This window comes from Phalaenopsis equestris, unplaced genomic scaffold (assembly GCF_001263595.1).
Source record: "Phalaenopsis equestris unplaced genomic scaffold, ASM126359v1 Scaffold232767, whole genome shotgun sequence".
NCBI lineage: Eukaryota > Viridiplantae > Streptophyta > Magnoliopsida > Asparagales > Orchidaceae > Phalaenopsis > Phalaenopsis equestris.
In genome coordinates this window covers 170490-314668 of record NW_018250729.1, presented here as the reverse complement: position 1 = coordinate 314668, position 144179 = coordinate 170490, and the positions used below count along the sequence as shown (strand labels likewise).

General features: G+C 35.0%; 1 protein-coding gene across 4 annotated transcripts; it reads right to left on the bottom strand.

Annotated features, from left to right (window-relative positions):
- Window positions 1-26787: 26787 nt before the first annotated feature.
- Window positions 26788-119204, bottom strand: LOC110038406 (protein TPR2-like). Of its 4 annotated transcripts, none has more exons than XM_020743244.1 (26): window positions 119031-119204; window positions 118524-118669; window positions 118239-118418; window positions 118040-118153; window positions 117686-117844; window positions 86223-86400; window positions 86010-86142; window positions 85816-85925; window positions 85575-85686; window positions 85255-85364; window positions 85030-85099; window positions 84861-84934; window positions 84690-84785; window positions 84515-84610; window positions 84190-84317; window positions 83556-83790; window positions 83289-83453; window positions 61630-61689; window positions 61419-61562; window positions 40766-40876; window positions 40470-40649; window positions 40162-40290; window positions 33957-34058; window positions 33423-33605; window positions 33041-33213; window positions 26788-27334 (listed from the first exon to the last, which is right to left on the bottom strand). In XM_020743244.1, the coding sequence occupies exons 2-26, from the start codon at window positions 118601-118603 to the stop codon at window positions 27121-27123; spliced, it is 3336 nt and encodes a 1111-aa protein (XP_020598903.1). In that variant the 5' UTR covers window positions 118604-118669; window positions 119031-119204; the 3' UTR covers window positions 26788-27120. The 4 variants fall into 4 exon arrangements, with proteins under 4 accessions (XP_020598903.1, XP_020598905.1, XP_020598906.1 ...); XM_020743246.1 differs by having other exon boundaries at window positions 33957-34052; XM_020743247.1 differs by having other exon boundaries at window positions 61419-61573; window positions 61668-61689.
- Between the last annotated feature and the right edge of the window lie 24975 nt (window positions 119205-144179).

Below are 144179 nucleotides of genomic sequence, written 5' to 3'. Positions count from 1 at the left end.
TGGATTGGAGATTAAAGGAACATTTTGAACATACTGGGCCTATTAAAGATGGTTTGGTATGTACTTTCAAGAAACATTCTTGGATTGGAAATGATTCAACTAATGAGTTTTCATATCGACCCTTCTACAACTTGTATGTGCACTACCAATCGATAGGAGATATCCAAGAGGATAAGAGTGAAGAAGATGCTTGAACTTAATTTATGCATGGAACGTTTTATTTTAATACTGGTTGTTTCAGTTTGTTGAGTTAGATTGCATTTCCTTTTTATTATCGCACCATTTATGTTTATGCTTTGTATTTTTATGTTTAGATTTCAGTGTTAGGATGCTAGTTTGCTTTAGAACACTGAATTTGATGTTTGTTGGCTTGAAAACTATTAATTTGTATTAGCGCGGATTTTATATATAAATGTTAGTTTTGCATTTTTTGTGAAAGTTTTTTTTAGAGTGATGTTTAAATATGCTTAGAAATGTTCATTTGAGTTAATTAGAGGTTGACGTAAGATGGTACGGAGCAAAGTTCCACATAAACTGAAATTTGGTGAATTTATACTTTAGCGCATGATGCGCCAATTTACAGAGCGCTGGCACATGATGCACCAAAGACTCGAGCACACTAGATTGCCTAAAAAACTGTGAAATCACACTGACAAGCTCAATTTTCTCTTCTTGGGTCATCTCTTACCTCTAAACCATGACCCATGACTTCTTATTGAGGACGGTAGAGAAGATTGTGGAGGTAAAAAATCATAGATTTCATCTTCTCTTCGTAAGAGCTTCACTTTAACTTAGAATTTTTTTATTTTTACCATGAATTTTTCCTACATTATGGAAGATCCAAAATTTGGGTTTTCTGATGAAAAAACTTGAAGAAAACTCATGGTGAAAAGTTTATTACCAAATAATCTTACTTAAGGAGTTAGATTTTTGGTCTAGTAATTTGTTTGGAATTTATTTGGATTTTTCATAAAATTTCTAATGGCTCCCCGAGTTAAGAGAGGAAAGACATCTGAAGATTTTGATTCACAAGAATTCATCAACTTCAAGGCCCAACATAGTTACAATACTCAAATGGAGACCATAAGATTGATCCAAGAACGAACATTTGCTAATCCGAGTGGCAAGAACGAAAGATTAATCCTTGCCGAAAACTGGGAAAGATTCTACTACTTCACTGCAGTAGCAATTGTCCCCATGATTTGAGAGTTCTATGCTAACTTGAGGTTCACTGAGGGTGACCATATACTGGTTAGAGGTAAACAAGTTGAATTTACTGTTGATCGGATCAATACTTTCTATGGGCTGAGAAATGTATTTTTTGATGAGTACACTACATTTGTGATGATTGATTCATCAATGAATGAAGTGCTTGCCATTTTGACTGATGAAAGAGGAGAGTGGAAGATTAAGAATAACAAGATAGTTAACTTCCTTGCTTCCATGCTGACTAGTCAGTCAAAGGTATGGCATCACTTTATTTCTGCTAGATTATTTCCAACGAATCATCTTGTCGATGTTACAAAAGATAGAATTTTGTTGAACTATTGCATTCAGAACATGAAAGCAATAGATGTTGGTGCACTTATAGTTCATCATGCTTGAAGTATATGTGGTAGCTCTACAGCTAGTGGTTTGGGATACCCTGCTCTGATTTTCACTTTATGTGGGCAATCATAAGTAGAATCCCATATAAATGAAGAAAGATTACAACCACATAATTCTATTGGGAAGCATATGCTTCAGAGAATTGAATCATTTGTTGAATCTAGAGGGGGAAGAAGGGATAGACACTCTACATCAGCTTCAGGAGCATCTACTTCTCACCCTGCATCATTAGAAAATATTATGGAGCAACTCATGATTCTACAAATGGATATAATTAATATCCAGGGTTAGCTGGGAGACATTGGAGCAAGAAATGCTTATAATGATGAATAGCAGCAGAGGAGAGTTCAGCATGATATTGATTTTGAAAATGCTACAGCCCAATGTGGAATTTTCTCCTTGCCTCAGTTTCACTTCCTATGCTCATATTCGGGATGAATATGTGGAAGAAGAAGAAGATTATGATGATGATGAGGAAGAGGAAGGAGATGAAGACTGATTTTTTTATGAGTCTAGTGTAGTGATGATGATGAGGAAGAGGAAGGAGATGAAGACTGAATTTTTTATGAGTCTAGTGTAGTTTTTTTTTTGTGTTTGTTTGTTATTTGTGATTTAAATGTGTTGTATTTTCATTTGAAAACTGCTGTAGTAAAAACTTTCATGTTGTGTTGTGGACATAATTGTAATAGTAACTATAGATTTTTACTTTTTTCTACATTTTTTGTATTTTTAGTTTTTTCAATTTGTGTATTTCTATTCTTAGCAAGTTCTTTAGAATATATTATATTTTATTTAATGTTTTAAAGTCTGTATGTTTTTAAAGTTAGTACCTGCAGTATACCTGAGCCCAGTTTCATAATCAGAAATCCTCTACATTACAGTTTTTATTTTCATGCATTTACTGCATTCTTTCGCCTACTAAAATTTTTACAAAAACATTTTTAAAATTACTTAAACACTTAAGTTTGGGGGGAAGAAAAATTTCTTTTGAAAATAAATAAACTAAATTTTACTTGTCTTTAATTAACTATATTTCAACATTAATTTAACATGACCTGGGGATAGTAAGATTTAACTTTAAATGACTATACTTATGTGTATAAATATTGTGGTAAATTTAAGTAAAAAGTTTTTAATAATGAAGATCAATTCTGAAGTTAAAGATATTTGGTATAATAGAATAAGACTACACTTTTCTATTTAAAGTAAAGGATATTATAAAGGAAATTGTATTTTTGAAGTGTTAAGATTTTTAGAGTTTCATGTAAGAAGAAGGGAATTAGACTTTATGAAAAATCATAAACTAATATGAATTTATAAAGTGAAAAGAGGTATAGAGTTTAACTTTAAGAAGAAGATAGTGAAGTTCAAAATCATTAAAGGTTATCTAGATATTAAAATCCTTGAAAAAAAAAGAAAAAAATAAAAAAAAAAAAAAAAAAAAAAAAAGAAAGCATTGAAAAGATCCTAAAAGAAAAAAAACAAGAAGAGAAAGAAAAGAAAATAAAAATAAGTGAGGAGAAGCTTGAGGAGATGCTGAATCAAAAATTGACTTCACTTGAATTAACTTAAGGAAGGAGCTTTATTACATTTTCTAAATGTTTATTGGAATATTAGTAGCATTCCTAGTAAAGTCTTCATGAAGTCCTTTTTCATATTAATGTTCTAAATGTCCTTAATATGACAAACTGAAACTCTTCTTGAAAAGAATAGAGATTCAAAAAATCTTAAATTTGATTGTTAAGTATTCCTAGACTTAGAATTTGAATCTAAGTTATTAAAGGTTTTCTTAAATTTTGTTATTCTGATTATTAAACTAAAGTATAGAAGTTATAAGTAAATCTCTATCCTAAGTCATATGCTTTTATGTAGTAAAAATGTCACTTGAGGAAGAGTAACATTTAAGTTTGGGGGATTTTGATACACCAAAATAATATATTATTTTAAGTAATATTATTTTAAGTATAATATATTATTTTAAGTATATATTTTATGATTATTTTTGATGATATTGCACTTTAAAGAAGGGTATTTTCATGTTTTTGTTAGAGGTATATCATTTTTAGGCATTCGGAGCAAAAATAGGAAAAAGGACAAAATTTAGAGCCAAAACAACGAATTTTGGAATTCTGGCGCATGATGCGTCGTTTGACAGAGAGCTGGCACATCATGCGCCAGATTCGGTGCATGATGCGCCAGAGATGACTTTTTGCGGGTTAAGGTGGTTCAAGAAAATTTTGTGTGGATTTTCAATGGGACACTTGTTCAACACACCTCTTGGAGTGATTCAATGCATCTATACACTTTGGAAAGTTCTTTTATGAAGGAATATGTCTCTTAGATCAAATGACACATCTTTTGAATTCAAAAGAGTTGAATTTTGGGGGGAATTTTAGAAGGAATTTTGAATTCCTTTTGAAAGGAGGTAACCCTAATAAAAGAAGAAAACTTCAAAGAATTGAGAGAGAGTTGGAAGGGGAATGAAAAGGCAAGAAGACGGTGGTGTGAAAGAGAAGAAGAGGAGATTTTGTTCTAGGGTTGTAAGAGGAGAGGGAAAGTGAGAGATTTCTTCTTCATTACACTTCTAAGAGAGAATTGAGTGTGCTTGTAAAGAGAGAAAGACTTGAAGAGAACTTATAGGGATTTGTTTGGGAAGGATTGTGAGATAAGTTGTGTTTTTTATTTCTTTTGTTTTGTAAACTTATTTTTATATATGAAATCCATGTTTTGTTGTATCCTTCTCATGAATTCTTAGTAGTCTTCTTTATTCTTCTCCCTACTTTGGGATATGATTTTGTGAGGAATTAATTTTGTTTTCTATGGTTTTAAATGTTAATAATTTGTGATGACTTGAACTATGATCTTCATTTACATTTTGATCTGGCAAATTGAAATGTTAAAACATGTTGAGAAACATATGTTCTGAAAAGGGCTATGATTTCAACAATAGGGGGAGAGCCACTATAGGAGGAGAGCCACTTTTAATTTCATGGGAGAGTATGTCATCCATGAAATTGAGTGCAGCTAAATAGGGAAATATACTTTGTTGGATGCAGAATTGGTGATTTTAAGCTGAAAGATTAAAATCATTAAATTGGTTCAGCTAATTGGAAATTAATGCAAGATTGTTAGCGCTCACTAGAGGGAGTAGTGGGGGGGGGGGGTGGGGGGCTCGGGAATGGCAGCCGGTATCCTCCTAGCCTAACCACGGATTAAATATCAAACTCTGGATTATTCAATATTCTTTATAGCACTTGGAAGAGGGTAAAAAATAGTATTGCTCCGATGTGGCACCTTTATTCATAATCCATATACTCATTGTAAAGGGGAAGGATGTTTTATTAAATTTAAATCTTCCATGAATAAAAACTCTGTTTAGTTTTTGTAATTTTATTTTTGAAAGTTTAGTTTCTAGTTAGATAATTCTATCTTTCAACTGCATTTTATATAGCATTCACTTTAGTAGTTAATATTCAAACTTTGCAATTTGCTTTTATTTTTGTATTTTTATATTATAAAATAATTTTTAGAATTTACTTATAGGTTTTTGCAACTTCCCTGCGGGATCAATATTTAGGACTCCATTAGAGCCCTTTATTACTTGATATAGCGTTAATTTTAAAGGGGATTTGGCAGTTTAAAAAAGAGTTTTAAAAATAAACAATTTCCATGAAAGGTTATTTTGTTGGGATTATACTGTATATTTTTTGATATATCTGTCATGTGTATTTTGTAATATTGAAAAATATTTGCAAAATTTACACACTAAATCTACCCGCATCATTATACAACAAAAATAGACAAACAAATTTTAGAAAGAAATATAGAAGGCTTATGTATGGTAATTCTCATATGATAGGTCAAGACTATACGTCCAAACAAGATCATATCGAAATACCTCAAAAATGGTATCCATGAAGAGAATCCCTACATAAGCCACCCATAGCCAGAGAACTAAATTAAAGTTTTTTTTTTTAGGGTCATGAGAACTCTCAAAGGAATGTGTCCCTTTGGTTAATTAAATTTTGAGGGATACCAAAGAATACTCTTAATAAAGGGGACTCACTTATAGTATCATGATAACTGGTTAATAGGTCACCCAAAAAGAAGGTTATTCTAACTAGGAGGATCTCACCACCTTAGGAACATATACTGAGCCACATGGGAGAGGATGAATCCTTTATATCTTCAAATAGACGGTGGCATGTCGATGAGCAAGGCCTAGAAATAACTTGGTTGACTCGAGAGGAACATCTCTATGCTTTAAGACCTAACTGTGCCATAAGAGCAGACGGTGAATCACATTATCCCAAACAAGTAGGGGCCTATCAATAATAGGGATCGTCAAGATGACATCAATGAAGTCACAAAAGGATGAATGGGTCAAAGGATCTCAAATGAGAGGTAGAATCCCTATGCAGATAGAAGTAACTAGGTCAGAATACCACAAATCTGTCAACCAAAGCTACAGAGACTGTAGTTCTACCTGGTCATGAAGTTAGTTGACCCAACCCGAGTAGGGACCTCCTTATCAGCAATCCATGAATTGTGTCATCCAATAAAATCTCGGTAGCCCTAAGGTCAAAAGAAGGAAACACTAAGTAACTATCACAGAAGCCAAAGGAAAAGAGAAAAAAGTGAGGTCCAACTACAAAGCTGAAGAGCACTCCAACATGGAACTTACACCATGTCTAGGTCGGGGAAGCCTCTAACACCCTCAGTGTGCAAGACAACCACTTAAGCAAAAATCTATGATGAGCCAATCAAGTTGAAAAAGCATAGGGACTTATCCTCAGAACATTGAATATGAGGCATATATCTAAAATCCTAAGCATGGTTGCTCCATTAATATGACTTGGGTGATAGCCATGCATGCAATCCATTTTAAAAATAGACCAAAAGCCATGCAAAAAAGCTAAAGTACAGTTTTTAAATAGTTGGAATATTTTAAGCCTCAATTTCAAATAATATTAATCTTTTAATGTTAGAATTTTGAAAAAGATAACTTTAGGGTCCTTAAAAAGCCTAAATTATATCTCATAGGATTCTAAGAAAAACCACTCTCAAAGAAAGAGGAAATAAGTTGCACGCTATGCAAAGTAAATAAGCAAATTAAATATATAATATGAAGGGTGTCACTGGGTCGGCAACATATCCTATAAAACAAAAGATAGTCAAGATTAACCTATACATGCCTAGTCCTAAATTTTATACATCAATAGACAAAATATATGAAATTAAGGTACGAGACGTGAGCATCCAGTCCTACTCCCTATCATGTGGTTCCACGCCTCAAGCAACTAGAAACCCGTTCATGTATCTTATTTTCGCTACAAACTTTTTTTTATGATTCTAGAAAGTACATAATAAAGCCCAAAATAAAAGATTCGGCCAGCATGAAAATTAGGTATCATAAAGCTATCTACATGCAACGTAGTGAATTATGTCTGGGGGAAGAAGAAACACCTATAGAAAAGGCATTAGCATAAATCATTATAACTCCTCCCTGTTGGGGTGACATTTTAAATTAAAGGGATTAAAAATGGTCTTACTTATAAAATTTAAAAATAGGGCAGAAAATACTTATTTTTATACTATAAAATATAAGACCATTAAATATGAGTCTGTAACATGCAAGTGACATACTTTGGAGCCCTTGAAACCTTAACAAAGTAATACACATTTTGATTGTAATTGAAAATCTTGCATTGCTCACTGAGTTATCCTTGCGATCAATGCTTGTTTGAATATTACGACCAACAAACGGGTCACTCATCTCATAAATCAACTTATCATCTAATGGACTAAGTGATGCACATGCAAGATGTAAATATGAGATAACATGCCACGATTGCTCAAACCTCAACCAAAAGTGAGGTCAACAAACACACTAAGTGATTGAGCACAATATGAATGTTCCAACAAGTGTGAAAATTTACATTGAACTCTCAAATGTGGTTTAGCATGCAACAGTTGCTCAAGCAAACATATCCAACATACTAAACAATTGAGTACTATTTTTCACGATCAAGTCAAAAATAAATCAAATTTAATCTTTATAAGTTTTGTTTTGTGATTGATTGTTTCATAAATTAATTTTAATTTTGATTAATTATGAGACAAATAAAGGTGTGCATGATGTAAATTTTTATATTTATACATGTCGACTGTCCGAATCGTGATTTTCATGTACAAAAGTTGTAATGGTTTTCCTTAGGCTTTTAAACCCTATGTGAGCTCATCCTCGAATCCTCACAAGTTGGTCCTAACCTTCCAAGTGTTGGAGGTTTATGACCAGCCATGTAGGGTTTTGAAGAGCGCTAAGAAATGGATTGAATTTCTATGTAGATGGGTTTCATATCTAGTCTTCTAGGATAGTCAAGAAAAATTCCTATTGTATGATCCTAAGCACTAAGAGAAAAGAAATACCTCACCAAAAAATAGGTCAACAAAAAGACCACCAATAGGTGTGGTGTGCTAATTAAGCACACCGCGCGTATTGGCGTTGACCAAAGAGATTGACAAAACCAACACAGACGTTCTAAGTTAACATACTTAGAACAAAACAAAGGATGAAAGAAGGTTTTCGTTGGGGAATATCAGGTGAAACTTTGATCAAAACCAAAGATTCAAAATTCTCACCGGGGATTAGAAGGTGGATTTCAAATTATCAAATTTCAGGTGTAGATTTCATATTTGTGTAAGATTTTGATTTGTTTTTTTATTTAGTGCTGAGAAGAGACTAGGATGAAGTCCTATCCCGAATATTGAGTGCTTTGATTTCAATTTCAATTTTAATTTAAATTTTATGCTGATAAAGGGAGTAGGGCTGAGGCCTATCCCAAATGTTGAGTGTTGAGAAGGGATTAAGGTGGAAGCCTATCCGAATGTTGAGATCACTGAGAAGGGAGTAGTTTGGAGGCCTATCCCGAGTGTTGAGATTTCTGAGAAAGGACTAGGATTGTGCTTACTCTGAATACTGAAATTGCTGAGAAAGGAGTAGAGTCGAGGCCTATCCTGAATGTTGAGTGCTGAGAAGGAAGTAGGACTATGCCTTTCCCAAATGTTGAGATTGTTGAAAAAGAAGTAGGACTGTGTCTATCCTAAGTGCTGTGATTACTGAGAAAGGAGTAGGATTTTTCCTATCTCAATTGCAGATATTTGATGAGAAGGGAGTAGGAAAGGGAGTAGGACTGAAGCCTCTCAATTGCAGATATTTGATGAGAAGGGAGTAGGACTGAAGCTTATCCCGAGTGCTGAGATTTCTGACAAGGGAGTAGGGCGAAAGCCTGTCCCAAATGTTGAGATTGCTAAGAAGGGAGTACGGCGAAGGCTATCTCAAATGTTGAGATTACTGAGAAGGGAAGGGAATAGGGTGGATACTAATCTCGATTGCTGAGATTATTGAAAAAGGAGTTGGACCGAGGCTTATCCTCAATGCTGAGTGCTGAGAAGGGAGTAGGACTGTGCATATCCCAAATGTTGAGATTGCTGAGAAAGAAGTAGAATTGTGTCTATGCCAAATGATGAGATTGCTAAGAAAGGAGTAAGACTATGCCTATCTCAATTGTTGAGATTTGCTGAGAAGGGAGTAGGACTGAAGCCTATCCTGAATGCTGAGATTACTGAGGAAGTAGGGCGGAAGCATATCTCGAATGATGAGATTACTAAGAAGGGAGTAGGACTGAGGCCTATCCCAAATTTTGAAATTCTATGAAAACAGAGATTTGTTGAGATTTCATGAATGCATAGATTTTGCAATTTTGCTAAGATTCATAAGGAATTTTGCTGAGATCCACAAGGAATTTTGCTGAAATTTATTTTATGCAGAGATCATGAAAAGAATTTGAAGAATTTTGCTGAGATTTGTTTCTATAGAGATCATGAAAATTTTGCAGAATTCATGAGTGCAGAGATTTTGAAAAAAAAAATTGTTGAGATTCATGAGGAATTTTACTGAGATTCAGTTTATGCATAGATTATGAAAATTTTGCTAAGATTTTTTTGTGAAGATATCATGGAAATTTTTGTGAAGTGTTGAGAATATTTGTAGAAGTTCATGCAGTGCTGAATTTTATTGCTATGTCTATGCAGAGAATTGTAGAAATTTATGAGGTGTTGAGTTTTGTTTTAGCGTTGACTTGTATTTTGTTTGATGTTAAATTTTATTTTGTTGCATTTGTTTTAGGATTTAGACCCAGTTTTAGACAAGTGTGGCCTCTGAGCTTCTAAGGACGAGTCTTCGTCTCTAAAACATCAAGAGGCACAGTACTTCTTGAATTATCGTTCACTGACTAAGGCAAGTGTTTAGAGAATAACCCACTCTTTAAGGTGTTATCGGAATTATATTATTTCAATTACCTATAAAGATGTGTTATGTCCAAGGACACCAAAGTTGAAGAGGTCGCAACTTCATAGCTTTGTTTATAAAAGTTGTTGTTTGCTTTGACATTAATTCTGTAAAGTTGTTTCAAGTTGTCTTTGAGAAACCACTCTGACGTTCTTCAAATTTTCATCGGAGTTGTATTTGTTAGGCATTGAAGGATACAATTTTAGGGTTGAATTTTTATTAATTGCTAAAATCATCGTTTTTTCTTTAATTCTTTCTTCTTGTGCCTAAGCAAATTTCAAAATCTCTGCTCATGTGATTAAAATATTTTTAATTTTCTAAAGATATTTTTGAGCCAATTAAATAGCAGACTAAAAGACTTGAGATCATTTAAATTTTTCTTGAATATAATATCAGCAGAATTTTCTTAAGAGAACTCTTCAAGTTTTACTAATTAGGGGAGATTTCAGACACCAATTTTTTTTCCATACATCCACCTCAAGCAACTTCTCAGGGAGACTTCTTTTTTGTTTTGATTTTTAGGATCAAGCTTTTCACACAAACTTTTTTTTTATCTTTTCCCCATATTTTGCTGAGAATTACTATATCTGGTAGAGCATAATTTAAGGATTTTGAATATCTGAATTTGGACGCAAATTTTTTATTTTATGCTCACCTCAAGCTTCTTCTCAGAGGACTTTCAGATGTTTTTTTTTATTTCCTTTATTTTCTGAGAATTACTATATCTGGTAGGGTGTATTTCTTTTAACAATTTTGAATGTTCAAACTCCCATGACTAATAATCATCAAATATTTCTTAAGACAAATTATGAGATATTATAACACAATCAAAATTCAAGACCTAGTCACGTGACAGGAAATTAAAAGGCTTGTGATATCCCGAGTCAATTACTCGTATTTCAATCACACTATTTTATTTTGAAATCAACTTAGGACTCAGTCTGAATTCTTTAAAGTGGATGACCCAGTTATTATGGGACTAATTTCATTCTTTTCTAATGTCATAGTCTTATCAAAATATCAAAATTTTTTTCATTTGGGCCTATGAGTTTTCCAAATATTGAACAATTCTGAACAACAACAAACTCTTTCTTTTATTTCATTCATTGAGGTGGAAGGGATGGGATTGACTAACATTGATCCTGCTAAAGCCCACTGATTGTAGTAGTCAAAAGATAAACCCAACTATCTCCTGATAGGGGAAGGTCTTAAATTATACTTTCTAGCCTGTATGGAAATTGTTTGGATCTAGCTTGCTCCTTTCCTTTTCAGCCTTCAACTAAATTGTGTTCCATTTGACATTAGTTGCGTAGGAGTCAATTATGACAATAGGATTGACTGAAATCATATTGATGGAACTCTTTCAGGTTCTATCAAATATTCTTCTAGGATCATTATATTCCCATTCTTGAAGTTCTTCTCGAGCCACTCCTTGAAGCTTATACATCCCTCAATATTTTGCTGGAGCATTCTGTGATATGGGAAATAGTTAGGATGATTCTTCTTGTTAACTTCTGCTGGTTTTTTTGGCTCGGGCAATCTGAACTCGGGCTTTTTAATTAAATTCTGAAACACCTTTGCTACTGACTCCTCCTTGAAGGGATATACTTTGTTTAACAGTTCAGCCAAAGACCAACCCTGCCTTCCATCCATCTGGTGTGGCCTCTGCTAGGCTGGTTGTCGACTATGTTGCTAGTTGTATTGTTGTTGATGTTGGTAGATTTGTCGCGGTGGCTCAGTTTGGATCTGCATCAGCTACTTACCCATATCAACTGTTGTTACTGTCTCTGGTCTTCTTTCAGATGTCTCTGATGGCTTTGGCTCATTCGTCCTTTCCAAGAACTCAAGTTGTGGGGTCTCCTTTCGTAGGCTAGAGGCTTTGCTAAGTAGCTTCTCAAAAGTTTTGACTGTAAGTCCCTTTAGTAGGAAACCTACTGGACCGTGGATGTTTTGTAGCAGAATTTTGATTGTATGTTGCTCTTGAAGCTGTGGTTTGCACTTCATGCTGGTTTCTCCATTGCAGGATATAATCTACTATCGTTATAATCGTTTTATGTTGCTCAACCACGAGATCACCAACGGTTACATGGTACTGAGCTCCACAAATCTTCTGACGAAAAGTTTTTCCATTTCTACAAATGTCTTTACCAAGTCGTTGGGTAATATTGCATAATGAAAAGCGGTCCCTGAAAGACTACTCATGAATTGAAGGAATAGTAGCGCATCACTACCCCCTGCGTTACAGCTACTTGCTTGAAAGTGTGCAACGTGGTGTCGGGGGTTTCTAGTCCTGTCGAAAGTTTTGAACAGAGGTGATAGAAAACCCTTGGGGTATTGGATGACATCAAACTTTTTTGGGTAATACCAACCCTTTAGAATTGATGTCTCTTATGTTGATTTATGCAGGGTTTCTTTCACCTGTTGTTCAACCATATATTTCATGTCCTCTTCCAGTATGAAACCTTGAACTGAATCCTTCTTTGGTTGCTCATCGGAGGCAAACTCTTTTCTTTCATCTACAATATGAATGGTCTCTGGCTGGTTTGTTTCTGGAGGTACAATCTGCAGTGATTGTGGCTGTCTTTGCATTGCAGTCATGGCAGCCATCATTTTCTTCAATTTTCTTTTCAAAACGGCTGATATGTTAGTCCCTTTATTGGATGGTCCTTTGCCTTATCCATGGCGTTATCCTCACAAAAAGGTGTAGCATCGCGTGCAGACAAAGTGATATGGGTCTCAATGACATTGATTTCTGCAGAATCATCTTCCATGTAATCTGCTAGGTCGTAATATTCTTCTTCAATATTTTTTCTCTGATCTTTAGAAAGTTGAGCAATGTCGACTCAGAGCTTTTCCAAGGCACACTTAAATTTCTTTCCTTTGTTAACTTTAAGGTCAGTCGTAGGTTTTCAAGAAGCATTACTTATTTCCTCAAGCATCGGTGTCGTGGTGTCGAAGTTAACTGAATCAACGAAATCCACATTTATAGAACCTCTTTCAAATTCTTTTAAGTATTCCTTCGGGATCGCTATGTTTTATTTCCTGAGGTTGGCCTTGAGCCAATTCTTGAAAGTGAAGTAACTCTCTATTGTGTGCCCAAGCATAATGTGATAATGGCAGTACAACGGATCATCCTTCTCGCCGGCTTCCTCTGGTTTTTTTGGCTCTAGTAGTCTGAATTCTGGTCTCTTTAGCAAGTTGCGGAAGATCCTCGACACTGATTCTTCTTTGAACATGTATACCTTTTTTAATCATTGTGTCATTATTTTAGACAAGTTTCTATCTGTAAGATATGATCTTCGTTGAGCTGACTATTGATAAGACTACTGTGGATGCTGGCAAGGTTGTCATGACTGCATCAGTTGCACTAGCTTTAAATTGGACCCAATCTCGAATCCAAAAATTGGTGTGGTATAAGCATCAACTAACTCTTCCTCATGTAGAATCTCTTTTCCTTTAGTTTGTGGAGCAACCGCTACAGCGGTGGTGCATCCGACGGTAAGAGCAGAAACAGTCTCGGGAGCAATCCCAACATTCCTAGCAGCAAAGCCTGCATCAATAGAAGAGTTCTTTTCAAACGTCCTCTTCAGAGGGGAGAATTATATAATAGGCTTCAAATTGAACTCCGTAATAGGCTTAACGGACTCATTCATTTCAGACTTCAACACTACAATGGCCATATCCCCAAACTGGGCTCCAACATCATCGAACCCTTATATATTTTTAATGACTGCCAAGTCAGGTAGCTTGTTCCTATTGATAACAAGCTCTACTCCGGTGGCAAAAGAAAATATCAACTTTGGCAAAGATATTGTCCCCTTCATTTAAAAAATTTTTGAAAGTTAGTGACGTTCTGTGCCTTATAGTTTCAACGGAATTACTAAAGTTAACGCACTTTTTAAGTAAACTAGGCATTCTTTGAAATTTAATCATGTGAATTTTGTTTATTATTTCAAAATTTTGCATTTTTTTTTATTATTGGAATTTTTATTTTGATTTGAAATTTTCACAATATTTTGTTTTGTTTAAAGTTTATTAGAAGGTTGTTAAAGTGGAATTTCAGTTTGACCTTTTTGAAACAAGTGAAACCCAAAGAGGAAAGAAGTTTCAGACCCAATCTAAGATGTAGAGAAGGTTGATTTCACATCAAACTCACTTCAATATACCGCTCCTATTTTAACACACCTGTTGGGGGTCCACCCCATTTTTGAGAGGCGGAAGGATCTCAGAACCTCTCTGCTTAGGGATGTCTAAATAGTTGCTCCATAATCCAAGAGGAGTTGATTATACCCGTTCAAGGCAGAAATGAGCGAAGCATCCCAATGGAAGAATGGTAGTTTGCTCCACATGGGACATGGACTCACTATTGATTTATGAAAGGAAAACCATCTGATCAATGAAAGAGAGAGGAACTAGTCTCTAGCAGAGTCACTAAAAATTGTCGGTCACCAAACATGGGGTTGGTAGTTTTGAAAATAAAATTTAATTTAATATATATACATAATTTTGAAAAGTAGCATTTTAATTTAGAAAAAAAAAATATGGGATTGAACCAATCTCATATATTTAATAGTTTAAATAAACGAGCACAACACCACAAGTAATACATCTATTTCAAGGAATGGATATATTATTTGATTGTCAAACTCGATTAAATAAAATACAGAATCTATGACATTTGTTTTGATCTGCAAAACTGTTCATGTTGACTAACAAATTCTCTTATTTAATATAGAAGACTAAATAGGATTTATATTAAGCTGAGTTCTAAAGTTTCCTATAAAGGTAAGCCCCTATAGTTAATTACATCTTAAGTAACCGAAGTCTCTTAAGAATATTCTCAATTCAAATTAGTGGTTTTTCCTTCAAGAATTTTAAAGTTTAAGTTTTCAAGATTGGACATTGAAAATTCAAAAAAATAATCGATTTAGTGGGAACAGTTATTTTTCAGAAATCCAAATGAATGAAAGGTAGGAGATGTCATGGATTGGAGGGGAACGTCGATGACCTCTCAAACTATCTTATTGTTTAGCTTCAATTTTGAGAAAATGTTACTTCATTTTTCATCCTGCCAATTTTGTATACTTGGGGCATACACTTGCATGACACAGTCATACAAAAAACCTAAGTTTGAGTTAGGGCTTAAATTGCGCAATGTGATTGTGCAAAAGCCTAAAAGTTGAGTTGAGAATTTATGATGTACTTTGCGAACTACCTTAAAACTCTCTAGCTTGTATTTTAAGCTAAGGAATGTATATTGTTATAGATTCGATTGTTTTCTGACGTTGTTCTTCTAGTCATCTCCATCTTGCTGCCCACTGTATTAACTCTGAGCTCCTTGTTGAAGTGGCAGCTCTAAGGTCTAAGGTTCAAAAGGTTTTACAGTTTTCACGCCAAGTTTTGTTGTTCAAGTGTTATGGGGGGTTAAAGTTGATTAGAGTGACACCGGTTAGGATCCCACGATTTACTTGTTCTAGTACGACAATTTTCTTTTGAATTTACTTAGCCTAAATGAGTGTTTAAACTCATTTAAACTGAGGAGATCTCATTAGCAACCGTTGGTTACCTCATCCAAGGAACTCCCGTAAATTTAAGAAGACTTATTATGAAGTATTTGTTTTGTTGTTGTATTTTGAAAATGTTGTTTAATTTTGAAAATAGTTCTATAATTTTTAATTTTAAAAAGTTTTGCAAGTAAGGTAAATAAATGCATGTAAAAAAATATTTTAAAGTAAATAAATAAAATTATAGTGCATAAAATATAAATGTGTACCTGTCATCTTCTCACTACTCTGGTTGCATGGTTAGCATCATAAAGTAGAATATTTGTAAGAATTAAATAAATTACAGAGAAGTGAACGAAAGCATCCGGAGCAGAAAATTCGGAAACTGAGTCATGGAAAAACCCAAGTAAAAATAAAAATCGTATTCACATATGGAAGATCAAAACTAGGTGTAAGATATGGGTAAAGGTGGGGGCTAGGAGATGGACTATGTGCTTTCGGACCATAAGTAATAGTTACCAACCCAAATCATCTATGGAGGGCAGTCTTATCCTCGATTCAAGTGATTAACCATGGACCTTTACAAATTTTCATTTGAATTTAATTTTCATGCATACACATTTTATCATGCAAAAGAAACTTTTATTTAAAATACTTTGTAGAGATGTGTGGTCCACATGTTAATTAATTTAATCGAGTTAGGACTACAAACAACCTAAGAGTATCGAGAATAATCATTTTTGTCAAGATTCGTTGAATAGTATCATCAGTCGTTATAGTCTCCTTTTATTAAAGGTCATTGAGGTAAGAGATACTATTCTAAAATCCCACATAGTATCCCTCATTTTAGCACACACAAACATTATCGTCACTGCCCTAGCCACCTAAACCTCAAACTTACACAAGTCTGGTGATCCATATGCGGCAAAAACAAATAACCCCAATTGCTTACAAAAATTTAAATTCCTTAGAGAAAACTCAAATCTTTGAGAATTAGGTCATTAATATAGGATAAATAATTTGGGGTATTTTTATTGATTTATGAATTATCGGGTCCCGAATAATATCTTTGTGAGTCCTTAAGGAATTCATTTGTTAAGTTATGTTTGATTATTGTGTTGTGAGGACGAGTTCCTTTAACAAATCACGATGGGCTTGAATATCCTATAAAATGTCTAAAGTCTTATAAAGGAGTTTAGCAAACTCAATTTTGTATTTTCCTGATTTTTATTTTATTTATTATAATTATTGTAGTGAACAATTATAAATACATTAAAAAATAATTTTAAGTATTCAAAATACATTTTTGAGTCTTTAAAAATTCAGGGAAGCATTTTTAAGTTAATTTCCTTGATCAAGGAAAATTTGGTGATATTTTGAGATATTTGGTATTTTTGTGATTTTTTTATTATTTTAATTATTTTTAAATGCTCAAAAATAAACTTTTTATTTTAATTAAATTTCATTTTCTTAAGTGCTCGTGACCTCAGAGAACTCACTAGGCCAAATTTTATATTTTTCTCACCTATATTTTAATTATTATATTACTTTAAGCCAAAATTAGTGATATTATATGAAAATACACATAAGCATTTAAAACGCATTTTTTTACTTTGAAAATTTTATGACAGTGTTCTAATGTGATTTTCTTTAATCAAGACATTTTTTTTGATATTTTGAGATATATTTAGATTTTTGTATTTTTTTATTTTTTTTATTTTTGTATTATTTTTAATACAAAAAAATTCAATTTCTATTTTTTTTTATTTTGCTTTTTTCTAGGTTTGTCTCTGTTTTTTTAGTTTAGGAATGATATGTATTTTTATAGTTCACGTAGTTATTTAAATAAAAAATATCATATTGCTCTACTTATCCACGTGGCATCCACTTAAAACTTAAATTATCATATTTCACACACAACTCACAAAATTTAAATGGTGTGTAGGAATATCCAAAGTCTTGTACATGTTTGAACGACGTATAAAAAAATTGTTAAATTTTGAATATTAGACGTGTAAATCCATAAAAATTGTGTAGCATACATGTGAATGAAAGTTTCGATGGTGAATATGTAAGTCCATAAAAAAAAAGAGTAATGAGCGTTAGATATTCAAATTTGAATGCCGAGCATGTAAATACAAATGATTTGAGTGTCACACATGTAAATATCAAAGTTTCGGTATTATATATATAGACATATGTAAATATCAAAGTATTGGCATTAGATATGTAGATACACAAGATTTAGCTGGCACGCATGTAAATATCTAAGTTTCGGCATTAGATATGTAGATACACAAGATTTGGGTGGCACGCATGTAAATATGCAAGAACAATTAGGCATGCATGTAAATACATGGGATAGGGTGGTTGCATGAAAAATACATAAAAACAAACATAGCTTGCATGTAGATCTCCCCTTTTTTTGATATTAGATATGCAAATACAAAAGCATTTAGTGGTGTATAAATACATAAAATTTGGGTCGTTTGCATGTAAACACATAAGATTTTAGTGGTGTGCATGTAAACACACAAGATTTTTGTGTTGTGCATGCAAATAGATATAGAAAGAAAGTGACTTGCTGGTAAAATTAGAAAAAGAGAGAAGAGAGAGATCACCTTCAATGAGAGTGGGAGAGCTTTATTTAAGTGGAGGAGGAGTTGTATTTGCTTGTGGAGGAGTGAGGTAAAGTTTAGGTTGGGAGTTGTGGGGAGGAGGAGGGAGTTCGCGACAAGGTGGTGGCTTGGAAGAGTTGAGTGAGTTGAATGCTTTTGGATGAAAGGCTCCAAAATCGTGAGATGTGGAGAGAGGGAGTTGGGTTGTTATACAGGAGAAGGAAAGAGAGAGGGAGGCGTGGGAGAGACAGAAATAAGATTTTTTTAAAAAAAAATTATGCTGTCATGAGAGAGAGAGAGAGAGAGAGAGAGAGAGAGAGAGAGGGAGAGGCATGGCTGAGTGGTGGATATGATAGGATACTTTATTTATTTATTTATTTATTATTATTATTATTTTAAAGAGAGTGGGAGAGCTATCATGCGTGATAATATGATAGATTTTATATCTTTTTATTTATATATATTTTGAGAGACGCATGCGTAAAATAAGATAGTTTTATCTCTTTTATTTTTTTTTTACATATATATATATTAGGGCTGTCAAAAAAGCTCGTTGTTCGCGAACAGTTCGTGTTCGGTTCGTCAATGAGTTCGTGTTCGATTCGTTCGATAATTAAACGAGACAAACGCGAACAAATTTTTTTCGTTCGGTTAGTTAAACGAACCAAACACGAACAGTGATGCGTTCGTTCGTGTTCGAATCGTTATTGTTTGAAATATAAAATAATATAAAATAATTATATATAAAAAATTTATTATATTTTAAAACATTAAATTTTATGAATTATAATATATAATAAAATAATAATAATAATATATTAATATACTATAGTAGTAATATACTAATATAGATATTGAATATTTATATAATATAAGTTATATAATTAATATATAATATTATTTTTATATATTAATATTAGGGATGTCAAACTGGCTCGTCGTTCGCGAACAGCTCGTGTTCGGTTCGTGTTCGACTCGTTCGTCAAGAAACGAACACGAGCTTATTTCAAATAAACTAAATTTTAAACGAACCGAACACGAACACAAGCTTTGTTCGTTCGTGTTCGGTTCGTTTACACCCTACATGTGACAAAATAATTTGAAGAGAGAGGAGGCAAGCATTTAATAGAAAGGATGGCAAAATGCTTAAGTTATAATATGATATAGAATAATAGGTTTTTTTTAATATTAAATTATATAATATGAATAATATATAATAATAATAATAATAATAATAATAATAATAATAATAATAATAATTTATTATTATTATTATTATTCTCGCATGTTTCACTCATACACCCCTTCGTAGTGAAATGAACGTCTCTTCTAGGTAAAATCGACGTTTCGGATGTACTCACACAATTTGTTTCGTCATCCGGAGACATTCGGGCGACCTTCTGACGATCGGGTAAAAAATGCCTCAAATTTAATTTTTATAGAGTTTTGGTTCACAAACGATTGTTTTGGAAATTAATTTTAATTTCGATTAATTATGAAACAAATAAAGGTGTGGGTGATGTGAATTTTGATATTTATGTGCGTCAATTGTCCGAATCGTGATATTCGTGTACGAATGTACAAGAGTTATAATGGGTTTTCTTGAGGCTTTCAAACCCTATGAGAACTCTTCCTCGAATCCTCACAATTTGGTCCTAACCTTCCAAGTGCTAAAGGTTTATGACCAGTCACGTAGGGTTTCGAAGAGAGCTAAGAAACGGTTTGAATTTCAATGTAGGTGGGTTTTATCTCTAATCTTCTAGGATAGTCAGGGAAAAGTCCTATGGTTAGATCCTAAGCACTAAGAGAAAAGAAAGACCTAACCAAAAATGAGGTCAACAATATTTTTTATTTTGATTTGACATTTTTTTTCTTTTACTTTTACTACTTATCTCATACTTCTCCTACATAAATTTGCTTTTTTTTTTTTATTGCTTAGTACTAATTTTATTAAGTTTTTCTTCTTATTGCAGATGGCTTTTGTTGGTGGTGCAGATCGGCCACCTCACTGGCCTCACCAGATGGGCTCGATTACTTATAGAAGGACAAATAAATTAGTATCTTGCTCTACCTCACACAAAACCAGTGTTGTTTTGATCAGTAGCATCACCACCACTATAGTACCTCTCACACATATCACCATACTGATCAAGTTTGCTACTCCACTCAGACCACATAATCTTCTACTGCAGCCCCTTTCACACCACTCAACCACTGCCTCTCACTCAGTCACTGCTTCCCACTCAGTCACCACTGCCCTCCTCTGATAATCCGGGCCCCTCTACCCCAACCACTCTGAGATAGGACACCTTTAGACAGGCATACATTGAGCCGAACAAAGACTCCTAAGTTGGTTCTTACACTATAATAAGTTTAATGGTCTTTTAGATAATCTTTCTAACCAATATTTTTATTCCAGGTTTTATTCCTCCAAGTCGCCCGCAACACAAATCATAGAGATCATCAAAAGTAGTTATGATTCTTCATATCTCTCTTGAAAATATATTATGATCTCGACGAGAGACATGTTGTTTCGGGAGTCTGAGTAGTTCACTTTGTTTGTGTTAGAATTATAATTTCAAGTTATTTTGTTATACTAACAAATATTGTAAAATATTTAATTTACAGATGTTTTTTCATTAGTTGTCGGAGCATCATCAGCCGATTTGTTATATTTGATAGTTCAGGGCAGACATTGTTTGGGTGATATATTCAACATAGCTTTTATGAAGAGGGAGCAACCAATTTGGGTTGAGGAAAAGGTTTGGACTAAGTTGACCAAAGCTTTAGCATCTCCGGATTATTAGAGGAAAAGGGAAGCCAACCAACATAACAAGCAGATTGAGGGGGCCAGGGGAGCCACACTTCACATTGGAGGCTCGGTATCGCACTTGGAGTACTACTAGACAATGATATTATTCTCTAAATAAATAATAATTGTATAATGCAAATTTGTGGTACTTACTATTTTTCCATGTCCGCGGACTCAAGGACTTGGTTGGGTGCCCACCATTATAGAGTTCCATGTTCGAATACATCGGCGTTTGAGGACTTAACAGTGGTTTTCTAGTCTCTCTCGACATATTATTGTAAGTAAAAAAAGTGATTTTCTACATTTTTTATACACTATTAATGTAAGATGATGATTAATAATTGGATTTAATTATGAGTATGAGCACATCTGAGACACATGGAGACAAATAGAGAGCCAGATCTCTATAGCCACTAGCAACAATTGTAGCCAGTCTACCACTACATAGTCTGATTTTGATATTTTGAGGCACGTGATAAGGAAGAAAAAGGGGAGGGCGTATTGTGTGGGCATAAAATGAATAGTATTTGAGGCGGAGCACTCTCGTTCTCCCTTGGATGGTTTGAGGCCATTATTATCAAAGCATGAGGAACTTGTCAGATGTGTCATCCTCAGTTTTGCGAGAGCCACCAGAGAGTTGATGACACTTTAGCACGACTGATGTAGTATATTGTAGATTGTAATGGCAAGTGACTTTTAGGTTCCTTGGTTGAGGATGACGATAAGGAAGAGAAAGGGGAGGATGTTGATGAGCTTGATGATGATTCCTCATAGGATTTTACATAATTTTTTCATATTGTTTATGCCCATATAATATTATTTATATTTGAGTTCTATGTAAAGATGTGAATGTTTACATATTTAGCTTAATGTTTATTAAATTAGACTAATTTTCATTGTTGGTACTAGTTTGTTCGATAGATTGTGCTGCGCAAGCGGATAAGTAAATGTTTATAAAATTAGCATTCGTTATGTGCGGGTTGTAAAAAAAATTATTGTTCTTTCATATTTTTTAAAAAATTTGCTATAGGTTTGCCTTGGGTTTGTGTCTGACATTTCTTGTGTTAATACCTTTAATAATTTGCGACATGCTTCAATAAATTCTAATGCTAAATAATTTCTTCTGTTGATATAGTCAACACAAGACATGATGCAAAATTACATCTGCTAAATGTGGATGCAAATTTTATAGTTCACATTTGCATCGATGTGGAGCACATCAAAGCTGATTTACCATGTCTGATGCTAATGTCAACGTAAATATTTTACGTCGAACACTTTCGACACGAATTACATTTTCGACCTCCATTTTTGTGTAGACCATAGTTCCAACTCAAATCTGAAGTTAGAATTATTTTATGTTGGATTATCACCATACTAGGGTTGAACTTGGCAGATGTTAAAATGAAAAAACTTTGTAGTGAGAAAAGAAAAGCACTACTCAACACCAATATTCTCCTCCACCTCATGTTAAATGAAACCTTCTTTAACTCGCTCATGATATCATCATCGTCAGAATCTGAACGAGGGTCATATAAACCCTGGTTGGGGTGACCATTTTCATTGTTATTTCACCTCAACGTCAAGCATCTCGTCATGAGTCTCATGAACACGATTCCAAATAATGGTCTTGAACTCAATCAAGTTTTGGAGGCCCTCCATACCTCTCAGCTTAACTCCTGAAACACCAAATTTCTTCTTGGACCTCAGTTTATGGTCCTCCTCTATGGATAACCCATTCGACCATAGAGCCTTCACACCCGTGTTACTCAGGTTGAGGTTGCCTCGTGTCTCCACCAAGTCTTCCTAAGTGCTCTCTATATCCTAATGTTTCAATGAGAAGTGCTCATTGTGGAAAACTTTGTCCCGCGGTCTATCAGTTGAGATTCTAAGGTTATGACTTCCATGGCTCCAAAATCATATCGGTGCTTATACTCGCCCTAGCGAGTTCCACTTTCTCATAGAAAGGCTAAGCCCTATTTGACTTGCATCATTTTATCCATATAGAACGAAGAATTCAATGTCAAACAGATAAAAGAGTTATGTAATAATGAAATGTAAGACAAACTCACAAACACATTGTTCTCTATAGATATGGTGCACAAATGAGCTAATACTTTATGTTGGATGTGAATCTTAGAAGAACTAATCTTTGAAGAACTAGTTATAAACTTAGCTACCTCTTTGCTCCACTTGCACTTCTTTAGAGGAAGTATCTCGTAATCACTACAAGTTGGGAGATGCGTTGATGGTGTCAAAAGAGCCAGCTTGAGGTCCTCTTCTCAGATTTCTTTAACATCACTGTAGAAGATTGCCCAAGTTAGAAGGAGAGTCCAAAAATGAATAGAAATTCCTCGACAAAAAATTTGTAGACTTAGTCCACCTCAAGCTGCATCTCCTTCAAATCCCAAAATGCGAGCATTTCTGGCATTTCATCTTCGAAGATCTAGAGAGAAATAGGCAGCCACTATAATTTCCCTTGTTTCTAGTAAAATTTGTAATCATATTGCTATAAGAATAATATTGTAGACTAGTTTCTTACATGATGCCTTGTGTGGAAATCCAATATCTTGTCCCTGAAAGACACACAACTACAAATCCTCCCAACTATGTTAGAATCTATTAGCACCAATTTCAACCCATTTTTTATGAAAAAAAGTGATAAGCCCAATGAAGATTTTTGTTGTCCTACAAGAAAATGTGAGATACTAACTTCAAAAACTTTCGGAATATCAGTCAACTAAGTCATTGGTGGAAGTCGCAAGCTGGCCCACAAAGTTATCCCGTAAATAGCAATGTATCCACAAGGAGGGGAGCAGGCTCAATTGTTTGGAGCAAAAATCTTCACCACCATATCATTCGAGATGATAAAATTTCTTCGAAAATATTATAAAATTAGCCTCAGTTAGGGTCAAAATTGCCTCTTCGGGATTCTGAATTTTCTTTTGGTTTTTTTTTTGGGAGGGGGAGGGGTTTCCTAGACGTCAACATCTTGTAGTTCAGAAAATCTCATTTGAAAAGCAAAATAAAAGCGTAGAAAATCTTCTTTGAAAAGTCAACAACAACAAAAAAATTCACTCCAAAAAGTGAAACAGAAGCATAGAAAATCCCTCTTGAAAAATGCAATAGCAGTGTATAAAATTCCCTATAGAAATCGCAGTAGTAGCATAAGAAGTTCCTTCACGAATGCAAAAATTTCTCTCTTTCTTTTCACCTTTTTATAGACTAAAAAATGCCAAAAAATTGACTAAAAAGGCCAAAATATGGCTCGGCCTACTTCGTTCTTTGCGAGTTGTCCAATTTCGTGCGATCGAACGAACAAAACTTTTGATCAATGCGACCACGGAGTATCACACGTGTAATAGCTTGTCCGTACCACGGAACACAGGCACAATCCGCACTACAACGGTGCTTCACCGTTCAAATGGTGTAGGCAAAGACCCTCCCGTCGCCGTTCAATTTAGGTTACACGAATCGCTAGATTGACCAGACTTACATTTTGGACTTGCTTCACCACTCATGCAGCCAACCCACGCACCAGACCCATCCCATTAATTCATTTCAACCTGAATCGTGCTCCCATGTTCTTCCACAACAGCCCTAGTAACTTGTTTTCATCGACACCCCTCCACCATATGCCTCCGTTTTCTGTTGCCTCACCATTAAGAAAGTCAAAATTTTCTAATTTGTTTTCAAAAGTTCCACCATATTTTCATAACTAATAAATTTGAGATGAGCATACAAAATCACTCATAATTTCGTGTGCAACTGATACACCATTAACAAATTTATCATTTTGCGCAAATCTCGACCAATTAGCAAGAATCTCTAAGCATTTTTTTTACCATGAAATGCTCAAACTCCAATTCAAAATCATCCAGAACTCCAATTTCAACAAATTATAGTCAAACTATCTGACTTAATGAGACGAACACAGTTACATCGTAATTGATCTAATCCGAGTCAAATCACACCTAGATCAAGCCATTATACCACTTTTGAATGATTTGGTTGGTCAATTGAAGTCCTATGGATTCCAATTCTAACAAGCTTATAGTTAAATCAGTGTATTAATGAGACAAATCCATCGAGCACAAAATCACTCAATTATGAAAGCACTTAAATGTTCACAAAGCATATTCTCATCAGGAGAATCTCTTCAGATAGTCCAATTGAATGGTCAAATTCTTTCTATTTTGCAGAGAGGACACTCCCAAACTCTATAAATAGAGTCCTACCTCTTTCATTAAAGGAGACCTAGCCCTTAAACCGGAATAGGAGCTAGACCTAAAGTCAATTCACGAAAGAACTAAATTTCAGTGTTGTTCAACACCAAAGAACTCATGAATGCTTCATGCTCTTGCATCTACTGGCTACCGTCGACCGCCAACCAGTCATTACAACAAAACCCCTTACGAAATCATGGCATATGTTGCAGAATCCTAACGCACGTTCCAAATTAACGAAAACAGATGAAGTAACATATCATCCCGAACATTGCACAACAACACACCTAGAAGACAATGTACTAAAAGTCTTATAGCTGCTACCAAATGCAATCACGCCCAGTCATTGTGCAACGAAATTATATATTGAGGAACTATCTATTTATTCCTCTCATGTGGGACAAATACATACATTTATAATCACAAACTCATAATGAATCATTTCAACTGATTTGAACCATATGCTTTTTCTCTTTCTAATTTTTCATGTAAAAACTTTGAATATCCCAACCTCTTATATTATCTGACTGTATTCTAAACAATTTCGCAATGCCAAGACATTAACTAATCAATCTACCGTCATAAATCTTCCAACACAACCAATATTTTTTCGTACACAATTTTATAATTCTGCTAATAACTTTTTATCTGATATTAAGACTAAAATCATAAAAACAAATAAATTCCCCACCAAAGAAATCCTAAACCATTCTAAAACTAGAGATTAAACATAATAATAGATGAACATTATCAATCCAAACTTCATGCTACACAAGATCCACAAAGCAACAATGGCGAGATCGCCGCGTCCACAGGCAGAAAAATTATTCCATACGGACACCGATCTCCACCGTCCAACATAGCATTTTTTTTAAAAAACAAAATTCAAAATAAAGCCCATCATCATTCAACTTCGCTGTGATGAACGGTGGAGATCGGACTGTTTGCATTTTTACATATGATATCCGTATTGAATAAATTTTCCCAGAGGCAACAGGTTCTAAAAGTAATTATTATTATGAAAAAATAGGGTTATAAACACACACTCTCTCTCTCTCTCTCTAAATAACAATTTTTTTACAACTATAAGTACAAATTCTGATTTTAGAAAAAAATCTAGCACCACAATTTTCTAAGAAAGTAAAAATCATATGATAGCAAAATAAAAATATAACTGATTTAAAATTGTATTATCGAAACACTTTCTTCTCCGTAAAACAATTGAAATTATTAAAGTTGCAAGTAATCATAGAATTACTACCCCATGTACAAATAGAAAATCAGTTTTTTTTTTAAAAATTTTGCGTATATATGTATGTATGTATGTATATATGTATGTATATGTATGTATGTATGTATATATGTATGTATATATATGTATGTTTGTATATATATGTATGTATGTATATATATGTATGTATGTATATATATATATTGGATATCTTTCAAAATGATTGGAAAACAAAACAAAAAGAAATAGTGACGCTTTTATCATCAAAATTAATCTTCATCAAATGGCTGGAGATATCTCAAAGAGGAGAAAAACGATCAAAAGTGATCTTACGAGGATGGATTTACGAAGTCAAAATAGGCCAATCTCAGCCTCATTGCACATCCACAGCCTTTATACGCCTAAATAAGAAACAATAATCAGGAGAACTAAAAATAATGAAAGACAATATGGCTTGCACCACATAAGCACTCAAATTATCAATTGATGCCACAGGCGTTGTTCTTATTGCTAAATTTGGAATAAATGCTAGGAAAATACTGTTCAGCATACTTCATTTATACAAACTATAAGAAAATATCTATCATCTTCCTTCTCTAATCCTAACAGGAATGGAACGTAATCCGTAATTAGTGATAGAAAAGAAGCAAAAGTAACTTTATTGGGGATTAAGACGGGAAAAAAAAGAATAATTGTGATCCCTTGAGCTACTGTGCACCTGTTACATTAGTTCTACCGATGGAATATGTTCAACTAAAACTGGCATTGGTGTCACCTGGAGGGGGCATCAGATACTTGGTTGCTCAAAGAAGGGTTGGAAGACATGGCTGGAAGAGCACCGTTTTCCTGAGAGGTTGGCCCTCCCGACTTCGACTCCACGTCCGAAGGCTCCACCACATAGACCGTTCCATCACTCATGCCCAACGCCATCTGGTTTACTTCTAAGGGGTGAGCAGCGACTACGATAGGATAGACCAATCCAGCACTGCACACCCAGCAAACAGATGTGTCAGCATAATTTATAATGTTTGCAGCAATCATAGAAGATGATATTTGTCAATGTAATATTTGAAGAGAGGTTAAAACAGCAACTGAAAGGTTGTTTCTGTGGGGATGCAGGTCCTCTTCTTTTTTTCTTTTTTTTTTTTTTTTGGTTGTGGGCTGGCAAGCATTTTGGTGTAGATATCATATTTGAATTTTATTTTTTGTGGTGATGTAAGTCCGCGAGGGAATTCAAGTTGATAATCTCAAAGACAAAATTTGTCCACAAGTGCAGACAATCATTAAAGGCCGTGCAATTATCAAATCATTCCCTCAAAATTTGTCACTTTCAACACTAAATAGGTCTGAAAGTGTCACAAAGTAGCATGCAACGCTTATTCATGTTTATCTATGAATTATCAAATCATTCCCTCAAATCATATTTATCTATGTATAGCCCACCCCTTCAGTGCCTCTTGCAATAGTCGCAAAAAAGATTTTCAGTCAAAACATGGGCTTAAATGGTATTACAAACAACTTACAAATAAACCCCTAAACTTCTTCAATTTTCCCTTTCTACCAATAACACTAAAAAGGGTCCAATCCTCAACACCCCCTCAAGATGGGGAGAAGATATCCACTAAGACCATCTTGTCACATAACCTAGACAAATCTAAAGAACCAAGTCCTTTAGTGAGGTAGCCGGCCACTTGCTCTCCAGTGGCGTCATGATTTGGCTTCAGTAGCTCGTCATTCAACTTTTCCTGGATGAAGAATCTATCAATCTCCACATGTTTGATTCTATCACATTGTACCGAGTTGTTGGCAATGTTAATTGCTCATTTGTTGTCACACCACAAGTTCATTGGGTTCCTTGATCCAGCTTGAACTTGATCAATAAGGCTCTCTGCCACATCATCTCGACAACTCCTAAGGCCATGACCCTGTACTCTGCTTTTGTTGTTGACCTCGATACGATAGGTTGTTTATGCTCTTTCAAGAGACCAAGTTGCCTTTAACAAACATTCAATATCGTGAGGTGGATCTTTTGTCATCTGCACAGCTCACCCCATCAACGTCATAAAAACTCTCAATGTTTATATGTCGATCCTTCAAGAAGATCAAACCTTCCCTGGTGCACTCATCAGGTACCTCAAAATCTGTTACACTTCATTCATATGACACTTCTTTGGATCATGCATATAGCGGCTCAATACTCACTACAAAAGAGATATCGAGTCGAGTGTGACAAAGATAGAACAAACGTTCCGCCAATCTAATATCTCTTACGATCAATCAATTCTTTTGCCTCTGCACTTAGCTTGGTCTTCAGGCTAATTGAAGAGCTGCAAGCTTGCACCTCAGTATGCTTGTTTCCATGAGGAGATCTAGTATATAATTTCTCTAGGAGAAGACCATTCACTCTGGTTCACGAGCCACTTCAATCCCAAGAAAGTATCTGAACTATCCATGATCCTTCACCTCAAATTCATTGCCCTATCTTATTTTTAGATGATCAATCTTTGTTTCATCATCACCGATAACAATGATTTCATCAACAGATACAATGAGGACATTGGTGGGGCATTTATGTTGTAAAAAAAACATAGTGTGATCTGTATTGATCGGCTGATATACCATGTCCAACATAGCCTTTCTAAATCTGTCAAATCGAGCTTGATGAAACCACTTCAAGTCATACAATGACTTCTTAGCCTACAAACCTTACCCATTGTCTGGATTGCATTAAATTTTAGTGGTATCTCCATATATAACTCCTTCAGTAACTCACCATGAAGAAATGCATTCTTCACATCAAGTTGGTGTAACCTCCATCCACCACTCACTGCCAGAGATGCCAATGCCCTTACTATGCTAATCTTTGCTGCGGGTGCAAAGGTTTTGTCATAGTTAATGTCATATGTTTGATTATACCCTTTCGTCAATAGTCATGTTTTGTACCGCTCTACCTTTACTTCTGGAGTTTGTTTCACTGTGAAGATCCATTTGCACCCAACTGCCTTTTTTCCCCATTGGTATTAGCACTATCTCTCATGTTCATTTTTTATCGAGAGTCACAAGCTCTTCATGCAAAATTTCTTTCTACTTGGGATCCTCCTTAGCAACCCACCAACACTTGGGTATATAGACATTGTCCAACGAAACAATGAATTCTCCATGTACATGTGATATGTTAGAATATGAAATAAAATTAGCAATATCATGTTTCCACTTATAACGACAGGGAGGATTTCCCACATTTTTGTGAGAGGTCTACTTTAAAGTCATAGGGTTGGGAGAAGAGGGAGGAGAAATCATATTACCTGTGGATTCTCAGTCGGAGGTGGATGGTGTAGATGTTTCAAGAGTTGGGAAAGATCGGGCAAGGAACTTGCTGGCAAAAGTGGCACTACAGGCATTGTTCCTTCATTTTTCTTCCTTCTCTGTATATACACCCTTAGCTCATCTTTAGCCTGAATCTCACCACATCTGGGTTCACTCTCCTTATTTTTTGGTTCCCCAATTGATTCATCTCACATCACAGAACAAGGCATTGCTCTTATATGTGTTATTCTCTCACCAGTGCTAGTCATCCCGCTTGCCTTTTATCTACAGTATCTTGTGAGTTATTGAAAAGTGAGGTCATCTCTTGGGTGTAATGCGGTTCAAATTCTTCAAATGACACATCCATGCTCACAAACAGTCTCTTCTCCATTGGGCTTCAATAGACACAACCCTCTAGGTAGTGGAATAACTTATCAATACACATTTCTCAGATATGGGATCCAGTTTTCATATGGATGCCCTGTTATTTAAAAAAAAAAAAACATAGCCAAACACATTCAACGAAAGGATCCCGCTATTATCTCCATTCAACATCTGATAAAGGAGACTTCCAATTCAATACCTTTGAGAGCATCCTGTTGATCAATTAAGCATTTGTCAAAATAGTTTGCCCCATAAGTACTTTTGGACATTCTTTGTTATTTTCATGGTCCGAGCTACCTCTATAAGGTGTTTATTCTTCCTCTAAGCTACTTTATTTTGGGTCGGTGTGTATGGACATACGGTTTGATGCTGCATATTTTGGGCTAACAAGTATTCCCCAAATGCTTTATTGGTAAACTTTGTCTTGTTATCAGACCTCAATGTCTTCACTACTACACCAAGTTGAGCTTGGATTGCCTTGTGGAAGACTATAAAGCAAATAAACACATCACCATTATTTTTCATCAAATATAGGAAAGAAACACGAGAAAAGCAATTGATAAAGGTCACAAAATATCGATAATCATTCATAAAACTTATAGAGCAATGTGCCCAAACATCATAATGTATCAAAACAAAAACTAAATAACTTATATTTCCAAAATTGATATAAGAGTTCCTTGTAAGTTTGCCCAATTCACAAGCATCACAAACAAGTTTTTGTTTTTTTTAATCTTTTCATACAAAGAATGATACAAACGACTTAATAAACTAAAACAAGAGTGACATATGCGTCTGTAATGTAGCGGCAACACACTCTCAACATTTGTCTCAGATTCTCCTACTCCAACATTCTCTACCATGGATGTCAAAGTTGAGTCATCCCCTCTCAGTCCAAGTACTAGAGTTCACTATATTATATTTTAGTCCCAAGTGTCTGACACATTTATTTCTCTTGGAAGATCATCTTAGGACTATCAAATGAAACAACACATTTTAGTTGGAGAATAATAACACTAATGGATTAAAAATTCAATGAAAAAAAACATGCAACACATTGGAACAAGCCATATAATTGGTACCCCTCAGTGCACCCATACCAACTACAGACTGTGTTATACTATCAGCCGTCTGGATGCTCTCTAGGACTTAGTAGAGTATAGTAAGAAAATTCTCTAGTAGTAATGTTGCATATCGAGATACACCATAATCTAATATTCATTTTTAAGATCCTATGGTGAAAAATAGAGACAAGATCATGTGTATCACAAGTAACTTTATAGAGTGAGCATAAGTGACAATATTATCCCATGATGATGATTGATTGGAATCAACCTCAAGCACATCTCCTGTTGATTTCTTCTTCCTCTTCATTTCTAGACACTCGTGATCCTCATTGATAAAAAACTCACTTATCTCTCCCTCTTCCTCTGCTATAGCCCCCTTTTTCACCTTATGGAGCACCACGACCATAAGCACGGCCTCTACCGACATCCACCTATCTCTCTCACCATAGATGGCTTAGGACAGGTCTTGCTCAGATGATCAACTTCACCACAGTTTTAGCACTTGCGAGTTTCCCCCTGGACACCTATCATACATGAGCTCGAGGCAGTCATAACTGATCACACGCCACGAAGCCCATTCGGCTCAGAGTTTAGCTTCATGCGACTCTCCTCCCGTATCATCGCAGTAATGGCCTCATCTTGTGAAGGGCTAGTCGACTAAGCTAGAAAGACTAATCTTCTCTAATCAATTACAAGATTTAGATGGGCCAAAAACTACATAGTCATCATCTATGTGAAGATCTCCCCATTCTTGCACTTCGGATCGTCATAGCTCAATATCGGTGAGAAGTGATCAAGATCTGCCCACAAGCGCTCCAGTTCTATAGCATATTCCTAAATTAATCTATCACCTTGTATCATTGCTTCTATCTCGAGTTGAATCCAGAACACCCACCTATGAATCTCAGTCTCAACATAGGTTCTCTTCAGCTTTGCCCAGATATTCTTCGCCTTTCGAATGCCACCACTGAAGAGACAATAAATGGAACCATTGAGTTAAGAAGTCAGGTGCAAAGTAAGACATGTGTGCTGCTCCACTCATCCCTTTCAACACTGTCACCCTCTGGCTCAACCTTGATTCCCAGCATATATCCCTCTAGTCTCATCTTTACTAGAGCAGTCACAATCTAACGTTACCAACTCAAACACGCGGCCAGTCCATCAAGGAGGGAGATCTAACTTCACATGCATCTAGAATGTGTGTTGAGATGGTGGCTTCTATCAAGACGCTAGCTCTCTGTATGATGAGCCCGACCAAGTCCTTTAGAACTTCAGGATTTAGCTTTCCCAGAAACTCAAACACTTTACCTCCTGAACAATTTCCATCTTACATCCTCGAACATAAATCCAAGTTTAGATCACATGATTCAGTTTAGTAGGCCGTTACGCTCGAACTGTGGATGCAGCAATGTATTTCTGTGGATGGGCAAGGATGCAGCGGACCTAGGGTTTCTCTATTCGGTGGCGCTGTAGCTGGTCATCGTTCGAGGCTAGTTGGTTTTGCAGTCTGAAAATGGCGATCCTCTTTATCATTTTCCTATCGCGACCCAACCGTCGGGATTGCAGCATAGAGGGCCTACCGAAACTTGTCCCTTTCTCATCTTTCTACCACAAACCAAGTTGTCGGTACAGCAGTGCAAAAAAAGGCTCGCCTCTATTACTACAGGATAACAGCGCAAAAGGCCCACCTCCCGTCTATTTCTCGTATTACTGTCGAGACCCAACAGCCGGGTTTGGCTCTGATATGAAATAGAATGAATTGTTCAAAAACCTAATATGTTCATTCATAACATGGGCTTAAATAAGGTATTATAACGTTTTACAAATAAAATCCTAAACTTCTTCAACATTCTCTTTTTACAAATAGGACCCTAAATAAGGTTCATATCTCAACATACATGCAATTTACAACAGATAGAAAGCATGATAAATACCTTGCAATTGAAGAAGTGGCATATGAAGAAGGTGCTATCCGGCGATGGAGCCTAAGGCTAGCTGAATCAAAAACGCCGACTGCCCCGTCAAAGAATCCAGCATATATTGACAAACCATCACAAGAGTACACAGCACTAGAAATCGGTGCAGGGAGAGGGTCCCGAGGAGACCACTGCATCAGAGGAGTTAATGCTGAGTACAAAAGAAGGCAAGCGAGATTTCTTTAAATGTAGATCAAGTCACTGGATTGAGGCTAATTTTCAGAAAAATTATCACATACACTGTCTGAAAATGCAAGCATATTTTTAAGATTGTCTGAGCAATGAGAAAGAAAAATCAACTTGTAAAAGTAATAAAAGTAAGAGAGATCAAGAAACTAACAGATCGCAGGCACTCAAGCTGGCTGTCGTAGATGGAAAGTTGGGTTTCATGGACAACCAATAGATGTTGATCGTTATGGAACTGAACTCTGGTATCCCCCGCTAATGGACTTTCATGGCCAGCAGGTGTTTGAATGTATCTGGCTTTCTTCTTGTCCCATCCATCAATGCTCCACATGCATATCTGCCATATTTAGACCATCAACTGGAAGAAGTAAGAAGCATATTGAAATACGGAAACAGGCAATTTTCAATCGCCAAAAAATGTTAGGAGGAGACACTAGTTCAAAAATGGAAGATGATTCAAGAGGAATTCTTGCCATGACCAATCTATAAACAATGGTACGACAAATCTAAACCATTTAATCTAATAGTTTTATAGGATCAATACAATGAGATCTATCACGTCAAGATAACTGTTATTACAAATAGGATTTGAATTATCACCTCAGATTTATTTAAGATCAAGATTAAGTTTTAGACTCGTTTCAATATTTTTCTATTCCACCCCAAGCATCATTAATGTTTTGCACACCTGTGCATCTGCTGCTGAGGAGACAAGAGCATTTAGTGACTGTGAAAATGCAAGGCCGGTAATTTTCTTCTGGTGGCCTTGAAGCTTGATTTTAACCTGCATCTAAGCAGAGAAAATCATCTTAGTTGAGACAAATGATATATATATATATATATATAATTTCAACAAATTCATGTTCTACTTTTCAGCTCATGCAGATTATCAAATATTGCCTAATGTAGTTCTATAACGTATACACTTCTCCGTCATACTTTAACCTAGAAATTTCAAGATTCAGTATAATCCAAATAATCATTATAATAGTTAGTCTAATCCTAATGCGTATATGTTGAATTCCTGTAATATATTCCTACAGCATGTGATGTTGAGATTTGTATCCTTTTTTAGGATTCTAATTGTATATAGAGAATACAAAAGAAGTCTAGGGATTATTTGTAAAAAGCATGTAAGGTTCTATAAAAGTCCAACTCATAAATGAAGAAAACAAGATTTTTACCAAAACATTCATTTCTTCATGGTACCCTAACCTAGCTGCCGTCACTGCTCCTCGATCTCATGAGTTGGGATAAGTGATCTAGAGACCCGCGCGATGTATGAAAGAGGTATCGCAGTTGCCTTGTGTCGCCTTGCCTCGATCTCAAGCTAGTTGAGAAGAAAACAACGGGAATTTCTATCGTGGGCTAGCTGAGATGGCAATAGCGGGGTTGCGGCGTGAAAGGCAATGGCTGGATTGCAATGTGAAAGTCAACGGCGGGATTATGCAATGGGATCGTGAAGTATAGAGGCCCGAAACTTGCATTTTCCGACTCTTCCTTCCACTTCACCCTTGTGATATAGTCGCAAATGTAGCTAACAGGGAAGGAAACAATAGGATTGCAACGTACATAGACCCGAAACTCCCACTTTTTTCTCCTTCTTGCACTTAACAATCACGATACAATTGCAATTAGAGCTAACAAAGTTGGCCAACATACCAACCGGCGAGGCCACTATTCAGATAAAATCCACGTGTCATCTGTATGATTAAGTCTTGGATACTTGTGATCAAGGATGTCAATAGATGAAGATAGTGCTCGAGATAAGAGATTGGAACTTCTGGGGAAGATGGATCAGAAGTTTTAAAGGTCATGTTTTGGATCATATAGGGAGTTGATATCTCGATAAAAGCCACGACCTTGGCACGTGTTCCTAGACATGTGAAGTTAGATCTCCCTCCTATGGATCCTTAGCTCGATAAACCGACCACGTATCTAAGTTGGTCGCATCTGATTGAGGTTGCTTAAGTAGGGAAGAGGCTAGAGGGATACCTGACAGGAGTCGAGCCAAAGAGTGACAGTACTGAATAGGGATGATAGGAGAACCACACACTCCTTGATTTATATCTGGCTACTCAACTCAATGGCTTGATTGATTGTTGCCTCTTCTGTTAATGGTATTCAAAAGGTGAAAAACAGCTGAGCAAAGCTGAAGAGGACTTATGCTGGAGCTGAGAACCACATGAGAGTGTTCCAGATTCAGTGTGGCATAGAGGCAGTGATACGGGGTGATAAATCGATTTAAGAATACTCCATAGAGTTGAAGCGGTTGTGGCAAGATCCTGATCACTTCTCACCTATGATGAGCTATGGTAATCTAAGGTGCAAGGAGATCTTTGCACAACTGAAGACCATGCAGTTTCTGGCTCATCTAAACCCACTCTTTGATCAAAGGAGATATGTCCACCTAGCCCAGGCAACGATTCCTTCAATGAATGAGGCCATCACCATGATAATAAAAGAGAGCCGCTTCAGACTACACTTTGAGCTGAGTGGACTTTCAGATACACGATCAGTTTTGGCTGCCTTGAGCTCAGATATTACAGGTGCCCAAAGAAAGACCCGCAGGTGTTATAACCATGGTGAAGTGGGACACTTGGGAAAGGCTTGTCCAACGCCATCCAAGGAGAGAGGGACGGGGGACGTGAATAGGCTAGAGTCGTGGTCGTACTCGTGGGGACCAAAGAGGTAAAAGAGGGGGCTACTGGATAAATCTGATGGTAGCAGAGAAAAAGGGAAAGATCGGGATTGTCTTTACCAATGAGAATCATGAGTTATTAAAAATGTTGAAGAGGAAGCAGAAAGCAGCAGGTGATGTGACTGAGAATGCATCCATCTTATCGTCATCCAAGTGGAACACTGCTATTTATGCTCACTCAAAAAATGTACTTGTGATATATATGCTCTTGCCTCTATATTCACTACAAGATCACTAAAATAGATTGTAGATTCCGGTGCAACTCAACATGTGAGTGTCTCTAGTGAGATCTCTTCTTATACTCACCTAATTGTTCCAAAAAGTATTCAGACCGCTGTCGATACAACACAGCTTGTGATTGGTGTGATACAGTGAGGTGTACAAATTCCATAACTACTATGTTTTGTTTGCTCTTTCCTTTCCAATGAGCATTTTATCTATAAGTGTCATTATACTACAACTAAAATTTGTTACTTTATTTGATATTCCAAAGGAGATCTTTTACGAGAAGGGAACTGGTTGGAGACTTTGGATTGGCACGTGGCACAATGGACTCTAGTATTTGGATAGAGAAGAGATGGACTAAGCCTAGACATTCATGGTAGAAAGTTTTGGAGCATGAGAATCTAAGACAAATGTGGAGGATGTGTTGATGCTACATCACAGTCACATGTGACACTCTTTGTTTAGTCAAATGAGTCATTTATATCCATCATTGTATGTAAGGGAAAATAAAAGAAAACTTGTTTGTATATTTATGAGTTTAGTAAGCATATCAGGAGCTCTTGTGTTAGTTCTGGTAAAAGAATTGCTTGTGTTTTTTATTTGGTGCATTCAGATATATGAGGACCTTATTCAACAACTTCGATGAATGATTACAAATATTTTGTGACTTTCATTGAATATTTTTTCTCGTGTTACTTGATTATATCTGATAAAAAATTAAAGTAATGTGTTTGTCTGCTTTAAAGACTTTCAGAAAGCGATTCAGACCTAATACAGTGCAATAAGGAAGGTATTGAGGTTTGATAATGAGATAGAGTATACTAACAAGGCGTTTGGGAAATACATATCAATCCAAGGGATACAACATCAAACTACATGTTCATATACACCGGAACAAAATGAAGTGAAAAGAAGGAAGAATAAACACCTTCTAGAGGTAGCGCAAAGCATGATGGTCATGATGAATGTCCCAAAGCACTTGCAGGAGCAAGCGGTTTTAACAGCGGCTTAATTGATCAAATGACCTCAAGAGTGTTGGATTTGAAGTTTCCTTATCACATGTTGAGGGGAGATAATAGTAGAATCCTCACATTAAAAGTTTTTAACTGTGCATGTTTTGTGAAAGACAACAAATCATTGGTAGAGAAGCTAGATCCTAGAGCTATGAAGTATGCTTTCGTGGGTTATTCTGCTACCCAAAAAGGATATGTTTGTTGGTTTGATAGAGAAGGGACTATTTGTCAGCAAGTACACGTTCTTTAGAAAACTCGAACCGTACTACACCCTGGAGGTGACCTCACCCTTTGGTGACTCACCAAATACTAGAGGTATGAGAATTGAGGGGGAGAGTAGTGATGGTCGGAGATTGGTACATGTGGGAACGATGCTTTATCCCATTGTGTGGGAAGGATCAACTGAGGAAGAGCCGAAAAATGAGGAAAATGAGCCCAAATTTGGAGGGGATTAAAGCTCAAGGAGAGTTGAGAGTGAATATAAAGAGGCAGAAATATGGAACAATACCTGTCGTGTCCCTCGTGCCATCAAGTCCCTTATCTCGATCTATCCCAACTCTTGAGACACCTACACCATTCACTTCACAATCCGATTACTTAGGTGATCCTTCTCCTCCCACTCTTATGGCTTTAAGGATGACCTCTCTTCACAGTACAACTAAAACCAAGAGAGAAAGCGGTGCGCCGCAAGTCAAGATTGGTGGCGAAAGAGTGCAGTCAGACATATAGCATTAACTATGACGAGACCTTTCCACCGGTAGCAAGATGAGCACAGTGAGGACACTGGTTACTCTAACTGTAAATGATGGGTAGAGGTCACACACTAACTAGATGTGAATAATATTTTTCTTCATGGTGAGTTACAGGAGATGTATATGAAAATAACATTAGGATTCGGTACAGCTCAGGCAGTGGGCAAGGTGTGTAGGCTCAGAAACTCGCTTTATGGCTTGAAACAATCTCCTCAAGCCTAATTTGACAAGCTTTGAAATCTATGGTGGGCATGAAATATCAGCCGATCAATGCCGACCATACGGTCTTCTTTCGTAAAAATGGTGGTCACATCACCATGCTTGTTATTTATGTTGATGACATAATTATTATTAGTGATGATGAGACAGAGATTGCTTAACTAAATGTAAGATTGGGCAAAGAATTTGATGTGAAGGACCTTGGACAGCTCATATAATTGGGACTGAGATGGCCAGTAGACCAAATGGGATTGTTTTGTCCCATAAAAAGTATATACTAGATCTCCTCACAAAAATAAGCACGTTGGGATACAAGCCTGCACTCTCCAACTAATCAGAAGGCCAAGTTGAGTGTAGAGGCAGTAGAGCCAGTTAATTGTGAGAGATACCAAATATTGGTGAATCGTCTGATTTATGTGAGTCATGCGCATCCCAACATCTCATTTGCACTGAGCGTGATGAGCCACTATATTCATGATCCAAAAAAGAGTCATATGGACGCAGTATCAGGTTCTGAAGTAACTGAAGAGTAGTGGGCATGTAGGCATTGAGGGATTCCATGACTCTAACTGAACGAGTTGTGCTGATAACAAATGATCCACATCAGGATAGTGCATGTTCCTAGGGACAACAAGCTCTCTTGAAAGAACCAGAAAAAGTCGATAGTAACGAGGTCAACAACAAAGGCAGATTACAGGGTCATGACCTTAGGAGTTTTCGAGATGATGTGGTTGAGAGTCTTATTGTTAGAGCTCAAGGTGGTTATGGTGTGACAAAAAGTCAGCAATCAGTATTGCCAACAACCCGATGAAACACGATAAAACCAAACATGTAGAGATCAATGGGTTCTTCACCAAGGAAAAACTGAATAACGGACAACTGGAGCTGGGTCATGTGGCCCTTGGAGAGCAAGTGGCTGACTGCCTCACCAAAGGACAGCTCAAGCACCAAAGGACAGCTCATTAGATTTGTCTAGATTATGTGACAAGATGGGCTTAGTGGATATTTGTTGCCCATTTTGATGGGTGGTGTTAAGATTTGTATCTTTTTTTAGAGTTCAAATTGTAAATAGGAAATATAGAAGTCTAGGGGTTATTTATCACAGATTGTAAGGCTTTATAGAAGCCCAACTCATGAATGAAAGAAACAAGATTTTTACCAAAGCATTCATTTCTTCTAAATGTACAAATAAGCTTTGATGGGTCTTTCTCTGTCAGCTGTTTATAATGGCATATCCAAAGACATGCCAAAATGAATGTCATAAAAGTAAAGCTTATCAACATACACAACTTCCAGACATAACCGAGAAGAGTAAAATTCAACAAATCAATATTCAAATAAAAAAGATGATTTAGCAGCACATATTTCTTAAAAAAATTGGTTATCTTTCATACAGAAAATATAGAAATGAGAAATCCAAATATTTGATTGACATGAGCAATTTTATACAAGCAAAAATAGTGGCACACAACGTGCAGGAAATAAAATAAGTGTGTGAATGAACACGATAAGCATCTCTGTAATTTGTATTTGAATACAAGCAAAAATAGAGGCACACAACGTGCAGGAAATAAAATAAGTGTGTGAATGAACACGATAAGCATCTCTGTAATTTGTATTTGAATATGCACATGCAGCACCATCTATTTGCATGCCTACCCCCTAGTCAAACAACTAGAAAAAATATTGACTATGTAGTTTGTACCGGCAATCCTAGAATCGAAAATTCTTTTAAATGCTAGTAAAATTAACTACTTTAAGGATGCCTCTTGTCAGTAACAGTAACAAACAATGCCATACCTTTATAGCTATAGTGAAAAAAAAAGGAAGGAAAAGAAACTTTTACAATGCAAGCAAGCTGTTTTATACAAGTTGTAAAATGCAATTTAATTTCATAAGTGGATTCATATGTTACTTGAAAAATGAAAAAGGTAGAAAGTGGAGATCTTTCACAGGATTGTAATGCATACAGAAGATAATTACCTTATCTATCAAGACATTGTATATTTGAATTGAGGAATCCTCCATTCCTACTGCGATAATATTATTGTCTAGAGGATGGAATGCCAGAGAAGTTGCTGCAGGAGGTGGATCTGTGAATGTTGTGATAACCTGACAAGCTAATTAATTACTAACCTGTAAATAAAAGACAATTGGGGTTGGGGAAGTAAGATTTAGGGCAGGAGAGGGTCATGGGTATACAAGCAGAGCCACTCGAACAAATTTTACGAGTGCAATTGAAAATTAGAATAAAACAGGCAATAATCTGATTTGTGTCAAGTAAAAAATACCTTAAATGACTTTATGTTGAACAAGGTGACCTTTCCACCAGATGCTGACACAACATAAGAGTCATTTTTGGACAAAGCAAAGCATGCACTTGATTCTTCAGGATTGATGTCCTTTGTTTCATTTGTCATAGGTAATCCATTCGGTGGTTGCGACAACTGAGGCACCACAGATGCAGTCGACTAACAAAATAATGTAGTACAGAACAGTATTCCATGTTAAGGAGGCCATAAAGCTAATGAAACATCATAAGGGATTTGCAAATCATACAAAGCAGACACTAGTTTCAACTGCTAACCTCGCCAGATGGATTTTGTTCACCACATTGCCATTTCCACAGCTTATGGACTGCATTAGAGGCAAGAGCAAGTACATCCAATCCAGAATTAGTATATATGAGGCACAAAATCTGCAAATAAACAAAGCAGAAAAATCACTTCACTTGAAGAAATGAAAAAGGTTTAGCAAGAATCATAAGCAGGGAAATCATGACAATTTGAGTTTAATAAAACAAACATCAGATGAAAAATATCACTAAATCAATTCCCGTTAAAAAAAAATTTCAGGAAAAGCTGTTTGACATCGTCATAGTCCTCCTTCAGGGGTGGGGAGTGATAAATCTTATGTAAGGCATCAGTTACTAACCCAGAAAATTTCCCCAAGATTCGAAAGCAAATTAAATAAACCACACTTAATTGAAGAAAAAAGATAACCAAAATAATGGAATAGTACACAAAGATGAAAAAGAGGTTTTAGAGAGGGTAGCAAGATAATGATAATATTGAATTATTTTGTTATGGAAATAAACCATACAAGTGCTGTTAAATGCACAAAGAATTGAGCATATCAGCATCATGGTAATGCATAATTACAAGGAAAATCCCGAAGCAATTTCGGCTCTACCAAGACTATTCGTCGCCGCTGCCCAACGGAGCAAGTGATTTGTGCACTCACTTATAGAGCACCCTTTTAATAGATACTTTTTAATCCCCACAAATTAAGTTTAACTTCAACTTTATATCAATATTTTTATCTTTTTTCCACCCCAAGTTTAACCAAATGTAATTGCTGCAGTCATGGCAACCTCCGAACGGATTACTCATTGCAAATGAAACAAATGACAGTAATCCTGAAGAATCAATTGCATTCTTTGTTCTTTCCAAGAATGGCTCAGAACTTATGTCAGCATCAGGTAGAAAGTTATCCTTGTCACCATAATGTCATTTAAGGCATCTTCTATTTGATAAAAGAAAGACTTTTATTAGTTTTATTCTTATTTTCAATTGCAATCCTTGATATGTCGTTTTTATGCTTAATTTTCTTTATATCAATCACATATTTTTGAATGAAATTGTACTTTAAAGAAAGACTATTTTCATGTTTATCTTGCAAATATGACACTTGGAGCGGAATGGAGCTGAAACAGAGCGAAATAGAGGCAAATGGGAGCAAATGGGAGTGTTGCCAGAAGGTGGCTCCTAGGCGCCAATCTCCACCCAGAAAACAGAGAAGACGGCGCCTAGGCACCGCAGACAAGCACCTAGAAGCCAAAACTATCCAGGGGCGGTTTCTGCACGCCCCAAGGAGCTATTTGACGGATCCAAACATTTGGCATTTCTTAGTCCTAGAATTCTCCAGGAAGGCCGAGAGGTCGTAGAGAATAGAAAATGTGGATTTTTACCTTTTCTGGAGAAATTGGTGAGGGGATTTGAGACATATTTGTAAGGGATTATATTAGCATTGCATGGATCAACAAGATACTTTGTTGGAGAGATTTTCGGCATTTTTTAAGAGAGAAAAAGTTAAGTATTGTGTTTCTCATTATTTTGTACTTGTTGTAAACACTTATCCAGGAGATTTGCTTTGATTTAATAAAGTTTTATGTTCTGTGTGACGCTTGCTCTGTGAAATAGAATTCTTGTACTTTTCTTTTGCAATGAATTTGATGAATGGTTAGGATGTTAGGATGCATGTTATAATATGTTTTTCATACCATACTGATGGTTCTTATTTCATGCTTCATTTAATAATCAATCTAGCCAATTGGTATGTTAAATTTTACTATAAACTCATAAGTTTCAGGAGGGTTATGGCTTTAACAACTAGGAGAACCACATTAAACTTATGAGTGAAGGAAAAGTAGTTATAAGATTCAATGTAATGTTAGGGAGAATTCGTTGATGGTTGCAAATTGGTTTTTCTAGGGTGACAGGTTAGATTTCTAACCAAATTGATCTAGGGCTTCGTACCTTAAATCTAAGATTAAGCCAATTAGAGGGATATTAGGACGAGACTCTAGGGTGATAGGCTAGAAAATTCGTCGTGATAATCTAGTTACAATAAGGAATCGACCTTAGGTTAGTTGAGCTACATTATACACTCGGAAGATGGTAACTTAGATTTTTGCTCCTACTTTCGCTTACCACATTAGATTCTAAGCATCTCATTCATATATATTATCTAGATCACCACAATAAAAGGTTAGTTTTTACACCTCAAAATGCACCAGAATAATTTATATAATTAGGTTTAACTTTAGATTTAGGTTTGTATTTAGGAGTTATTATTAAAAAACACCATTTATCGACATTCCAAACTAAGACTTGATAATAATAGCTAGAACTTAGCCTAAGGGATTTATTGTCTCGCTTCTCTGTGGAATCGATAATTGAGACTTCATTAGAGTCTTATATTACTTGAACGATAGGTATACTTGCGAAGAACCCCTAGTGTGCAAACTATAAATCAAATTTTAAACTCTATAACATATCTATTTTGCACACTAGCCGCCTGAAGAAACTGGGTCAAGTTTTTGGTCAAGAAACAAAATAACTGTGTAACTGCGGATCAATTCAAGTTTTTGGTGTCATTGGCGAGGAAGCTACGGAAGAACTTTAGGAGAATTTTAGTTGAACCTGAAAGACTTGATTTAAAAATTGTAATGTTATTATCTAATGTGTTTATTTATTATTAGTACAGACCTTGAACTATACGACTCAGAACTAGAAAAAACATTTAGGAGGACTAGAAAACCCTAAGGAGAAAAGAAGTGAGCAAGTGAAATATGTATAATCATGGGATTCGTCGGGCTGAAAAACAAGTGCTTCGTGGGAGGCAACCCATAGATTATCTGCGTTAGTGTTATTGTGAGTTGTAATTGTTTGATGTGTGATGTGCTTGTTTTAGTGTGGATTGATCAATTTGATTGGTGTTGGTGAATGTTTGGAATGTTAGTGGATTGATTTGATCTTTGTGTGTCATGAGTGAGGTGATTCCTTAACTTCTCGTTATGACTAAACTTATATTTGTCTTCTGGTAGTAGTTGAATTAACGAATACATTATGACTCAATTTTAAACCAGACTTGAGGATTAACTGGAGACATGATGAGTTTGGACATATATTTGACCTTGTTTTCTTCAATATGATTCAATAAGCCAGTTGAATAACCTGAGGACGATCATACATTGCCCTTATAACTGTTAGAGGTGCAAACATAAAGGGATAAAATGATGCCTAAGGTTAGTGCTCGTGAACCAATACATCAGGGATAGTTATGTCCATGGAGTTGGACCCTAAAAAGCCACTTAAAAGTACCCAATTGACCAAGTGATTCCATTAGAATTGGAAATAAAGAAAGGTGTGATGAGATGGAGGAAGACATGATCTCACTTATGTATTGATGTTTGTGTATGTGTTACAATAGTATAGAGGACTTGAGGAACATTAAAATAATATTCCTATGTTGATACCTGTTGTGCTAGTCAGATTTTTCCTTAGTTTAATTTCATTGAACATATTTTAGTTTAGATTTATTTTCTGTTGCACATTATTCTATCCTGATGAATACTTGTAGATGTTTTTAATAGACATTTACGGTAGACAGAATTTCTGAGTTATTTTTCTTCCAGTTTATATTTTCTGTACTAAATATTATACATGTTAAAAATCAAATTTGGGGGGAAGAAAAATATTTTTAAAACTTAATTTTATTTGTCATCAGTAGCCTGTATTTAATTTGATATCACTTTTAAAATAGCTTGTGGTATGTGGTGTTATCTTTAATTTATTATAATTTTGATTTTAGAAATGTAGGAAAAAATTTAGTTGGGATCTTATGTGAAGAAAACTGTTCTAGGGCTAAGATATTTTGTAAAAAATATTAGGAAAATGATTTTGTTATTTATAGTAGAAAGGATTTGAATATTTGAAAAGCGAAGATTTATAAATTTACACTTTATGATATTGAATTTTTTTTTAAACTAATACTTACACTTTTAAAAAATGAGGGAAAGTTTCGAGTTTTTTGACTATAGAAAGAGGATAATGAAATTCAAAACTATTAAAGGTCTATCTAAACTATTAAAGGTCTATCTATAAGGTCTATCTATATATAGTAATCCTCACATGAAAATATAAAAGATTGAAAAAAGATCCTAAAAAATAAAAATAATAATAAAAAAATGAAAAATGAGAAAAAACTTGAGAAGAAGTCTAATAAAAAATTAGTTTCACTTGAATATTTTAAAAGAAAGACTTAAAAAAAATCATAAGCTTATTTTTTTGTTTTAAAAAAATATTAATCAAATTGGTATTTGATAGGGTACTTAAATTTTTTATTTTAATTTTCTAAGAGTCTTTAATTTTAAGAATTTCAATAACTTTTGAAGCAAAAAGAAAATCAGAATTCATAAGTTGAATATGAGATATTCTTATACCCTAGTCCTAGGTTGATTTGGTAGAATCTCTTCTAATTTGCACTATAACATTTTTGAGATAAAATTATTGGAAAATCTAATGTAACCCACTGCCTAAAATTAGCAAATTTAGTTTTTAAAGTTATAGTGTTACTTAAGAACAAGTAATGTTTAAGTTTGGAGGGTTTTGATATGTTTTTTATGTTTTATTTCCTTTATATTTATCACATATTTTTTAATGAAATTGTACTTTAAAGAATGATTAGTTCATGTTTATCTTGCAGGTATAACACTTGAAGCGTATTGAAGCTGAAACGGGGCAAAACAGAAGCAAAAGGAAGCAAATGAGGGTGTTATCAGCAAGGTGGCGCCTAAGCGCCACAGATTGAGGCGCCAGGCTCCGCCTAGAAAATAGAGAAGACGGCGTCTAGGCTCCGCAAACTAGCGCTTAGGCGCCCGAACTGTCTAGTGGTAGTTTTTGAACGCCACAATGAGTTATTTGATGTATCTAGACATTTGCAAAAACACATTTTGGCATTTCTAAGTCCTGAAATTCTCCAGGAAGACCGAGTCATAAAGGAGTAAAAAATGTATATTGAGAGATTGGTGAGGAAATTTTGAGAGATATCTGTAAGAGATTGTATTAGCATTGCATGGATCAACATGAGACTTTGTTGGAAGGATTTTTACCTTTTTTTCAGAGAAAAAATCTAAGAATTGTGTTAATCATTATCTTGTACTTGTTGTAAACACTTATTTAGTGGATTTGTTATGATTTAATGAAGTTTTTTTATTGTGCGTGACACTTGCTTTCTGAAGTAGAATTCTTGTACTTTTCTTTTCAATGAATTGCATGAATGTTTAAGATGTTATGATGCATGTTAAAATATGTTTTTTATATCATAGTGATGATTCTTACTTCATGTTTCATTACTAATCAATCTCGTCAATTGGCATGTTAAAATTTGTCATAAACCCATCAGTTCTGGGAGGTTTATGGCTTTAATAACTAGGAGGAACCACATTGAACTTATGGGTGAAGGAAAAGTAGTTCTAAAAATTCAATGCAATGTTAGCGAGATATTCGTTGATGGGTGCAAATTAGTGTTTCTAGGGTTATAAGCTAGATTCCTAACCAATTTGATCTACGGTTTCGTACTTCAAATCTAAGATTAAGCCAATTAAAGGGCTATTAGAATAAGGAGATTTTAGGGTGATAGGCTAAAAGTTTTACTGAGATAATTTAGTTATTTTAAGAATCGAGCCTAGGTTAATTGAGCTACGTTATTCACTCGGAAGAGGGTAACTTAGATTTTTTCACTGGCCACATTAGATTCTAAGCATCTCATTTCTATACATTATCAAGGTTATCACAAGAGAAAAGTAGTTTTTACACCTTAAAATTCACCAAATCAATTTATCTAGTTAGGTTTAACTTTAGATTTAGGTTTTTTATTTAGGAGTAGTTGTTAGAAACAACATTTATCGACATTCCAAACTAAGATCTAATAGTAGTAGACTAGAACTTAGCCTAAGGAATTTCTTACCTCGCTTTCCTATGGGATCAAATTATTAAAAGGCATGAGCGATTTAAATATCTTGGCTCTGTTGTTCAAAGTGATGGTGATAAAGAATGGGATGTTAATAGTAGAATTCAAGTTGGTTGGTTGAAGTGGAGGAATGTTTCGGGCCTTTTGTGTGATTAAAAAGTATCGCTTAGACTGAAAGGAAAATTTTATAAGACAGTGGTGAAATCTGCAATGTTCTATGGCGTTGAATGTTGGCCTTTAAAAGAGAAGCATAAAACTAAGTTAAGTGTTGCCGAGATGAGTAGGTGGATGAGTGGCTTTACCCTTAGAGACAAAATGCGAAATGAATATATTTGTGATAAGGTTGGTGTAGCTCCTGTGACTAACAAAATTAGAGAAAGTTGTCTTAGATGGTTTGGTTACAATAAGCGTCGACCATTTGATGATCTGATTTAGAGGGTAGATATTTTAGATACTTATGCTATGAAAGGTAGAGGTAGATCTAAGAAGACTTGGGATTATTGTATAAAAAATGATCTTCATTTATTAGAACTAAATGAAAATATGACACTAAACAGAAAAATATGAATATGACACTAAACAGAACGCAATGGAGAAAAAGGATTCATGTAGCCGACCCCACGTAGTGGGATTAAGGCTTTGTTGTGATTACTTCCTTGTGGGATCGATAATCAGGACTCTATTAGAGCCCTATATTACTTGAACGATACGTATAATTGCGTAAAACTTCTAGTGTGTAAACTATAAATCAAATTCTAAACTCTATAACATATCCATTTTACACACTAGCCGCCTAAAGAAATTGGGTCAAGTTTTTTGCCAGTAAATTAAATTTGGTCAACCCTACGCATTGGTTAGAAGCCCTGCTCTTGCATCTATGGCATCTCCTATTCAAAATCTCTTGCTCTCTATCTATCATCGATTTTCTTGTCACGACCCAGCCTGACAGCTTCGAATTAACCAAGTCAAAAATTACGATCATACATTATTAATATTCAAAAAATTATCCAGATATTTAAAAACTTTTAATAAATAAAAGAAACTAAAAAATCCAAAAAGTACATTACACAAAAAAAATTAAAATATCTAGAAACAATAATATAGTTTGTAAACAACTTCTCACACCAACACATAACAGTAAATCACTATTCTAAGAAAACAGTACAGAAAAACTACAATCACATCAAAAACTGAAATCTATGAGTTGTAGTCCTATAAATTTAGTCTCTCATACCAAACATATCAATCTACAGTTTTATTTTCATAAAAGAAATTATTAAATTCAACAGTAAGTTCATGACTTAGTGAGCAATTATAATCTTAATATGCATTAAATTTATTTGCAAATATTATGTACGAATGACCAAAATAAAAAATTGTTCATTATTTTATAAAATTGTAAATTTTCATTATAAATTTATCTCTTGCTGTTTCAATTTAAGTATTTTACCCTTTTTAACTTTTTTAAGAGTAATATCAAGATTACCGTCATATCCTAAGAATTCTCAAAATTGTACCTGTAAGTAAACAAAAAATTGTACCCACAAGTATCCTAAAAAAATTTACACCCGAAGGTACACATTTATCATTTTTTTATCATGCACAAGACATCACATTCCCTATCAATACCATCTGTGGGTAATGCAATATAAATTAAACTTTTACATTTCATTTCATTCAAATTACCTTCTTTTAAAGACATTGAACAATCATTTTGTCATTTTCCTCTTTTATTTCTAATAATTCTAACACTTACAACATACATAGAATTATAAAAATAATTACCTAAAGCATCAAAGAAATTCTTTACTTAATAAGCTATAATTTAATTAATATAAACATTTACTCAGTTGTTTGAAAAATCGTTGAAATACTTATTCATTCACTTCACTTCCTTGACCATCACCCATATCAGTTTAAGGTGCATGCAAGTATAAGGATCCTATCCTAAAATAAAGCCTTAAAAATATCTAATGACATATAATTAAAATGTTAGATATAATTAAGAATAAAATTCCTTATCTTACAATGTTTGATTTGGTTCCGTGCACGAGACTCTTCTGTGATTCAACCACTAATTTTCAGCCTTTTTAATATTTGATTAAGTTAAACTCGTTATTAGCACGTAGTAAGTAATATGATATCTTATTTCAAGTAATTAGCATTAAAAAAACCCTAAAAACTCATAAGATTAGGTTATTATCATTTGCTCACAAAGCTTAATTTTACGCACTAGCCGTCTCCCTTCTCCTTCGCACTAAAACCTTCCGCTTACAATATCTATTTCAAATTCATAAAAACTTATTTACTAATACTATAATATATTTAATATATTAAATTTTTCATGATTAAAACAAAAATAAAATCAAATAACTTACATTAAATGTTGAACTTGTTCAGTCTCCCCTTATCCAGCACAACGCAGGCTAAACTCCACAGGTAGGGCATGGGCTTTGGCCCCCCTTCTTTCTCTGCCTTCGGTCGCAACTCAACCTGACACTGCAAGAACTCGCTGCCACCGCCTCCTCCTTCCTCCTCTTCTTCAAGCGAGAAGAACACGACCTCATCCTTCTCGCACGGTAGCAATGCACAAAGCTTCCTTCCTTCCTTCACGCACGGTAGCAATGCATAAAGCCGCTTTCCCCTACAATCGTGTGGTCGGCTTCGTCACAAGTACCCACACAAAGCCGCTCAACTTAGTTTTTTTCCTCCTTGGCCGATCGGCTAAGGCTCGATGTCATCTCCTACGCACACAAGCAGTGACTTCCTTCATTCTCCTCTTATTCTCTTCCTTTTCTTTTTGTGGCTTGTCTCTCGTCTTTCGATTTTGTTGGAGCAAAATGACAATATGATCCTTAAATCGCAACTGACGAGTTGTGTATCTTTATTGCCTGTTTGATTTATTATTATTATCATTATTATTATTATTATTATTATTATTATTATTATTATTATTATTATTATTATTATTATTATTATTATTATTATTATTATTATCTATGCATTTAATTAAAATTTCAGTTATTACAATCTCCCCTCAAAAAACTTTTCGACCTCAAAATTTGAAAATAATCAATAAAACAAACATACCTCAAATTAAATAGTGTTTTTCATATAAAAAATTTTCATCCTTCCATAAAATCTTCAAAAATGGGATCTTTATCCAGATAGTCACCATTATTATTGTGGGTGATTTCCTCATATTACCTTCTTTCAAAATCAACCAGCCCCTGCTGAAATTAGAGGATTTTTCGTTACTCCTCTACGGTAAGTTCTTGAACACCTCGTGGGGAGTTTCTCCTAGGTGGCATAGTGAATTCCTCCTCACTTTAGGTTTCAGCTAGAACATGATTGTGGATCGAAGGTTGGTTGATGGTTTAGGTTTGGGTGATAGGTGTAGAGAGAGATTTTCGCTAGAGTTAGAAATGCTAGATTTTGAAGGTTTAGAGTTAGGGTTTGAAATTGAAATTAAGATTTGACTCTGATATCAAATGACACGATTCTAGAGTTCTTATAATATGCTTAAAGATTGGATTATATGGGAAGAAGTTGTGAAATCTCAATAGAAAGAGAATATACAAGGTTAGTGAAGTTTTGATGGGGATTAAAAAAAGCTTGACAGCTGTTCAGATTGAAAATAGCAGAGAGAACCACAAAAATGATAGTTCGATCGAGAAACAATTGCTAAGAGAGATCATTCAATTATACTTGAACAAGCTACAAACGCATCACTTGCAAAAGAAAAAAGATATAACACTCCTTAGAATAAAAAAATCAGAGAACACAACCTCTAAATGCATAAACACAAGCAAAAGTTTCAAAATAACATGTAAAAATCATATGTATAGTTTCTAAAGGAAAATTAACCCTAATACTCATTAAATATATTGAAAGATAGGATCCCACAAGTTAAGTCAATTCATGTGGGCAATATAGATGTTGGATCAAGACTCCAGGAGGGAGTTTTCCCACTTTAGTTTGAAACAATACAAGACTCCATCACAATCTATGATCCCACATTAGCGGAAATCGCAACATCGTAGAACCACTCCCCCGTCAATGGTTGTAAGAAAAACCACAAGTTATTTGAAAAGAAATTTGGGAGTGAACACAAATTTTTTATTCATCCACGAGTCCCTCACCGTACATGATAATTCCACCAACAATCTATCAAAATCAAATGTCCAGAGATCATAGATCTCATCATTAAGTTTTGAGGATGAGCTATGGAACCAAATATGAACAATAGGCTCCTTAAATAGTGCCGCCTCTACTAGTCTCACACTGTATCCCAAGTTACTAAGGCATCAAAAGATTCTATGTGCCATTCTGCTTCACTTGGTGGACACCTTCATCCAACTGCCATAGTCAACATTGCCACTAACACCATTCTTGCATTCACTTGTACAGCTTTCAAGGGACACTTTATGGGTAACTACAAGTGCTAATAAACCACAATGTCTATGAAATGCATCAAATGACATGGGAGTGTCACTTGAGATGAATCTAGCAGTTTGAAATGCATTAATGATTGGATATGTTAGTGTTGAACCCAGAAGCGTCCAAGAATCATGCATAAGTAATAGAGCACGAAAAATGAAGCAGAAGAGATGAACAGTGAAAAAATGAGCGTCCAAAGAAATTTTTCTCATAACAGGTTCCCTACTCATGGGAGGTACCCTGGATACATAATTACCCTTAAGCCCTTTTCCTATACATAGAAATCTAAAGGCACAAAGGTCATTTTCACAATACATGTAAATGATCTAGCGGTGGAATATTGATTGACAGCTACAATCTTCACTCATCGCTCTCATGCTTGTCGTTAAGCCCTGACAGGCTGAACCATGTGGAGGTAGTCCGTAAGTCTCTCAGTTGGATATATTTATAGCTACATATGAGGCCTCTGACTCGCCTGCCTCATTCGCTTGATGATTGATTGCTCTCCGCTTGACTCGTTCGGCAAATATCATTCGTTCCCATATCATATTTGTCAGCGAGCTAAACAAGCAAAAAATTAGACAAAACTCCCGAACATTCTTTCGTGTCTATCTCTCCCTAGAAAATAGGATTATTTTATTGGCTACTCTTTGAACAATTTGACCTAGGGAACCCACACCATTTGTTGCATGCTCATGTTCTGCCTTGAAGTCCTGCTGACATGAATTTGTCACACATATCTAGTTCCTCTACTTTATTTTTTTTTTGAAATCAACAACTGTGATAAAAACAAGAATGTTAAACATTGCATTAAATGCTACATTAATTCTTGAAATCATCATTTAATAATTAAGCTTCTTAGATATCTATGCATTGTCTGTCTATAAATAGGTCGCATCCTGCAGCTTTTGTGTTCTTATTTCTTCCCTGCTCAACGCTTTGGTCGGTCTTTGTAGAATGCATTCTGATGGCAAGTGGCAAGAAGAGCAATCCAAGTGAACCGTTGAATGATATTTTGGTAAACTTCGAGTCGGAGATTGAGAAAATTCGTCCTTCGAAAGTCCCCACTAAGAGTCGTCATCAGGAGGGTGGTTCAATTGGCAAGTGGGAAGACACCCTAAGGGAGGTGAACATGCTAAGAATAGAAGAGTGAAACAGTTAGCCTTCAAGAAGGGGTCATCACTGGAACGCGGAGGTGATGAAGGGAAAGATTCGTTCAATGATGATCCTTTGTCACGTCGAAAGCCCGACAAGGACTAGGTGGCCACCTCGACTAGGGCACCAGTAGATCTCAGCGGACGAGTGGAGAAAGATACCTGACAGACTCATGAAGGCACGCCACACAAAGATAAGTACTCGGTCGATCCCTCTCAGATTAGGGAGATGAGAGCAACGGGCGCACCACCCATGCCAGGTGAGAGTTTCTCATGCATGGTCTGCTCCGAGGTGTACTGCCCCCTTGGTAGGAGGAGTTTGACTATTAATTCGTCTTCTTAAATTGGCTATTTTTTTCCTTACCATGGCTTCTGTTTCCTTTTGTAGCGGATCCAATTCTTATTGCGACTCATCAGAGGTTGTCGAAGGTCGGTAGTCGACTATCCGAAAGGCAGCGGAGAACCCACCGACAGTCGTCGAAAGGGAGCCGACTCTCTGGAAGGCAGCGGAGAACTCACTGGCGGCCGTCAAAAGAGCGTCAATTGACTCTGGATTGTCGCATGGACGAAACGGCCGACTTCTTTGCCCACAAGGCTGAAGCTCCAAGGGCAATCGAGGCCCAACGAGAGGCCAATATACATGAATAGGAGGCGCAGTTGAATGCCATTTCTGAGAAGCTGTCGGTGGAGCTCCTTGACCTTAAGTTTGATGCGGCCGACCACCAGACTGAAATTGAGCTCCTCCAGATGGAGACTGTGCGTTTACGTATGGATCTAGCAAACGTGCGAGAGGCTTGCTCGTTTTCTATATTTCAGAGGTGGATAGTGTTGATAGGTTTAAATTAGAGTGTTGAGTTTTGTACAAACTGTTATTGAGGAGAGGATTAGTCAAGCTTCAGAAGGCCGATAAGACGGTTGTAAATTTCTTTTTATATGAATGAAAATAAGTTTTGTTTCTCGGATTGCATGTCTTTTGTTTGAGGGTACTTTAATAATTTTTCTCTCTTATTTTTATGATGTGAGGAGAGATTGGTGTTCCCGAGGTACAATTTGCGGCACTTCGGCTTCCTCCTGAACCCTATAATATGGTGGGAGTCCTTCCGCGAATTGACATTTTCCCATTTCTTTCTCTGATAGTTTCTTTTCTCTCGCCCTTCCCATCACCACAAGCCATTTATCATGGCTTCTAAGTACTTACCCCAAAATTTTAGGAAAGTGCGTGTGTGTGAGTGTTCGGTACAATCTTCGGATGAGGATTCGAGACTTCAGAGGCGATACTTTTGTGATGACAGTATAGTATTGGAGGTTCTGGACCTGAAAGACCAGGCAACCGATGATTATGAAGGGCGAGTTGTGTTGTATTGTGATCAGTTCATTCAGGGGCTTTATCTTCCTCTCTGCCGCGAGTTCTAGGCCACTTTTAAATCAATACTAGATGACTCGTTGTTCGTGAATAGCTCGTGTTCGGCTCGTTAAAAAGTTCGTTTCCGGCTCGTTCGCTGAGTAGACGAGCCGAACACAAACAAAGATTTGTTCGTTCGTGCTTGGCTCGTTTTGGCTTGAATATAGAGATTGATGAGTAGTATTTTTAAAAAATTAAATTGACTACAAGGCTATAAAGATTTATAATCTATTAAAATAATTAATTAAAAAATGAAATAAAAATTATTAAATTAGATTTAAATGATGTTTTAATATAAACAATAATTTTTAAATCTTATCATAACCCTTAACATCTTATGGCTACGTGATGAGGGTTTTCAAAATGACTTTTTTGTTCGTGAACAGCTCGTGTTCGGTTCGCTAAGCAAACAAGCCAAACACGAACACACTTTTTTGTATTTGCTAAGCTTGTATACACCCCTAATCATTACAGCGTTATTCCAGCCCTGCTCAAGGTGAACTGCATAGCGGCGTTGATGACGTACATCATTTACTATCGTAAAATGGAGATTCCTTGGTCGCAGGAGCTATTTCCTCACGTGTTTTTCTTCAGGATCAATCTGGATGATTATGCAAACTTTATCTTGAAAATAATGATTCGACTGATTGAACTGGAGAACAAGGTGAAAAACTGGAAACAAAACTATCTTCTAGCGTCAGCGAGGGATTGAGGGATTCTCACTCGACCGTCTGGGGAGCCCTACAAGCGACAAAAGATCTTTCCCCATATGCAAGGCTTGGTGTCGTCTGTTAAAGGGAAAAGGTTTTCCGTTGTTCAACACACCCGCGATGACATAGTTAACAAAGTTTTGAACCTCGATAAGTACAGACTAATGAATCGATAGTTGTCGGCCACCTCAGATGCCAAGGAGTCAAAGCGACATATTGATAAAGCAGCCAATGCTTTCATTAAGGAGCCAAGGATGAAGAAAGCACTGGGGTGAGAAGGCGCTCCCAAAGAAGACCCTAGTTTCGGACCTCCTTATTTCTACCTCCAAAACAAACGTCGTAATCCAACAAATTTCGACTAGTGAGCTAACTTTGAATGAGAAAAAGTCTTGCTTTCCGACAAGTGACGTTGTGGCAGTGATGTTGCAACTCCTTCCGTTCTACAGTTCAGTGCCTCGTCTAGCCTGAATGATGATTCGACTAGGCTGAAGAGGACCCCTGATCCGAAGCGTCAGGCTTCATTAGCCTCATTAAGAGGGAAAAAGCCAATCGATCCTAATTAGCCACGCCAGGGAAAAATTAGCCTCATTAAGAGGGAAAAAGCCAATCGATCCTCTCCTGCCCCACCAGGCTTTATTAGCCACGCCGAGAGGGAAAAAGCGAGTTGGTCATCTCCTAACCCTGCATCGAGAGAGGAGCAAGGTCCTACCCATAGTGCTCGTCGAGACGAAGCAGGCTTTGGGTCTGAGACCAATCCAAGGGCGGCGACGTCAATCCAAAGATCTGTCAAAAGCGGCAGTACTTCTTGCACCGAACTAGAAGATAGTTATCTGGTTTCCGAAGGAATTCGGCGAAAGAAAGGAAAGGAACACACAGATAGCAAGGGCTTGCCCTGTGCTTCCCTTCTCGGGGGTAGCGATGAGTGGATCCCAATGTAGGAGGAGAGGCCAAAAACTTTCATCTCGAGGGATTCCTGGTTTGCCCTCATTGACCTACAAAGAAATTGGTTCCATCGTGGCCCAAGGGTGGAGTCCCATGCCTCGGAGCTTGTGAACACCCTATGGTCCGAGAGTTTCAAGAATAAGTTGGACGGCCTTGGCCCCCTAGAGCCGTGTCGATTGGTTGACAGGTACCAGCTATTGGGTATGGCTTCGCCCCACTATCTATCCCAATTTGTAACTTGACACTGTGGCAGAAGTGGTGCGGGTGAGGAAGAAGGCGAAAGTTCTAAAGGGGTTCCTGACAAAGGCCTTACGGTGGGCGAACGATGTTGAGGCTCGCCTTGTAGAGGAGAATCTGGTGAGAGCCTTGTATTGGCTTTCAGTCATCCTGAAAAAAAACGACACCATATCAACAAAGGCGCCTCATCAGTCCCAGCTGAAGTGCATGCAAAAGAACGGATGAATCAGTTTAGGCTTGACTCAGAGTTAGCTACTGCCCAATTTGTTCGATTGTGAATGGTTGTTTGAAATACACTGACTTGAGAAAATTTGCCAAGTTATTGTCGGCCGCATCCCCCTCAAACCAAGAAGCCAGTCGGGAATCGAACAGATTCGGTCCAAGGAGGTGGTTCCTCGACTACTCATTCTTGAAATTTTGATGGCGAGAGGCTTCAGGCTTCTCTCTATCTTCTTTTCCCCCATTCTTTTTTGAAGTGTAAAAACTTGTAATGAAGATTAACACAACACTTGTAATGGTGACCAGCAGAAATGAATTTTTGCTTAATTTGCTTTCACATCTGTCTTAATTGTGACTTGCATCTTCCGCTGTCATTCGTTTTTCAATGGTGATGAACTTAATCATTTTTATTCCCTTAACTTTGATCGTTCATTAGGTGGAGACAAGTTTTAGGTTGCTCACACCGGAGAGGAGTTTTTAGGTTGCTCGTCCAGGAGGGAAATCTTTCAGTTGCTCCCCTGGAGGGCAGCTTTAGGTTGCTCACCGCGTAAGGGAGTTTTTAGATTGCTCACCTCAGAGGGGAGTTTTTTGGTTGCTCGCTCGGAGATGAGTCTTTAAGTTGCTCGTCTCGAAGAAGAGGCTTTAGGTTGCTTGCCTAGTAGGGAAGTTTTTAGGCTGCTCACCCAGGAGGGAGTCTTTTGGTTGCTCATCCCGGGGGAGAGTCCTTAGGTTGCTTGTCCTAGAGTGGAGTACATAATTTGCTCGCCCCCTTCGAGGAGTCTTTTGGTTGCTCGCCCGGGAGGGAAGCCTTTAGCTTGCTTGCCCAGAATGTGGGGGTTTTAGGTTGCTCACTTCGTGGCTTTAGGTTGCTCACCCTGAAGGGAAGGCCTTAGGTTGCTCGCACAGGAGGGGTCTTTAGGTTGCTTGCCACGGAGGGAAGCCCCTTGATTTCGAGTTATGAGTCACTCAAACCGAATTAGGGGATATGTGTGGTTTGCAGTATTAGAGTAGGTAAGTGTCAAGCATTGCTCTCTTTCCTATTATGTCAATTTGAATTCAATAAATGAAATGTCTGGTTTCAAGGGAAAAACTATTTCAGGTCGTCCCCACTCCAAGTCATGAGTATGTCGTCACCCATGTAGGTTTTGAGTCGATATGTTCCTAGGGAAACTCTTTTGGAAACGATGAACAGTCAGACCACATCTGGTCAATCTTGCCAATTGCTTGTCTCCAGCCTACTAGAGCGGCTTCTTTGAGGATGATGTCTCATGGTGCGAAGGAGTTCATTTTACTTGTTTATTAAAGTATAGAGCGGTTTGCTTTTTAACTTCCTCCTGGAGAACAACCAAACAGATACGAACTTCGGCCAGGTCGAGGCCTATCTGTATCCTTCGTCATTAGCCTATTGCCACTCCGCTAGCCATTCTTTTTAGAAGGCAGAGGCTAGGGTGGTTCTTTGGCTAAGGTGATTGTACTCAACTGGCATCGTTGCCTCCATGTCGTGGGATAACATAAAAGAAGTGTAACCTGTCGTTGTTGAGAGTGTCGTTTGGATGGCCCATCGTACCGACGACAACAGATTTTCCCATTTTTCCCTTCGCTTCTTCGACCTTTTTTCATAGAATATGCAGGATAACCTCGTTGGCTGCTTCGTCCTGACCATTGATGCGAGGATGATGTACAGATGCAAACTTTAGATTTATTCCTTAGCTCTCAAAAGCTTTAAACATCTCGATCAGCGAACTAGGTATCATTATTGGTTATGAGCCGTGTCAACAGATACGTTCAGTCTTGATATAATTTCGGACCACAATTGCATTGATTTGGGCTAGTGCCTTGACATCCGCCCATTTTGATAAGTAGTCAACAACGGCTAGAAGGAATTAATGTTGTCCTGTGGAGGATGAAAAAGGTCCGCGAATGTGTAGCCCCCAAATGGCGAAAGGCCAGGGACTTGTTATAGGTTGTAATCATCGAGCCAACCGATATTATATTGGGACGCATTTCTGACATTCTTCGCATCTCTGTGTATTCTTCAGTGTCTTTGAAAAGTGTAGGCCAGAAATAACATAGGCATTGTACTAGGTAGGACAATGTTCTTCCCGAGTGGCTCCCACATTCGCCCAAATGCACTTCACGAAGACTATCCTTGGCTTTAGTTTCTCCTAAGCACCTTAAGTATGGCAAGTTAGTGGATCTGCAGAAGAGCATCCCTTCCATCAGCAGATGTTGAGCTACCTTGATCTTGAAACGCTTTGGGTCAGTGACCCCATCTGTCAGTTCCTCAGTTTCAAGGTAACGGATCAGATTATCAATGGACACCTCCATCGCTTCAATTTCTGCAATTGTCGGTTGGACCAATCGTTGGGATGTTTCGCCTCTTAATCGGGGGCATATGAATAGGAGGTCGGCTACCAAGCTTTCTTCCGACCGACGATCTCAACTTCTATTTGAATGGTCGTACAATGGGATAAATATTCAATTGGTGGCATGAGACATCTAGAGAGACACCCCGCATTTCGGTGGCAGACCAGGCGAAGACGTCCTGATTCTCTTGGAGTATATGGACGATACGTTCCTATGACCTCCAGAATTGCTCCAGGTCCCCTTAAACAATAATGATCTCTCCATCTCCTAGGAACTTCACAGCTACATGATAAGTGGAGTTAGTCACCTGGAATTGTTCAGTAGCCGCTGACCAAAGATGACGTTATATGTGGGCGGAGAGTTAGCTGCTAGGAAATCTTCAGGCCTTGCGAATTGGCGATCTCTGTCTCCCCAAGTGACTGTTAGTGTGATCACTCAAAGGGCTTCCTTCCTCTCCCTTGGGAAACCGAAAAGAGGGTAGGAAGATGTTGCCATCTGTTGCGCCTCCGAGTTAAGCTTGTCGAATAAGGCATTGAACAGGATGTTCACATAACTTCCAAGGTCGATGAGTATTCTTCCCACTTGGTATTCGTTAATCAAATCCATAATGACAATTGCATCATTGTAAGGGTTATCTTTCCTCGATAAGTCTTCATCGGCGAACGTGATGGGTGGATGCGCGATCCTTCGCGGGGTGAGGCTGATGTCGCATAGTTCTCCCGACCGGACCCTTTTCAGGCTTGATCGTCGGGAGGACTCTTCGCCTCCTCCGAGTATCGTCAATATTATAACTGTGATCTGAATGGTGTTGGTTTGGACAGGCTCATCCTTCGCCCAGTCGGTTGGGGTCTTTCCTTGTCTGCGGGTGATCACTTTGGTAGCCACGAATTCATTCAGCTTCTCGGCCTTGATCAATTCCTCGACCAAGCTTTTGAGGTGTCTGTACTCTTCCGTGTGGTGGCGTGATCGTGGTCTCTGTGGAAAGCGCAGAATTTGTTCGGGTTTCAAGTCGAGCTTCCGACCCTCATTGGCTGAGGTTTCTTGATGTAAGCTTCATCATGGATGCTTCCACCAGTTCGACCATCAAAAATCTCAGGGGAGACATTTTGAATTGCTTCAGTTGAGTGGTTGGTCGCTCGTTGCGGAGGGTCGGCTATCGACCAAGGTATTGAGACCGCATGTCTCAACGATCGCTCTTCTGACTCCCTTTGTTGTCGTGGTACGGGTTACTTTCATAACGTAGGCGAGTAGTAGGACGGGGGTCGTCCTTCGATCTCCAAGCATTATTCGTCAATGCTCTCTTCTTCGATTGAGCATTAGCGATATCCTTTCCGGCCTCCTCTTGATCGTTAAAGACCAACTCCTCAGCGACAAATGATGATTTGCCATCTTTAATAGTTAGGCCATAGATTTTGGCTCGCATAGGCCCAGAGCATTTTTGAAATGCTCGCTCTTTACTCACTGTGTCATGGAGGTTTGCGCAATCATAGGTTTGAGATTTTGAATCTCCACCATTTCCCGTTGAAATCTATTAATGTACGAGCGAAGGATCTCTCCTTTCTGCTAGATCAGTATGAGAGCCCGAGACTTCTTCTGTGGCTTTTGTGCACACTGACAAAATGGGCTATGAATAGCCTTTCGACCTCGGAGGGAATGACTCCAGTTAGGTGAGGGTTGAATCGTCGAAGGGGTGACTCCCTCAATCTGGTGAGGAACAAGCAGCACTTGAAGGCATAGGTGATCTTCAATATGCCGACTGCCAACACGAATGCGGATACCTGGTCAACCGGTAAGTGAGGCCTTTATACGAATCGAGATTGGGGGCTTTTGAACTTCTCAGGGGGTTCAACCTCAAAAGTTTTTTTCTGGAGAAGGCGTTTTCAGCATGGCAAAGGGTTGTAGTTTGTATGGAGCGATGTTTCTCTGCCGGGATTGATCTGACACTATCCTTGTAATGGGGGTCATCACCCCTGTCTACTATTGGTTGAGACCTTCGAACATTGGGTGAAAACCCATCTCGCCTATCGTTGGTAGTTGGTCTTCCTCGGGGGTCGGGACCTTGGTGACTATATTCCTGTGGATTCTGATTTTGTGGGTTTTGGCCTCCACTAGCCAGAGCTTCTTGAAATGCACCCACCATCTGTTCTCTCAACTCTAGCATCAACTGCTCATCTCCAATACTTTTTGTAGTACAATCTCTTATACCATCCACATCTGCTTGGTTTCGTGGTCCTTGGGCAGCTACTTTGCCACTACGCTGTGCTCTTCTTCTTAGTGACATGATTTCATGCTCAACGCATCTTTTAGAGTGTTGAACCCAAAAGCGCCCAAGAATCATACCCAAGGAATAGAACATGAGAAATCAAGGAGAAGAGATAAACAGTGAAAAATTAAATATCTAGAGAGCTTTTTCTAATGAAAGGGTCCTCTATTTATAGGTATGGGACGTACTCTGGACACATAATTACCCTTAAGCCCTTTTCCAATACAAAGAATCTAAAGACACGAAGGTCATTTACACAATACATTAAAATGTACTAGCATGTAGATTATTAGTCGACAACTGCAATCTTCATTCGTTACTCTCATGCTTGTTCATTCGGCCTTGACAGGTTGAACCATGTGGAGGTAATGCAAAAGTCTCTCGATCAGACTTATTTATAACTACCTCTGAGGCCTCTGACTCGCCTGCCCCATTTGCTTAATGATTGACTGTCCTTCGCTTAACTCATTCGATGGATAACATTCGTTTGAGTATCATATTTGTCAGCGAGCTAACCAGGTGAATGACTAGGCAAAGCTCGGGGATGTTTTTCCTGCCTCCACGTCTATCTCTCCTTAGACAAATTAGATTGTTTCATTAACTGCTCTTTGAATATTTTGGCCGAGGAGGCTCACGCCATTTTTTGCGTGCTCATGTTCTGTCTTGGGATCCATACTGGCACAATCCTGTCACATAGTTAAGTCGTAATGTATTGAGTATGACAAGGTCACAAAGTATTTTGCAAGTCTCAACTGTTTGGAAGGGTGTTTTATTCTTAATAATTAAGTGTTGTGTGCAATATGAATAAAATTTAGGGATATGGATGTTACCAAACAATATAGTAATTAATTAATTCACCAGTAAATACTAAGTAGTTGTTATGTCTACATCATACTCATAAATAATATAAACAGTAAGCGAATTACTATAAAAGGTAATATTATTATTTTTATAGTTCAAAAGTCGAAGACCTTGTTTTTACTCTTTGCAGAATCTGGCAGGGTTATGGCTTTGAGATGAGCAGGATTGACTATTTCATCCAATTTCCAGCTTCTACTATTATCAGCATCTACAACCTTAGGCTTCACATCAGCTGTCCTTCCATCAGCGATAGACTGCATTTCTCCTATGATTTTATATATCGAGTAAGTTTTCCGAAAATAAAGTAGTGTAAAAATTTACCAGACTGCTCACGGAGATGGAAGTAAGACTTCTGTCACCTCGCTCAAGGGGAATTGGAGGCTGCAATGAGTGAAAAAAGGGAACTCATAACACGGTAAAATAGAAGCACGAAGAAGTTCCAGTCAATCAAGAAAATCTTCTATTTAAATGCATCCAAGGATATTTACATGGCTGTGGAATTTGTATTTAGATTACAAAAAAGGATCAGTCTTATGTATCAAAAAGAATGCTTACAGCATTCAAGTTTTCAAATATTTTTAATAAAAGACCTTCAAACTGAACCCGCTAGAGATAAACAAAAACTACATGTCACACTAATCAAGGTGACCAGCGCTACAACGCTGTTAAGAGCCAGAATTACCAAGAAATGCAAGGCCCTAGTATTTTAAATTTAGGCAATGATTTTCAGAACGAAATCCTGTAAGCAAAACAATAAGAAGATATTTTTCTTATAGTGTAACACATTAATATTTACAACATAATCAAAACAAAATTCAGCAGGTAAAAACATAAAAATAACAAGATGAATTTGGGGTGCAATGTAGAAGACTATATCGCCCTTATACCAACTATGTCGGGCCAAAGAATAATAAGCTTAGAGACAAAAAAATAATAATTAAAGTAGATTAATGGAAATTAGACTAAAATGGTATATAATAGATTATTACCACCATATGTAAATTTTTTGAGGAAAAAACTCTCCAATATTCTCATTAAGAAAGATTAATGGATTAAGATGTGCTGCAGGCTGAGTCAGATCAGCATTTTACCTCCATCGAAGATCCACCTATTGTTCACACGGAATTACCTCTGGCAGATGATTGGCAGGTTTACAAATCTAGGAAGAAGAAGAAAGGAATGTCAAATCTCAGTAACTCTTAGGATGATTGTATCATTGTTTCGAGCTGAAGCCCACATCTTAGTATGTTGTTGGACTCCCTCCCTAGATCTAAAGGAAGGGGAAACGGTATATCCACCGACTATACCCACCATGATTAGGAGTTGTTTCTTTTTGTTTTATTTTTGGGGAATACGTTTATAATCCCTGTAAGTGGGCTCTTTGTACCCACTCACAAAAGTCTTTGTATCCTATCTTTTTATCAAATATATATATATATATATATATATGGCCTCACATTCATATATACAAGATGTATCTATGATCATGAGGAGGTTTCATTGATAATAAAAAAGAGATTACAAGGATCTAATAAAAGGGAGACCCACATGGTCCCCATCCAAAAGAAAAGAAAGAAGAGTCAAAACTTGGCTAATTATGGTTTTTTCAGTATGTAACCCTACCTCTGGGTATATAAGTGTGCCTTGTATTAATGTTGACTGCCATGAGATTGATTTGTTTAATCCAGAGCAATAAATGCCAAGGGCTCTCCAACTGTTTGTTCAGGATATTCACCAAATTTGAGAGTCTGATTCAACATGTAGCTGTTTGCAATTATCTCTTATGCAAGGAGAAGGGCCCACAAAACTGCAATGGTTTGTGCCTCTAAAGCATCAATGGCTAGAGCTGGGAACTGAAAAAACAGTAAGCACCAGCAATGACTGTCACTGAATACACTCCTAATGCCTGCATCTGATTTCAGAAAGCTACCATCTTTATTCACCTTTATCCAGCCATAAAAAGGTCTCTACCAGTAAACTAGGGAAGCACTGAGACTCAATTTCTTGCCACATAGCTTGGGACAGATTGCAGGGAACTTTTTTAGTTTGGTGAGTTTGGTCAGGTGCAATAAACAGTTATTAAAAACAATTTTTGAATTCATAATTTTCCCTTCATATTTGTGTTGGTTCCTTGCCATCCATACAAACCAGGCCACAATACAGGGAATTGGGGATAGATTTACCTTCTGCCAGTCCTGCCAACTTTGATGGAAATGCTGCCAAGAGAGTTGCATTGCACTTATGTTGATATGGTTAATAATAATGTGCCAGACTTTCCGAACAAAAGTGCAGCTAAATAATAAGTGTAGTAGTTGTTCTTCCTCCTGTCTACACAGCACACAGCATAAAGGCCTCCTTAGTCCCTTGAGCTTTAGAATGTTATCCGTAGGTAGCATGTCTAAAAAAGACCTCCAAGAGAAAAAGGAAATGGAAGGTGACAGCTACATCCCCCAAATAAATTTAACCCACATAACTTTCTCACCTTGGACACATATAGTATAAATGTACGCACATAAGCTCAGAGAAAAAAATTTTTTATTTATAATCCTATCTTTTTTAGAGGTTTCAAAAGGGCTTTTCAACACCATACTTAGTTGAGAAGTGTCCAAAATGTTGTGCAGTGCCTGATAATTTCAGTTGTCATTTTCCCAGCAATCAACAACCTTAAGATGCAAGTTAGAAAGTGTTGGTTGAGACACTGCCAGCTTCCCCTCAAGGGTCCAGTTATCCAATCATGAGTTAATTTCTGTGTCCCCCATTTCCCAAATGAGCAAATCTTCATCCTTGGATTTAACTTCGAGCATATTTGACCATATTCTTGAATCACCTAGCTTTTTGAATATCAGAGGGGGATGTTGCTCCTTGCAATATTTCCCCCGCATAAATTTGGCCCAGAGGGATGTTTGAGATCTGAATTTAATCCATAGTTTGCAAAAGTTGATGTGTTTAAAATGGTGGAAGCTCTTAAACCCCAGCCCCCCAGCATGTAGAGGCTTGCACACCTTCTGCGAGCTAACCCAATTGACTTGCTTCCTTTGCCCAGACCATAGAAAGCTATTAAAACATCTTTCCATAAGTATATATATATATATATATATATATATAATATATATATATATCTTAGACTAACCCCATACAATTGGAGGGAAATTTAAGTCATTATAATAAAAATAAAATAAATAAGAAATAATTAAAGGAGAATAATTTCTCCCCACAAATGTAATAGGGACCCATGGTTAAACCGGATATGCATATCAACGCTCCTCCTCAAGCTGGGTTGTATGTGTTATACATCTCAAACTTCCTGTTGAGATCACGGAAGTCGTGTTGAGGAAAAGTCTTGGTAAGAATGCTAGCAATCTGATACTGAGTTGGGATATAACTTAGTTGAACAACCCCTCGATTGATTTTCTTAAAGATGAAGTGCATATCAATCTTTACATGTTTGTTTCGATCATGGTATACTGAATTCTTTGAAATACTGATAGTTGATTGACTATAACTGAGCATCTTAATAGTGTTTTGGTTCTCCATGTGAAGTTCCACCAATAGTTTCTTTAGCTGCATCATTGCAAAAATTCCTAAAGCCAGGGCACGATACTTTCTTGCTACCATAGCTTACTTTCTTACATCTTCAAGTAAGAAGGTTACCCCATACAAATGAACATTAACCCATGGTAGATCTTCTATCAATCAATTCTTCGTCCTAGCTAATATCAATGTAGATCTCAATATCATAGTTCCCGAGTCTTCCTAAAAAACACTTCACATCTTGAAGTCATCTTTAGGTACCTCAAGATTCAAAAGACTGCTTATAAATGATCTTCATTTGGATTGTTCATATCCATAGAAAAAATAATGTCAGGTCATATATGCTACAGATAAATAAGTTTCCTCACAAGTCTTTGATACCTCCATTTTTCAATTGAGGTGTTATCCTCTAGATTTAATGCTCGTTGACTGGGGTCCATAGGTTTATATGTTGGTTTGTAGCCCAACATTCTTGTCTCCTTTAATAATTCAAGGATATGTTTCCTCTAGGATATGACAAGTTCTTCTTTGGATTTAGCTACTTCCATTATTACGAAGTATCTTAAGGTTCTAAGATCTTGATCTTAAACTCTGAATTTATTGTTCCTTTGATTATTACAAGTACCCTTACATCATTGGCTATAAGAATAATATCATCTAAATATATAGTATGGATGACTATTATATCTTCTTGATTTGATTTCACAAATAAAGTGTGACTAACCTGACACTGATAGTGCTCATTGTCAAGAATAGTCTTAATGAACCTTTCGTGCTGTAGGAGATTGTTTTAACTTATACAATGATTTAGTTAGTTTGCACGCCAGCTAATTATTTGTGTTGTTATTTAATCCTGGAGGAGCCTCCATAAAAACTTCTTCCTCAAGATCCTCATTAAGAAATACATTTTTAGTGACTATATAATGTAACAATTAATCCTAGTTGACAGCTAATGATAGTAATATTGTTATTGTGTTGAGTTTCACCATCGGTGCAAAAGTCTCCTAGTAGTTGATCCCATAAGACTGAGTGAACCCTTTCATTATGTCTTTCCTTAAAACAGTTTTTTGCTCCCATTTGCTTTATATTTAATAGAGATATACCCAAATTCCCTTTATAGTTCGTTTCCTAGATGACAGAGTTGTTATAACCCATGTATCATTTTCTTTAAGGGTAAGAATCTCTTCTTTCAGTCTTTTACTAGCAAGAATCGATAAGGCCACTTGGATTGAATTTGGGATATGCACTTTATCCAAATTATAATCAAAAGATTTGCAAGAGGATGATAATTTATCATATGCCATAAATTCTTCTATCGGTTGTTTTATGCATGTATTCTTATGTTCCTTCTTCTTACTATTCATAATGTGTTGACCCAATCTTTGTGTGAATATATGGGATTTGGAATTTATTTCAGGTGGGAGTTGCGAGAGGATTTAGTGGGGTAGTAGGTTCATTTTCAAGTTGATTTTTAGTAGTGGGGATAAGAGTGGTTCATCAGAGATATAAGTAAGCTTGTGATTCATGAATGGTATCCCAAATATAATATTCTCTCCAACTCTACCCTTAAATGTTAGATTTGAGGTAATATGTTTGGTTTTCAAAGAAGGAAACAACCATGGAATTGTAAAATTTTTGTGTTTTAGGAGAAAGTAGCATTTCTACCTCCTTTAGCTTGAAGATTAGTCCACAAAGATGCATTAAATTAATCTACAAGTTTAGTTTGACTATGTGTTGATGTAGATGAAAAAAAGCAATGCAACCAAAAATTTTAAATGATAGATTAGAGATGAAAAATAAGTTTTTTGATAAATAAAAAAACCTATCAACCAAAAATTTTAAATGATAGATTAGAGATGAAAGATTGAAAATGTAAACAGAATTAAACGAGGGTGTTGAGAGATTTATTGAAGTTTAGCACTTCGATGAGTATTCTATTTATAAGATAAGTGTATGTCGGAATTATACCCTTTAGAAGTTTTTGGGCTTATTGTTAGTAAAAAGAATTGGTCAGGTCACTTCGAGGAGATGCATGCCTTTCTCTTAACAGATCAATTTGTTGGGGGTTTTTTGATAAATAAAAAAACCTATTGTGTCACACAAGAGGTTATATGAATAATATCATTTTTTGATAAATAAAAGTCTAGAGTGGAGTTGGTAGAAGTCTTTTGTATTATTAGTTTTGAGAATTTGAATTTTGTTTTGAAATTAGGTGAGAATTATTTTGTGAAATATTTCAAATATTCTGGCAATTTTAGATTTTTCCTTCGTGAAAAAGGTCTATGTGGTTCTGGTGTTGACATCAATGAAGTTAACAAACCACCTAGCCCAATTTATATTTTATATTTTTGAGAGCCCCTAAGTATCACCATGAACCATTGAGGAGTGCTTTTGTTTGTATTTCAGACTTGGGTACACTTATCAGATATTTTTAATAATTTGATAAGTTTCATATTGATGAAAACTAAGTTTTTTATTAATAAATAAAAGAGGATATAATTTTTCAATATAATAAAAATTAGGACGCCCAAGGGGAAAATATAACAACTCACATGAGAAATAGACTTCGATACAAGACTGGACTCAAAGGTTGTGACTGATGATGTCATGATTCGAGCGGATAGCTTAGAAATAACTAAATAAGGAACTCAGTCGAACAATATTAACATTTCTTTTACTTTCCATATTTTTTTCATAACTCTAATTTATAAAAAAATCACTAAGAAACTACAAAGTATGTTACATAGAAATCCATAACTCTAATTTATAAAAAAATCACTAAGAAACTTATTTTACTAATTATATAAAACCACCAAAAATAGCAATATAATTTGCAAACAACCTCTCATTCAACATACAGCAGTATCTCACTACCTAAAAGAAGAAAATACAAAAAAAAAAACTACAATCACATCACAACAAAACAATTACCACTTGCAGTCTCCCAAATCCCTCATATCATAGATATAAATCAACAACTTTTCTTGAAAGAAATAATTAAATTAAATAGTAAGTTTTACAACTAATTGAGCCATTATAATCTTTTTATGCATTAATTTATATGCAAATGCTATGCATTAAAGTTTCAAAGATATGCAATTTATGGGCAAAATCAAACTATAGCTTTCATTTTAAAATTTAACATTTCCTGTTTCAATTTAAGTATTTATCTTTTTTAACCTCTTTAAGAAGTTATATCATAAATATTGTCATACCCGAAGGCCCTCAAAATTGCACCCGTGGGTACCATAATAAATTTGCACCAAAGATACATTATTATTTATTTCCTTTTCCATGCAAGGTTATATCGCATCCTCTCTATTAGTAACATTTTGGATAATCTTAATTGACTTAAACTTTTACATTTTATTTCTTTTAATTACTTCCATTTAAGGCATTGAAATCGCTATTTTCTCTCTTTTTTTTATTTTTACTCCATTCATTTCGGAAATTTTTGAATTCAAAAAGTCCATCTATTTATAAAAGCAAATATGAAGCAATAATGCAGCACTTTATTTAATAAAACGTTAATTCAATACACACAAAAAAACAATTACCACTTTAACTTTTAAGTGACGTCTGTAAAGTTTATTCCACCACTTCATTATATCATCAATATTTTACAAATCCCCAAATGAATAGCTTTCTTCCACACTTTCTAAGTGAATAAAAATTAATAATATTAATTTAACTGATTATATCATTTATTCTAGTAACAATAATAACATTAAAAATCACCTTATCAGTTTCTTGGATCGATTCCCCTCCAAGCTTGAATTCCTATATCTCGAGCCCTGATTTAATCAACCATTTCATTAACATTAATTAAATACACACAATTAAAAATTCAACAAATTGCCTAATAATATCCTAACTCGCTCTTTGGCGGCATAATCAGAGCTCTGACTCTGCGTCTCACGAGCAAGTCACATCTTCTCTTTTTAAAGCACACGAGGCTCGGCTTCCCCTTCTCTTCCCTCAGTCTAGGCTCGACTCGACTCAGCACAGCACGCGCGCCTCCTTTTCTCCTCTACCTCTGCAAGAAAGGCTCAACTCCTACCTGCACGCATGAGCCTTTTCCTCTTCCTCTGCACACAGGCATGCAGAGTCTCTTCTCCTCTATTAGGGCTCGAGTTCTACTTCCCTTGCTCGCACTCAACGTTACCACCTCTTCCTTCACCTTCATTTAGGGCACGATGTTGCCTCCTCCTTCGGCTATGCAAGCTTCGAAGCGTCACACGCTTGAAATTGGTGAAGTTTCTTTATCTTCTTCTTCCTCCTACCTTCTTCCTTCTTCCTTCTTTCCCACACTCTCTCTCTCTCTCTCTCTCTCTCTCTCATCTGATCTTTTCAAAGAGTAAACACGCCCCTACTCAATTATTATTATTATTATTAGCATTTTTTTAATTATTTTTTTATTTTATTATTGAAATTTAAGTTATTACAATCTCCTCTAACAAAATTTTTACATTTGAAATTTGAAAATATTTAATACAAAAACAAACATACCTGAAATAAAAAACTACGGATACATGTCTCGCATATCAAAAACTTTCACCCAAGTAGCACATTTCTTCGATCCGTGCTTCCATAAAATCTTCACAAATGGAATCTCCCTAATATGAAACTTCCTAGCATCATATTCCAGAACCCTTTTAGGCCCGTCTATATAAGTCAAATCAAATTGTATATCAATTGAGTCTGATATCACCCTACTTGATTCATCTACAACATACTTTTTATTGTGAAGAAATATGAAAAACATTATGCACTCCTTACATATGAGCTGATAAAGTCAATCGGCAAGCCACATTTTCAATTCTCTCCACAATCTCATATGGGCCTACATATCTTGGACTCAATTTTCCTATCTTCCCAAAACATAGCATACCCTTCAATGGATTGAATTTGATAAAGATAAACTCTCCGACTTCAAACTCTACTCGTTTGTGTTTAGCATCATAATATTTCATGTGTCTATCATGCACTACCTTTAGTCTGTCTCTGATTCGTCTAATCTTTTCTGTAGTATCAACCAAATCAACTCTAATACTATTACTCACATATTTCAGCCCAACACAAAATTGTCTTGTACTTTCTTCTATATAAAGCTTCATATGGAGATAGTCAGATAACAATTATTGTAAGCAAATTCTACAAAGGTATATATGATTTCCATCCTCCACCAAAGAAAAAAAAAAAAAAAACATAACCTTAGCAGATCCTCCAAAGTATGAATAGACTTTTACGGCTGAACATATATCTGAAGATCAAAAGATGTACTAATAGTCAATCTAATGACCAAAGCTTTCTGAATTTTCTTCCACAACTTAGAAGTAAATCTGTTATCTCTGTTGAAGACAATAGACTTTAGTATTTAATGCAATCTCACAACTTAATCCACATATAACTTGGCTAATCTCTCAACTGAATCTATGTCTAATGGGCAAGTAATGAGCAAACTTTTTCAATCTGTTAACAATTAATGAAATAGCATCACGACTCTAACGTGACCAATTTAGTCTAATCACATAGTCCATAAAAATCTCATTTCCATTATGGAATTGATAAAGACTATAACTGACCTCTGGAAAGTTGACGTTCATCTTCACTAACTGACATGTAAGACACTTCGCCACAAAATTCTACCACCAGCCTTTTCAGTCATGTCCGCCAAAATAATTTCCTTGAGATCCTGGTACATTTTATTACTCCCTGAGTGAATAGTATATCAAGATAAATGTGCCTCCTCTAAAATTTCTCATTTTAGATTATCACCATTTGGAACGTAAACTGTCTTTATATTTCAATAAGTTAGGATAATCTTACACATACTTCTCCAAAATGTGTCTTAAGCTGCTCCAAGATTTTCTGAACATTGTTATCTCTACTTAATAAATTTTCGATTCTATCTTTCAAAGTAGACAACACAATCAACTGATTCAATTGAACAATATTATTATCACTATAATTAATTATAGGTAGCTTCAGCTTCTCTAAATCTTTAAATAATTCCTATTGTTGAGTTAATAAAGAGTTCAAATTACTTGAAACATTCCTACTCATCAGTCACCACATTTATCTTTCCCAAATGATATTGAATATTTAAATAATAATCTTTAATAAACTTGAACCATCTCCTCGGTCTCAGATTCAATTCTTTCTGAGTGAATATAAACTTTAAACTCGAACAACTGTAAATACCTCCCATCTGACACCATAAAGATAGTGCATCTCTGCATCTATATCTTAAGTGCAAACACAGCTGCCACAAGCTTCAAATCATGTGTGGGAAAATTCCTTTCATGATTATTCAATCTCCTTAAAGCATAGAGAATGACCATTCCATGTAGCATAAGTACACAACTCAAACCTTTAAAAAATGCATCACTGAAAATCTGAAACCCATTTGATTCATTAAGGATAGCAAACACTGCAACATACATTAAACAACAATCTGTCCAAACAAACGTCATTGCCTTTTGAGTTAATCTGGATAATGGCATAACAATTTGTGAAAACCCCTCTACAAATCTCCTATAAGAAATAACAAGACCCAGAAAAGTTTTGACTTCAGTAACAATAGTAGATCTTGAAAATTATGCAATCGCCTTGATTTTTTTATAATCCACAGAAATACCATCTCCACTGATTATATGCTCAAGAAAAGCCACACTTTTAAACCGAAATTCACGTTTAAAAAATTTAAAATATAGTGTATTCTCTTTCAAAACCTCCAAAATAACATGTAAAATTTTTATGGCTAGCTTCATCCTCGAATACACCAAGATATTATTTCTAAATACAATATCAAAAATATCCAAAAATTGCTTGAAGGACATGTTCATCATATTCATGAAAAATGCCAGAGCATTAGTCAGTCCCAATATCTAGTCTTGAAAGCCATCTTTGCTATATCTTATTCTTTAATCCTCAGATGGTGATAGTCTGACATTAGAACAATCTTTAGAAATATATAAGCCTCTTCCAATTGATCAAATAATTCATCAATCCTTGGCAGTGGATATCTATTTTTAATTGTGAGCTTATTCAACTCTCTGCAGTCAATGCACATTCAGAAGCTCCCATCCTTCAAGCATAATACTGGAGCCCTCTAAGGTGAGGTACTAAGTCTAAAAACCCCTTTTTAGCAAGTACTGCAATTGACTTTTCAACTCCTGCAACTCCTTAATAGTAATTCTGTAGGGTGTCTTTGATATAGGCTCAAAACCTGACACATTTCAACAATAAAATCTATATCTCGCACTTTTGATAATCCTAGTAAATAATTAAGAAAATTTTTTGGATATTCTCTGGCCACTGAAATATTACCCAAAAACATTACTTACTTAGAGATATATGTTATTTGAGCAAGAAAAACTTGATTTCCACGATTCAATAATTTGAAAGCATTGAAACATATTATTATCATGAATGTCAATCCTCTATCAGCACAAAATTTAACTTCTATCTCCCTAATTACATTTATTTTGATAGTATTTTTATTGCAATCAATTGAGATAATTTTTAGACAATCAATTCATGCCAAAAATTGCTTCAAACTACATGATGGGTAACACATTTGGTTATGCATCAAAATCCATTCCACCAATCATAAGCTTCACCTTGCATAATTGATAAACCTCCCTAAAAATACCATTTGACATTCTAACCAATAATATCATAGGCATTAAGGTATTATTCAATTGTTCCACATTAACCAATTCCTCGGTTATAAAGAAAGTGATGCTCCCGAATCAAACAACAACTTTATGGGACTACTATAAAGATATATGATAGTTATCCATTACATTGAACATTTATGGTTGACATATTAACATATTTAAGTTCTTACACTATGTTATGAATGACATGATATAAAATCTATTATAATTAAAGGTTCACTTGGTTAAAATTCTTAAATATAATAGATACTTGTGATAACTTCAAATTCCTTAACTTTATGCTGTGGAAGTGCATAAACCATAAGTTGTACATTTTATTTAGTCTGACCAGGACTTGGCACTGATCCTAAAGATTCAGCTGCCCTAAGCCTTTTAAAGCTCCTCCGATGTGGTGGAGTACTGGCACTAGAATCTGTTGGAGCCCTTTGTCCCAATCGAGGGCAAGGCAATTCCTTGCCAATGTCATAATTGGTTTTAGTAAAAACAAGTGTTGTATCCAGAAAGACATTCACCCAAGTGAGTCCTCCCACACTTTTTAAACTTCCTGCTTCAATCAAAGTAGTAACACTGGTGAATCTAACATTCTTAGCACCTGTATTTCCGGACTTGAAGGGCTATTTTCCATGAGAGCCCCGAGCAAATTGAATCCCTCTGAATTTCTCCTCTTGTGAAAGTTTCTCCTCTGATTAGCTTTTAAATCTAGCTCAATCTTTCTAGCTCTCTCCACCAAGACAAAATAATCATCTATCATAAGAGACATCAATGATTTTCTAATTATATCCTTCAGCCCAGATAAAAACTTATGACACTTTCCTCTGTATTTTGAATCAATTGGGGCACATATTTTGAAAGCATAATGAATTCAACTTCATACTGAAATACAGATCGATCATTGTGCACCAGTCTAATGAATTATTTTGTATTTATTTTCTAGCTGAAAGTGGTATAAAGTCGTCTCTAAAAGTGGTCAAAAATTCATCAAACTATCATGTGGTTGCTTCTACCCCAAAATTTTTCTGGCAACTAACCTCGCCACCATCTCTATGCTTCTCCCTCTAACGCAAAAGTGACCAGTATAACCCTCATCTCGAGAGGAGAAGACAACCTGTCTAAAATTTTTCAGTCTTAATAGCCTATTTTTAGCAACCTCCAGACTTACTCCTCCCAAAAAGAAAGGTGGCTTCATATCCTTAGATAGTTTCAAATACTTGTCCATCTGGCCTCACTGACAAGAACTAGCCTGAGTCTGAGAGTTCTTAATCATGAGTTACTGGAATCATCATCTCAACAAAATTAGCTCCTTACATAGTAATCTGTGGATGTGCATCAATTTGTACCACATCATTTATAATTACTTCCCCTTGATTTTTCATATTTCTGAAAGAATATAAGAAACATTATAATTAGACAGAATTAAAAACTTTATCAATATTATTTATGAGTTAATTTAATTAGCCTAATGGCTCTTTTTGATCATGTTCTCACCTAATCTCTCTGATACCACTTTTGTCACGACACAACCTGATAGCTTAGAATTAATAAGGCAAAAATTAAGGTCAAACATTTCATTACTTTTTACTGGTTCTCATAACTTCAAATTTATCAATGATTCTCAAAGAAATCCTAAAATACACTACATGGAAATAAAAACACCCTGAAATAACAACAAAATAGCAGATAATCTCTCATTCACTCATCATTGGGATAGCGCCCAAGTGGAGTTGCAAGCTATCAAACCTTTTCAAGGCGTGCAAGCCTCAGATGTTTGAATGCAATGATATAATCATTGAAGGTGAAATGTTAGCGTCATGCACTTTTTATGTTCCATCATGAAAGATGATGTTTGGCAACAATAACCACAAGTGACTTCAGAATTTGCTTTTCTTTTACACTTTAAGAATGTTTTATTTTTCCATATGTCATGACATTGTAATAGGGTCGCTCATTTTTGTGCTAAGCGTGCCCTTAATGGTTCTTTTCTTTTAATGCATATAGATGATGATATGGAACTCTCTACCATACTTGTAAAGGATAGGTCCATTTTTCTGTACATCATAGATGCATACTTACATAGTTTTGTACCTTTTCAATATTAATACAAAAGCATATTTCCCAGAAGAAAATTGTATAAAAAGAAAATTATAATCACATCACAACATAATATGACTATCAGTTGTAGTTTTCCTCCCGTATACTATCTCTCCTATGAGACATATCAATCTCCAATTTTTCATTAAAAAAACACTTAAATTTAACAATAAATTTGCACGACTTAGTGAGCAATTATATTCTTATTATGCATTAAATTTAAATGCAAATAATATGCATGAAAGTTTAAAGATATGCATCTTATGGGTAAAATCGAACTATAATCTTTAATTTTTAAATTTAACCCTTCCAATTTCAATTTAGTTATTTATCCTATTTAACTTATTTTAGAAGTCATATCATAATTATTGGCATACTCTATCCTCACCCTAAAAAATATGCACCCAAAGCTACACTTTTACCATTTTCATTTTCTTTTTTGCGCACGAGTACATCACATCCCTAGCCAGTACCACTTAGGGGTAATCTTAATTGACTTGAGTATTTACATTTAATTTTTTCTAATTACTTACATATAAATCAGTGCATTCGTTTGAGAAGAGAAGATTAATCATGGTGGGGCAGGTTTTCCTCTCCCCTTGTTTCTAGAGAGAGAGTCCAGCAACAAATTGTTATGTGAGCTTCCACCCAAAACTATCAGATTGTTATCCTGTAAATTCCTGTGTTCTAGAATCCATCTGCTCTTCTTCTTGGTTTTATAAACCTTCCATTCATCTTCTAATGTATGTCCCATCTGATCAATAAATTGATCATCAATGGAGAACTCGACCTGATGGGTATGTTGATCCATAAATTGCTGAGCAGTTTCAGTATGTTGTACATATTGATCTTGACACCCCTCCAGTACTTGAGTATCCTCTTCTTCTGCAAGAAGTAGTTTTGTATCTATTGGAATATCATCTACTACAACCAAATTATTGGTAGCAGTGATACCCATCGAAGGATCAAGGATCTCAGTAGGCCTGATTAGAGAAGGGTTCCCATCAGGTTCAATTGGGGCAGTAACAGTATCCTCCCTAGTTGCATCTTCCACCATAACAACAGTTGGAATAGATGGTTCTTGAGAAGTTTGGTTAGCTAAATCAGTGGCTAAATCAAGTTGAACTGAATGCTTAGGTCTCATATTGGGGTGGCGTATGAAACATTTGTTTAGTGTGTGCCCAAACATATTACAATGGTTGTAATAATATGGTCTTTGTTCCATGGCAATTCGTTGTCAATACCCATGATGTGCAGTTCCAAGCCAAATTTCTTCAACTTCATGTAAGGTAATATCTCTCTCCACAAGAATCCTGGCAACAGAAGGTCTTGTGAGATTGAAAGTAGGTATGCCTAATTTCATAGGTCTCCCAAGTGTAGCCCCAATAGAGTAAAGAACTTATGGTTGAAAAAATGCAGCTTAAGGTCGGGTAGCTTAAACCAACTTGGTACTATAGATGGTTCTTGGCTTGGATCAAAATCGGGAGACCACTTGAGCAACTTCATATAGTTTCCATCAATTGTGATGTATTTCATTGAGAAGATCTTGACATAGTCTTCTTCCTTTATCAATTGTATCATCACACGTCTCTCATCAGAGAAACCCACCTTCCATTGCTCCACTAGTTTGAGATCTGCAAAAGCTTTTCTAATAATCTCCATTTTGGGATGCCCAAGCTGAAATTTCCCAATGAGTGTTAATTTGCAATTTTTAGCCAGATTAGGTACTTCAAAATCTGAGAAAATGAGAGCTAGTTTTTCACCCCTCCTACTAGTCTTCTTAATAAACGAGCAGGCATCTGTCCCTTCAAAAGAATCATGACAAAACTGAGGAAACACTAAATGATCTGCAGACACCGCAAAATTCAAGCTCTTTCCAGCCACATCAACAAAGAAAGCCTTGCTAAGATACTCAGCCGAGGGAGGAGGGAAAGTAGCGGCCATAGAAGCAAAGAAAATGTAGAAAAGCGTGTGCAAAGGATAGAAGGATTTTGCGGGAGGAGGCATTGTTAAGCCGAGGTTTGACTCTAGGGCTTTCACCTAGTCGAAGGCGGTGATGTAGACGTCTTCGCGTAGATAGCAAGCGAGACGCTAGGGCTCGACGAGGCAACGGACAGCTGCTTCAGGTGCTACGCAGTCCCCCTCCTTCGATCACGACGAGGCGACGAACAGTTGCTTCGTTCTGGTTCTTGCGCTTAGATATCTAAGGCTTCCCGAAGCACCATGGAGTCACGACAAGAGAAAACCTTGTGAGGAACGAGGCCGAGGAATGAGACGTCATCGACTAGGCGAAAGTTTATATATATATATATACTCATATATATATATATATATATATACATATACATTCCTTCCAATTCCATCAACCTGGATATTCACTTGGCTATTTCAAAACTACCTCCCCGCTAAATCAGATCATTAAACACCTTCTAGAAATCCTAGAATAATGTGACTCACTCAAGGAAACAATCTTGTAAGAATATCACAATGGAAAAATAATTGAAAATTTTGATAGGAACAAAACTTTAATAAGTGAAAATAAAATTCTTTTAGCTCAAATTGACACGAGAAGTGTGGAGAAACATGTTTTGTCAAGACCCGGGGCATACTATGACTCTCACTACTTTTCTTGCTATCCCAATGTTGTCATGGGTGGATGTAAGCATGAATTTCCTAGCGGGACTTCCACATATTTAACAGAGTAAAAAATTTGCTATCATGATAGGGGTGCGCTTCTTTAAGATCATATATTTTATGCTCTACCATAAAATGATTGACACGTGACACATTGTAGAATTTCACTTGTAGGATATATTAAGTATTCATGTTGTGCCCAAGGAAATCACTTTAGATAGGTATGTGAAGTTTCTAAGCCATTTTTGGAGGACTTTATGGGTTAAAGCTGCATAATAAGCTTCTATTCATCTTAACAGCTCAATCTCATACTAATGGACAAATAATAATGATGTATTGATCTTCAAGTAACCGCTTTAAGCACTTCGTGGGCAAGACTATCAGATAGTGAGACCTATTTATGCCCAAATTGAGTTTATTTAGAACCATTCCACTAGTCAATCTATAAATCACAACAGTTTTGAGCAAATTTATAGGGTGAATCTTCCCAAACAATTGAAGTTGATCCCTATACTCCCTTCCATTTAGCTTAGTGTGGATGTAGAAGTCAGAGTGAAGGACATTAAGACTTTGCATGAACAGTTAAAAGGAGAAGTTGTCAAGCAAAATGCTAAATATCATATGCAAGCAACTAAGTCCAGGAGAGCTCAGAACTTACAGAAGGTGACTTGCTATGAATCAGATTAAATGAGAGATTTATCGTAGATTGTTTGTCAAAACCCGACCCTGGGCTTGGAATTAATCAAGGCGGTGGCAATTAATTTTTCATATTTATTTTCTATATCTAAATATTAACAATTGAAATAGCCGCTAATCAAAATAAATTAAAGCAATATAATTAAAATTACCCCATCACAAATTATCTGCGTCTTCCATAACCATTATCTCTTGTATTGCTCATTTTTTAATAAATTAATTACGTCTGAAAAGTTAGTTTAAAATAACTGTGGGCTAACCAAAGCCAATGAATACACACACTCCAGAACTAAAGTAATACATGGAAAAGGAAACGTGTACTCTAGTTAAGTTTTTAATAAATCAATATAAACATTTGATATTTCAAGAATAAGATGTTATTAAATAAATTTTACTATATCAATGGAATTTCTATACAATAGTATTCCACCCTTAATATCATAAAAGGGTAATTCCATCGTCACTCATGCAAATACAAGGAGTTAATATAGTGCCCATCACATTCAATTCAATAATATATATATACACACACACACAAAACTAACCAACGCATGATAGTAAGTAGCTATATATATAAAGCATTTATAACAATGTGACCAATAAAGAAAGAACATATCAATCAAAATAAAATTGGCACAAATATCGTCAATTGGTACTGCAAAATAGTTGAGAAAAAATAAAAATTACCATAAACTAAAAGAGCGAGTACTCACTTCAAAGTTGAATAATTTGTTATTTAATTTGTCTTGACATCTACTCTTCTAAAATTAGAAGCCTATAATAAACATGGTACTCATATAACTAAAATTTAATTTAATTATATTTTAATTAATTATTAATGGCATTACTTAAGTACTAATTTTCATGTTTTACTTTATGAAATTCTGAGTAAATTTATTTTGCTATTAAAATTCATTAATGAAGTTATAATATAAAATATAAACCCAAACTTTCCTTATCGAAGTTTGCTCAGATCAGTCTTTCTCCTCTAGCTCGCACACTTCACCTACTTTTATTCTCCTTTAACATGAAATTTTAACCCAAAGACATAGTTTAATAAAAATTTCTAAAACCTAATCCATGAAAAGAAAGGTTACTTCTACCTCTGCACGTGATTCCACCTCCTTCGCGCACGATAAAACTCCTGCACTCATGAGAGCTTCTTCCACTCGATCCCTTCTTCCACTCGGCGAGTGCACCGCTCCTCTTCCCCTTTTTTCTTCTTCGGTTCAATCATCAGGATAGAGTGTCACTACACGTGCAGGAACTCATGCACTCGCCTCCTCTACACGACAACAGCGTCGCCCTTGCCCACGTGAGAGCTCTTTGGTCTTCTCATTGTTTGGCCATGCAGTGCACTCGAGGTTAGTTACTTGTCTTTTGCCTAGCCACTCGATCCTCCTCTCTTTTGAATGGGCAAATCATCCTTAAGATGTAGAAATTGCCTTGTATTACTCATATGCATCGTTTTATAGAACATAAGTGACGTTTGAGTTTCCGACTATTCGATTCCTCTACCGCTCTTTGACTGCCCAACTCCTCGCTTCCTCTCCTCCACTTCGACTCTCTTAGTTATTTGAAATGAAGCGCCACATTATTGTGGAAAGAATAAGCCTAGAGCTAGCGAACCATTTAGAGTTATTGAGGGATCAACAATAATGCTTACAAGATTGATCTACCTAGTGATTATAACATTTCTATCATTTTCAATATTGTCGATTTGATTTCACACCCCTAAGGACTAGAAAGCTTTCAGTGATGAAGACAAAACCCCTCCCACACAGAAAATGGTGTGGTTGTACTCTTTCGCACCAGGACAACGCAAAAGCTAGGCTTTCTTCCCTGATCAAATAGAGGGAGCTTAGACTAGTCCCGATTCAAGATTTTACACCACTAGGGCTGTCAAAAAAGCTCGTTGTTCGCGAACGTTCGTCTTCGGTTCGCTAGGGAGTTCATGTTCGATTCGTTCGATAAGCAAACGAAAAGAACACGAACAATTTTTTTTGTTTGATTTGTTAAACGAACCATACACGAACAGTGATGCGTTCATTCATGTTCGAATCGTTATTATTCGAAATATAAAATACTTTAAAATAATTATATATATTGATATATATATATTTTTATGATATTTTAAAAATAATTATCAACTCTAAAAATTTATCATATTTTTAAAAATTAAATGCTATAAATTAAAATATATAATAAATTATTAATAATAATATAATAATATACTATATTAGGAAAATAGAAATTAGATATTTATATAATATAAGTTACATAATTAATATACTTTATTATATATACTATATATATAAAAACAAAAACAAAAAAACCCTAAGCCCCAACCCCGTGACCCCGTTTTCAGCTATTCGGAACTTCGGATAGGCCTCCCCCTTCCCCCTCTTGTGGTCGGCTCTCCTTCTCTCAAAATCGCGCCCGTCTTCGATAGTTCGGCCTCTCCTTCCCCTCTCGAAAGCCGGTCCGCTGTCCTTCACTCAAAATCGCGAAACCCTTTCTCTCATCAAGAGCTGCTCTCCTTCTTCTCTCAAAATCGCGAAACCCTTTCTCTCGTCGAGAGCTTATGGTTGGTTGTTTGTGTTCGTTATCAAAAATATGAGCCAAGTGGTAAAAAAAATAAAGTACATTTTATTTTCTTCTTTAGTCTTGAAGATTTTTACTAGTAGTTGCATCTCAGATTTTAGGCCCTATTTTTATTCTTGAAGATCTTTACTAGGAGCATTGTTTATTCATACACCTACCTCATAGTTGGTTGATGCACCCATAAATTGGCTCAGTGGAGTGTCGCTCATAAATCTATTTTTATTAGATGGTTTGTACAAGCTATTTATGTACATATATTTTAGTGTTTTTAGCTAGTATTAAGATAGTGATTCAATCTTTCATTATGCATGTGTGAACATTTTTATAAAGATTGTTTCATTTGCCCTAGTATATAATTTCTTTTTGGGAAATTTACATTCATGCCATAAAACTTTCCTGTACTTACATATCTTACACCTAAGCTTTCATATTCACACGTATAGCTGCTTATTTTATTTAATAAAATATGTATATTCATTTGATTACTTCTGTTCATATGTTTGGTAACCAAATGCATTAGATTTTAGGGGCATTTACATACAAACCACCTATGTATTACATATTTTAGTGGTTTTTGTAGCACTACCCAGCCTGTCACCTTTCCAATGCTGTGATAGAGGCATTTACGTATATAACACACAATTCCTATGTTCTTACATACATAACACCTAAAGCTTGATATTTTTATTTACAACACTTTTGGTGTCACAAATTCATGCATGAAAAAGGTGTATTTCACTTTCAAGAAGTAATAGTTTTATGCTTGATGTAATGTTAACGATATGGGTGGTATGCATATAAAAAGAAAGGTTAGGTTAGATATGTAAAAATATAAGAGTTATGTGGTATTTATGTAAATGCTCCCTAAAATTTTTGCAAATCTAAAATTTGATCCACAAAAGCCACCTCAGTTTGAACAATTCAAACAATTCGAATTGATTTCAAACAATTCGAACCATTTGAACGATTCGAATGACTCAAACGATTCGAACGATTCGAACGATTCGAACGACTCAAACGATTCAAAAGATTCGAACAATTCAAACGATTCGGACAATTCGAAGAATTTAAATTAATTTCGAACAAATCAAACCGAACACGAACAGTACCTTCACGAATAATTTCGAACAAGTCTATTTCAAACAGACTAAATTTAAAACAAACCGAACACGAACACGAGCATTGTACGTTCGTGTTTGGTTTGTTTAAACCCCTATACACCACTATGAGACCGACTAACCCTTAGAGCCCTTTATTTGCATAGTTGGGAATAATATTAGAACAATTCTGGATTTCTGCTCTTATGAGTTCTATAACCTCTTCTCTTTGAAGTAGTGTATTTGTTAACTGATCAAGAATAGGTGGAGAATCCCCCTAGGCACTTGTATCCCTCCATCCTTGCCACATTAAAAATTTGCAATTTGCATTAAATGTCAAAAATTTACAAAAGGTATGCATCTAAGCATTCCCATTGTGGTCTAAATCCTCACTAAATATGTAAAACAAAGTGAGACCACACTCTAAAAGTTTTCAAACAAGAGAGCAATTCAAAGTAAGTCTATCACAAAAATGGGCTACTTTATTATTGCTCCTCAAGTCCAAACTAAAAGACAACTATTTAAATTGAGATAAAAGGGCTAAGTCCGGTCCAAGGTTGGATTATTTTCTCCAACTACCTTACTTCAAACTCTGGTGGGCAGCAGTTATCATCCCCTTCGATGATGATACCTTTCAGTTCAAGGATGCTCCATTCTTGCCGCCGGAGACTCTTGCTATTGAAATGTAATTTTCACTTTTCAAGGAGAGCCTTGCTGTTTTTCCTCTAGGACAACAACCAGTAGCCAATTCTCCCTTCCAAATCCTTACTGATTCTCAGTTTATTTCTTCATGTTATTTTATAAACATCCAACCCTCGTATCGATGCTCATACACCATCTAGGAACCATTGATCAGTGTTACGAACATTCAAGTCTTTTCTTTGATGAACAGTTGGGTTCTATCCACCTTGAACTGCAATAGTGTTCTAATAGCATACTCTCTTTTGGCAAGTGTGCCTCTAGCAAAAGTGCCCCTGAGATTGGCACATGGGGCTATCTGCATGTCGCCGGATGCATATTGAAAAAGGAATCTATGGCTTTCATTAACTTCTTTTATAAAATGTTGGTCATGTATTATAATAAAAACCCAAATGAACCAAAATTTTATCGAATGCTAGATTATATCCATTAATCAAATCTCAACGTAAGAATAACCAAAAATTTAAAAACTGTGACAAACTTAGTATTGTTTGAAGTATTTACTTCATCAGGTAAAATGAAGAATTACTAGTTAGGTTAGTGGTTGAGAGGACAGAACCTAAGAAAGATGGCCATTTATCTAGTTACTTGATAGGTAAAGATTTAAATTTTGAAGTATTTGTTGACTGCAATTAATGATTAAATTGATTGAGATCAAAATATCCTTGGGATTTCTAAACATAGGAAAGTTCACATATGCTTTAGCCCAACCAGCTTCTGAACGAATCATTGATTTAGATGGGTAAGCAATATAGCAGATTTTTTGTGTCGGTAAGGCTAAATTCTCCTGAGCATCAGCAATTAGCTCTTCAACTACAACACATATGTTGCAGGTTGGCAATAATGATGCAATGTAGTATTTTTATGGCAGAGCCGAATAAAATCAGTACATAAAATAGAGAAGACAACTATGACTGCCCAAAGAATTAGCCAGCGATGCAATTACCTTTGTGCCAATCTGTTGAGAAGCAACTCGAGAACCTTCAAAAGCCCTTGTCTCCAGCATCCTAAGCAAATGTTGTCCATCAACGTTTGCTAGTATTTTTATCCCATTTTCAATTGTTACTGCCAGCAAAGAACCCTCCTTGTTGAATCTAAGCCGAGGACTTGCCTGCAATTACATATATAGAAAAAAGCCAATGTTTCTTGCCATGTGCTCCAAACGAAAGTTAAGTCACAAGGGGTTCAACGTTCAGAAAGTTAAGTTACTAACAAGTAATCCACCCTCAGCATCTGTGGTGGTTAGTATATTGGCTTTATCCATATCCCAGAACTTTATTGTATATTCAGCTCCAGCAGCTAAGAAGCGATTTCTGGTAGTGTCAAACTGAACTACACCAAGAGAGCGTTTCTTAAAGCCAGAGTAAGCCATTTTAATCGACCCTTCACTCTCATTCCACTCGACTAGATGAGATTCTCCAGCTATACTAGTTCCACATGAAAAGAGCCTACAAAAAGAGTTCTACAAACTATCAAGTAGCAGCACAAGTAGTGGTGGTGGTAATAATAATAATAATAATAATGATTGAACATGAAGGTTTTCGTGATGATGATGATTGGCAAAACCATATGGTGACAACAAAGTAGCCTAGCATTATAACACACGTGTAAACTAGGCGATGAGCACACACATTAATATTGATTCATGTAATGGCCGCGCTGAAGATGAAACAGTTACGAACATAAAAAGACATATGAGAGAATAGTATAAAAATGTTCAACTTCCTTAAAAGCAATAAGAAAAACAATTACATATATTTCAAAACGTTGCCTAATGTTAGTTTTTCGCTCCCTTCAAAATACCAATTCAACAAGCAAAGTAAATAGTAAAAACAAACAAGCTTCACCTTGATCCATCAGAACTATAAGCCATCGTAGTGCACCAGTTTCCAGGAGCAATATAATCAACTCTAGATCCCTTGCAATCATATAGCCAAGCTTTAATTTTCCCATCAATAGCCGTAGAGAATAAAAACTGCATTTCAGAGGCACAAAGTTAGATGCATTTAATGTTCTCAGACAAGATCATCACCTCAGGCCCTTCCCTTATAAAGTAAGTAGGAAGTGTATAAAATCATCAAAGCCTAAGAATAAAAAAAAAATTTTGGCCATTAAGCTAAGGAGATGGATCTTTAAGAAGGGAACGGTCACTATATTACGTTGGAAAAAAACCTGGATAGCTCCTTTCGAATGGGGGCAAACTGAATATACAGGAGCTCCATGCCCTTCAAGTACATATTGCCTCTGACCTGTCATTGCATCCCACACCTACAATTCACATAAAAGATTACTAATACCTCTCATTGCTATAAAAATCATTTGGAAAAAGGCAGCACTTGCAACATACCTTAATCATCCTGTCGTCACCGCATGTAACGATAGACAAACTCTTATTTGGGAGAGCAAATGAAATGTCATTTACGCCACCAACATGAGCATCAATCTATGGACAGAATTTTTTTTCCCAGTTAAATCAGTCATAGTGGCATAGATACCGAACCATATTCAAGAACATTACCTCCAAGTGATTCCTCAACTCTCCATTTGTGCTATAAGCATATGTCTGGACAACATGCTTTGAGAATGCAATACCTAAAAAAAAAATTAAATATAGAAGCTCATCCATTAGTAAGCCTAAAGTTTAGCAGCATAGAAAGTTTACTGTAGGACTGGACTCTGGACCATACCAATAATGGAACCATCTGGACTCCATAGACACCTATTTACAGAAATTGTAGCATCCTTCATCAGGGCTTCCTGGAAAAAGATTGAGTTTACAGTGGGAATGACATATGATTAAACCACAATTACTTTAAAGAACAGGGTGATAGAGGAAGATAAATACATATTAAATACATATTAAATACATAACCTGATTCAGCTTTGACACTACTAAATTTACAATATTTTACCTGAAAAGGCATGGAACAGGCTGAAACATCCCATAACTTGAAAGCCTTATGCGCAATTCTTTCCCGTGATCCAACTTCCCAAATAGATATTTCCCCGATATTTGTGCCAACTATAAATATTACCAAAATCAAAAAAATAAGACAAGGGAAAATCATTAAATATATGCCAAAAAAACCATTCATTTATGTGATGTCATATGGTAGTATCAACAGCAGCAGTGACAGATATAATCTGTACTGCAAATAAAAAAACATAAAAAGGAGCGGTAAATATCAGGCTTATACGAATGCTTTCAATGGAAGAATGTTGAAGGAGCTACCAAGAATAAAACTTTGATGCTGGGGATGAAAATCAAAGCTCATAACACTAGAACCTAGATTTAACGTCCGCACAACTGTCCTGGGAAGATTATCCAACAAGTGCATATTACCCTGATGAATAGCAACAGAGAATGACACCTAAATCAAATTCCGAAACTAACACGAGTCTAGATTAGAAAGCAACCATCTAAACAGCTATAAATGGTCAACAATCATAAGAAAAAGATTGTTATCCCATACTTCATCAGATTGCCCGCTACGAGCATTCTTTGACAAGTGCTCTGTATTAACAGTTTGATATTCCATGATTGTTGCACTTGAAGGAGCCCTCTGGTATTTAAGAGAAGCGGCTACAAGTAACATGACATGTGATTGTAAAAAACATTACAAAATGCTAAATTTATAATGATGCAAGCATTCAAATTTATGACAACCAGATCGCATGTTTGGAGGCCGCAAAAGACCAGGAGGTCCTTGAGCCACAGCAGCACGAGGCAATGTTTGATTAGCATTGGACATCCATCCAGCAATGGCACTTGCAGGGCGGGGGACTATAGGTCGAAATGGCTGCACATGGAGAAAGAGCATCAATATAACATCAATAAGAACGTATATGAGAAGATAAATCAATGATGTCATTCACTTACACTATGAGCTACTAACCGATGAAAAGGGCATGATTTCGATAGGGGCCCAACAAGGGGAACATTGATAGGAGGAACAGGCAGTGACACATTGGTAGGCGGACATGAGTGATCAGCTAAAATTGTCTTGATATCAGGGTTAGGGTGTGGATTCTTGCAATGCTGATGCTGCCAATTGAGACTAGAATGATAAATAAATTTAGATTCAACAAAAAAAAAATTGGATTAATGTTATTAGAAATGAAAACAAGCATAGATGCTGCACATATGAAAAAGCATCACAAAAATACAATAAATAATGGAGACAAGCCAAATACCAGGCCAAGTTGGCTGCACAACAATGGTGACAATTGATGAAAAAACCACAACCTAATCTAATATTCTGACGTCATTTTCAACAGCTGTTCCAGCCACCCAAATTTTGTGGCACACTTATCAGATTTGAAAATTCATTTCAGATATCAGCTTACACTTGGACATGTCTTTTACAATAAAGCATGACTGATAATAGAAACAAAATAAAAAAAATTCCTTGAGGACGTTAACTATTTTCCTCTCCAAATAATTAGACAAAGCTGATGCTGACGATAAAATGACACTTTTTAACCCTTTTTCCACTTACAGATTGCATTAACGCTCGGTAGAAATAAATGTGTGAAGTAGCCATATGCCAAAAAGAAAAACAAATTTGATGTGGCAGAAGTATGTAGTTGTCAATTGTTAGAATTTTACTGCAGCGGTGGGATTTTACAGCAATTGCCAAACATTAAGGTTACTACACAACTCCATATTCAAGGCAAAGTTTCATCAAGAAATGGTCTCTTTTGTTTTATTAGTGAATCTCTTGAACAACCAAAAGATATTCAAAAAACAATTTTACAAAAATTATATCGACCAACTCCATCTATAAATTTTGAAGCCAAGAAAAGCAATCATGTAATGAGAAATCTCCTTGAGCACGATTAGCAATCTTAAATTCTAATTGAAAACATCTAGCTGTACTATCTTAATTGTAAGCTTTTAGTAAATAGATTCATATATTTTTTCTTATTTTATATGGCATTGGATTGAAAACAATCACCTGATATAGGATCTTAAGATCGATGCTATAACTCTTGCATATTTATTTTGCAAATGAGCTAATTTTGATTGTTTGGAAAGAGCAAAATCACTCTCATCAATGTGCCCCCATATATTTTTCCCATAACAAATGATTGAAAGGTAGAGTAACTTTAACTTGTGAGTCATATGCCAATGACAATCCGAACAAGTTTGATAGAGTTTGAAAAACATAGGAGAATTCAGGGAAATATGCTAGCAAGCGTGCTTGACTTGGGTTTTGAGTTGAAGGACTGTTGACGTTGATTCATGAATGCAGTGTCCGGACTGCATTGAGAAAAGATCAAGATTATATCAAGGTGTTTGCCAAAGGTAGATTGTAAATCGAAGGCTTTGTGACTATGGATCCACATTGATCAAAATGAGGATACCCAAAGGGTTTTAGCAACACCGTGAGCAGACTTGGAGGTCATGAATGATGAAACTGAGTTCACACAAAAGTTTTACAGATTCTTGCAGGATCATCAAAAGCAGAATAAAGATTCCGTCACGACCTGACCTGATAGCTTGAAATTAACCAAATCAAGAATAGCGGTCCAACGGTATAAACGTTTAAAAAATTATCCATAAAATTATAGAATCTTCTAAAATATAAAAGAGCCACTAAGAATTCCAGAAGTCATCCAAATGCACTAGAAATAACTTACAATTAAAATCTCAATCCATGCAATAGTATATCATTATCCAAAGAAAAAATGCCAAAAGAAATTATAAACTCATCATAACATAATATCTATCCACGGCAGACTTCGTTCTGTAAATCAAGTCTCTCCTACCAAACATATCAAGCTTAGCTTTTCTTTTCCTAAAAGAAAACATTAATTGCAACATTAAGTTTGAGTTAGTGAGCAATTATAATATTTATATACATAAAATTATTATGTTAATGTTATGCATGAATGACCAAAGAAAATGCAGTTAATTTATTTATAAAATTTTAAACATTCATATTAAATTTATCACTTTATATTTCACTTTAAATATTTATCGCATTAATCTCTTTAAAAATCATAACAGGATTATCTTCATACCCGAAGTTATCCTAAAAAATGTACCCGAAAGCACCCTATAAGTTTATCCCATAGGTCCCCCAAAAATATACCAAAATATACCCACAAAATTGCACATGAAAGTATGTCTTTATCATTTACTTTAACGTACACGACTACATCGGATCTCTTACCAGTATCATCTGAGAGTAATCATTTATGACCTAAACTTTTACTTAACGTTTCATATAAATTAAAATCTTTTAAATATGTACTTTCATATGTTAAACATTTTCCTCCCATTTGTAATACTATTTCAAACTTCAAAATGACAGACATGAATAAAATATTTATTTTAAACCATTTAATAAAGCAATTATTTATTTAATTAAATATTAATTTTATGCACAAAAATAAATAATTACTCACATTTGCTTTCAAGAGACATTTGAAATATCTATCCTTCTCTTTGCTTCCTTAACTAAAACCTAAATCAATTAAATGTGCATATAATTATAAGGATATCATTCTAAAAGAAAGACTTGCATGTATCTAATGACATAATTACATTGGTACATATAAATCAATTAGCAATTCCTTATCTTAAAATTTGGCTTGTTTCCTTGTGTAAGCCTCCTATTTCTCCCCTCAATCTCAAAACTTATCTCCCTTGCCTCAAGCACTTTCTGATTTTAATTACATTTACTATTAACACTTAAGGAACAAACTTAAAAATTCATATACAATTCATCAATTAAATTAATATAACTCAAACTTACCTTATCAATAATTGTTCGACTCAATAGTCCTTCCCACACATTCTTCCATTAACAATGCGTACTTTAAATTCACAAACCATAAATGCTAATATTATAATCTATTTAAAAAATTAAATTTATAGATTTACAACTTAAACTAAATCGAATAACTAACTCACACACACACCACACAATATACACAAATTTATTTAGCGTAATTAAAATCTTAAGATTTACCTTTCAAACCTTTTGGTCATACCTTCAACCCAGCACCGCATGAGATCCTTTCCAAGGTCTTCTTCCTTTGGCCTCGAATTCAACTTCCTCGCACATAAGGTCCCTGGACCTTGACTCTTTTCCTCTCTTCTTCCCGCACGCAAGCGTCGCAAATCCCTTCACCTCCCTCATTTCATAAGCACGACTTGACAACCCTAATGCACGTAGAGCTCAATTCCGGGACTTTTTCCTCTACTTCCTTTAGTTGTGGTTCGATTCAAAGCAGTGCAAGCATCATTCTCTTCTTCTACTTCCTCTACACACTGAGTTCTGCCTTTGGTCGCGGCTTCATCTATACGAAAAGACGGCACCGCTTCTTCCCTTCTTCCTCCTCGTGAAGGCAACACATCTTCGGTTGTGGCTCAATCCAGGTAAGCCCTCAACGCCACCTCTTTCATCTCCTTTCTTCTCTTCCTTTGATCAGTTAGGGCATGCTAGTTTCTACTCTCACGATCTCTCTGTCTCTCACTGGCTCTTCTATTTCGAATGATAGAAAGTGCGAAAGATCGTATGTTATGATTCATGCGGAGATTGTGACTCCTTTAACCGAGGACACTCTTTTTATTTGTTTACTTATTGTTATTATTATTTTTATTATTATTTTTTTACTTAAAACTTAAAAGTTATAACAATTTCTTGTCCTTGTAAAAATTTCATCCTTGAAATTTGAAAAGAATTAAAATAAAAACAACATACCTCATACAAAATCTGTGGATATTTTTCATGAATATGAGAGACTCACTCTCAATTAGCATCCTTCTCAAATCTGTGCTTCCATAAAATCTTCATATAAGGGATCTTTCTGTTCTGCGGCTTCTTCACATCATAATCTAGAATCCTTTCAAACTCCACAATATAAGTCAAATTTGGTTAAATATTAATTGAGCTACTACCATACTACTAACTTCATCTGTAATATATTTTCTAAGTGAAGAAATATGAAGAATATTATGCACTCCATGCATATAAGATGGTAAAGCCAATCTTTAAGCCACATCTTCGAACCTCTCCACAATCTCATATGGATAGACATATTTAGGTCTCAATTTTTTTGTCTTCCCAAAACGTTAAACACCCTTCAAATGACTGATCTTAATAAAAACAATCTCTCCAACTTCAAACTTAACAAGTTTGAGTTTGGCATTGTAATGTTTCCTCAGTCTATCCTGCAGGATCTTCAATCTGCCTCTGATCATTCTAATTTTCTCAATAGCATCATAAACCAAATTAGTTCCAACAATCTTTTTTTCACTTGTTTCAGCCCAACATAGAGGTGTCATGTACTTCTTTGTATACAAGGCTTCATATGGAGTCATCTCGATGCTATCCTGGTAACTGTTATTGTAAGAAAACTCTAATAAAGGTATATGTGATTCCCAACTTCCACCAAAATCAATGACACATAGCATATACATGTGGTACTGATCCTGAAGAATCAACTACCCTCGATCTGTCAAAGCTCCTCTAAGGTGGTGCAACACTGCCCCTAGAATCTGCTAGATCCTCTGACCCAATCTGAGATAGTTTCTCACCATATGTCCCGACTGGTGGCACAAAAAAACAAGTATTTGATTCAAACAATCACTCTCTCTTGTGAGACCTTCCACACTCATCGTATTACTTTACTTCAAACTGAGTGTCGATGTTGTTAGATTTGATTTTCTAAGCACAAGTATTCATTGACTAGAAGGACAGTGTGCCCAAGAGCCATGAGAAAACCTGGATACCTCCAAATTTCTTCTTTTCTGAATGTCCCCTCCTCTAAGTAACTTCTTAATCAATCTCAATCCTCCTGGCTCTCTCCACCAACACAAAATAATCATCAATTCTACAAGGAATCAATGGCTGTCAAATCACATTTCTCAGCCCAAATAAAAAACAGGGGCACTTCAGCTATGTATTTGCATCATCTGAGGCACATAGTTTGAGAGCATAGTGAATTTTGCCCCGTGCTGCTTAATTGAGTGATCACCCTAAACCAATTGAATAAATTTGTCCTACATCTACCTCCAGGCAAACAATGACATGAACCAGTCTCTAAAGGTGTTCGCAAAATCATCCCATTAATCATATGGTTGGATTTACCCCAATATTTCTTCTATAACTGTCTTCGCCACCATCTCTCTGCTTCTTCTAATGCAAATGTAGCCAATATAACTATCCTCTCCAGAAGAAAAGACAATCCATCTAAGATCTTCTCCACTCTTAGCAGATATTTTTCAGCATCCATCCGACCTCCCCCCAGAAGAAAGAGGTGGTTTCACATCCTGACATAATTTTAAATATTTATCCATTTGACCACTTCCACTGAAACTGACCTGAGTGAGAATTCTTAATCAACTACATTATTGCAGTCATCATCTAAGTAAATGCATCTGTATTCACAGCAAGTTGTGGGGATGCACCAACTTCTACATTATCATCTCTAGCTTCCTCCCCTTCATTTTCTATATTTTTCAAATAATGTAAGAAAGGTGGAAATTAGACAAAATTTAACCCTTCATTAATATTACTATGAATTAATTTAATCATCCTAAAGGCTCTTTGAGAACATGATTCAACCGAATTTCGCTTTGATGCCACTTTTATCACGAACAGACTTAACAACATGAAATTAACTAAGTCAGGAACAACGGTCGAACGATATTAACAATAAACAACTATCCACAAAATTATAGAATCTTCTAAAATATAAAAGAACCACTAAGAATTTTATAATTTCATATAAAAAAAATTAAATCAACTAAACATAAAACAACAACAAAGCCTTAATCCCACTACGTGGGGTCGGCTAACCATAATAGAAATAATTTGCAATTAAAATTTCAAATCACGCAATAATATATCACTATCCAAAATCAGCAGTACAAAAAGAAGATACAAACTCATCAGAACATAATACATATCCACTGTTGACCTCCGTCTATAAACCACGTCTCTCCTACCAGACATACAACTTAATTTTTTTTCTTTTTCCTAAGAGAAAAAATTAATTGCAACAAGAAGTTGGACTTAGCGAACAATTATAATCTTTATATGAATTAAATTATTATATCAATACTATGCATGAATTATCAAAGAAAATGCTTTCATGTTAAATTTATCCCATCTTGTTTCACTTTAAGTATTTACCGTTTTAACCTCCTTAAAAGCCATAGTAGAATTACTTTCATACACAAATGTACCATCAAAAATTATACCCGAAATTACCCTAAAAAATATACCTGAAGATACCCTCAAAATTACACCTGAAGGTAGACATTTATCACTTCTTTTAACGTGCACGGGTACATCACATTCCTTATCAATAACATCTGAGAGTAATCTTGTATGACTTAAACTTTTAGTTAACATTTCGTATCCATTAAAATCTTTTAAAAATATACTTTTATATGATAGTTATTTTCCTCCCATTTGTGATGTAATTTTAAACTTTCAAAATATGAGATATGAATGAAATATTTGTTTTAAACCATTTAATAAGCACTTATTTATTTAATAAAATACTAAATTAATGCATAAAAAAAATTACTCACCTTTACTTTCAACAGACCAATGAAATATCTATCTCTTCACTTTGCTTCGTTAACTAACACCAAAATTAATTAAATGTGCATATAATTATAAGGATCTCATTCTAAAAGAATTACTTACATATTTCTAATGACATAATCAAATTGGCGCATATAAATCAGTTAGTGATTCCTTACCTTTAAATTTAGCTTGTTTCCTTTTGCATGTCTTCTCTTTTTTCCCTCAATCTCAAAACTAAATATCCCTTACCTCAAGTACTTCTTGATTTCAATTACATTTACTATTAACACTTCAGAAATAAACTTAAACATGCATATAGAATTCATTAATTAAATTAATATAATCCAAACTTACCTTGCCAATAATTGTTCGACTCAATAATCTTTCCTGCACAATCTTCCACTAACAATGTTAGCTTTAAATTCATAAGTCATAAAATGTTAATATTACAATATATTGAATCATAAGCCATAAAATGTTAATATTACAATATATTGAACTTATCAAATTTATATATTTACAACTTAAACTAAATTAAATAACTAACTCACGCACACACACTCACACATAATTTACAAAAGTTTATTTAACTTAATTAAAATCTTAAGATTTACCTTTTAAACCCTTTTGTCCCACCTTCAACCCAGAATTGCACGAGCTCCTTTTCGAGTTGTTCTTGCAGTCTTTTCGAGCTGTTCTTCCTCTAACTACAAGTTCAGCTCCCTCGCATGCAAGACGGTCCCTCTTTCCCTTTTCTTCCCACACGTGTGCACCGTAGATCATGTCACCTCCCTCTCCTACAAACAGCTTGACAACCCTAACGCGTGCAGAGCTTGTTTATGGAACTCTTCCTTTACTTCCACCCTTCGATGACAGTTCCACTCAAAACAGTTGCACACAACCTCTTCCTCTTCCTTTCCCTCTGCACACAGAGTTCTGCTTTTGATTGCGGCTTCCTCTGCATGAGAAGACAACACCACTTGTTCCCTTCTTCCTCTCGTGAAGGCGACACACCTTTGGTTGTGTCTCAAACCATGTAAGCCCTCGACGCAGCCTCTTCCCTCTCCTTCCTTCCTTTCCTTCAATTGATTAGAGTATGCTAGTTTCTCCACTCTCGATCTATCTTGCTATCTCTCGGTCGAAAAATTATTACGTTCGTGTTCGGAAGTCGAGCTGCGTCCGAGCGACGGACCTCCGCGAGCGTTATACCACGGCCGTCGCATGGACGCAGCTCGGCGTTCAGACGACGGACGTAATAATCTCTACTCTCGGTCTCTCTTCCTCTTCAAACGAGGGAAAGTGCGAAAGATCGTATGTTATGATTTCTATGAGGGGTTACGACTCATCTAACCATAAGCACTCTATTTATTTACTTATTATTATTATTTGTTTAGTTAAAACTTTAAGTTAATTAGAGATTCTCAAAGGTGTGATTCTTACAAATGACTCATGAGAACCTCTCAAAAAATTTATCAAGATATAAAATCTTCAAGATGGCACTAATACAATTACAAAAATAAATATGTATACAAATTGTTTGAATTTTATTCCAGTAATTGTGTCATATATACAACCTAAAAAATTTTTTTAATAAAAAAATACAACATTAATAACTAAAATTGAACTATACATTTAATTATAATAAAGTATTCCACAGGGATTGATGAGATAGCATCCATGAATGCATGGATTAATTAGGTGGCATGCAAGAAATGGATTTGTTCATAATACATGAATAAAAATTTATATGTTAACATTAATTCCATACATTTATAAGATTTAGTCAACAACCTTTTTCAATGTGGTAGGGAGACTCTTTCCATTCAAGTTATAAGTTTGTGAGAAAACCACATAATATATCAGTAAATGAGAGAGAGGAGAGAGAGAGAGAGAGAGAGAGAGATTGCAGAAAAAAGAACAAGTGATTTTTACTCTGATTTCACTTCATATGCAAGATGCTTGGTTGAGTCCAAAAGGTTGTTGGAATTTAGGATAAACAACAACAATAATAGCAAGCCTATATCTCACTAAGTGGGGTCGGTTACATGAATCTTTTTTCTCCATGGTGTCATATCGAGTGTTATATTTTCATTTATTTCTAATAAATTAAGATCATTTTTATACAATATGCTTAAGTCTTTCTAGGTATACCCCTATCTTTCTTAACAAAAGTCGAATCTAAAACATTTCTCGTAACTGTATCATTAGATGGTCGACGTTTAATGCGACCGAACCATCTAAGTCTTTCTAATCTTATCTGTCACTAGAGTTACAACTCTTTCACGAATACATTCATTTCACATTTTATCTCTTAGTGTCAAGCCACTCATCCACCTAAACATTCTCATCTCAGCAAAACTTAACTTAGTTTTATGCTTCTCTTTTAAAAACCAACATTCTACGCCATAAAACATTGCAGGTCTCATCACCATCTTATAAATTTTTCCTTTCAAGGCTAAGCGGAACTTTTCTATCACACAATAAGTTGGATGCATTCCTCCACTTCAACCAACCAACTTGAATTCTACTAATAACAACCTCTTCTATATCACCATCATTTTGAACGATATACCCGAGATCTCTAAAATGTTCGCATTTGTTAATGATTTGATCACCAATAGTTACAACTCTGTCACTAGTTCTACAACTACTAAAATTACATTGCACGTAGTCAGCTTTAGATCGACTCAAATGAAGGCCTTTAGACTCCCATGTAAACCTCCACAATTCTTGTTTTTCCTGAACTCTTTCTCGTCTTATTCACAAGAAGGATATCATCAACAAAAAGCATATACCGAGGTATATTCTCTTGTAAATATCCAGTAAGAGAATCCATAACTAAACCAAAATGATATTAGCTTAAAGCCAATCCCTGATGTAATCCAACTGAAATAGAAAAATTCTTGGTCAATGAGATGAGTCAATTTTACGTGAGTTTACATGTGTTTTTCTCGGCATTTTACAAATTATTTCCACTTATTTATCATAGATTTACACTTGAGCAAGGTTTTTTTGATGTTGTGCAAGTTACACGTGTTGAAAACAAGCAATTCAAAATGAGAAAAACCAGCAAAAAAGCATCCTAACACGACATGACCATGCCTGGAAGCAATATGACCACGCCAGACAATTGATAGCAGTGGCATGACCACACCAAAATCCCAGACTAACGTTGTGATCACGCCAAAGTCAGGCGTGATCACACCGCCCTATTCAAATCCAAGACATGACCATGCGAGTTTTAGCATTACCATGTCGGGTTTCATAGTGACCACGCCAACGGGGAGGAAATCATTTTTGAAAGAAAATTTGCTTGGTCAGTGGTTTTTACAATAAGAATGATTTTTGGGGCTTCTTAAGGGATCTTCTCGTCCATATGAGAGTTGGAGATGATTGGAGGCAGTGATTAGGGAGATTTTGGAGTGCTTCCCCTAAGTTTTTCTTCTTTTCTTAAGTTGAAACCCTTAAAGGTGAGTATTATTTTGGTCTTGAGAGTTTTATGAGAATTGTGTGAGATGAAGAGAGCTGCTGTTGTGGAGAAGACTATTATTTGTAAGTTTGACATGTCTTTGTTCCTTGTAATGAAATTCTACATAGTTTTCTTTGTTATAGTTTTCTCGACGATGGGTTGCTAAAATCTTCTACATGACTTTATGATGTAGGGGTGGTGGATTTAATCGTGGCTTTCTGAGATGCTTTTCCTATAACATTTTACATTTAAGAAAGGTTTTTCTCGATGTTGTGTGAGTTACAGATGTTGAATACGAGCAATTTGGAACGAGAAAAATCAATGAAAAAGCAACCTGAAGTGACGTGACCATGCCTGGAAGCGACATGACCACGCTAGAGGTTCGATAGCAGTGGCGTGACCATGCCAAAATCCCAGACTAGCAGCGCGACCATGCAGAAGTCGAGTGTGATCACGCCGCCCCATTCAAATGCCAAGTGTGACCAAGCCAGTTTTCTGTGTGATTATGCCAACAGGCGGAAAATCATTTTGGAAAGGAAATATGCTTGCAAAATCCTTGATTTTTCTAAAAGAATAATTTTTATAACTTCTTTAGGGATATTCTGGCCTAGAGAAGAGTTGGAGACTGCTGAAGAAAAAGACTAGGAAGAATTTGGAGTGCTTCCCTTAAGGTTTTCTTCCTTCCTTAGGTTGAAATTTTAAGGGTGAGTTTTACCTTGATCTTGAGAGTTGTAAGAGAGTTATGTGAGATGAAGAGAGTTATTGTTGTAGAGAAGACAAGATTATTTGAAAGTTTAACATGTATTTGTTTTTTGCAATGAAAATTCTGCCTATTTTTCTTTGTTACGGTTTTCTCAACGATGTGTGGCTAAAATTTTCTTCCTGTCTCTATGATGTGGGCATAGTGGATTTAATCGTGATTTTCTTAGATGCTATTCATGTAGCGTTTTCTTGTGTTTTCATGGCTTATGTTCTTGGTAACCTAAAAACATCATTTACTCCTACTCTGGCCAACTAGGATGTTAAAATATTTCGTGAAGCTACGATATCTAACCATTGTGTAGTGAAAACGAAGGGTTAATCACAAAATTCCAAGAGAATGGACATATTGAATTATGTAATATTTCCAATAGATCGGAACATTCAATGCCATGGGGATTGAGAGAGTTTGGTACTTCATGGATTCTATGTTTTTTTGACCTAGACATAGGCATAAAGAGTAATGTATCCCCAATTGATAATACTCGCATAGGAAAACATTTAGGAAAGCCACGATCACCACAATCCCTGAATCATAGAGGGATGAGCATAATCACTCTTGAAAAACTCTTTGAGATTTTTCACGTTTTTCTGTTTTTTGCTACGTGAGATCTAATCTGCTTTTATTAGAATTTTAGGACCTAGGACCTTTGCAATACTGTCAAGTTAGGCTCATCAGATTCGTAGACTAGAGATTTTTTTTGCAGGAATAACTCTTAAATATTTTAGTGGAATCGATATGTAGACTCTTACACCTCATACTAGTTGACACATGCAATGGTGTTGTACGACCAACTATTTCGCGATAAGTTTTTGTCGCGTTAGTCAATCCTTCTATTCGAGCAAAAGTAACAGCTCAAGAATATTCATCTTTAATGACTTGAATATAAATCATATCAACAATGTTTTTTAGAACCCTGCAGAGAGCTTCTCTTATCATAAGTTTTTTTTCTAAATCAATAAAAATCATATATACATTCTCCTTACTCTCTATATCTCTCCATCAAACCTCTCAAGAAATGTATAGTTTTCATAGTAGACTTGCCCAGCATAAATCCAAACTGATTATGAGAAATTTTTGTATCACGACTTTACCTATGTTCAATTACTCCCACAATTTTAATGTATGACACAATAACTTAATTCATTTATAATTTGCAACACTTCTTAGAGCAGAAAATTAGAGAATAAAATCTCCAAATACGCAAAACAAAAGCCAAAATCTCAAAATAACAAATACAACATATAAATACTCCTTAAAAAAACCTCAATTAGAAAAAAACAAACAGGAAATAAAGATCCACAGGACCTATGACATCAAGAAATTCCCTCTAAAGTTCTTACCAAAATGGGAATCCATCCGCTTCATCATCCCACGATCCTGCAAGTTGTACGAGGCTCCTCCCTTTGTCTTGTCCCAATAAACTGCATCTCAACTCACCGACTTCAGCTCACATGCACTACTCCTGACTATCAAACATTGTGGCCCCAATTGCAATCGACACAAATCCCTCCACTTGCATGGTCGTTCAAGCCTTATTCCTGGAACTCTCGTGGAGAATTGTCGATCACTGTTTTTGCATGGTCATGATGTTGATCAATCTGCCTCCGTTTTCTCTATGCTTTGTTTCTCAGAAAGCCAAAGTCATTCATCTTCAAAAAGGGTTCCATTTCTTCTTCCATAAGTTCGCCTCTTTATAACGACAAAATCTTGCACCATTGGTCTCCTGTTTCGTCTTCATCGCTTCGAGTTCTCACTTTGACTTTGCCCTTCGGCTCGCTAGTACAAATAACAAAGCATTGCCGCCAATGAATCTGAAGAAGCGATTATAGGTTTGCTTTTGATTTCTAATCAACTTAGTACAACTTTGTTTTATTGTGGTTCTACACATTCTTTTATTTTTTATGGCTTTTATGTCAGCTTATCAGTTAGTACTATATGTTTTACTCCTCTGTTAGTACTGTATGTTTTACTCTAATATTATATGATTGTATGTCCTCTGGAAATAATTTCTATACAAAAACAAAACATTTTATGTGCGTTAGTATATCTGATAAGAAATTACTAGCAAAGTCGATCATGATACCATTCCGAAATTTCGATGTAATATTGGGATGGATTTGTTGGTTAAGCATTTTACAATAATTGGATGATGGAAATGATGGAAATAATAGTAAAATTCCTTTTTTTTTTTTTGTGGTGATCAGCCATTTTGGTTCTCTTATGATAAGACTACAGTTTCTTCTCTGACCAGTGTAGTAAAATTGGAAAAGCGTAGTGGTGAGTCAATATTTTTGGCAAAACTTGAAATGTTGAATAAAAAATGTGTGGCAATTAAAGAATATTTCAATTATTGCTAAATTTTTGTGTTTCTTGATGAATTGTCAAGATTTCCACCAAAAAAAGAAATTTATCTTGAAATTGATGTGCCTCTATGGATATTTGAAATACACAAATTGCCTTACAGAATGACTCCTAAGGAATTACGGGAATTAAACTATCACTATAAGAATTAAAAGATAAGTGGTTTATTTGGCCAAGCAATTCACCATGGAGTGCATCAATACTATTTGTCAAGCAGAAAGATGGGTTCATAAGATTTTGTGTTGACTATAAAGACTTGAACAAGATAACTATTAAAAACGTATATCCATTGATGCTCTGTTCAATCAATTAGAGGATGCTACTATGTTCTCCAGGATTAATTTGAAGTCTAAATATCGTCAAGTTAAAATCAAAATGGTAGATATAACTAAGACAATTTTTGGGACAAATTACAAAAATTATTAATTTTGAGTAATATATTTTGGTCTAATGAATACTTCTATAATTTTTATGGATTTGATGAATCAGATATTTATGCCTTAAGTGAACCATTTATTATCATATTTATTGATGAGATTTTGATATATTCAAAAACTAGTAATAATCATGTCGAACACTTGATAGTCTTTGAGTTGCTAAAAAAAACTAGTTATTTGCAAAGTTGTCAAAATATGAATTATGGTTGTGCAGCATTGCATTTTTGGAACACGTCATCATTGGTCAAGGGATTTCACTAGATCCTCAAAGGGTGAAAGCAATTGTGGAATAACCCATGTTTTGATATAATTATGATACAAAACAGTATATTTGTAAATATTAATCTTTAGATGTTGTATATATATATATATATATATATATATTCAAAGGCAAATTCATTGATGCAAAAGGAAAATACAAAGCTTTTAGTGAGTAGGTACAAAAACCCACTCACAAGGTATACAACTCACTCAAAAAAAGACTTTAAAATAGACATATATACCCCAAAAATTATAAACGAGGAAGTCTCCAAAAAAAAGTAATAATTGCTCGAAGAGGGTACATGAGGTGATGACATCATGAAAAGCTTGGAGAAGTGGCTGTGAATAACACCTGCGTGGAAGCCGATAAACCCATGGTAAGTCCCAATACACCCAGATGATAACTCATAAACCTTCTAATCATGGTAGGTAGTTTTACTTTTCCCCCACCCCTTGGTTCTAAGGAGAGAGTCCAACAATAAATTGTGATGTGGGTTACCACCCCAAACTATCAAACTGTCATCTTGAAAGATCCTGAGTTCTAACATTCTTTTTTTATTTTCCCTAACTTCGTAAACCTGTCATTCACTGCCAGTGTATGTCCCATCTGATCAATTAGTGGATCTTCAATGGAGAGCTCCTCTTGGGGAGTTTGTTGATCCAAAAATTGTTGAGCAGTTTCAGTCTGTTGCACACCTTGATCTTGACACTCCTCCAAGACATAAGTGCCCTCTTCTCTCGAAATAGGTGGTTCCAAAATAATTCAGTTATCATCTGCTACAACCAAATTATTAGTAGTTGAGTAAATATTTATGATCTGAGGAAGAACTTCCTCAAAAACAGTGAGAAGTTGTTGTTGAACTACTTGGTGAGGAATAGACTGATGAGACAAATTTTCATTCAACATTGCTGAAAGATCTTCAATTTCAGGTACATTTTCCTCCACTCGGATGATGTTGTTAGTGGTCGGGACACCAGGAGTATCCCCTTCAAAAGGCAATAGCTCATCTTCCCTCAGTAAACCCATAGCAGCAATCAATCTCTCAGTTTGTGCATCACTGATACCTACTGCTTCTCTTAGTTCTAGTGTTGTTATCAAAGGTTCTCTTGGTACTTGAGCATCCCCCTTCCTAGTTACATTAGAGTAAACAACAGTAAGAGCAGAAGCTATAGAATCCAAATGCACAAGAACGTTGGATCTCAAATTTGGATGAAACCTGAAGCATTTGGCAGGTGTGTGCCCAAACATTTTACAGCGATTACAGTAATAGGGACTTTATTCTGTGACAATTGGTTGCCAATACCCATTATGGGCAGTACCAAGTCCCATTTCTTCTATGTCAGGGAGGGTGATATCCCTCTCAACAAGAATCCTTACAACAGAAAGTCTGAATAGGTTGAAGGTGGGTATATCCAATTTCATAGGTCTCCTTAATGCAGCTCCAATAGAGTAGAGGACTTCGTGATTAAAGTAGTGCAACTTTAGGCCAGGTAAACTAACCCAAACTAGAATTATAGGGGTTCTTAGCTAGGGTCAAATTCAAAAAACCACTTAAGCATTTTCATATATTTCCTATTAATTGTCATATGCTTCTTGGAAAGAATTTTGGTATAGTCCTCTTCTTTTGATAAATGTCTCATCACATATCTCCCACACCAAAGAGACCAACCTTCCAATCTCCCAATAATTTGAAATATTCAAAAGCCTTTCGAATGATTTCCATCTTAGGATGTTCCAGCTGGAACTTCCTAATGAGAGTAAATTTGTACTTTTCAGTCAGATTGGAAACTTCAACATCAGAGAAAATGAAAATTAGAGCTAGTTTGCTAGTTTGTCACTCTTCCTACTAGCCTTCTTGATGAGGTTACGTCCCCTTAGCCTTTAAATAATTCATGGTAATCCTGAGAGAAGACCAAATGATCCATTGATCCCCCAGAGCCAACCCCTAATCCAACTATAACAGCATAAAAAGTCTTCCCAAGGTTTAAAACTGAAGCAGACGAGAGTTGAGGAGGAACAAAAGCCATAGGGAACCAAAGGTGCGACTAAAGAAGATGACATACACAGATGAGAACTAGGGCTGTAAACGAGTCGAGCTTGAGCGAGCTTAGGGTTGGCTCGTGTTCGACTCGTTCGAAATAGCTCGTGTTCGAAATTGACTCGTGTTCGAAATCGGCTCGTGAACAGTGTGTTCGTGTTCGGCTCGATTTAAATATTTGTGTTCGTGTTCAGCTCGTGTTCCGCTCGAAATTGGCTCATTAAACTAAAATTGAGAAAAATAGATGTCAAGTGTGGGATTCGAACCTGGATCAAATCTATACAAAAGAAGACACTAACCACATTGCCACATGAGGTGTTATGATTTAAACTTACACATAAATATATATAATATATTATTATATAAATAATATATGTAATATATTGTTATATAAAAAGTTATATAATTTTTTTTTCGAGCTATTTCGAGCCGAACAAACTGTTGTTCGTGTTCGGCTCGTTTAGATTTCGAGCTTAAAAATTTGTTCGTGTTCGGCTCGTTAGGCTTAACGAACGAGCCGAACACGAGTTACTTAACCAGCCGAGCACGAGTTGTTCACGAACAACGAGCCAAATTGACAGCCCTAATGAGAACTGAAGGACCTATACATGTGATTTGTTCAAGACGACGCATGCGTACAAGCGGCCGAATGACGACTAAAGCAGATGATGAATATATATATAATATATTGCAATACTAAATCCTATTTGCTTCTGATAAATTTATCATTCTAAAATTACTCAGAGAAGTAAAATGATAGTTATTACCATTCACATCAACGATGAGTTCGAAAAAAGTGTAAAATAATTTGATTCCATGGGTTGAAATGACTAAACCATTTTTTGGGCTAACCATTTAAATCTGTTAAGATGATTAAAATGCTCTCCTATAGTAATAAAAAAACGACAATGATATATAAATTAGTATGTGTAATATATATGTAAAAAAAAAATAGCAATAATATTACAACAATAACAACAACAAAGCCTTAATCCCACTACGTGGGGTCGGCTACATGAATCCTTTTTCTCCATTGTGTCTTATTTAGTGTCATATTTTCATTTAGTTCTAGTAAATTAAGATCATTTTTTATACAATAAGCCCAAGTCTTCTTAGATCTACCTCTTCCTTTCTTAACACAAGTCGAATCTAAAACATCTACTCTCCTCTCCTAATCGGATCATCTAATGGTCGACGTTTAATATGACCAAACCATCTAAGACGACTTTCTCTAATTTTGTCTGTCACAGGAGCTACACCAACCCTATCACGAATATATTCATTCCGCATTTTGTCTCTAAGTGTAAAGCCACTCATCCACCTAATCATTCTCATCTCGGCAACACTTAACTTATTATTATGCTTCTCTTTTAAAGGCCAACATTCAGTGCCATAGAGCATTTCAGGTCTCACCACCGTCTTATAAAATTTTTTTTTCAGTCTAAGCGGTACTTTTCTATCATTCTTCCACTTCGACCAACGAACTTGAATTCTAATATTAACATCCACATCTATATCACCATCACTTTGAACGACGGACCCAAGATATCTAAATCGTTCACACTTTTTAATAATTTGATCACCCAGAGTCTACTTCTGTAACTAGAGCTACTACTACTAAAATTACATTCTATGTATTCAGTTTTAATTTCACTTAAATGAAGGCCTTTAGACTCCAATGTAGACCTCCATAATTATCTCTACGATATTTTCTTTAGGCTCGACTAATAATAATAAAATAGCAATAATATTAATAATAATAATAAATAAGAAAATTAATACTTGAATAGATAGTAAGCGATATGAGCGTCTCTACGATCACGTCTTTAGGCTCGCACACCCCAATGGAACCAAACAAAAAGAGAGCGAGAAACAGAGGAAGGAGAGAAAGAAATGACAACAAAGGACAAGGAAGAAGAGGTATGAAGGGACCGATGGAAAAAAAAACCTCTATGAGATTTCCATGCGAAGGAGAAGCGTGGCACTTTGGTGTGTGTAGGAAGCGTCAAGGCCATAGAAAGAGTAGATACTTACCTCGCATGCGCAACCCTATCCGAAGGATGACAGAAGAAGGTGAGGGGAGCGGCTTCATGCTTGAAATAAAGAGTCTCCCCAGCGAAGCTCTAGTTTGCTGGTTAGAGCAACTCTTGTGCGATTGAGAAGAAGAGGAGGAAAAGAAGGAGAAGGAAGGACACCTTTGGTGTGGGAAAAATTGTACTCTATTTGAATCAAAGAGAAGTAGAGAAGGGCTAATTGGAGTTTTGAGTTACGAAGATGTATGAATAGGGAAGCCTCCAATCGGAAAAATTATTGCATACAGACACCGCATGCAGAGATGCATGTCGTAGATCTCAAGTGTTTGAGATGCATCTCTACATGCGATGTCCGTATGCAATAATTTTTCTCCAATTGAGCCACTCCATGCAAAGGAGAGGCCCTAGCATGCGGAAAAAATTTGTGTACGATACGTACGATTTTGAGGTTATATCGAGCGTATAAGTGGGTTATATCCGCGGTATAACCCCTTGTAACCTCCATGTAACCTTCTGTAACCTACAAATAACTTTTGCGCTTCTGTTATCATATATTAAGAATTTATTAGTAGGTTACAGGTATGTTACAGAAGTTTACATGAAGGTTACAAGGGGTTGTACCGCGGATTTAACCCCCTTATACCCGCAGTATAACCTCGAAATCGGACGCAGCGCTGCGTACGTCTAACGTGCAAGAGGAATTCGAGCTTGTGTGGCTGTGTGCGAGTAAAAGGATGAACTAAACCGAGCAACTAATAAAGCTATGTTAGGGTTTATGTTTTTAAATAATAATAATATAATTAATTAAATATGTTATATTAATATTTAAATTTTATGAATTAAAATCAAATATCATAAGTGGAAGGTTCGGGGAGAAGAAATATCAATATGAACAAATTTTAATAAGGCAAGAACTCAAGTATTTAACTTATATAAGATGTTTTGCTTAATTAACGAAGAAGTTATTAAGTAGATATTAATATAATGAATTTAAATTAGTGGTTAAACATTACAAGTGTATTCAATGGAAAGAAAAATGCATTGAAGGGTCTAAGTGATTAATTGTTGTTTTATGTTTATTAAATTAATGTTCTAATTAAAAAGGACTTGGATTATTGCCTTGAAAATACATGCTTTTCTGATTATATTAAAGGATTTTTGAAATGTAAATAAATGAAATGAAAAGGATAAATATTTGTTCAAAGACTTTAAATAGATAAAATAAAAAACAAAATAAAATGTAAAGAATTAAATCAATTACATATACTTTTTGTGGTACTAACTGGGAACATTATTGTATTCATGTAAAAAAAAAAATTCTAAAGATGTACCTTCTTGTGAAAAATTTTAAGGATATGCATGTGTATAACCTTTTTAGCATAAATTCAGGTAAGATGATAATCCTTAATTATTTCTAAAAATAAAGATAAAAGTTGAGAAGATTAATAGCTTAATTTGAATAGAAATAACTAATTTAAAATAAAAATTTACAATTTGATTAATTAATGAATTACTTTTCCTTTAAAAATTCATGTATAGCATTTGCATATCAATTTAATGTATAAAAAGATTGTAATTTGTCACAAAGTTGTAGTAAATTGTTCTTTAAATTAATTATTTCTTTCAAGTAAAACTCTAGTTTGATACTACTGATACTAGGCAGTAGATTGTTTGATATAGTTATAGCTTTTTGTATTGTTTATTTAATATTAATGTTGTATTGCTGTTGGTTGGATTGTGATAATGTTTTACTTTTAGACTGTATTTACTTTGGCTAGATTTGATTTATATTTAGTATACTTTGTGATTTTTTTGTTATTAGAAGTTATGATGGTTTATTGTATAATTTAAAAGAAATATTAATATCGCATGATCATAGTTCTTGACTTGGTTAATTGTAAGTTATAAGGTTGGTTGAATTAACTAATAGACATTATAAATGAAGATATTAATTGTGTCTAATTATATTCTCTTATAAGTTATTTCAGAAATCTGGATAATCCAGAAGAAGTTAGACAGTGTAACATTAGTAATAATACACCTCAAAATATCCTAGTAAACATAGATGTTTTCGCAGAGATTATGAGTGCAATCATTCAGATGATTAGGAACTCTAAATATTAAACGAGTTCTAGTGGGGGCAGCTAGATGGACAAATGTTTGAATTGTTTCAAGATATAAGGCGACCTATTTTTTTCCAAAGAAGGAAGTCCAATAGATGCTCAGAACTGGCTGATGACTAAAGAAAGTTTTGGATGGGTTGTATTGTCCACCAAAGAGGAGGGTTATACTTTCTACTTTTGCCATTGAGAGAGAAAAAAAGAGATGATGGCAAAGACAATTGCATGAGAAGTTTGGAGGTAGAACCAACCACTTGGTGCAATGGGAGGGGTTTTGGCAACCTTTAGAGGTTGGTTCGTACCACTATCAGCCAGTATACATATGTAGGACAAGTTTATCAGGCTGGTGTAGGATGATCGTTTGATAATGCAATACAAGACAGAATTCACTATGCTTTTAAGGTATGCATTTCAGTCTGCTCTAAATGCCAAGGAGAAGTGTTATAGATTTTTGTCTTGGCTGAAGGATATGATTAGGCAACCAATAATTTCTCTGAGGATTGGCGATTACTCTATTTTGATGGAGAGGACCAAGTGGATTGAATTGAATTTACAGACTACCTAGAGAAAGAGAGACTCTTATAAGAGGAATTTAGAGGGATCCAAGTTTTCTCAAAGTTCTCAGGATAGGGGGCCTTCAAGTAAAGAAATACAAGTGCTTAGAAGGTCAAATCCAACAATGTTAGCAGCTAGGCTGAAATCAGGAAATGTGACACGCATGGAAGGCCTCAGAAGGGTAAGTGAGTGTCTTTTTGGATCTAGCACGTGTTTTTGGCGTCATTACTTAAGATTCAAGGTGAGAAATTGCCCTAGCTTGGGATAGAAAGCTCCAGCAAATTTAAGGGCGGTGTTGCACCACCTCAGAGAAGCTTTGGAAAGTCGAGGTTAGCTAAGTCAACCAGATCAATGCCAATTCAAGGTTAAATTCAACAGAATGTTCAGCCCAAGATTATGCACCTTCACAATAAGAAGCTAAGAACTCTCCTAAAGTTATCACAAGTATAATTTATATTTAAAAAATTTTAACCAATCATGTCATGCAATTCAAAATATTCATTGAGAACTTGATTGCATTAATAAATTAATCAGAAATATTCGATGCAATGATTTTAATGTAATAATATCATATATCTTCATAATAAGCAAATAAGAATATTGTTTGATTCGAAAGCATCATATTCTTTTATGACTGAAAAAAGTTAAATTGGTGCAAATGAAAAATACATGAATGTATGTGATATTATATGTTAGAATAATAAATGGTACTTTTATATAAATTAATCAACTATGTGGAGCTAAAGATAGGTGGAACAGATTTTGATTCACAACTAATTGTGTTATCTTAAGTGGAACTTCAGGTAATTTTAAGCATTGATTAGTTGTCTAAAAATTATCACAATTGATTGCAATAAAAAAAATCTTTCAAAAAAAAGTACATGGAGAAACAAAAGTCAAATTTTATGGTGATAGAGGATTATGATAGGATCTTAGAATATAGTTACTTTCACAGATAAATTAATGAAATCAGTTGATATTGGTTCATAGGAAGATAAATATATTATGTATTCATAAAATTAAATAGGTTGAAAACAAGGCTAAGGAGATTGAAATCATAGGTTTTAAACTTTGGTACTCATGTAATAGTTCCACTAGAAATGGTGCAGGTGTAATTATATATAAGAGTTTAAAGTTTATAGAATTAGAAATAACATTATAGTCTTATAGATTGTTGTTGATACTAAGAGCTTTAATATTGTAGTGTTTATGCTCCTAAGTATATTTAGATATAAGTAAAAAAAAATCTAAAGCGACCTTTGAATAATTAATAAAAATGTTACATCTTGAAAAAAGAATTTTTGTTAGAGGAAATTAAAATGGACATGTTGGTAGAGTGGTGGAAAATTTTAGAAATATTTATTGTGGTTATGATTATAGAGTAATTAATGAAGAAAGGAAAACCATATTAAATTTTGGTTAAGCGATGATTTTATTATTGGTGATGCCTTATTTAAGAAAAAAGATGAGTAAATTATTAGTTATAAGAATGAATCTAATAAAACACAAATAAATTATTTTTGTATGAGAAAAAAGAGATCGTTGAGTGTAAAGATTGTAAGGAAATTTCAAGTGGAAATTTAAATACTCAACATCGATTATTAGTTATGAATTTTAAGATGAAGAGCTATAAGATAAAAAAACACAAGAAAATATAATTATAAAATTAAATGAGGGCACCTAAAGAAAATAAAAAAAAAATTATTTTTTATGAGTAAACTTCAATATTTAAAGATTTAAGATGTTCATGAAGAGGTGAATTCTATGTGGAATAAAATAACAAGCACTATTAAACAACTGGCAAAAGGAGTACTTATAAAATCAAAAGGAGTGGTATGACCACGCCAGAGGTTTGATATCAGTGGCATGGTCACATGTCTGGAAGTTATGTGACCACGCCAGAGGTTCGATAGAGTGGCGTGACCACGCCGGAATCCCAAACCAGCGGCGTGATCACGCCGGGGTCGAGCAAGACCACACCGCCCATTCAAATCCAAAGCGTGACCACGCCAGTTTTCGGCATGGCCATACCAGTTTTCGGAGTGACCACACGAACAAGCAAGAAATCATTTTTGAATAAAAATTTGCTTGCCAAATTAGTGATTTTTATAGTAAGAATGATTCTTAAGGTTTCTTAAGGGATCTTTTGATACAGAGGAGAGTTGGAGATGGTTTGAGGCTGAGATTATGAAGATTTTGGAGTGCTTCCGTAAGGTTTCCTTCCTTCCTTAGGTGGAAACATTTAAAGGTGAGTTTTATCTTGGTTTTAAAAGTTGTAAGAAAGTTGTGTGAGGGAGAGAACTGTTGTTGTGGAGAAGATAAAATTATTTATAAGTTTAATATGTATTTGTTTCTTGCAATGAAATTCTACATAGCTTTCTTTGCTACAATTTTCTCGACAATGTGTGGTTAAAATCTTCTTCATGTCTATGTGATGTAAGGGTAATGGATTTAATTGTGGCTTTCTAAGAATTTTTTCCTGTAGCATTATCTTGTGCTTTCATGGCTTATATTGTTGGTTAAACTATAAACTTTATTTACTTCTAGTATAGTCAACTAGAATGTTAAAATATTTTGAGAAACTACGACCCCTAACCGTTGTGTAATGGAAATGAAGGGCTAACCACAGAATGTCGAGAGAATGGATAAATTCCAGTAGAATTTTGCAATCTTTACAAAGGATTGGAACATTTATGGGAAATGCCATGGGGATTGAGGGAGCCTCAACTTCATGAATTTTAGGCTTCTTTTGACCTAAACATAGGCATGAGAAGTAATGTATCTCCGATTGACAACAACCACACAAATAAAATTATTAGGAAAGCCATAATACACGATCCCCGAATCACAAACCCTTGAAAGAACTCTTGATATTTTTCCTGCTTTTTTTGTTTCTGTTGTATGTGTTCTACTCTGCTTTTATTAGAATTTTAGGACTTAAAACCTTCATTGCAATACCACCAAGCTAAATTTATCAAATTTGTAAATTAGACATTGTTCTGCAGGGAATAATTGTTAAAACTATCCTAGTGGGATTAGTACACTGACTCTTAGACTGTATGTTATTTGACACATGCACTTGCATTGTACGGCCAACTTCACGGTAAGTTTTGACACATCAAGTTTTTGGCATCGTTGATATGGAAATTATTAATAATTATTTCTGATTTTAGAGCTTTAATTGAAAGACTTAGGAACTAGGTTTGGCACTTTGTTTTCCTATTTTTCTTATTTATTTTGTGTTTGTTATTTTTGTTGTTGCATCTGTATTGTTGTTATGTTTCCCTGCAAGTTGAAAAATAAAAAAAAAAAGCCAAACAAAATAAAAAAGCCAAAAAACCAAAAAAAATATTTCAACACTTCAAAATGAGAAACCTTCAGGTGGAAAACAAATTTATAAATTTCAGAAGTATGATGACCCATGAATCGCTAGCAATCACATGAATTTTGAATATTTTATCATATGAAATAGTTTTGATGACCCATATTTCCATACCTACAATCTTAGCTGGACTACTTATCCCAACTTTAATTGGAAAGTTAATGACTTAAGTGTAGACAACCAATATTGGGGGAGAACTCAAGCCAACTTGGTAGAAAATTGGAACAACTGGAGCAGAAACCACATTTTTCAAACTCAATCTTGGGAAGTCACCTCGAAACCTCAATTTAAGGAGGACAACCTATCGTTAGAAGAATTAATAGTAAATTTGAGGAATGAATCCAACACCTACACTCAAAGTTGGTAAACCAAGCCAAGCTTCAATTGGCATAATAATAACCCTAGTATAGACAACCAAAAATGGGAGATCACCCAAGTTAATCGTGTAGGAAGTAGCAATAACAAGGATAGTGACTACCCATAAAAAATGAGTACTTGGAAGAATTGGTGATAAACCTGGGAAAAGAGTTATAAAGTCACGTTGTTGTTCTTAGAAACATAGAGAATCAAATTGAGCAGTTAGCTAACCTATTAAGTAGTGAACCCCAAAAAATACCAGGGATAGCGGACAACCATAACTTTGAATCAAAAGAGTTGATCCTAGAGAGCTGGCTAAGTTTGATGATTTTTGTTCGAGGATGATTGAGGTAGAATCTGATCTTCTTTTCACGGTACTCCTTTGCATTATGAACGAGATAGTTGAGTCTAAATATCACCCATAACAGCGTTGTAAGGAGAAGAGTGGGAAGATAGCCTTGGCAAGAGAATGACCAGGTAGGGAGATTCTAAACTCAAAATTTAGGAGACCTTGAATTATCTTATAAGACCCATTTCTTACAACATGGGAAGAAAACACTGATCTATAAATAGAAGAATTAATTGGAAAATTTTGGATTTAGAAAGAACCTGTAGAAATGAAAATTTGAATCAATCCCCTATATACCCTGAGGATGACTATTATAGAACTAAGAAGGAAAAGTTGCAAGAAAAATTAAAATATAAAGATTTAGTAGAAACTTTCAGATTAACAAAAGATTGGATAATTGATCGAGGATTACTAAATTGAAATTTTGATCCTATAGAAAGTCTTTTTAGTCAGGTTGATAAAGTTAATCCAACCGCTATCTTAATATACAACTCAAGTGTTAACTAATGTGTTGATCATATTTTTTTCTTTTCGCAATTATTTTTTTTTTTTTTTGAAATTTCCTTTCCAACTTGCTTTGAAATTTGATTTGAAAATTGCTTCAAATTTTCATCTGGATTTGTTTGGAGTCTTATCTCTTGACGGAGTAGTTTATACATTGTTACATATCTTGTATACGTGTCTTCTGAGATTGATGTGACTACCCTTGCATTTGTTTTTTCCTACACTTATCTATTTTTTAATTTGCTATTACTTCATGTTATTCATGTTATTCATGTTTTGGAAAAAAATAAATTTAGAGGGAAAAAGCATACCTGGTTACAGACCTGAAAAGTAGCCTACTTATCTCAGTAAAATATACAATACTCATAAAATAACTCTTGCTAGAAATTCTACAATTATTGTTTATCAAAGTCAATTAAACGAGGATGGATGTCATTTAGGAAAGATTAACCTTAATGATTTAATAATAATATTTCAGAACTTAGAAGCTTCATACTTAATAAATCTCAAAATTCTTAAAAAAAATGTAAGTTAAATATTAAGTTGTAAACCAAAAATGTTTTTAAGTCTTATTCCGTATTTTGACCAATTTAATGTTATCATAGTTTTTCCCTAAAAGGATAACCTAAAGGCGTGACACTAAACTAAAATTTTTTAAAGTTATTACTTAAGAAATACTATCATTCATAATATTTAAAATTTGAAAGGAAAAAAGTCTCAACTAGATATTGTAATTTACAAGAGAAAAAGAAAAGGAAAAGAAAAGAAGGAAAAGATAAAATAAAAAAAGTGAATAACCCTAAAAAGAAGCTTGAGTTTGGCATAACAAGGAAAAACATTCAAAAGAAAAAGAGAATCAGAAAGGTATTTAGTGAGACATAAGTGCTAATATTTTTTATGATTCTTTAATGAAACTCCTCTAAAGTTATATTCAAAGAAAAAAATTAAGTAAAATAAATTTGGTCAAATCAACTGAAATTGTTTTAAATACATTCAAGTTTTAGTGAAAGAGATTTTAAATAACATCAATTAAAGAATCTAGGGGCTTTCTTAAGAACAAAGCAAATGGAATTAAGAAAAAGATCAAGTTATTAATCATTAAGGATAATTGATCTTAAAATGACATTTAAATGCTTTTATTTTATTTCGATAAATAAGTTGGATAGTCAGAAACCAACAAGAGCATATATAGATTTCAAAGGATCCCAACTAAGCTATGCGATTACTTGAGGACAAGTAATGAGTTAAGTTTGGGGGTGGGTATTAACATACATCAATTTTACATGATTTTAAATGTGTTTTTCCCAATAGTTTACATATTATTTCCACTTATTTATCATAGATTTACACTTGAGAAGAGGTTTTTTCGATGTTGTGCAAGTCGCAAATGTTGAATACGAGAAGAGGTTTTCTCGATGTTGTGCAAGTCGCAAATGTTGAATGCGAGCAATTTGGAACGAGAATAACCAAAGAATAAGCGACCTAAAGAAAGGTATTGATAAGACTTATTTTCAGATCATTAAAGATATGTATACTATAGTTATTACATCTGTTCAAGCAGAATGAGGATTTACCAAGCATTTTTTTATTTCAATTGGATTTATTCAGGGATCTGCTTTAAGCACATATCTTTTGCTTTTGTTATTGATGCTCTTACTGAAATTTTATTGGAGGATGTACCATGATGTATCCCTTTTACTGATAATATCTTTCTTGTGGTTAATAATAAAGAAAGAGTTCAGGAAAAACTGGACTTATAGAGGTCTACATGTCAAGGGCCTTCGTATGAGTAGATATAAAGCTGAATATATGAAGTGCAATTTTTGTAGTAGTATCTCTAGTGACAGAGTTGTAAAAATGAGTGATCAAATCATTAAAAGGTGTGATCATTTTAGATATCTCGGATATATTATTCAGAGTGATGGTGATATAAATGAGGATGTTATTAGTAGAATTTAAGTTGGTCGGTTGAAGTGAAGGAATACATCGAACTAATGTGTGATAGAAATGTATCGCTTAGACTGAAAGGAAAATTTTATAAGACGGTGGTGAGAACTGTAATGCTCTATGAATCAGAATGTTGACCTTTGAAAGAGAAACATAAAATAAAGTTAAGTGTTGCTGAGATGAGAATGCTTAGGTTGATGACTGACTTGACACTTACAGAAAAAAACAAAATTAATATATTATGATAGGGTTAAGTGTTGCGGAGATGAGAATGCTTAGGTGGATGACTGACTTGACACTTACAGAAAAAACGAAATTAATATATCTATGATATGGTTGATTTAACTCCAATAGCAGATAAGATTAGAGAGAGACGGCTTAGAGGTTCGGCACATTAAACGTCGACTATCTGATGATCTTGTTAGGAGAGAAGATGTTTTAGATTCTACTTATGTTAAGAAAGGCAGAGGTAAACCCAAAAAGACTTGGGCTAATTGTATAAAAAATGTTCTTAATCTATTAGAACTAAATGAAAATATGACACTCAATGGGATGCAATGGAGATGAAGGATTCTTGTAGTCGACTCCACTCAGTAGGATAAAAGTTTGTTGTTGTTGTAGTTGTTGTTGTTGTAGAGAATAAGCTTTGATGATAATCACATATTTCAAAGCCTTTAAAGTATTAAACAATGGAAGTCAAGATTTTCTAGCCCACGTGAATGAAACTACTAAGTGAAATTGAATAATATTTCGACAATAGAGTATTTAAAAGTTTTTCTTGATGATTTACCAAGATTACCACCAATAAGAGAAGTGTTAAAATAAACAGTCCATTCCATAAAACTGATTTTCATGACTCCCATGACATGTTGCACACAATTAAGGCATCTACATCACGAAGACATGCTGATATCAAAATATTTAATCCTCTAAGTATGAATGTCAAATAGTGACTGCGTGTCGGATTCGGGCCTAACCTAAAATTGACACAAGCCGAAAGTGCTTGACCTGAACCCAAACCAAATATTAATGGGTCAGAAAAAATAATTTGAAACCACGTCCAACCTGCCAACATCAAGCCAACTTGTAAAACACATGTTAAGCATAACAATTATTTGGGTCAATTTTAGCCGACGGCTCAATTTCAAGTTGACATGTCCACTCGAATTTGAACCAAAAAATTAAACGAATTAGGTTTCATAACTCGATCCCAAACAAAATGGTCAACCTAACCAGAATGTTTTGAGTCAAGTTTGAATTGAATTGGCGTGTTGTTCGTATAACCCTACCTCTAAGTGTTAGGAGTTTAAATACAATTTGGACTAATCCTATGTGAATACAGTTGAAATTTTGAAAATAATTACTTAAAACTTCTTTCAATAAGATTTATATGATCTATTTTGCTCCATTTTTTGTCATAGATTGCCTATTATTTTAACATACAGTTTACCTTTAAAATCAAATTTTAATCCTATAAGCCACAATTGTTTTTTTATTATTATTTTTGGAAATGTCCAATGATTAAATAATTCCTCATTAAGAGGAAGTTCATTTAACTAGAAAATTCTTATATTAGGATTTTTTATGGATGAAATTTTAGATATTATAGAATTCATCATGCAAATTTATGTCACTCGATAAAAATGAATAAATATAATATGACTGAACCAAAAGACTTAACAGGAGTTATGAGTTGCAGACTATACATAAGAGTTTTAAAGTACAAAAACATCCCAGACTTACAACCCATTATTTTCATTAAGGGATTTATGTCTGATTTTTTGTTCAATTTTGTTTATATTACTTGTTCTAGATCTTGAGATTGTGTTTTGGTATCAAAAACATGTTAGAGTGATTCTCATGATAACAAAAATTACCTTGTGCGATCCAAATATGAATTATTGTGTTGTTCGTTCTCTTCTGACCTTCGCTCTCATGTGATGAGTATGATGAAAAGATTATGCTTTACAAGATTATAATGATGTTTATAAAAGAAACATTTTTCTTTACTTATGATGATATTAATAATTCCTAGTTTAATCATTTCTGAAACATTACATTTGCAAAAAAAGATATATAATATTTTTTATTTGAAGTAATTTAGATATCAAAAACAACAACAAAAAAAGTCTTAATCCCACCAAGTGGGGTCGGCTACATGAATCATTTTTCTTTATTGCATCCTATTTAGCCATATTTTAATTTAATCTTAATAAATTAAGATCATTTTTTATAAAATAAGCCCAAGTCTTCCTAAGTCAACATATGTCTTTCTTAAGTTGAATCTGAAACATCTACACTCCTAATCAGATGTAGATCCTCTTTATTAACTCTGAACTTCTCCATCAAATCTCAATAAATGTATAGCTTCCACAGTAGACCTGCCAGACAGAAATCCAAATTGATTATGAGAAATTTTTATCATACGTGTTAGCCTATGTTCAATTACTCTCTTCCATAATTTTAAAGTATGACACGTCAACTTAATTCCTCTATAATTTGCACACTCTTGTGCATCCACTTTATTCTTAAAAGTGGGGCCAAAATACTCTTCCTCCACTCCTCAAACATATTTTTAGTTATTGAAATAATATTAAAGAGCTTAGTAAGCCAAGAAACTCCCAAATCTCCTAAATATTTCCACACTTCAATTGAGATATCATCAGAACCTACAAAATGTCCACCCTTGGCTTTCTTTAAATTCTCCTCAACCTCTTTTTACTAATGGGATGATAAAAATGAAACGTTTTAGTATTATTAACAATATAAAATCACTAAGGTCGATCGTATTTTCAGAAACTTCAACAAAAAGTTTATCAAAATAACTTCATTAAAAAGTAATTGAGATATCAAGCACTTGAATTTCAATATTATTTATGTTAATTTTATTATCATATTGTCAATTTTATCTTTAAATTTAATAATCCTTTCTATTTATTGTATATTTTTGTTCATAATATTTTTATAACGGTGTCATATCTAAAATGGTGGTTGTTGTGCCATACGCTTACACTTTGGCTCCAAGAAAATTTTTTTGTCAAAAATTGATCAAGAAACTTATCTATCTTGCCCACATAAGACTCAATATAATCTATAGTATAAGTATTCCATGCCAATTTATATACAATCCTAGATAAATGGATCCACAAAGCACATAAGACTCTTAAACACATCAAAAAACACCAAGAAAAGAAATATTATTTAATAGAAAAAGAACGCTCAATTTAGAAGCCAATTTTGGTGTTGGTAGGATCCCTTGCAAATAGTTCTACTACTAATTGTAACATTTTCTGATAATTTAATCATTTGGGGGATTATCAGCTCTAGCATTAAAGCTAAATTTTGAGCAATGATCCAAGAAATCTGTGAATTATTATGAATCAAAATTGCATTAGATGGTTCATAAACAAAACTGAGACAAACCATGAAATTAAACTAACAAAGAAACAGGCATCAAAATCACATCTATCCTAGTCTAACATGACTAAACAACAGATAAAAATCAATCGACATTATGCCAAATATGTCTAAACACAAAAAGTTGGCTAATATGTGGACATTACAAGGGATTACTAAACTCCTCATTTCAGAACACCACCTCCAAGTTAAAGATGGAAAATATATAATCCATAGAATGTGGAAAATTGGCAGTTCCAACGGCTAGCTTGACAATCTATGAGATTGTGAAGTTAAACATCCACCTTTCCATCCATCATTGACAATCCATGGGCATCAAGGGGCGAAAATCCCTTGCAATTTCATGGGAAATAAACATGTGCAAGCTGTAGAATATCTTCTATGATCTCCAGTTTAATAAGTAGCTTGATGCATAAAAATTTCAATTATAGTATAGAATCCTGTTGTATTAATAACAGAGCAATAGCTCAATGAAACACTCAAATAATTCAAATCATTTTTCCTATCATCAGCATAGAATTGTATTATGGGTGACACAAGAATTGCTATTGTTTTTATAAGAAAGTTTATGAAAAGAGTAAATATCAATATTTTTGGCAAACATATTCAAGGTTTAAGAGATTCGATTCAAGTACATTCATATACAGGATATATATGCAAAGATGCAAAACCAAAATACAATCTAGTTTATGTAGCTTCGGAGGCACTAGGAATGAATATCAAAATCATCAATGAGTTTGATAAATACAAGACTGCTCATTCCCGCAGATTGCACATGTATATAGAAATTAGATACCTTTGATTGATGATGTTTCTTAGTCTAGAAGCCTTAAAGGTTGGAAAGGTCAGCTTGTCACGAAATGATGGGTTAGCTTCAATTAGCTTCTTAAGCTCATTAAGCAGAATATTACGTGCAGACTTTGCATCACCATACATCGAAAGTTGCTCATTTTGCCTATAGAAGAAAAAGAAATGTAAAGATAAAGGTGTATAAACCCTTAATCTGACTGTCTCCAATATATATGCCAGGGGTTCAAATCTTCCACAAAAAATAACTAGTAATAATCAAACAGAGCATATATCAAAATCAGTGAAATACTAACTTGACTTGAAAAAAAAATGACAAGAGAGGGCTAAAAAACCAAAACACCTGAAATTCTCAAGGGTAAGTAGCTGGGTAATCTCCTTGAAAGCTTCCTCACTGACTGCTGCAAAGGGCTTAAGATCTTTCACCAGTATATCTAAAGCTTTAGTTCTATCATTACTGCAGATTGCATCAAATAAAACCTTCAAAAGTTAAGATCCAGAGAATCAGAGAAACATATGAACCACCCATAATAAAACCAAACCTATCAAGTGCTTCTAAATACTTCTGCTTCCTTATCTCAAAGAAAACTTTCATGGAGTACTGATTTTCATCAAACTTAGTAAACCCACTTAGATACCGCTCCACTTCATCCCACTCACCGGCTAGAACTTGGTCCTCAAAATGTTTCATATTGAAATAAAATCCTGACTCTTGCTCCAACCTAAAACCGGAAAATATGTCCACAATTGAAATAAATCAAAGATTCGGAGGCAGAATGTGCACAATTTCATAGGCACTGGAGCGAACAAGCGGGTAAAAAACTTACTTATGGACGGTTTCCTTAAACTTTTCCTCGTCCAAAAACTGTAATAGGAGGAAAACTATTTCCCTGTTCAATGAAGACATGCTACCAGAATCCCCAACCGCTCCAGCACCAAAAAAAGGACTTCCCAAAATCAAAATTCTTCACAACTGTAGAAGAAAAAGTAAAACAGAGTAAAAAAAAACCACAAGACCGTTATAACAAAGTATCACTTTCAAAAACGACGTCCACTAACTGGCGAACCCATTTTTACAACATTCCCTCAAAAAAGAAACAACAAGGAGCTCTGCAAGTGTCTTAAACACAAAGAACTAGATATTCCAAAGCCATCTAAATCCCAATCGGTGCCATCCGCCCCTATCACCCACAGCAGACAGGATAAATTTCTTACAAAAATTGAATGATTACTGCATCACAAATCAAACTAAATAAAATACAAGAAAGAAGAAAAGAAAAACAAAAACAAATCCCCTAGAACAGCCAGTCAACCCACTCATCACTATCAAATACCTGAAATAAGTCATGGATCCAAAGATCACATTCAACCAGAAAGCAACAATCGCAAAGGACGAAACAAATTATTATGATTCAGAGCAAATTAGAGAGAACTGCACACGATATTTTAGGTTTGAAAATCATTGTTTGGGTATTTCCGCCATTTTTTTCATTCCACCGTGTCCGCGTTCCTCGTACAGTTAGCCATTCTTGGGCGCTCAAATCGGATATGTGATATAGTTACTATCCATTTCTCTTAGTCGTACCCCATATCTCTTTTTGAGATGTTCTTCTACGAAATAATCCGAGAGGTATTTAGCATAGAACGGTCCAATTTAAAATCCCACAAAATACGATTTATTAATTAACTTTGAGAAGTCCGATGAAGTGCGTTGATAAGCAGACGAACTTATCACTAAAATTTGTAGGAGAGTTATTTTAGACAACCAACGGATTTTATTTTCCAAATTTAAACTCTATGGTTAATTAACGTGTCGATTTGTTTTCCTTCTAATCTTTAAAACGGGTTACGGCTAATTTGATTGTTATAACATTAAAAATTACTATCAAAATTAAAATTTTACCTATATCAAATCTATAAATAATTCATAAGGATATTCTAGTTTAATTTTCGATTTCGATTTTTAAATTTATTTTTAATTAAGTTTAATATAAACTCTCATTGATTTCAAAATAGTTTTAATTAAAAGTCAGTCAATAATGTTTTATCCAAAATTTTCTATTAAGTTGATTTCTTGATAATATCATTTTAATAATAATGATAAATGTACATTATAAATGTACATCAGAAAAGTATATGCATGAATCTCCAAAAGATCCAACAGTAGAAAGTATAAAGAAAAACAACTAAGGAGGGTTTGCAAAATGACGACCAAGACCCACATATTAAAGACCAAGGGCCCCTAAATGGAAAGCTAAGGTCCCACTGGCGGAAGACTAAAGATGCATCAACGGAAGGCTAAGGGTCCAACAATATAAGGCTAAGCATTCACTATTGAAATACTGAAAGATTTGTCTGACTTGATGTCACCTCCCGTAAGTTGGGGTTGATGGTCGTCTAAACTGAAGAGTAAAGTCTAATGATCCGAGTGAAGACATCGACCTGCCTCTTTTCATAACCTGACTCAGGCCGGAGAGGAATTCAACATTGCCAGTTATCTCATGGACGCCCCTGAGATTCATCATTTGTGGCTAAGAACTAGCTATCACATAACCACATCGAGCATCGCCGAAGGATCACCTTCTCAAGAAGTAAGCTAATTGTAAAATTATAGTGTTTCACACTCTGCCCGATAGCCTGGCCTTGCTTCACTGATAGGAGTTTCTGATTCAGGGATCAATAAATGACAATCACGTTTGGGAAAATTTGGGTCCAGGGCATTTTGGTAATTTTTGCAATTTTAGCGGTATTTTAGGAATTTTGAAAATTTTGAAATGTTTTGGGCAATTTGAATGGTTTAAAAGATTTTGAAATGATTTTTGGACAAAATTAGGTAATTTGGGTAATTTTTTAAATTTTAGGGTTTCATTGGTAATTTGGTAATTTTGAGAAAGTTTGGGAGCAAAAGATTAAATTAGGTATTTGGGTAGGATGAGATCAATTGAGAATGTTAATTATAAAATTACCCTTTTTTGAGCCATGAGACCAAGGGAGCTCCCACTATGGATCATTTGCTCCCATTTTGGATTCTACATGCATTGGTCTGAACCAAACCCTAGCCTAGGGCTAAGGGTTTGGGGGACCATTCACATGAGTTTCCAAAAGAGTAAGGGGAAAGGTTAAGCATGTGTAGGTTAAGGGTTTAGGCCAAGAGTGGAAGTGTGTGTGTGTGCAAGACCAAGATTACACTACCCAGGGTTAACCCTAAGGCCAAACAGTCTTATGGGGACTCTTCTTGAGCTCCCCCATATTGGCTCCACCTACTAAGTGCTAGAGGTTAGAGCCAACATGTGGAACTTCAAGATGAGCAAACAAAAGTTTAGAATTTATGATGGTAAGAGTTCCATGACTAGTTCTCTATGATAGTCAACAAGAAGGTCCTATGGATAGATCCTAGACTTCTAAGGAAAATACTATACCTCAACCACAAGTGAGGTCAACATATTCCTAAGAAAGGGCAAATGACTCTAATCATTAACGAAAGGAATGAATTAATTCTTACAAGACAAGTCACTGGGTGGCGAATCTATATTGATTATAGAAAATTAAACCTCGTTACTAGGAAAGATCATTTTCCACTACTTTTTCTGGACTAAATGTTGGATAGACTCGTAGGGCATTGTTATTTCTATTTTTTGGATGGATATTATCGATACCACCAAATACCCATAGCTCCTAAAAATCAAGAGAAGACAACATTTACTAGTCCACATGGGACTTTGGCTTTTAGAAGAATGTCATTTTAATTAAGCAATGCACCTGTAACTTTTCAAAGATGTATGATGTCAATTTTCTTTGACTTAATTGAGAAAGGAATTGAAGTTTTTTATGGTTGATTTCTCAATTTTTGGAACCTCTTTAAATTCATGTTTAGATCACTTAACAAGAGTTCTAAAACACTGCAAAAAAAACAAATCTTGTTCTCAATAAATTTAGTTCTCCATTAAAAAAATGTCAATTTATGGTCGCAGGAGGAAGTGTGTTAGGACATAAGATTTCTATAAATGTAATGGGAGTACATCCAACAAAAATTCAAGTTATTATTGAATTACCACCTCCTAAATTAATAAGATGAGTTAGGAGTTTTAAAGGACATGCTAGGTTCTACAGGTGTTATATTAAATACTTTTAAAAATTGTTAAGTCACTACGTTAGCTTTTAGAAAAAGACACAAACTTTGATGTGGAACTTCAAGATGAGCAAACAAAAGTTTAGAATTTTTGATGGTAAGAGTTCCATGACTAGTTCTCTATGATAGTCAACAAGAAGGTCCTATGGATAGATCCTAGACTTCTAAGGAAAATACTATACCTCAACCACAAGTGAGGTCAACATATTCCTAAGAAAGGGCAAATGACTCTAATCATTAACGAAAGGAATGAATTAATTCTTACAAGACAAGTCACTGGGTGGCGAATCTATATTGATTATAGAAAATTAAACCTCGTTACTAGGAAAGATCATTTTCCACTACTTTTTCTGGACTAAATGTTGGATAGACTCGCGGGGCATTGTTATTTCTATTTTTTGGATGGATATTATCGATACCACCAAATACCCATAGCTCCTAAAAATCAAGAGAAGACAACATTTACTAGTCCACATGGGACTTTGGCTTTTAGAAGAATGTCATTTTAATTAAGCAATGCACCTGTAACTTTTCAAAGATGTATGATGTCAATTTTCTTTGACTTAATTGAGAAAGGAATTGAAGTTTATTATGGTTGATTTCTCAATTTTTGGAACCTCTTTAAATTCATGTTTAGATCACTTAACAAGAGTTCTAAAACACTGCAAAAAAAACAAATCTTGTTCTCAATTGGAAAAAATGTTAATTTATGGTTGCAGGAGAAACTGTATTAGGACATAAGATTTCTGAAAAGTGACATGGAAGTAGATCCAACAAAAATTCAAGTTATTGTTGAATTACCAATTCCTATGTCTATAAGATGGGTAAGAGGTTTTTTAGGATATTTTAGATTCTATCGGCGTTATATTAAAGATTTTTCAAAAAATTGTTAAGTCACTACGTTAGCTTTTAGAAAAAGACACAAACTTTGATGTGGAACTTCAAGATGAGCAAACAAAAGTTTAGAATTTTTGATGGTAAGAGTTCCATGACTAGTTCTCTATGATAGTCAACAAGAAAGTCATATGGCTAGATCCTAGACTTCTAAGGAAGATACTAGACCTCAACCACAAGTGAGGTCAACATATTCCTAAGAAAGGGCAAGTGACTCTAATCATTAACGAAAGGAATGAATTAATTCTTACAAGACAAGTCACTGGGTGGTGAATCTATATTGATTATAGAAAATTAAACCTCGTTACTAGGAAAGATCATTTTCCACTACTTTTTCTGGACTAAATGTTGGATAGACTCGCGGGGCATTGTTATTTCTATTTTTTGGATGGATATTATCGATACCACCAAATACCCATAGCTCCTAAAAATCAAGAGAAGACAATATTTACTAGTCCATATGGGACTTTGGCTTTTAGAAGAATGTCATTTTAATTAAGCAATGCACCTGTAACTTTTTAAAGATGTATGATGTCAATTTTATTTAACTTAATTGAGAAAGGAATTGAAGTTTTTTATGGTTGATTTCTCAATTTTTGGAACCTCTTTAAATTCATGTTTAGATCACTTAACAAGAATTCTAAAACACTGCGAAAAAAATAAATCTTGTTCTCAATTGGAAAAATGTTAATTTATGGTTGCAGGAGAAATTGTATTAGGACATAAGATTTCTGAAAAGTGACATGAAAGTAGATCCAACAAAAATTCAAGTTATTAATGAATTACCACTTCTTATGTCTATAAGATGGGTAGGTTTTTTAGGATATTTTAGGTTCTATCGGCGTTATATTAAAGATTTTTCAAAAATTGCTAAGTCACTACGTCAGCTTTTAGAGAAAAAAAACACAAACTTTGATTTTAATGAGGAATGCCTAAATGTCTTTAATTTATTAAAAGAAAAATTAATCACCACACTATTATTGTTTCACCTGACTGAGAAAATCCTTTGAATTAATGTGTGATGCAAGTGATTATGCTATAGGGGTTGTATTAGGAAAAAAGATACGATAAAACTTTTAAAGTGATATATTATGCTAGAATAACTCTTAATGAAGCAAAAATTAATTACATCGCTACTATAAAGGAATCAATAGTTATAGTGTATGCTTTTGATAAATTTAAATCTTATCTTATTGGAGCTAAATGTATATTGCATACAAATCATTTTTCTATTAAATATTTAATGAAAAAGAATGATGCAAGAACATGATTAATTAGATGGGTCTTTATAATGCAAGAATTTGATTTTTAGGTAATGGATAGGAAAGGGTACTGATAATCAGATAACTGACCATTTATCAAGGCTTGATAATGTTAACTTTAATGATAAAATAAATGAAAATTTTCTTGATGAATAACTATATGCAATTAATGGATAAAGAATTTCGTGGTATGCTAATATAGTTAACTACTTAGTTAGTGCCATTTTACCCTATGGATTAGATAACCATCAAATAAAAAAATTCATTCATGATTCAAAATTTTACTTTTGGGACAACCCTTATTTGTATAAGCAATATAAGGCCTTAGTTATTTGAAGATGTGTACCAATAGAAGGAACCTAAAAAATTATGCAAAAATGTAATAAATCAGAATCTGGGGGATATTTTGGGGTTGATAAAACTACATTTAAAATTTTACAATATGCATTTTATTGGTTTACTTTAGTTAGGGATGTTAATAATTATATGAAAACGTGTGATCGATGTCAGAAAGTAGACAATATTTCTAGAAGAAATGAAATGCCTCAAAATTTTACTTTGGAAGTTGAATTTTTTTATATTTAGAGTTTAGATTTTATGGGACCATTTATATCATCTTCTAAAAAAAATTATATTCTGATAGATGTTGATTATATTTCTAAATGGATTTAAGCTATAACTTTACCCCATTGTGATGTTAAGAGTGTTGCAAAATTCTTAAGGAAAAATATTTTTACTAGATTTGGAATGTCGAGAGTAATTATTATAGATGGGAGAAGTCATTTTAATAATAAAATGATTCAAACATTAACTCAAAGTTTGGAATTAAGCACATAATTTCCACAGCTTATCATCTTCAGACTAGCGGTCTAGCAGAAGTATCTAATCGTGATATTAAAAGTGCATTGGAAAAAGTTGTTAATCCTAACCATAAAGATTGGTTTGCTAGGCTAGATAGTGCATTATGGGCATATAGGACTACTTATAAAACTCTTATAGGAATGTTACCACATAGGCTTATATATGGAAAAGCATGTCATTTACCAGTTGAAATAGATCATAAAGCTTTTTGGGCCATAAAAGAGTTTAATTATAATTTGAAAGATGTTGGAGAGAAAGGATTATTATAATTAAATGAGCTTGATGAAATAAGAAATGAATCTTTTGAGAATGCTATAATCTATAAGGAGAAAGTGAAAATGTAGTATGATCAGATGAGCTTGAAGGAGCATTTTGATTTTGGATAAGAAGTTTTATTATATAATACAATATTGAAATTATTTCCAGGAAAACTTAAGTCCAGGTGGTCAAGACCGTTTAATGTGGTAAGAGTTTATCCATATGGTGTTGTTGATATTGAATATCCTAAAACTGGGAGAATGATTAAGGTAAATGGACACATCTTAAAAACTTATATAAGTAGAGATAGTCTTACATTTGAGGAGATCTTGATATTGGGTCAACCAAATTAAAACATTGGATATGTCGAGCTAACGACGTTAAACCAAATGTTTTGTGGGAGACAACCTATAGTTATCAGTGTGGATTGATTTGTTTAATGATCGATTTTATGACAAGTTTATGAAGTTATGTTGAAGCTTACATGATTAAGGCAGCATAAAACAATATTTTATGGATTAAATTAATGCGAGGACGAAAAAAATTGACTTTTGAGAATTTTGGATTAGCGTTATAACGCCAGATCTGGCGTCATAGCACCATAATCAGAATAACTCCCTAAACTGCTCAATTCAGTTTTTCTTCCCCCTTCTAATCTATTAAACTACCATGAACAAAAATGGAGTCATCTTCTTCACATTTCTAAGCAGTCTAGAGGAGAAAAAGAGAAGAAGATTCATCCCAACTTAGAAATCATTTCTTCAAGAGGCATTGAGAGTAATGGAATTGCAAATGATAATAAGTTTGTGCATAAGGATGCCCAAACTTATTTCAACGGATTCCTAGCATTGAGTTTCGAAAGGATTACAGACAAATTAGGGAAGATTGATGAAGAGTTATCCCATCCGTACAACAAGTTGAGTGATATGTACCACCAATACAAGCACTTGGAGTGGCAATTGAGACTTCAATTCAACCATATGTTGTGTTTCTGAGATTATCTGGTAAGTATGTATTGCAATAATAAATGGATTGATAATAAAGATGATAAAAATTTCCCTCGCGCTCCATTGGACAATCTCTACGATCGTAACCATCAAGTGGGTGAAAAGGAGGGTGACACCATTATTCACAACTATTCTTAAATATATTATTATGTGAAAAATCTGTTTTTGTAGAGTGTTAAGTAATTGTGTGTCGACTTTAAATGTAAAGTGACACTAGTATAGTGAATTTAAGTGTTATTTTTTTATTCCTTATCATTGTTGAAGTGATGTTACACCCATTTATAACGAATCTATGATTATTAAAAGAAAATGTGTTAAGTTTGTGTTGTTAGTACTTGGTGTTAGAATGCCCTGAGTGATTTGATTTGAACTCTCAAACCATTATGGAAGAAGACTGGAGAAAATCTGAAAGAAAAAGGAAAGATGGTAAAATTTAATATGGCTAAATCGACCAAATTTTGGGTCCATTAATCTTAGGTTGTGGTGTTGTTTTGAAAATGACAAAAATTTCAAAAATATTTACTGTTGAGCACTAATGTCATAGCACCACAATTTGGCACTATAGTGTCATTCATCTAGGAAACATGCCACTACCATGCCAGAATTGGCACTATAGTGCTGAACCAAATCAGATCATGATATTTAGCATCAAAATCGCCAGTTTTAACCATTTTTTCTCCTAGTTCATCTTCCTCCTCCTATATTTCACAACTTGCTCTTGTAGAGCTTGAATTTGTGGGAAATTGGCTTGGACTTAGAGCATCAAACATTAGATTTCTTCATTTTTCGGTAAGATACACATTTTGGCATAGACATTGGCATAGACAATTTTTCACATTTTGGCATAGACAATTTTTCATTTCACCATGGATTTTTTCCACATTGTGGTTAGGCCAAAAATTGAAAAAAATTGTAGTGAATAGTGAGAAATCCATGGTTGAAGGCTCATTTTTCTTGGATAGAGTTTATTGGATCCTTTTGAAACTAAAGTTGAAATTTATTTGAAATTTTTTTAGATTATAGATGGCCCCTAATATGAAAAGAGGAGGAAAAGCTGTTTTTGATAATGAAAGATTTGCAAGTTCTAAAGCATAGGATAGATATGCAAATCTGCAATCAAAGAAATTGATTGCAAAACTTAGTTTTCTTTGTCCTAGAGGAATGGTCAAGTACTTGATTGTGGAAGGATAGTGGGAAAATTTCTATTATTTCACTGCCATTGTAGATATTTTTGTTGTTCGAGAATTTTATGCAAACCTCCCTGATGAATCAGACATTTTGGTGTTTGTTAGGGAACATTATGTTGATATTAATCTTATTTGAATAAATCACATTTATCAACTGCAAAGCATTCATACATGTTTTGATTCAGAGTTTAATCCAACTGATGCAGAGCTTGATGCAATTGTTAGGTTCTTGACTGACGAGCATGGAGTTTGAAGATCAAGAATGGATGCCTGATAAACTTTTCTTTTTCAATGCTTAATGTTCAATCTCGAGCCTGACATTATTTTATATTTGCAAGACTTCTTCCAACTAACCATTTTAGTGAGGTAACCTGGGAGAGAGCCACTTTGAACTACTGTATCCAATTGAAAAAACATATAGATATATGCTCTCTCGTTTACAACAATATAATTATTTCTTCTAAAGGAGGAACAACTTGAGGAATGGGTCACCCTTCTCTTATTTTCACCATGTGTATAAAATCTGGAGTTAAATATAAGCCATGGGAGGAGATTTTTTCATCTATACAACCAATTGAAAAGGTTAATTTGGAAACATATGGAGAGAACACTAGTTTAGGATCCAAAGGTGGAGGTTCAGATATTCCATCTACTTCATGAGACCTTCCACCTCTAGTATTTCTACTCTGGACACTGTATTGGAGCAAATATTCATACAACAAAAAGATATTTTAACTTTAAAGAAACAGATGCGAGGATTAGAGGCACATTAGGATCATAATGATGAGTATTTACAGAGGAAAGTTAATTATGATGCTACATTTAATGAGACTGGTGAAATTTTTTAGGGGTGATCATTTAGTTGAATTTTCTACATGCCCAAGATTTCCTCTACATGAGAGTGGTGGAGAGATGGAGGAGGATGTTGATATTGAAGATAAGGAGGAGGAGAAGGATGAGTAGATTATTTTTTCTTTACTTTAGATCCTGTATTTGGATTTCCTTTGTTAGTTATTCGATGTATTATTGTTGGATTGTTGTGTGTGTCCTTTGATTAGTATTTTTAGGTTTATATGAATGTTGGACAGCTGTGTTGCACTTTTTCATTTATGGTATAACTTCTTACTTCTTTTTGCTCCAGTTTATATTGTATTTGTGTTAATATACATGTTGATTAGATTTACCACTGCTCAGCACTTGTCTTTATTACTTGTACCTGTACTATTCTTCTATTTAAAACTTTCAAAAATTTTCTCCCTTTCTTCATATTTATTATGAGCTGTAATGTTTTAAACTATTTAAAAATCAAGTTTGGGGGGGAGGATGAAAAATCATTTTAAAACCTAACTTTATTTTTCCTCTGTAACCTATGTTTAATTTGATATTACTTTTAAAATGATTTGTGGTAGGTCGTGTTATCTTTAAGATACTAAACTTTTGATTATTAGGAATGATATAAAATAGCTTAGTAGATAAGTTAGTAAAAAGGATGAAACTAAAGTTAAGATATTTAGTAGGAAGTAGTAGGGAAATGATTTTACTATTTATAGTTGGAGAATTTGAATTTTTGAAAAATTAAGGATTTTTAGAATATTACTTTTTTTAGGAAATTAGATTCTATAAAAATTCTTTTTCAAAAACTAATACTAAATTTTAAGTTAAGGATATAAAAAAAGTTTTTAGTTTTAGAGAATGCAAAATCATTAAAGGCCTATCGAAATATAGTAATCATCACCTGAAAAAAAAAAATAAGGATTAAAAAAATATTGAAAGAAAAAGAAAAAAAAAAGAAAAGTAAATTATGAAAAATGGAGGAGAAGCTTGAGGAATAGGACCAAATTAAAAATTGGTTTCACTTGAATATTTCTAAGGTAGCAAACTTAAGATCAATTATTTGCTTAACTTCTAAAAGTATTAGTAAATATTATTTGCAATGTAGATGTCATAAAATCTGAAATTAATTTTTTTTCTAAAAATCCAAAGTTTGGGGAAATTTTAAATATGTTTGATTCATATAAAAAATCAGTATTCCTAAATTTAATATTAAATGTTCTAATACCTTAGATATCATGTGTTTTACTAGAAATTCTTCTAAGTTGGACTATAACATTTCTAAAAAATAATTTTAGTTATCTAAAAAGTAAATCCATTACCACATGTTAAAAATTTTAGTTTTTAAAGTTATAGTGTTACTTGAGGACAAATAACTTTTAAGTTTGGTGGAATTGATTCACTTTAAAATTAAATGTTTCCAATATACATTTAATGTTCATTTTATGCACTTTTTTTATGATATTGCACTTTAAAGGAAGATATTTTGCATGTTTTTGGTTTCAGGTAAAAGGAATGGATTTTTAGAGAAAAAGAGGGCAAAATAGAACAAAATGACACAACATCATATGACGCAATAGCGCCAGCCTTTGACGTCAGAGTGCCAAGTACCCGACATGATGGGCGTCATAGCATCAAAAGCGGTTTCTCTAGAATATGCATTGCATTTTGGTTGAATTTTGAAGGGGTGCTTGAAGTGACCCTTGGTTATTTTCAGAGATATATTAAAAGGGGTCAATGGCTGAATGATAAAGTATTTTTTGGAGGGGCTTTGGAAGGTTTTAAAAGATGGTTAGAGAGGCTTTAGTGGATGTGTGAGTTCATCTTTGTGAGTCTTTGATTGTGTAAGAAGACTTTGGAGATTTCTTGAAGGAAACTTCAAGAATTTCTTCGGGGGAAGACACAAGATAAGTACTTTGTATTTGTGTTTGAGTTTTTCTTATTAAGACTCTGATTTCATTACAAATCATGTATTTTTGTTTTATCTCCATGAATTATGGTAGTTTTCTTTCTTTCTCCTTATATATGAGAATTAATCATGTGAGATGAGAATGATTTAAATATTTTTTAATTAAAAATTTGTAATTGTATTTTTCTGGTTCTTCATTTACTTCACAAACTATCCATTTATGATTTTAAAATCTATTGCAAAATATAATGACCCGGGAGGGCTATGATTTCACTCAACTAGTGAGTACCACACTTAACTTAGAAAGAGCCATCACAATCATCCAAGGGGAAGTGCAAAAAGATAGGGAGATAAGTTTTGATGGGCATAAAATTGATATTTTGAGGGTGAACGGCTAGATTTTTTTTATCAATTTGATTTTGTGTTTGGATATAAGGGTCCCTAGTATGTCCTATAGAGATGGCACAATGGGCAATCTAGAAGTGAGAGGTTAGAATCTACTCAACACTACTATACAAGCTGGAACAAACTTAATGTTAGCCAATGTTCTTTGCTAGCACCCGGAGGGGGTGAATAATAGGTATGCTCCTTTTTATCAGAATACATCATTTCATATTTTTAATCATTCAATTCCTACACAGACTAATATTTATTTGTAAGGTGAAAGATCTTTTCTTAATACAACTCTTTTAAACTTTATTAGTAATTTAAACTTCATTAGTATTTTAAAATTTGTTTTTAATTTCTGTTATAATTTAGATTGCACATAAATTTAGTTTTAATCCTTTACAAATATTTTAAAACCATTATTCTATCATTTTTATCAGTAATTTAGACAGAAGTTTTTTTAAGTCATCATTAAAAATTTACAGTTTTTCTTGTGGGTTTGATACTGAGGTTTTTAAAGAAATTTCTATATTACTTAGAAACGATACGTATACTTGTGTAGTACCCATAGTGTGAAGGCCTATTATTTCTTTTTCTAAATCATTTTATTTATTCATAGTACCCACTAAATATTATTTTGACCAATTTTTTTGTAATCTTTTGGAGTATAAAATATCTTCGTAATTGCGGGTTGAGTTAATCCCCTATTGACTGCTCAAGCATTTCTTCTTCTTGAATGAACGAGACATGCTTAGAAGCTGCTTCCTTGTCCCATCTTCTCTCTAGCCAGTTTTGTATTCTATGCTTGCAGCGATTAAATTTCATGCATTGCGTGTGTGTCAAGGGCAGCTTTTTTTTAGATGGATCTCCTTAGGATTCCCTCAATGGGTCACTGATGAGTTCACCTTATGCCAAAATAACCATTGATCGTATCTGGTGAGCTTCCTCTGGTAGGAGTTCACTATTGATTACCTCCAACTTTCTCTTCTTCACCAGTGTTTCCTTTCTCTTTCTTTGAAATCCAAGCAATGGTTTTAGATCATCATCTCTTCTCAGCTGACCACATTTAATAGGGGCCCCTCATTTTCCATCTTGACCTGCTTGAAGCCTAGGTCAACGTTGAAGATGACTGCCTGTGCCACTTTCTTTTCATCTAGTATGAGATTTATGCTATTTTTGAAAATCAGCCCCTTGCTAGACATTTCTTGCAAATAAAAAGAAAAGCATTCAACACGCTAAAATTCAAAACTAAATAGAACAATAATTGATTGCTATTAATTATGTAAATTTAATTTTTTTTATTATTTTCTTATTTAATTTCATGATACTTCTGATTCGAATGAAAGAGTTCATCATTACTTATGAGAATTTATTTTAATTCATTAATTTTATTAAGAGTTTTCTTTTTTTTTTCTTTGACCCAGTTACAGACAGTTATTACACCATGTTTCTAGGGAGTTGGTGTTGTCTTTGAAACTCATCTGATAAAACATTACCACACGTAATACTTTTTCAAGTATCATCAGTTGATCAGAAGCATAATCTTTTCATCTTGATAGACTACTATCTGGTAAGATCCTCCACAGTAGAATTTTTCAACCAGAATTGGTCCCTGTCAAGTTGACTCAAATTCTCCTCCTATCTTAAGGGGTGCAAGAATATGTACTTTGAGAACAAGGTCTAAATCACCTACTTCAAAAATCCTTGGGCAGACCAATTTATTTTTGGGCTTGTACTTAATTAACTTAATCATTCCTTAAGCCTGAGATGCTAATCACATCACCTAACCAACCCTACTTTGTACCATGGACCAATGGTCCCATAAAATGTGCAAACCCCTCCCTAATTTAGGTAACTCCCTTATCCATGCAGTGAGCCAGCTTAGCTTCAATGCTAATCACCATTAAAACTCCCCTCACCTCGCTAAGCCACCTAGCCACCATCCTTGGTATGGCTAGCCACCCTAGTGGCTGGAAAACCAAAAACTGAGAAGACTTCCCATGAATTAAACACCACATTGCACCCATCCCATGTGACATTTCCCAATTGGTCAAGTGTGTCGTTTGCTTCTCCACCAAGGTTAAATGGCACCAGCCAATGGCAGTTCAGGGCCTTCCCTTTGGCTGGAGTTATAAATTGGCCCCCTCCATGGCTAAAAGAGGAGACCATCAAAATCCTAGGGAAAATTATCTCCAATTGCTTCTAGAGCCTCTTCAAGTAATCTTAAGCTCAATCCAACCATCCACAACCACTCATTCCCACCACCAGAGCCCAATTTCACCACTAAATTCTAGGGCATTTCACGATCATACCACCAAGTCCATCAAAACTTCAAATTGACTTGCTCTAAAGCTCTATTAGTGCTTAAGAAAACTTCCTTAATCAAAATCCACCCATCCTGAGTACTCTAACCTAGATCTAAACTAAACTCAAACCAACATCTGATCGAGATCATTCATAGGCATCGTCATAGCTTAAACTAACACTTCAGAGCTTTGTGGGACCAAGGCAAAGTTCAAAAACTAGCCCAATCAAGGCCTCAACTCTTGGGCTAAGGTAAAACTCAAAATCACTAAATCTTGCCTCAGTTTCAACTTGTATGAAGAAAGTTTGTATTTCATTTGTATTTAACCATATAGATAGATTCTTCTCACCTAGATGAAGGTGTAGGAACACACCCCATGCAATTTGGTAGAGTATCAAACAAGATATTAAGGTTAGAACATTGACGGTTCTCAATTTAGGGCAATCAGGGACAATGAACAGATGTCGTCCATTCGGGCGTGTATCGATCAGAAGGGACAGATGGAGTCGGACGGACGGATGATATGTGAACCACTAGCAGAGTCAGCAGATTGCATGGAAAGCTCACCCAATTGCAGCGCGATGCATGTGAGTTTGGAGGCGTCGTGGATAACGCTATGCCAAAGTGGATAAGTAGAAAATTTAAAAATTTAAATCTTGATGTAGAAAAATCATAAATATACCCCTGTGCTCAGTAGACAGAGGAGAAAAATATGAACCAAAAATTAAAAATGCTTTCGTTATACTTATTTTTAAATTAATTAAATACTGAAGAGAGTAATTAACTCATAAATAATTAAATAATTATCTATATTAAATGAAATTTTGAGGGCTTGTTCTTGGTGAGCTTAGAAATGTTCTCTTATTTCTCTAAGGTCAGATAACACATCTATGACCGAAAACTCTTATATTAAGATATTTGACATTATTTTAATTAAAGAAATTATAAAATATAAAATAAAAGTCAGAAAAATACAAAATCAAGATTTGTAGGTTTAATGTGGTTAGAGGATTCTAGGAAAAACAAAAGCTAGATTTAAAAAATTTTTAATGTATTTTGTTATTTAAAATTAATAAAAATTATAAAATTATAAAATAATTCAAATAATCACCAAAATGAGTTAAATTGTAGGAAATCACATTAGGAGGCCTCTGTAAAAATTTGAAAGTTAGAAAAATTATTTTTAATATGAAATTCATTTTTTGTAAGCAAATAATAATTTTAGCTTAAAATAATTACAATAAATAAAATAAAAAAAGATTATGAAAATTAGTTTAGAGTGTTCCTTGGGATTAGAGGAACTTAGGGAAAATAAAATAAAATTTAAAATAAAAAATTAATTTTTAAGCATTTTTAATTTAAAAATAATTAGAAATATCAAAAAATCACAAAAATATGAAAAATACTTCAATATGTCATTAATCTCATCTTAATTATAGAGAACCACTAAAAAATGCTTTTCTAAATTTTTTAATTATAAAACTCTATTTTTTAACCTTTAAGTCTATTTTCTCTATTTTTTAATAAATTAATTATAAAAAAATAAAATAAAAATTAGAAAAATCTGAAATTTACTTCTCTAATTTCCTTGAAGTCAGAGAGACTTATAAAAAAGAAAATAATAAAATTAAGCGATGATAAGCAATGTCAGGTTGTGTAGTATGTCTTCAGGTCTCATCCATTGATTGGTAGCATGGGTCTTTCACTCCGAAAATCTACGAACTGGTAGGCTCCTCCTGCATAAACCTTTTCAATGAAAAATGGTCCCTCCCAACTTGGCTCGAATTTTTCACCTATCTTGTGGGCGCTATTTTGCGGCAAGCAAGAATGGGCCTTTTGAGCATGAGTACGAGGTCACCATTTTTTAATGTCCTTTATTTCATTGGGTGGACAAATTTTTCATGAGCTTGTACCATTTTTGCTTGGTAAAGTTCCAGATGTTGTTGTACTTCAAGTTGTTTTCCTTCCAAACTCTCTAGTTCCTCGAGCTGGAGTTTTGCAATTTCTTCTGTTGTGAGTTGGTTGGCGACAGCGACTCTTAGGGACGTCGTCTGAATTTCTAACAGTAGCACAACCTTGGACTCGTACACGAGCATGTAGGGCGTACACTGAGTGGGAGTCCTGAATGTCATTCGGTAGGCCTACAAGGCTTCTAGTAACTTGTTATGCCAATCTCTTTTGTTTTCATCCAGTGTTTTCCTTAAAATATGTACCAATATCTTATTGAAGGCTTCGGCCAGACCATTTACTCCAGGATAATAAATTGTAGAGTATCTCCAATCTATCCTGTGTCTTTTGATGAAATTGTTGATTTTTATGCTTTTAAAGATTGTACCATTGTCGGAAATTATTCTTCGTGGTACTTTGAAATGATAGATGATTTGGATTTTGAAGAATTGAAGGACGTGCTATGTCGTAACCTCTCGTAATGGTGCTGCCTCTGCCCATTTGGAGAAGCAATCTGTAGCAGTAAGTATAAAATTGTGTCCTCTAGAAGATGGAGGGTCTACCGGAACTATAATATTTGTGCCCCAACACTCGAATGGCCATGAGGCAACTGTTAGGTGTAGCACATTCGGAGGTTGGTGCAAGACCACCCCATGGACTTGGCACTGGTGACATCTTCTAGCTGTATCCATGCAATCAGACATCATTGCTGGCCAATAGTATTCGAGTCTTTTGATCTTCATTTTCATCTTCGGTCCTGACTGGTGAGCATCACACAATCCGGCATGTACTTCTTTGACAATGTTCTGTGCTTCTGTTTTACTTAACATCGTAGCCACATCTGTTCGAACGATCTCATATAGAGGACATCACCTACTAGAGCATATGAAATAGCTCTTTTTGTAATGTGATGTGCTTCAGACTTGTCCTCTAGAAGCTTTCCAGTATGCAAATATTATATCAATGGCTTGCGCCAGTCTTCATTGATATCAGTAACTGCATTTATTGCTTCTTCTTTTTCAAGCTTGTGTAGAGTTTTGAGGTTGATCTGAGACAGAACTAGGCTTCCTTGTACTGTGATTTCAATGGAATCCTCCAGGGGACAGGCTAGCTCCTTAAAAAGTTTTGCTAGAGCATCGACATGGGCATTATCTCCCCTAGGAATCCGGTAAAAATTCACATTAGAGATCTGTTCCAGTAGCTTCATTGTGTACTAATGGTATTTTGCTAGTCGTGGTTTTAAAATTTTGTATTGTCCGGTGACTTGTTGGATGACGAGTTGTGAGTCACCTTAGATAACAATGTTTATTATATCCATCGAGATTGCTAACTCTAGTCTGGTGGTTAAGGCTTCATATTTTGCTTCATTGTTGGTGCACAACTCTATCACGTGGTATGAGAACCTCATCATACTCTTATCTGGCGTGATAAAGATCAAACTGATTCATGCTTTTCCTGTATAACTGTGTTTGATCCTTTGTCTTTTCTGGCTGATGAAGCACTGTCGAAGTACTTTTCCCAGCATTGCACACTAGAGAATTCCATTTTTAGTATCTGCTCTTTTGGTAGTTCATCATTAAGAGGGGACCTAGCTGACAGCAGGTGTGTAGCAAGAAAGTCTACTAGAATCTGTCCCTTGATAGCATGGAGGGGAACAAAAGTTATATCAAACTGCAATAAGATCATTGATCATCTTGCTAGACATCTAGAGAGTGTTGATCAGGTCATCAAATACTGCAATGGGTTAACTTTTGAAATTAGGGTAATCTTATGAGAGAGCATGTAATTTCTAAGCTTTTGGGCGGTGAAAATTAATGTCAAACAATGCTTCTCAATAGGTGGATACCTTACTTTTGTGGTATTGGATGACAAATCAAGTAGTAGAGTGCATTTTCCTTACCCTCCTCATTGACTTGGGCTAAGAAGGCTCTAAGAGAGTCGTCTAAGGCCGCGGTATAAAGTATCAAAAGTTTCCCTAGGATAGGGGCTGCCAAAACAGGAGGTGTCATTAAGTATTGTTTAACGTCCTCAAAGGCCCGCTGACATTTCTCTTCCAAAACAAATTTGACCTTCTTTTTAATTAATGTCGAGAAAGGCTGACACCTACCTGAGAGATTATAAATAAAGCATCTCAGCTATGTCAAATTCCTCTGGAAGGAACGTAGTTGTCTCAAGGTTTTAGGTGGAGGCATTTCCAAGCTAGCTTTAATCTTATCCGGGTATATCTCAATTCCCCGATGACGAACAACGAATCCTAGAAACTTCCCGGAGGTAACACCAAAGGCGCACTTTAAGGGATTCATTTTAAGGTCGTATCGTCGTAACAGCTCGAACACGATCGTCAAATCATACAAATGGTCTATCTTTCATTTACTTTTGATGACTAAATCATCCACATAACATTCCACTTGATTGTCAATGAGGTAATCAAAAATCTTCGTCATTGCACATTGGTATGTTGCTCTAGCATTCTTCAATCTAAACGACATCAGTGTGTAGCAGAAAATCCTGATCGGTGTTCTGAAGGTTGTAAGTGTCGCATCCTCAGGAGCCATCTTGATTCGATTGTATCCCGATGATCCGTCCATGAAGGAGAAAATTTCATGTGTAGAAGTGATATCCACCATCATTTCTGGTATTGGTAGTGGAAACTCGTCTTTTGGACATGCTCTGTTCAAATCCCTTAACTCGACACAAACGCCGATCTGTCCATTTTTCTTTTTAACCGGTACAATATTGGCTAACCACATGGGGTACATGTGGGGTATTGTGTATTGTTTTTCTTTTACAAAGTTAGCATCTATTAATTTCTTCACCTCGACAATGACTTACTGCTCTATTTTGAGGTGCATTCTTCTGGGAGCTTATTTTATTGGGGTCTTAACTTTGTCTACCCCGAGTTTAAGAACTGCAACCGCTGCAGATAGTCTTGGAATTTTGTCATAACTCCATGCAAAGCAATCTTTGAATTCAGTTAACAATTTGATCAACTGTAGAGATTCTTCATCTTTGAGTAGAGAACTTATAAATGTAGGTCGGGGTTGTTCTTCAGTCTCAAGGTTGACTTCCTTTAACTCATCAACAGTTGATTTAATTTCCTCCTCAAACTCTAGCGGGTTGTTTTCTATTAGTTGATCAGTAGAGTCATCATCTATATCAAGGCAATCTTCTTCTGACTCACCAGCAACAACCATGCAAAATTCAGAATCATTCTGAATCATCGACTGGTTTGCGACTGGTTTGATTGTACCAAATCCGAGACCCTCTTTCGAGTTGGGAGTTTGACTTTTAACATTCCATAATTTTTCAAAATATTGTAATTTATCTTTTGGCATTTGTTTTAAAAAATGCCTCTGTTGAATTAAATTTTGTACATAAGGTGAAAAGTAAACAAAAGGTAATTCCATTAATTCATTAGGATAATCATCCAAATTTACATGATTTTCAATATTAGTAGAGGTAGAAGCACGATAAAACTTGATTGGCTTCAAACCAACACTAAGGACTCCCTTGACCTCTAAACTCTCGACATTTAAGGGAGGATCAGAGTAAGGGTCATAGCATTCACATAGTGGTTTATCCGATCATACATCATCGATCATACATCTATCCGATCATACATCATCTCATATTCACTTTTCTCCACATCTTCTAAGGATATCTTGTACTGAAGTTTCCTCTGTTTTGACATAATTATTTCATCTTTAAAGCTATCTTTATCACCAATATTGATGAATGGCCTATTCTGCTCAGCGATTAAATTGGTTCTTGCTCGTCCATGTCCCCGGGCTAGACCTCGGGTGTGCGAACTAAAAGAACCCCCACCAACTTATTGTAAGAGAGAGGTGGAAGATCGCTGAAGCGGAGTTAATGATTTCCTCTTTGTGATTCTTTTGAATCTTCACTTTTGTTTGTTACAATTTCATGAGAGAAGATAGTTTTCCTTGGAGGCGCGTAGTAGGTGTCATCTTCATGAATACCAACTTCATGAACTAAAAATGGTTATAGATCTCCCTTGATGCAATGTTCTTGTCCTTCTTTATAGTACTTAATGCATTGGTGTAGGGATGACGAAATCATGTTGTGTTCATGAATTCACAGTTGACCCAGTAGAGCATTGAAAGAGGTCTCGGCATCAATGATATGAAACTTGGCAGTTGTTGCTAGTTCTCCAACCTTCATAAGCAATGTAATGGATCCAAGGGCTCTCTCATCATTTTGTCGGTCGTAAGCTATTGAGCTTCAATGTCCAAATAAGCCAATGTTTGTAGACTCATCAAGTTGAGAGATGCTCCAGGATCTACTAGAACTCTGGACAACACAAATCTGCCGATGCTAACGGAGATGTAGAGTGGTCGATTGTGGTCGGCGGAACCAAGCATCAAATCTTCATCTATGAAGGTTACCCCAGGCTGTTCTTTCAATGAACCAATTGGGCTAAGCAAATCTCTGGGTCAAGCAAGGCTATAACAAGATCTTCTTTCATCTCCTTTGACAGTATCAGAGCATCGTAGATGCTTAATCTGGCCGGCAACTTCCTAAGATGAGCTAGCACATTGTAATCCACTTTATGTGGTCCTCTAATTTTCTCTTGGTTGTGTGGTTCTTCCACTTGTGGAGGTGTTTCTTCTTGAGTTATTTTCTAATTTCCTTTGTCCACTGAAGCTGTTCTCAGGGGTAATAATTTCATGCTCCTTAAGTTTACTTCTAAAAATTCTTCTTCTTGAGGTATCTTTGTTGAATTTTCCAGTGTTTCTTCTTTATTGGAAAGATATAGGTTGATGGCAAACGGTGCACCCTGGTACTCGAGGATTGGTTCCTCACTCCTAGTGCTGTCGTAGCTGATATCGTTGATGTCTTTTTTAGTCTTGTTAACGAGTTCATCATACTAAAGTACGATTTGAGGATCATTTTGGGAATCAAGACTGAGGCTAGATTGGTTAAAATCAATTACATCATTACTAGAAATAGTTAAAACGTAGCCGAAATCACAATCATTATATTCATAAGACCCAGAGGGGCAGAAAGATAATCATACAAAGTCAGGGGTTCGAGGATTTTCTTTCTCGAATCTAAGATAACCAATCTAGTAGAGGCAGCCCTTATCCTACTCCTCGTGCTATCAATCTTCACAGTAGTATTCTTCTTTCTCTTTATTCTTGACAATGATGGATCTTGTGGAGAAATCTTCATCTCAGACTTGACAGGATGAAAACTCTGAACGGAAGTTTGTTGTGACGCATTCTGGATTTAATTTAATATTTTCTTGGATGATTTGCTCCAAACTTCATTCCATCCATCTTTTTTGGTGCGGAAGATTGTTTCGATGAATCTTGGATTTGGTTTAGGACCCTCTTGAGCTTGTTCCATGTCGTACTCCATCCATCTTCTCCAGTATATGGATCAATCAGAGAGATTGGTTCAGCTGAAATCATATTTATAGAACCTTTTTCATGTTCTTTCAAAAATTCTTTTGGGATTATTATATTCCCTTGTTTAAGGTTCTTTTCAAGACGATCCTTAAATATGAAACATTCTTCTATAGTATTTCCCAGCAATTGGTGGTACGAGCAATAATTTGGTTGATTTTTCTTATCGGCCTCTTCGGGTTTCTTTAGTTCTGGTAGTCTGAACTCATGCTTTTTCATCGGACTTCTGAACATCTTGGATACGGCTTCGTCTTTGAAAGAGTACACCATTTTCTGTCATTCTGTCAAAGATATTCTCTTATTCCCTGCTCGAGGTGATCCTTCTTGAGGCGGTCGCTGGTTGGACTGGCTATTTTGTTTTTGAGCCTGCTGTAATGAAGAATGATGAGGATTTTCTGTATATATCTTCATCAGTTATTTTCTTTTGTCGACAATCGCTACTGTTCCAAACATTCTGGTTGCCTTAGAGGTTGCCTTGAACTTTTCATGTGAATCCATATGTTTGATTTCTTCTTGAAGACTGTTGGCTTTACTGAGTAGCTTCTCGAAAGATTTGACGGTGAGTCCCTTGAGCATGAAAGCTATTCGCCCATGAATGTTTTTAAGTAAAATCTTAATTGCATGATGTTTCTGTAGTGAGGTTCACACTTCATGCTAGGCCATGCTAATGTTTCTCCACCTTAAAATATAGTCTGCCAGGGTTTCACTAGGCTTTTGCTTTTTCATCATGAGCTCTCCAATAGACACATGATGTTGCGCTTCGACAAATCTTTTCATAAATAATTTTTCCAGTTTGGGGGTAAATTAGCATACCAATCAAAGGCAATCCCTGACAAGCTGCTGACGATCTGTTGGAAGAGTAAAGCTTCGTTATTTCTTGTGTTGCCACAACTGGCTCGGAAGTGTGTTATTTCTAAAAATTACTAAGCCTTTATGCCAAATTCTGGAAAAAGATACAAAATTTGACTTTAATTAAGATTGCCTTAAAGCCTTTGAAACTTTATAGAAAAAATTGATCATTACTCCTACAATTGTTTCACCTGATTGGGAGAAACCTTTTGGATTAATGTGTGATGCTAGTGATTATGCAATTGGAGATGTTTTGGGGTAGAAATATGATAAGATTTTAAAGTCATACTATGCTATTAAGACTCTTAATGATGCTCAAATTAACTACATCACCACTAAAATAGAGTTATTAGCCCTTGTTTATGCTTTTGATAAGTTTAGGTCATATCTAATTGGTGCTAAATGTGTTGTTTTGCATACTTACCATTTGATTATTAAATATTTGATGCAAAAGAAGGATGTGAAATAAAGATTAATTAGATGGGTACTTCTGATGCAAGAGTTTGATTTTGCAGTAGTCGATAGGAAAGGAACTAATAATCAAAATGTTGATCATCTATCTAGGCTAAAACAAGAAGAAATACTTGATTGAAAAAAGAAATTAATGAAACTTTTATTGATGAACAACTTTATGCTATAAAAGGATGTGAAATATCTTGGTAAGCTGGCATTGTAAATTATATTATTAGTGGTATTTTACCATATGGACTAACATAACAAAAGGAAAATAAATTCATTCATGATGCAAATTTTTTTTTAGGATAACCCCTTTTTTTTTTTTGGATGAGCCATATGTGTATAAATAATGAAAACATTTAATAATGAGGTGATGCGTGCCTTACAAATAAATTTAGGAAATTATCCAAAAAAGTCAAGATTCTTAATTTGGAGGACATTTTGGGAATGATAAAATTGTTCATAAAATTTTGCAATCAGGATTTTATTGGCCTAATCTATTTAGAGATGTTAATTTATATATATATACATGTGATTGGTGTCAAAGAGTAGGTAATATTTTAAAAAGAAATGAAATGCCTCTAAATTTTAATTTGGAAATTGAAATTTTTGATGCCTAGGGATTGAATTTTATGGGACCATTTATACCTCATTTATACCTTCATTCAGAACTTCATTCAGAAATATATATATTGATTACAGTGGATTATGTTTCAAAATAGATTGAAGCAATCATTTTACCTCAATGTGATGCTGAGAGTGTTTCAAAATTTTTAATGAAAAATATTTTTACAAGATATGAAATGCCGAAAGTAATTATTATCGATGGAGGATCTCATTTTAGGAATGCAACAATTGCAAGATTGATAGAAAAATATAATATAATGCATAAAATTGCAACTGCTTATCATCCTCAGACTAGTGGTTTGATAGAAGTATCTAATCGTGAAATTAAAAGAATTTTGGAAAAGAGTGTAAATCCTAAGAAAATGGATTGGTCTTCTAGATTAGATACGACATTAGGGCATACAGAACAACTTATAAGACACCTATTGGAATATCCCCTTATAGATTAATTTTTTGGAAGATTTGTCACTTGCCAATAGAGTTGGAGCATAAGCTTATTGAGCTATTGAGGAATTCAATTTCTATTTGAAAGAGAATGGTGAGAAAAGATTATTGCAATTGAATGAGCTTGAAGAAATTAGGAATGAATCTTAGGAATGAATCTTAATGAATCTTATGATAATGCTATGATTTATAAGGAAAGAATGAAAGAATGACATGATCAGAAGATAATAAAAAAGGAATCTAAAACTGGATAGAAAGTTTTATTATACAATACAAGATTGAAATTATTTCTTAGAAAGCTAAAGTCTAGGTGGAAGGGGCCATTCAAAGTTATAAAAGTCTATCTCTATGGAGTTGTTAATATTGAGGATCCCAAAACTTGAAGGATGTTTAAAGTGAATGGGCATAGATTGAAACTATATTTTTATGATCAAAGAGCATTTTTAAAGAGATTGTAATGTTTGGTCACCCAAAATAAGACTGGGAATGTCGGACTGACGATATTAAACAAAGTGCTTTGTGGGAGACAACCCGTATTTATCGTTCTTTATTTTACGTATATTTATTTATGTTTTTATAGAGTATGTATTTGAAAAAAATATTTACAAAAACATCTTTATTTACCTAATTTTATGGAGTAATTGAAAATTTATTGGATCGAAATCAAAATAGCAAACTTTTTGGAACTGACACATGATGCGTCATATTGGTGAATAATGCGCCGCATTCCATAGAGCTGGCGCATGATGTGCCAGAATCGGTGCATGATGCGCCGAGGTGATGAAAATTAATTAAAACATTTCAAAAGGCGGTTTTTGGTAGGTTCTTCTCCTTATAACTCCCAAAAATTGATTCTAAAGTCCATTTTAGAGGGGAAAACAATGGAAGACTCACAAGATTTCAATTCCAATGACATCCCACTCTGAAAATGTTGCTATATTTGGAATTTTAAACCAGATAAAGTTTGTTGGTTTTGATGCGTAGAAGTTATATGATCGAATTCTAGTGAAGAAGAGGCTAATCAAATAAAGGGGGTCTGTATAAAGGGGGTCTGTGAATCCAATGAATCCAAGATTCAACACACCAAATACTTGAGTGGAAGAGATTATTGCGCAATGATGCTGGGAAGTTCTTTGTTACACTACTGTCACTGTAGTTGTCCTTGTGGTGAAAGAGTTTTATGCAAATCTACATGGAATCAACCAAGAAATTTTCTATGTACGAGGCGGGTTTGCACAATTCACTCCTTCAAGAATAAATGAGATTTTTATGATTAAAAATGTGTCTATTTGCCATTACGCAAATCTTACCCCTACGAGAGATAATATGAATGAACTCTATTAATACCTTACGAATAAAGATGCGAATTGGGAGGCCCGAGATAATGGAAATGTAAGTTTTTCTTCATCATTGTTAAATCTAGCTTCTAAGACATGACACTTCTTTATTACGTAGAAATTACTTCCTACCATGAAAATCAATAAGGTAACTAAGGAGAGTGTTATTATGAATTATTGCATTCAAACTGAAAAATTTGTTGATATTGGAGCAATAATTATGAAATCAATTTTGGGTTTGTTTATCAATGGATCTACAACTGGACTGGGACATCCATCCTCTATTTTCCTAATATGCAATCAATTGCAAGTACTTTATGAGAGTTGGGAAAAAGTGCTTCGGAAAAAGTGCTTGATGGATCCA

What these genes read in the sequence shown, in the direction of transcription:
- LOC110038406 (XM_020743244.1), bottom strand. Translation starts at nt 118,603, where the DNA reads ATGTCTTCATTGAACAGGGAAATAGTTTTCCTCCTATTACAGTTTTTG. An exon ending in TCAACATAAAGTCATTTAAG is followed by an intron (nt 40,291 to 40,469) that starts GTATTTTTTACT and finishes TTAGCTTGTCAG; the next exon opens with GTTATCACAACATTCACAGA. An exon ending in GCCACTTCTTCAATTGCAAG is followed by an intron (nt 27,335 to 33,040) that starts GTATTTATCATG and finishes CTGGGTGTGCAG; the next exon opens with TGCTGGATTGGTCTATCCTA.